This window comes from Artemia franciscana, chromosome 13 (assembly GCF_032884065.1).
Source record: "Artemia franciscana chromosome 13, ASM3288406v1, whole genome shotgun sequence".
Lineage (NCBI taxonomy): Eukaryota > Metazoa > Arthropoda > Branchiopoda > Anostraca > Artemiidae > Artemia > Artemia franciscana.
Window position 1 is genome coordinate 17,791,891 of NC_088875.1, and position 144,179 is coordinate 17,936,069.

At 35.6% G+C, this 144,179-nt stretch overlaps 1 protein-coding gene across 3 annotated transcripts; it reads right to left on the minus strand.

The window, feature by feature from the left end:
* Window positions 1–1,599: 1,599 nt before the first annotated feature.
* LOC136034600 (ATP-binding cassette sub-family D member 3-like) lies at window positions 1,600–102,353 on the minus strand. Of its 3 annotated transcripts, none has more exons than XM_065715869.1 (16): window positions 102,191–102,353; window positions 97,375–97,411; window positions 85,095–85,285; window positions 77,818–77,887; window positions 75,063–75,089; window positions 73,351–73,421; window positions 64,793–64,973; window positions 51,349–51,561; window positions 50,361–50,430; window positions 45,066–45,160; window positions 38,751–38,931; window positions 24,198–24,421; window positions 16,029–16,130; window positions 10,336–10,509; window positions 5,063–5,224; window positions 1,600–1,784 (listed from the first exon to the last, which is right to left on the minus strand). In XM_065715869.1, the coding sequence occupies exons 1-16, from the start codon at window positions 102,298–102,300 to the stop codon at window positions 1,707–1,709; spliced, it is 1,986 nt and encodes a 661-aa protein (XP_065571941.1). In that variant the 5' UTR covers window positions 102,301–102,353; the 3' UTR covers window positions 1,600–1,706. The 3 variants fall into 3 exon arrangements, with proteins under 3 accessions (XP_065571941.1, XP_065571942.1, XP_065571940.1); XM_065715870.1 differs by lacking the exon at window positions 45,066–45,160 and adding an exon at window positions 47,283–47,377; XM_065715868.1 differs by lacking the exon at window positions 45,066–45,160 and adding an exon at window positions 47,860–47,954.
* Between the last annotated feature and the right edge of the window lie 41,826 nt (window positions 102,354–144,179).

A 144,179-nucleotide genomic window follows, 5' to 3' on the forward strand; every position in this document is an offset into this window, starting at 1 on the left:
ATTAATTCAACCGTCCACAAGGCTAATGCAAGCCTTCAGACACTTACCAAAATGAGGCGTTTTGGGTGTGATACTAAAATCTTCTCTATGCCTACTTGTGTTGTGTTCCCCCGTTGCTCAAGTACGCGTACCCAATGTGGGGTCCATCTGCTATCCGTACGGCGTACCTATTACACGACATAGAGTTCGTCCAGAAAAGAGCAACAAGGATTATACTCCGAAACCGCGACGTACCCTATGATCAAGCCTTAATTTTGCAATTTGGAAAATCCCTCCTAGCCAATACGATCCACCGATCACTACTACCCGAGCCAGCCCCTCCCAATAGTCAAACTCGGTTACAAAATAAACTTCTACCCCCCTAAAGTACGAACTAATCGTTATACCAACTCATTTGTGCATTTCTTCGCATCAATTTTCAATGCTGAGCCGTAGTGTGTGATTTCTGTTTAAATGTAAAAATTTTAAAAAAAACTGAAATGAGCTATACTACGATAGTTTTTGAATATACCAAACTCTCTCTCTCTCTCTCTCTCTCTCTCTCTCTCTCTCTCTCTCAATTGTCATTTATTTCTTTTATAATGCCAAATATACTACCATCTAACGATCCTACACAACACTATGTGCTTCAATATTCAAATCCGGTTTAAATTTTTAATTAACTTAATTTATACTGTCTAAGAATACTATCTAAGAATACGATACTAAGGATAAGGATATCAAGATATCGTTAAGAATATAATAACGTTAAGTTAAGAATTCAAAGAATTAAATTAAGTTAAGAATAACGTTAATTTAACGATATCGTTAAGAATAACGATATCAAGATTTCTAAGAATAAGATACGATACTAAGAATACGATATCTGAGAATAAGATACTAAGAATATCTAAGAAAATACTATCAAAGAAGATACTATCTAAGAATACGCCATACTTAAAAACTTTAAATCACGCCATAGAGATTACAAAAAAAATAACAGTTGACCTATTTTGCCGATGTATTATTGGTATAAGGACAAACGACTGGAGCCCAGTTACAATAATTGAAAAAAGGCCAGGTTTTGGAGGAAGGGAGGGGGAGGGTATGGACCTGAAACCTTTTTCTACATGTGCAATTCTCATAAGTTTTTTGGTGATACGAATGCCTAAAAGATAGAATTATACCTGTAAAAATTTTATATACAATTGAGCATAACCCATATAGCTCGTCCAAACGTAAATGCTAACGATCAAACTTCTGCCAATTTGCCAATTAGATTGTCAATTGGCAACAGATATTGCCAATTAGTTAAAGCTATCTAAAACCCTTGTAAAATATGCTATACTTTCTGACAACATGAGGCAATAGATGGTATGATCCGTCCCTAATCCTATGTGAGGTCCTTTACATTCATAGCTTCATCTGAATGAGTTGATTCATTCGAAACTTAATTATGCACATCATTGCATAGTTTGAAGCCTCAGCTGGATTTCCATGTCTTTTTTGATTAAATCATATGTAAAAGTCTTTTACCTTACAGGAATAAACAAAATGTTTGTTACATATTTCTGATTCTAATATTAGGCACAATTCTACTTTAATATCAGAGAATTCCAATGTAATAATAAGCATATAATGATACAACAACAAATAACAGCTTATAAAGTCCCGGAACAGAACAAGAAAGAAAAAAAATCCAGTAAATAATGATTAAAAGTTGTAATTTATGAGCCAAATTCAATGGTATCGCCATCTATTTTCTTGAATTCATATGAACCTCTTCCATCCATATGCAGGCAGAACTAGAATATAATTATTTAGTATCAAATAGAATTAGAATTTCATACTGGGGTCGATGAAGAAAATTGAAAATTAAAGAATACATACAGCATTGAGTAACCACAAGGCAAGATGATTTCTAAGACCACACCGATTTTCCATTCATTGAGACCAACAAATGAAAATATAAAAAGACGGACATAATATTTTAACATAGCATAGCAGTGACAGAAAAAAAAAAAAAAAAAAAAAAAAAAAAAAAAAAAAAAAAAAAAAAAAAAAAAAAAAAAAAAAAAAAATTAGACTCCACGTCCTTTATCAGAGAAAAAAATGAATTAAGCTAAATTAAACACAACATATATACACACACACACACACACACACATATATATATATATATATATATATATATATATGAAAAACTCTTTTTCTTACTAACTTCTAAAATCACTGAACCAATATCAAGATCATTTCCAACAGACTGATGGTGCAAAAAGCAGGAATATGCAACAATAATTTGTTTTTTCCTGTTTTTTTTGCTCTATGCGGCTGCATGCAAATCTTGTATAATGGATAAGTCAAATTGTTCAAAAGACCATAAAAACTAATGTGATGATCCGATTTTTTATATGAAAATACCAAATAATTCAACATGATTAAGAAATGTTTTCTTTATACGTAGATCAGAGATACACGAGATATTATCAGATATTTTTCGAGGCGTAATTTATGTCTCTGATATAAAGAGATATTACGAGATGTGTTTTTCTTATTTTGCAATGCAAGTGTTAGAGATGATTTTTTTCGTCACCAGACAACGAAGCATGAAAAACTGCATTAGACACATATAAAACGTCATTTTCGGTAACAATTAATTATACATGGTGTGGCACACAGCAGTCGCGACTATCAGTCTGTTAGAAGTGATATTGATGTTGGTTTAGTGATTTTGGAAGTTATTAAGATGTTAGTTTTATTTTAAACTATTATTTAAAGCTTCTTGTCCACTGCTTTGTTTAAATACGATAACTGTTTTTTTCTCTCTATGTTATCATTGGTTGACAATAACACATGACTAGAGTAGTTTTTTAAGTTTCTTTTGAAAATGTAGAGATAACAAAAGATAAATCATTATATCAGTCAAGTGCTTTCAATTTGGAGGTTTTGGAGGTTTTTTCTCGTCTTGTCGTAAATATCCAAAAGTTGTTAATTGTTGGTGATTTCAACTTGGTTGGCATGGAAAAAGTAAGCACGACTTGAAACAAGAAATAATTAGCTAGTGTTTATAAATACAATCAAACATATAGTTATGCAAACGGAGTCACATTCAAATAAGACATTGAAAAATAAACTAAAAGCATATGGATTTTGCATCCAGGAGCTTTTATTAACGAGAAAAAAAGAAAATAGAAAATATACAAGAAAACAGCAAATGTTCTTTTTTCTGTAGGGACTCTAATCAATTCCTTATCGTGGTGATAGAATATTGTATTTTCATTAATGTAAACAAAATCCTTACGAATAATTTCTTTTCCACATTTACTTCTAAGAAATTTCTGGAGACCACCCTAACATACTATAAATTCTAGGGAAACTTATTGAAACAAAGAGTCGAATTAATCTACTATTATTTTCTTTTCATTCATTATACATGCTTAGACCCATATGAGTTCTTTTATTTTTTGTCTTTGTTGTAGAGCCAAGCAATGTAACCTAATTGATCTTTGTAGTTTTATTCTATGCGTTTTAAGAAGATGTTTTTGAGAAACATTTCATCGTTTTCACCTTATTGGTGAGAGGGTGCTTGGAACAGTACAACTGAGAATGCTTGATTTAGTGTAATTCTGGTGTTCCACTAGGTCGAGCACCCAAACAGCAAGGCCGTATCCAGGGGGAGGGGAGAGTGAGGGTTTTGAGCACTCTCCTCCCAAATCTTTGTTCACATCATAAAAAAGTAACAAATGTATATAAACAAATTTCTATGCGTTTTGTAGAGTTTTTTTTTGCACCCACTTCCCTCCTCCGAACAAAAATCATGGATATGTCCTTGATTTAGTTTTACTTTCGACATTTACTTCTAAGAAATTTCTGGAGACCACCTAAAATACTATAAATCCTGGAGAAACTTATTTAAAACAAAGAGCCGAAATAGTCTTATATAATAAATTGTTCACCTGATATATTTTAAGTTATGTTGAATATCATTAATAACTGAAAGTATCCTGCTTGCGTAGAGGCCTTTTATCATAAAGAGGCCTTTTTGGCATACATTTAGACATACTTATAAAAGAAAGGAAAAAAGACATGTCATTTTTTATTAGTTAAAAACCGATATATAAATTGATAATTAAGTAGTAGATCCTTGTAACATATATTACTGAAAAGTGACATTGTTAATAACTCCACTCAAAAGACACTATAAGGTCCGCTACAGTAGTGTAGTATTAACCTAGCTTAGTTTGATAAATATAATCTTTTTTTTACAAACAAAGAAACTAACTACCCAGCAACTCTTTTGCTAAGGTTACTAAACTAACATAGTAGCATATATCACTTTCATTAATCGATATCAGTATTTAAATCAAGGTAAGGTTTAAAAAAATGAGGTGAGGAGTAAAAAAAATAATACTAGTAGTAAATATATATATATATATATATATATATATATATATATATATATATATATATATATATATATATATATATATATATATAAATCAATAATCGTTCTCAAATGAATGATAACTAAGAACAAAAGCTCACAAGGAACACATAAATATTATGGTATATACAGCCAAGTTAATAGACTAATATTTTAGACTAAACAAACACAAAGTAGAAACAATAGGGAAAATCGGAGAAAGTGGAATTGATTTACACTGTCTTGAAAAGATTTTCCTTATTGTTTCTACTTTGTGTTTGTTTGTTATGGAAAGGAAGTGTGATCTTCGTCGCTATTTTTTATATGTTAGATTGAGCAGCGGTAGCTTAAATAATAATAAAAATAAAACTATAATAATAATAATATAAATAATACAGAAATAATACAAATATAAATAATATACAATTATAATATGTAAATAAATAATACAAAATTTAAACAATAATAATAAAAAATATAATAAAAAAAAAATCAATGACCATTCTCAAATGAATGATAACTGAGAGCAAAAGTTCATGAGGAACAAATAAATATTATAGTATATACAACCAAGTTAATAGACTAATATCTCAGATTGAGCAATGGTAGCTTTACTTGGCTCTTTCAAGGCACTTTTTTAGCTGAAGAACTTTTCATTACCTCATGGTGAACCCAAAGGGATTTTCTATGGCTGACTGTAAATAAAGTGATTCCCACATCGCGGCAATAGGCATACAGTTTTCCTTCGACGTCGACACTTACAGCACTGGTGCATTCATCAAGAATGGCAAACTGGGGGCAGTGGTAAAACAGACGTGCCATCTGTAACACAATATTCAGTTATTATACACTAAAACATATTTCACCACTGAATTTAGGTTAAACGATGGTTCAATACGCGGGACATTGACCTCGTAGGTGAGGGTTGGGACTTCTAAAGGAGATTATTGGAGAACAATCAGGGTGAAGAATAGCTTTCTTCACCCTGAACGAAAGCTATTTGAACGAAAGTAGTACAGCAAGGTGAACGAAAAAATACAGGAATCAAATATCAGAAGCAAAAAAAAAAAATCGAATGTCTCACGAAATTAAATAGCCCAAGAGAAAATATTAAATATTGAAAATCTTTAAAGTTTCATTTATCCTAGGCTTTCTCCTTATGAATTTTTAGATAATATGTTTTTTTTTCATGTCATAAGTAACGCTATGGCGTTGCCTAAAGTGAAGGCCAGACGGCTCCAATGTTTTATTATTTTTTTTCCAGAGGTATTCCATATGGAAGGGTGATCCATACTAACTTCGGAGGAAGCTCATTCGTTTGGAAATCAGAAGTTCTAATGCCCTTTTAAGAGTCAGAAGTGATCGGAGGCCAACTAGTCCCCATCCACACCCCTTTTTTCCCCAAATGCATCCGACAAAAATTTTGAGACAGCCTTTTTTTTTAAATTTTTACAAAGATCAGATAAAAACTCCAGAATCAACACAACCCCTTGTGGCTCGGGGCAGGCGTTGTAAGCAATGCCCTGGGGGCATATGTGGTTCTTATGGAAGGGATACTCGTATAAACTTCAGAGAAGGCTCATTTGATTGCAAATTGAAAGTTATAGTTCAATTTTAAACGGTCAAAACAAAATTGGAGCGCAAATAGCCTCCCTCATCCCATGCCCTTTTCTCCCTAAGCCCATCCAATAAAAATGTTGAGATAACCATTTTGTTAAAAATAGTTCAAACATCAGATGACAAAACTCCGGGGTCGACACAAACCCCCAAAGCCCGGGGGGAAGTGTTTTAAGTTATGCCCCTGGGGCATATAAGGTTTTCATGTAAGAGATGGTCGTATAAACTTCAGAGATGGCTCATTTGATTGGAAATTGAAAGTTCTAGTTAACTTTTTATGAGTCAAAAGGGATAAGAGGACATCTGCCCCCCTCCCCCCCGCACACCCTCTCTTCTCCAAATGCATTGCATCAAGAGTTTTGAGATTGCCAGTTTGTTTGAAATAGTCCAGTGGTCAGATAACAAAAACTTCGGTGTCATCATATCCCCCAGACCCCAGGGGAAGGGTTGCAACTTATGCCCTAGGGGTATATAAGGTTTTTATGGAAGAAGTGATCGTATAAACTTCAAAGGCGACTCAAATGATTAGAAACTTAAAGTTCCGATTCCCTTTTTAAGACTCGAAAATGATCCAATGGCAATTAGCCCCCCCCCTCTCCTAACGCTCTTCTCCCCAAATACAGCTGTTTTGTTCAAAACAGACCAAAGAACATCGAAGGAGGCTCATTCGATTGTAAATTGGAGTTTCTAGTACTGTTTTAAGAGTAAAAAGTGATCGAAGGGCAACTATCCCCCCAAAACCCTTTTTCCCCAAATGCCTCCGATCAAAATTTTGAGATTGCCATTTTGTTCAAAAGGATCTGATCAAATAACTAAAAATCAGGGATCGACATAACCTCCAGAGCCCGAGGGGTAAGTTTTACCCCGTGGGCAGATGAGGTTTTATGTTAGGAGTGGTCGTATAAACATCAGAGGGGCCATTTGATATGAAGTTAAAAGTTCTAGTTACCTTTTTAAGAGTCACCAAAAGTGATCAACGGGAATATACCCCCCCCCAAACACACAATACCTTTTTTCTCCAAATGCATAAATGTGGGGGAAGGGTTATAACTTAAGTCCCGGGGCATATAAGGTTTTTATGGAAGAGATGGTCGTATAAACTTCAGATGGACTTGAATGATTAGAAATTGAAAGTTCTAGTACATTTTTTCAGAGTCAAAAGTGATTCAAAGGGACCTAGCCTTTCCCCCACCAACCGTAAGGACATAAGGCTGTAATGTTTTATTTTCCCTTAGGCACTTCATATGGAAGAGATGGTCTATAAACTTCGAAGGGGGTCCTTTCGACTTAAAATTAGAAGTTATAGTGTACTATTTGAGAGTCAAAAGTGATCGGAGGGCAAATAACCTTTGCGTCCTTTTTTCCCAAATACATCGGATAAAAAATTTAAGAATAGTTCGAAGATCAGAAAACAAAAACTCCACGGGAAAAACAACCCACCAGGGCTAAGGGACAGACGTTGTAAGTTATTCCCTGGAGGCATATGTGGTTTTTATGGAAGGGCTGCTCGTATAAGCTTCAGAGGAGATTCATAAAAAAAAACTTAGGTGTTAAACAACTTCCCAGTGCCCGCAAGCAAGTGTGGTAAACTATGCCCCAGGGACATATAAGGTTTTTTTTTATAGAAGGAATGATCTTATAAACTTCGGAAGGGGGCTGATTTTACTGGAAATTGAAAATTCTAGTTTCATTTCTATGATTCAAAAGGGACCAGAGATCCATCCGATCAAGACTTTGAGATATGTATTTTGTTAAAATAAGTCAAATGATCAGATAACAATAATTCCAGGGTCAGCACAACCCCCTAGAGCCCGGAGGGAAGTGTTGTATGTTATGCTCTGGGGCATATAAGATTGTTTATGAGAGGGCTTTGAAAATAATTCAATAATCAAATAAGCCGACCCCCCCCCCCACTGAAAAAACAAATGAATGATAGTTTATTCCAAAACATTTATTATAACAAACTGACCCTGGTCCACCATGGCTCAACCCCCCCCCCCCCCAAAAAAAAAAAAAAACAATGATAAATCAAGGGAGCTGATCCTTTGGCCTACCTCCATGGCTCGACCCCTCGACCACCCAAAAAGAACTTATTAACGGTATTTTATTCCAAAAATCATGGGAATTCAGTTTAATTTTATTATCTCTTTCCAAAACTATTCAAGACACCTATATTCTTCACTACAAGCAAGAGTTTGACTACTGTCCTTTTCACTAACGGTAAAAGCATAAGGCCCAATGAATATCTAGCGCTGTACTAAAAGGAATTATGTTACATACATTTTCTTATGTATTTATTACAACATTGAAAATGAAGTAAAAATTGCAGCAAAACCAGACCAGGATTTACCAATAGGCACACAATGCCCTGCGGCATTCACTAGTCTCGAAGTTTTGGGGATTTCCTCGAAAATATTGTAAAAACGAAGCGGCAAAAACGGATGGGCCTAGAAATATCGAAGCTTTAAATTTGTCCCTGAGTGAAACAAAATCTTGAGCTGGTGAGCTTTCAGAGATTGATATCATTATATATCAAATAATCAGTTTAATTTTATTAGGTCTTGCCAAGCCTGTTAATTTATTTTGGAATAAAAAATCACTTTGAAATAGGGGATTCTGAAACACTTTAGACTTTGGTAACCAAAACGAACAGAAATTAACTAGAAAAAAAACTTTCCGAAAAAGAAGTTTTTCAAAGAAAAGTAAAAGCCAAATTAAACTTAAGATAAGAAGAAATAGAAATCTACAATAGCTCAACCTCAAAACGACCAGAAATTAAATAAACAATCGTAGCAAAAAGACATGCAACAGGTACTAATATATATAAATAAATAAATCTTAAAGTGAGTTAAAATTAAATTGAATATGCAAATCAAGCTTAAAACGAAGAAAAATCTTTAGTATTAAAGTATAAATAAAACCCAAAACGAAGAGAAATTAAATAAACAATCATACAATAGGTACCAATATAAATGAATAAATAAATAACAAAACGAGTGAAATTTTAATGAATATGCAACTCAAGCTTGAAACGAACAAAAATCACTACAGACAAGAGTTTGGGTTTTCTTTGGGTTTACTGTTAATGTGTCAGTTTATTTGTTAGCATTTTTAATGGAAAGGCCAGTCGGGACCATCGCTATATCTTTTTATAATGTTACAGACGAAGAGCAACAATTTACTATAATGTTATATGTTGATGTACCTGATAACAAAAGATGACGTACCGACAGTGTCTATAATTTACCAAAAAGAAAAAGACAAGTTCGATAATTTACCAAAAAGAAAAAGACAAATTGCCGAACAGAAAAAGACAAGTTCGGCAATTTGGTGTTGTGAATGTGCGTTTGCTAATAAAGTATCAATTCACAATTGTGATAAAAAATAATAAGACTGAAATGAGTATTATTACCGAGTCTTAAGTGATCGCTCCTTTTTTTGTCCTTACCGCTGTTATAACAAAGTAAAGACTTATAATTAAAGTACTTCAAGCTGTGCTACAGCTCCTTTTTATGAATTGGGTAGTCTACCTTCGTAATAGAGGCATCCAACATGGGGCGCACGAAATATACGTGTAAGGAATCAAGATTCTGGGAGAAAAAAGTTTCAATCCATCCCAAAACGGAGACCTGTTCCGTCAAAAGAGAAAGATACAAAAAAGTTTTGTTTCAAAACTTTCTTTAATGGTGCAATTAAATTTAATTAAAGTGCAATTTAAAGACAAAACCGTCTGTAAAGTGCAATTTTGGTAGAATCCTTCTCTAAATATCTTTTTTCTTCCTTTTATGTGTATATTATTAAAGATTTTTTTTTTACTCTGTTTAGTTATTTACATTTATCCTATTTTTCTAGTTTTTTAATTTAATTTTCAGGCTTACATAAATATATTTCAAAGAAATGGATGTCCTACTCTCAATCATATTTGGGGCTTACAGCTTCACTTTTTGAACACCTGAAACTTCTGGTAACTCGTTTTCCTTCTACGAATATTTGTTATCTTTGTAAGCTGACAGAATTTACCAAAAAAGACTGCTATAAATAAATCTTTTGTACTAAAAGAGATCACGCCTTTTTTTTTTCTTCTAGACCAATACCCATTCTAAACCCATAACCGGGCATTGCTTCAATACGAAAATAAATAAGAAAAAAAAGAACGGTATTCTAGTGTGACTTTAACGTTATTAACAATATACGCCATACTTCCTGCCAAAAAATCTTTTGTTAATGCAATTCGCCAATTAAGACAAGTTACTAACTAATTGAAACGTGCTTCAAGCACCAACACCACAGCAGCTAATTAAACGAAAAAAACTCACAGCAATACGTTGCTTTTCTCCGCCACTCAGCACGTCCATCCAATCAGCAACAGCATCAAGTCCACCTTCTCTTTCAGCAATATAGCCAAGCTCAACACAATTCAAAAAGTGAATGAGGTCAGCATCTTTCTTGCCACAGTGTCGCATTAAACTCTCTGTATGAGGATAAATAATCTAAAACAAAGAAAGAAATTGACCTAGAGCTGTACAATTAAAATGACAAATCCAAGTTTTTAACTCTTTGTTTTGATTTTTGTGGCTCGCAAAAAAAAGAAAGAAATATTGGCTTCTTTCTGTAAGGAGAAGAATCTATAGCCGTGAGAAATATCTTGGTACCGTGAGAAATATCTTGGTACCGTGAGAAATATCTCGGTTGGGATAAACAAAGTATACAAGAGATTGGGGAGGAGGATTTGAAGCCTGAAGCTTCACCTCCTCCTTGACCATACCTGTCTTTCAAAAATATGTCATAATTATCAGAAATTTGGCGCTTTGATATATTTAGTACTATATTTTGTTTTAAGATTTTGAAAATTGAAATGACTGCTTTCTTTAAGCTGCATATTTGTGCATTAGTTACGATTTTACTTTGTCCCTTCCCTAAGAAAATTTTTAACAGTATATTTTATTTTAAGACAAATAAATCCTCAAAATCAAAAATATACTCCTTCAAACTGCGTAGCTGAGCAGTACTTACGAGTTTGACCTTTCTTTGTTTAAGCACATTCGTTAGAAACAAGCCTACCCCCTCCCCCGACCGGATCTCTAGGTACACCTATACGTAGGATGGAGAAGAAGATATGAATTTCCTTTGTTCATACTACATAAATAACATCAATTTCAGGTAAAAACCCAAGGTTTGTAATTGGGCTTATTCTTGGGTTTTATCTGAATAGCGAAATTTTACGTATTAGATTTCACTTTATAAGTTTTTACTTGGAGTAGTTATTGTACATATTGGTTCGATTCTCTCATGACTTTGCCACTTTACGATTTACAATTCTCTTGCGACAATCTCTTTTGACTTTAGCTATTTACATTTTCGTTATTTCTATTTATTTTGGTTTGAATTCTTTCCTCTTTTTGACGCGGAGGATGCCTTATAGTGAAAAGGAATAATTTGTTTGTTCATTCTCCTTCTTTTTCTAATAATAGTTAGAAAAAAAGTAAAAAAATCCTTAAATTTACAATTAGAAAATATTAGAAAAAGAACTTTAATAAATTTGAAGACATTAATAATTCCTTTTTTCTTTGAAAGTTCTTAAGCCGAAAGGGCCAGACATGACAATATACAATCAAGAGAGATAAAACTCTAAAAAAGAAAACTTCAAACGAGACGACGGCCAGTAGAATTAAAAGACTAAAACAACGCGGATATTTCGCCTGTATAAAACAAGGCGTCTTCAGCACAAGATAGAAAATTAAAAGAAAACTAATCTAAAAACAAATAAAACCACCACCAAATATAATAAATACAATTGTCGCTACTTATCCACGTAGGGAAAAGCAGCTATGCGAGTTACTTCAATGAGAATCAAAGAGCAACTGAGGAAAATTTATGAAAATTGAAACTTAGTTAATTATTCTGTTGCGAAATAATCCTTTTGTAAGCTAACATTGAAGCAACTCTTTTTGGTCTAGTGGGTAATCTTGTCCCCTGGTGATTGTGTAAAATTTTAATTCCCCCATCGACTATTGGTTCATTTTTTAAAAGAATATCATAAATTGGGTCAATATTTAAATTCCCTGTGTCTCTATATATTGAAATATTAGCAAATATATTTTTTTTTAACATATATTAAACCTCTATCATTAGAAATAGCTGTAGCCTCATCAAATTGTATAAAATGTTCAGGATAAAAGAATGTGTGTTCAGCTAGAGCCGAAACAAAAGTTTCGGGAGGCTTTCTTAGTTGTAGGGTTTTTTCTATTGAGTAGCGATGCTCAATAAATCTTTCAGTAAATTGTTGGTGAGTTCTACCAATATAAAACTTTCCACAGGAACAAGGAATTTTATATACCCCACTAACTAAATCCCCCCGGGTTAAATCCTTCCCAGAATTAAGAAAACTACCTAATGGTCTCACTGATTGGAAACAAGTATCAATGTTATGTTTACCCAAAATTCTTTTAAGCATCTCCCCCAAAGTAGGTACATAAGGTAAAGAAATGAAACGTTTCGGTAAGTCCAATTCTGTGCACTGTGAAACCCCAATAACCCTATTGTTGTGTTTAATGCGTCTATTTTTTATTATTTTATCAATGAATTTAATCGGGTAACTATTACAAAATAAAACATCCCTCAAATATAACAACTCAGAATCTAAAAACTACAGGGAACAAATTCTGAAAGCTCTATCCACCAGTGCAATGACAATCCCTCGTTTTACTGAGATAGGGTCGCAAGAGTGAAAGTTCAAATACCTATCATTGTGGGTAGGCTTTCTATAAACTGAAAAAAGTAAATGGAACTAACTTTTGATCAATAAGACATCCAGAAAAGGTAGTTTATCATTTTCTTCAAACTCCACTGTAAATTTTACGTTTTTGTCAAAATTATTTAAATATTTATGGAAAAGGTCTAAAGACTCTAAACCGTGTTTCCAAAACAATTATATTTGGTGGTAGTTTTATTTGTTTTTAGATTAGTTTTCTTTTAATTTTCTATCTTGTGCTGAAGACGCCTTGTTTTATACAGGCGAAATATCCGCGTTGTTTTAGTCTTTTAATTCTACTAGCCGTCGTCTCGTTTGAATTTTTTTTTTAGAGTTTTATCTCTCTTGATTGTTTATTGCCTTTTTTCTTTTTCTGCCTGGCTGAAGATCCGTTTTTTCTAAGGTTTACTTCTTGGGCTTTAAAGTATTAGTATTTCAACCAATAGTTTAGGACTATTTATTGTTAATAACCCTCACTTGAATATGCTTGTTCTGTCCAGCAATCATGTTTCACCGAAGATCAGACATTTAAAACTGAGAATACTCAAAAAGGAATTAAAAAAATAATTCTCGGGACTTCCTTCGCTACTTGTGGAGATGGCTAAAATCAGCTTCATCTGAATTACTTAGAAAAAAATATGACATACACTTACCATGGTCTTCAGACACAAATACCTACTGTTGAACTTTCACCTTTTCATTCTCCCTTCCTACCAAGACGACCTTGCAACTAGACCAATTAGAAAGAGTGCGTGTAGACTTTTGCTTCAAGGGAATCTCACTTCGGCAACAGAAAGATATTGTAATTCCGTTGAGCAGTTTTCTATTTGTCATTCTAAGTGATAATTTTATTGCTTGACGTTTTCATTATATGTTATGGTGTTCACCTTGAAATAGCACTTGCTACTTTGAATTTCAATTGTTGCTGTTTTTGTTGCATCTTCCGCAATTTAATTTTTTTAAAATATTGACATGTTCATGATGACTTAAAGTAATTTTTTATTTTATTTATTAATACCAAGTGCGGTAAGCTCTAGAAAGCTCGGACCACCTCTATTCTCTTTTATTCTAAAAGAAATGACCAAAATCTTTTTGTCATTGTATGCCAATGTTAAAAAAACTTGACAGAAAAATTGACTAAGTTTACACTAAACTGAACCAAGGGACGTTCACGAAAAACTTGACAGAAAATAACTGTGCATTTGTCTCATTCTGTGTTTATTTCAGGATTATTTTCAAATTCTTAAATAATAGAGGATATCCTTCCAGTTTAGCGATCAATGGTGGTCCATAACTACATTTCTTTGCACTCAAACTCTATTTGACTTTCTATAAACACACGTCTACATTATTAAATTATAGGATTTTATAAACACTAGCCTATTAACTTTCCAATTCTGAAACTGGTTTTTTCATCATTAACAGATTTACACAATCATTTACGTTGTTATAAATATATATGTCCTGATGCTGACACTTTGACTCTTATACTATTGTGCTAAGAGTTTGGGAAATTAACTGGAGAGAAAACGTTGGTGCTTTAACGTTTTAATTAATATTTATTATAATTTTATTAAATATAATATACTTATAATTAAGAAAAAATCATATAGTATATATATATATATATATATATATATATATATATATATATATATATATATATATATATATATATATATATATATATATATATATATATATATATATATATATCGAACCTACGGTGATACCATGACATGAAGAAGAAGCTCAAATTGTCTGCGATGAGAAGACAAATGACAATAAGAATCAATATATACAAGCCTGCCTCGTAGCCCTTGCAAGATCCCAGCCTTGAAATCGGCTAAATAGTTTTTTTTTTCCTAAAACTGGCACTTTGACATTTCTGGCTTGAGAAAACGATCTAAATAGTTCACAGCTTTAGGGAAGAATTCGTTTTTTTCCCAGGGTGGTTGTATCGAACCTATGGTAACGCCATGACATCAAGAAGAGGCTAACATTGTCTGCGGTTAGAAGATAAGCGATAATGATAATTCATATACAGAAGCCCTCTGCGTAGCCATGCCAGGATCCTACATAAATGTATATATACATACTATATATATATATATATATATATATATATATATATATATATATATATATATATATATATATATATATATATATATATATATATATATATATATATATATATACAACATATTATTATAATATTTATTAACCATAGTTTTTGACTAAATTAGCGCTAAATTAACTTTAATATTCATTAAAAAACTACTAACAACATTGATAGTGCAGTGGTACCAAGCAGAATTAACTAACTAAAAATAATCTTGATTAAAGAGAGCAGCATCCTTGATTTCTGTTAGGAGGAGAGGGGGGAGAACCAAAGAGTTGAGAAAAATGGCTCTACTTCCTGTGGGCTTATTTCTAACGGTCTCAAATACGAATTTTTCATCTGCATTCATTAAGTGTAATTCAGTCAGAAACTTTTTTTTGTTTTATTAGGAGAAATATGTTGTTTTTTTGCCTGCATTTTAAAGACAATTTTACAAGTCAGAGAAATATTTCAGAATGAGGCAATTCCTATAAAATAGCCTACCACCGCCCCCTCCCCAGGATATAGCTCTGTAATTCAGTGAAATCAATTAAAATAAACACAGTTCAGTGTTATATATAATTCTTAATTTCCATTTTTTTTAATCAGCTCGCTTCGTTTTTTTTTCAGGCTTCGAATGGCAGTCAAGGAGTAAATCGAATTCATTCATAAATAGAAAAGACATATATATCTTACAAGCCGTCAGAAGCTGCACCGGCTTTCACCGCTTTTGACAACCCAATTTATTTTGTCCTTTTTGGTGAAAAAAATGAGTCTCTAGAAAAACAAAAAATAAACACATAAAGGTTTAGCTTTAAACTAGTTATAGGATGGACATTTTCAAGTCCCAACCACAGAAAAAAAAAAAAAAAAAAAAAAAAAAAAAAAAAAAAAAAAAAAAAAAAAAAAAAAAAAAAAAAAAAAAAAACTAGAAAAGAGTCACAACTTATTTTACTACATTATAAGAAGGGATCAAAAAGGTCCAGCGAATCAAAACGGAGTTTGAGCTTATAGTCACCAAGAGCCATGTATATAATCCATACACAATCAAGCTTTGAATGATTATTTTCATGGATTTTTTTTTCCTCTTTACATATCTTATATTTATGTATGAGTTTTTGAAATAAATGGCACAAAATGTTGTTTTTACCTACCTGGTCCCTCAAAGTTCCCAGTGTCATGTAAGGACGTTGTGGAATGTAAAACAGTTTGCCCTTTTCTGGTTTTGTTAATGTACCTCCAAATATTGGCCACAGCTAAAATTTAAAAAGCGAGTTAAAAAAGAAGATAAATTAAGAAAAGAATACATTTGACAAACTGAATTCAACAAAGAAACATAAAGATAGAAATTTAGAGCGAACCAAGGTTAAGCTGATCCGTGAAATATTACGTACAATTAGTGATATTATTTTAGTCGTCAAAAAGAACAGAATCTAAGGTATGGATTAGGGAGTTTACAGTTAGGAAGGGGAACTAATATTTTTAATATCTTATAAAACAACTAACAACATTAAATAAAAAGAAAATACACAAAAAGAAAAGAATAAAAACATTAAAAATAAATTCAACTATTTAGCAACACCAAGGCATCGCATAGTCTAAGACAGCACTTGCATTCCTGCCTTTGAATCTGTATTATAGACTTTGATCTCTAAAAGCCCTGAAAAAAAATTTCCACAACACTGGAAAAACCAGACAACGCCCTATTTTCTTTAAATTAATTAAAAAAAACTTTCCGAAAAGGAAGTTTTCTAAAGACAAGCAAAGGCCATATTAAACTTAGATCAGAAGAAATAGAAACCTACAATAACTGAAACTCAAAACGACCAACAGAAATTAAATAAACAATCATAACAAAAAACATACAACAGGTACTAATATATATCAATAAGTAAATCTTGAGACGAGTAAAGCTTTAAGTTGAATATGCAAATCAAGCTTAAACGAACAAAAATAATTTTGCTAGTGAAATTTAAATTAAACCCAAAACGAACAGAAATTAAATAAACTATCGTAGCAAAAAACATGCAGTAGGTTCTAATATAAATGAGTAGATAAATCTTAAAACGACTGAAACTTTAATTGAATATTCAAATCCAGCTTGAAACGAACAAAAATCTATAACAACAAGAATTTGGGTTTTGCCTCCTTCTTTCACTGTAAAAGCATAAAGCCTACTGCTTCATTGGCGCTTGATTGAAAACTATATGTTTTTTAAACAATCTTGGAAAGTACAAATAAAATCCAACTGAATGTTTTATATGTAATGCTATTAGTTGTTGAAAGGTCTTCAGATCAAGATTTTATTTCACTGTAATATTATTTTCATTTCATATGCTGCAATAACTGGCAAGGAAAATATTTTTGATATAATTCGTTTGTCAGTGAAGTACCAATAACATACTAGGCTTTAGACTTTTACAGTTAGAGAAGGGGGCAAAATCCAAAATCTTGGTTGTAGTGAAGCATTATTTGTCTTGAACAGTCTTGGAAAGAACTGATAAAATTAAACTGAATATTTGAATGTTAAAAATTTAATTTTACTGTAATTTTTATGTTTATTTTCAATGTTGTAATAAGACAAAAGAAAATATTTGTAATATAATTCGTTTTCAGTAAAGCACCAATGACGCAGTAGGTTTAAGACTTTTACAGTGAGAGAAGGAGGGAAAGACCCAAATTCTTGTTTGTAGAGATTTTTGTTCGTTTCAAGCTTGATTCAATTCAAGTTTAGTTTGTTTTTTAAGATTTGTTTACTCATTTATGTTAGTACGTATTGTTTATTTGTTTGCGATGATTGTTTTTTCAGGTTTTCATTTCTAATTCAATAGCAAAATATTTTTGTTCATTTTAAGCTTGATTTGCATATTCAACTTAAGCTTCATTCGTTTTAAGATTTATCTATTCATTTATATTAGTACCTGCTGTATATTTTTTGCTATGATTGATTATTTAGTTACTGTTCGTTAGAGATTTCATTTATTCTTCAACAGTAATTTCTGATCGTTTTGAGTTTGAGTTATTGTAGGTTTCTATTTCTTTTGATCTTAAGTTTAATATGGCCTTTACTTTTCTTTAGAAAACTTCTTTTTCGGAAAGTTTTTTTTTTGATTGTTCGTTTTTGATTGCCAAGGTTTCAAGTTTTTTCAAGTCAATTTCTGATCGTTTTCAGTTTGAGTTATTGTAGGTTTCTATTTATTTTGATCTTAAGTTTAATATGGCCTTTACTTTTCTTTAGAAAACTTCTTTTTCGGAAAGCTTTTTTTTTGATTGTTCGTTTCTGATTGCCAAAGTTTCAAGTTTTTTCAAAATTATCTATTTCAAAATAATTTTTTATTCCAAAATAAATAAACAGTTTTGCAAGAAATATTAAAATTAAATTAAACATTTGCTACACAATGATATTAATTGCTGAAAGCCCTCAAGATTTTGTTTCACCCTTATCGAATTAAAAGCGTTGACGCTACCAGGCCCAAGCGTTTTTACCGCTCCATTTTTGCAAGATTTTCGGGGAAATCCTCAAAATCTCGGGAATAGTGAAAGCCGCAGGGCCTGCTGGGCCTATAGGTAAATCCTGACCTGATTTCACTTGTTTTCATTTCATTTTCAACGTTGTATTAAGCACAAAAGAAAACGTTTGTAATATAATTCGTTTTAGTAAAGCGCCAAATGGGCAGTAGCTCTTACCGTTAGGGAAACGTGCTTTAGCCATACTCTTGTTTGTAGTGAAGAATATAGGTGTCTTGAACTGTTTTGGAAAGAACTCATAAAATTAGATTGAATTCCTATGATTTTTGGAATAGAATATCGTTAATAAGTTTTTCTGGATGGGGGAGAGGGGCATTTAGGGAGAGTCAGGGCTTGCTCCCATGATTTTTGGAATGAAAAATCATTAATTAGTTGTTTTTTTTTGGGGGGGAGGGGGCTATTGGTCATGGAGGACCAAGGGTCAGCTTCTATAAGTTTTGGAATAAAAAATTGTTAGTAAGTTGTTTTTTTTTTTGGGGGGGGGAGAGGAGGGGGGTCGGGTCTTGAAGGGACAATTCTATTTCAAATAGAACGAGCCCTAATGAAGTTATACGATCATTCCTTCCATAAAAACCTTATAAGCCCCCGGTGAATAATTTACAGCACTTGCCCCAGGGTTCTGGGGGGTTGTGCAAACCCCATAAATTTTATTTATATGATCTTTGGTCTATCTTGGACAAATGAAAATCTCAAAATTTGTTCGAACACATTTGGGGAAAAGACGGTTGATGGTGGTGGTCGTGCGGAGGAGGGTTCTAGTTGCCATCAGATTATTTTGAACTCTCAAAAAGGGAAAAGAACTTTGAACTTTTAGTCATTTGAGTCTCCTCCGAAGTTTATCTCTTTCATATAAATCTTATATGCCTCCAGGCATAATTTGAAGCCCTTCCCCCGGGCTCTGGGGGGGATATGTTGACCCGCAAGTTTTTGTTATGTGATTGTTGTACTATTTACGAAAATTGCTATTTAAAAACTTTGATTGGACACGTTTGGAGAAAAGAAGATATGTGTGAGGGGGGTAGATTCCCTTCATTCACTTTGACCCTAATAAGGTTAATATGATCACCTCTTACATAAAGACACATATGACGCTGGTGCGTAATAATATTCCTTCCATAAAAACCTTATATGCCCCTTGGGCATAACTTACAACGCTTGCCCCTGGGTTCTGAGGTGGCCTTGTTATCCCTAGAGTTTTTGCTATACGATTTTTGGTCAATTTTAAACAAAATGAGAATATAAATAGTTCAATCGGACGTATTTGGGGGAAAGAGGGTTGGTAGAGGGGGGGGGGGGTAGCTAGTTACCATCAGATCAATTTGACTCTTAAAAGGGAGCTAGAACTTTGAAACTCTAATCATTTGAGCCCCTCCTATATTTATACGACCACCTCTCCCATAAAACCATATATACCCCAGGCCACATAGCTCTAGAGGGTATGTTCACCCCGAAGTTTGTATTATTTGATTGTTTGACTATTTCTAAGAAAATGGCAAATCTATCGGATGCACTTAAGGAAAGAGGGTGTAGTTGGGGGGGGGAGGTAGATGTCCTACGATTACTTTTGACATTAAGAAAGCTAAATGGAACATTCACTTTCCAGTCAGATGAGCAACCTCTGAACTTTATACGACCAACCCTTACATAAAAACCTTATATGGCCCCGGGGCATATTTCAAAGCACTTGCCACTGGGCTACGGGGCGTTGTGTCGACCCTGGAGTTTTTGTTATCTAATGTTTCAACTAATTTCAATAAAATGGCTATCTAAAATTTTCATTGGATGGATTTGGGAAAAAAAGGGCGTGGGGTGGAGAGCTAATTGACCTCCAATCTCTTTTTTTACTCTTAAAAAGTGAACTAGATCTTTCAATTTCAGATCAAATGAACCCCTTCTGAAGTTTATGCCAGGGACCCTTCTATAAAAACCATATATGCCCCCGGGCATAACACCTTGAGGGGTTGTGTCCACCCAGGAGTTTTCGCTATCTAATCCTTGAACTAAGATAAAAATATCTATCGGAAACATTCGGGGAAAAATGCGTTGGGGCTATTTGTCATACAATCACTTTGACTCCTAAAGAGGGCATTATGACTTCCAATTTACCATCGAATGAGACACCTCCGAAGCTTATACGACCATTCCTTCCATATGAAGAGCCTGTAGGAAAAATGGAGCCTCATTACCTTAGGGTTGATGGGGGTGGGCTAGTTACCATCGGACCACTTTTGATTCTCAAAAAGGGAACTAAAAGCTTCAATTTCCAATCATCTGAGTCCCCTCCAAAAGCTATACAACAACCTATTCCCTAAAAACTTATATTGCCCCGAGGCAGAAGTTACAATAATTCCCCGGGTTTCAGGGGGGTGGGCTATGTTGACTCCGAAGTTTTGTCATCTGATAATTAGACTATTTTAAACAAAATGACTATCTCAAAATTTTGATCCGATGCATTTGGGGAAAACAGGGGGGGGGGGGTATAAGCCCACCGATTACTTTTGATGATTCTTAAAACTGTAAATAAAAATTTCAATTTCCAATCAAATGAGCAGATCTGATGTTTATACGACAACCCCTTACATAAAACCTTATCTGCTTCCTGGGGCATAACTTACAACTTCTCCCTCGGTCTCTGGGGGATTGTATTGGCCCCTGAGTTTTTGCTACTTGATGTTTAAACTATTTTGAACAAAATGGCTTCTCAACTTTTGATCAGATGCATTTGAAGAAAAAGAGGTATTAGGGGGGGGGGGCTAGTTGCCCTGCGATTACTTTTGTCTCTCAAAAAAGGGCACTAGAAATTCCAATTTACAATCGAATGAGCCTCCTCCGATGTCTATACTACCATCCCTTCCATACAAACCTTATATGTACTGAATATGTTTAAATACTTATATGTTTTTTTTAACTGAAAGTAAGGAGCGACATTAAAACATAAACGAACAGAAATCACTCCGTATAAGAAATGGGTTGTCCCCTGCGCAATCCCTCGCTCTTTACGCTAAAGCTTTTTAATTGTTTTAAAAAGCAGAATTGTGGCAAAGAGTCAAAACTTTAGCGTAAAGAGCGAGGGATTGCGGAGGGGACAACCCATTTCATACACGGAGTAATTTCTGTTCGTTTTAAGTTTTAATGTCGCTCCTTACTTTCAGTTAAAAAAACTAGTTTTTTTTATGTAATTTCTGAACGTTTTTGAATTAATGCATGTTTGATTTTGGCTCTCCACACATAAATTATTAAAATGAAACTTGCATGTTAATTCCTTTTTTGGCTAAATGGCTTATTCTTAGTTTTGATCAGACGATTTTGAGAAATAAGGGGTGGGGAAAGCCTAGTTGCCCTGCAATTTTTCGGTTACATAAAAAGGCAACTATAAATTTTAATTTTTAACGAATGTTTTTATTAGTAAAAAATATACGTAACTTAAGAATTAGCTTACGTAACAAACTTTTATATTCTTAAATTTTTATTATGTATATGAGGGGGTTTGTCCCCTCGTTAATACCTCGCTCTTTACACTAAATCTTAAGTTTTGTCCCAATTCTTTAAGAATGACCCCTGAATCCGAAAGGCCGTAGAATAAATAGTTGAAATTACTAAAAATACTATAGCATAAAGAGCGAGGTATTTATCTCCTCCTGAATACCTCACTCTTTATGCTAAAGTATTTTTACAAACCGTCATATGCGTAATAATCTCTGTTCGTTTTAAGTTTCAATGCTACTCCTTACTTTCAATTGAAAAAACTTTTCCATGTTTATTTTTTCATTGTTTTTTTTATAGTAATTTTAGAAAATCCTGCGCCCTTTTCATTGAATTTCTGTTCCCCCATGACATATTTCTCCAAGGAAAGATCCTCCCACATAGTTCCTTCCCCTCAACCCCACCCCCAAAACCAAAAAAAAAATCCCCTGAAAACGCTGTACACTTCCCAATAACCATTATTATATGTAAACACTGGCCGAAGTTTGTAACTTGCAGCCCCTCCCCCAGAGACTGTGGGGGAGTAAGTCATTCCCAAAGACATAGTTATTATGGTTTTTTGACTATGCGGAACAAAATGACTATCTCAAAATTTTGATCCGTCGACTTTGGAGAAAAAATGAGCGTGGGAGGGGGCCTAGGTGCCCTCCAATTTTTTGGTCACTTAAAAAGGGCACTAGAACTTTTCATTTCCGTTAGAATGAGCCCTCTTGCGACATTCTACGACCACTTGATCGATACGACGCCCCTGGGAAAAAAGGTTTTAGGGGTTGTTTTCCCCTATTTTTTAAAATAGGGCAAATTTTCTCAGGCTTGTAACTTTTGATGCGTAAGACTAAACTTGATTAAACTTATATATTTAAAACCAGCATTAAAATGTGATTCTTTTGATGCAGCTATTTATATCAAAACCCCATTTTTTAGAGTTTTGGTTGCTATTGAGCCGTGTCGCTCCTTACTACAGTTCGTTGCCACGAACTGTTTGATTAAATAAAAAAAAATAAAAGAAGTTTTTTTCGGCTAAAAGTAAGAAGCAACATTAAAACTTAAAACAAAAAGAAATTATTAAGTATATGAGGAGGGTTGCCCTCTCCTCAATACCTCGCTCTTTACTCTTAAGTTCGATTTTTTTCCAGCTATTTAAGAATGACTCTTGAATCACAAAGGTCGTTCAACTACAATAATAAGCTCTTTTACTAGTTCTAAAAAAAAACTTTATCGTTAAGACCGAGATATTAAGTAGAGGGCGACCCCCCTCAAATACGTAATACTTTCTGATCTTTTTTAAGTTTTAATATTACTTTTTATTTTCAGTTGATAAAACTTTTTATTTTATTTAACTTCTGATCTTATTTTAAATGATTCTGGGAAACCCGGCTCCTTCTCCATGGAAAATTTCCTTCACCAATGAAAAGATCTCCCATGTACTCCCCCCACCAGAAAAATCTGTATACTTCCCAACAACCAATGGGCAAATTTCATAACTTGCAGCCCTTCTCCCAGGCACCGTGGGGGGGTCAAGTCATCCTCGAGGATATAGTTATTAGGTTTTTCGACTATTCTGAGAAAAGTGGCTATCTAAAATTTTTTAACAGGCGACTTAGAGAAATTAATAAGCGTAGGAGGGGGCTGATTTCCTATTAAATGAGCCCTCTCCCGATCTTCCAAGAGCACTGGTTCGGTAAGATCACCCCTGAAAAAAACAACAACAAATAAACACGCATCCGCGATCTTTCTTCCGGCAAAAAATGCAAAATACCATATTTTTGTACATAGGAGCTTGAAACCACTACAGTAGGGTTCTCTGATATGCTGAATCTGATGATTTTATTTTCATTAAGATCACTTGATGTTTCAGGGGTTTCCCCCTTTTTTTGTCATTGATTACACAGTAATATGTCAAATTTGTCATTGAGACGAATGAGAAACTCAATCTTTCAGTAGCTTGTAATAATGTGGTTAATCCTGCATAAAGGAAGGAGGGGGTTAGGATTCCATCCTTGGGATTAATTTAAAGTATGCTTACCGTAGAAGAATGTGGCCCTATAGATTTACTTTCAGGTTTCCATCATGTTCGTAATGAAAAACTCATGTTTACGTCATTTTCTAATGACAAACACCATATTACTGAAAACTACCTCTAGAAAAATTAAATAAATAGAGCTCAGATCTACATTTACAGCTTGGATAAGATGGGCCGGTTTGTCGAGCAAAAATAGTGCCTAAAATATTTTATTGCTTAAAATGCACCGAGGTCATAAAATCTTCTCAAAACTAGAAATAAGGTTTATCAACAGATGATTATGGCTAACCTCTCCTAGAATCCTGAATAGCGAAGATTTGCCACAGCCATTAGGACCACAGACCAGAACATTCATACCAGAGTGGACTTCAAAAGACATATCTTCGATAAGTACGTCTCCATTCGGAGTGACAAGAGGCACGTGCTCAAACTTGATAATCCTGTCCTGTGTAATCATCTTTCCTGAACCCGGAATTAAAGGGATTTTCCTTGATATTTTATTGCCTGCTACATCTGAAATTCAAATTCGTTTTAAACTATTTATACGTAGCTACACCCTTCATTCAGTGGGCTAGAACGTTCGTCAATAGTAAAAATTGACAATAATAGTAAAAACGACAATAATAAGAGTAGAACCTTAAAGCAAAAATACACAACCAGTTTTTTCGAAGACTTTCCGTTTTGTAATCAGTGGAAACACAAAAACCAACTATAGAGATCATCTTTCAGTTCCATGGATTTTCTTTCATATCTTACAGCCGACTTTCTATGAAATTCAAAAATCTTTTCACACATTTCAGATGTTAGGAAAAAGAAGGTATGAACAAATGATATATATATATATATATATATATATATATATATATATATATATATATATATATATATATATTCCTCCACTCAATATCTCAGTTTTTCAATACTGTACCTAACTATTATACTACATGCAGTGTAGGCAATTCACGAAAATGTGGTGTGAAGGGGGGGGGATTTCTTTTTCATTGAAAGTACTAATAACTTAAAACGGACAGAAATTATTACAGACCTGAGGGGATTACTTCCTTCTTAATACCTCGCTCTTTACGCTAAAGTGTTTCAGTGCTTTAAAATAAAGCTTTTTATCGTTCTAATTAAACGACCCTTACGTTTTAGAAGTCGTTTTTACAGAATTGGAACAAAAGTCAAACTTTAGCATAAAGAGGGAGGTATTAAAGAGGGAGCAAAACCCCTTACATACGGAATAATTTCTCTTTGTTTTAATATTACTCCTTACTTTCAGTTGAAAAAAAAAATTGTTTTTAAAAATGTAATTTCAGATCAATTTTTTTAACCCTCTAGACAATTACTATTCACATCTCCACATGTATTCATAATATTTACATGTATCACCTGATTGTGAATATTATTGATTGAGTTTGTCTTAATTCGAATTCATTTGAGAAAAAAAAAATTTTTTTGAATGGCCTTTGATAACCTGGATAATATTCATTATTTGATGCAAGAGTACAGTAGTAAATAAATCGCTCCACCGGGCCACTTTCACAAGTGATTCCCAACAATATCGTGGCCAGTTGAAGATAATATTATTTTTGCTTTTTTTTTTTTTTTTTTTTTTTTTAGTCACGGATGTACGGTTTTTACAGTATATACGGATCGCGGTTTTTACAGTATTTAATGATGTCGTACGTCAGTTGTCATTTGACAAATTTGTTAAATTAATTGGCAACAAAATTGGCAAAAAGTGATGCAGCGAAGCGTGATCCATGAATAGTTGAACCTGAATCTACACTACAAGATCAGAAGCTTAAATCTGAAGCTCTAGAAAAACGGCAGCTCGCTTTTGAAATAAAAGACCGAAACCTTGCTAGCTGATTCCTGGCTTACCAGATGAGAAACTGACGAAACGCCAGAAACTAATGTGAAAACTTCTTCAGGAATAACTTAGGTATGGCTGAGTCAGTAATGACATCTATCGTTTCGCTTCTCGCTCGGCAAATATTACTGACTCCCGCCAATGTAAAAGTAAGCAAAAACAGGTGAAGCCAGTGTATCATTAGGATCTGAAGATAAGATTGAAGTGGTGATGCCGAACGTTGGTAAAATTAAAGGCGAGTGGTATAGTTGCTTGTACGGAGTTGCCAACTGAATTGAATTTGCAAAAAAGTGAGCTTTTGACCAAGTCACGTGAGATGAAAACGAAAGGCGAAATAACGTCTTCTCGGGTCCGCCAAAAAGGTACGGACATATGGCTGGAAATCAAATGATCTTCTTCATCATCAATAAGTTGCAACAGTGATTTGAACTTATATTAATTTTCCACGACTGAAAAAAAAGAGAAAGAGAAGATTTAAATGGATCTTGCCTTAATGTACTTTTTATATCTTGCTATTATGTGTGATGTTTTCATGTTTCCCTCCATTTAATCAATCAAAATTATCCCGAATCGCGTTTTGGAATTCTCACGGAGTGCTTAGCAGTTGTGAAATTTTCTCTCCACTTTCCTTTCTAGCAATCGCATTGGAATTCTGGGACAATGTGAGACATTTCTTAGTGATAGTAATAGTTTTTAAGTTGGTATATCTAGGTATAGAACAATTTCTAAAAATGTAATCATGATCTGTATGAGTAGTGAGGGGGTTTCAAGTTTCTTGATTGCCCACCCCCTTCGAATCCCGGTCCCGCCACTTTTTTATGTTGTTAATTTTCTTCGAGGTGCAGGTGCTTGCTATGTAGTACGGAATGTTTTCTCAGATATGCAAATGCTTCATATGTTAATTACTTTAAACAACCCATAAGGGCCAAGAAATAACCTTCAGGAGCCCACCAAATCATGTTTACTATGCACACTATGTTTAAAAATCTAGAGATATAGGAAGAAACCTTCAGGGGGCCTTAGAAATCATGTTTTCTATGGTTGTTATGTATAAAAATCTAAGGGTGTAGGGAGAAACTTTAAGGGCCGCCAATCAAGACCCAAACATGTGTGTTACGTAATATTTTTTTTCGATTGTGTAAAAAAAAACAAGAGAGCAAGAAAAAAGCCTTCAGGATACCTATCAAGTAAGGGTGTGGTCCAAAACATTATACAGCAATATTTTCATGCTTCACACACAGTGTCATTTCATGTCAGCAAAGAAGGAATTTTCCCGCAATTTCCTATGAACAAAGACAAACTATTCATAACAAATAAAGGGAGTCCCGCTATTTTAAGGAAACAAAAGCGTCGCATGATCCGCTATTAATTTTCTGGGAACAATGGATTCCGGTAATTCTTCTAACAGAACCAGGCAATTCGCCTTGTTCTCGGGGTTATATAAAATCTGATCTCGGACGAGCCTCCCCATCAGTCTTACATAAAATATTGAAAGCGATGCAACTCAAGTTTAATAAAATGAGTTCTACCAGAAATTTGAGAGTGGACTACTTTTCAGCTTACATGCAAGTGAGTAAGTGAGTATGGCGGCACTATACCCTCAAGATCCAAACCGGCGGCACTGATCTCCGTCTCGTGGCCCTTCATCCAGGACGAGCAATGGGGATTGGGGGCCAGTCATCCTGTGCATTCGCAAAGTTAACCGTTTAGAACAGGGGCGACTCTGGCTGAGCATACAGTCACACCAATGACCCCAGGCCAAATTAAATAAATGACCGCGACAAGGATTAAACCCGTGTGCCTTGGACAAAGAATTCTCATATCACCGCGCCAACCACTTAGCCAGGACAGCTTTTGCTGATGAATCTCTCTATCTATATACCCTTTTGCACCCACCAAAAAAAAATAAGGTGGGAATGCCCAAATTTGAGCCCACATAATTCTCTATATCGTAATAGCAAGTAAAACGCCAACCCCCCTCACATTATTAAATTCTCTCCCTTCAAGATAATCCTATAATTATCACGTCCAAATATATAGTTTTTACTGTATTGATGATTTCTACATACCTTTGCGATTCTAGCAGAATAAGCTATAATTACACAGACGGCTGCAGGGGTTAAACCCTTAATTACGCCACCAGTCAGCTAAAACACTTGGCTTCCAGCGAAAAGCCGGTCTTGCGTTGATTACATAAGTGGGAGCGTCTCTTTCTCTGGTATATTTGACCACTGATATTATGAGAGTTTCGTAATTTAGAAACATTTTTCTGATCAAATTGATCCACTTATTTTCTATACTAAATATTTGATTTTTTAGAGGGGCGATCTAAATTCTAGCATTCTCCGAGTAAACCCCTTAGCATAAGCTATTATTGTTGAAAAATGTTGAATATAGTAATGAATTTAATAAGGAAATATAATATATAAGGAAAATGTTGACTATAATAATTAATTATTGTTACACCCACTTCTCAATTAATAGGGAATAGGCAATCATTTTCGGTTACGCGCAGCTTATAAAACTCGAATTTAATTTTTTTGAACGATCCGTTCATTAAATTTTAACGGTTTTGCATATACACTTCCATAGCTCAAATGCAAAACCAGTTTGTAAATAATGGAATGTTTTCCTTTACTATTATTTACTATAAAGAGAATAAAAACAAAATTTAACCACGGAATAAACATATTTACGGTCGACAATACTCATTAATTCAATTTTCTGTCAAAATATTCCATTTTATCCATATTCACTACCAAACTCACATACAATTAGCTAGATTATTAATTCCACTTTGGTTAGTTGAATTCTATACATTTTTTAAAATACTTATTTTCATATTTATCTTCGCAGATAAGGAAAACTAACGATAATATATCCTAAATTTAAGGAGAACCTATGATTTTAAGGTTAAGATATTTGGAAAAACAAAAAATCATTCTTTATTACAAGACAGTTTGATGACAAGCTCAGCACATGGAGATACTAGAAAACGATTTCAACAGGGGGGGGGGGATGTTAAAATTAGGATCAAGCTATTTTGAAAAACAAAAAAAAATTCTTTATTGCATAATTTTTTATGACCCAGTTGACGGTTGGGGCTACTAGAAGTGAATTGGACGGGAAACTGATTTTTAACCATTCTATTTCATAAAAACTTCTATTTAATTCTTCTATTTTCTATTTCTAAAATTTCTATTTAAGGAACATTCGGTGTAATGCCCCTCATTCGCAAAGAAGGCAAGGGCAGGCGAAGGTACGCCCCCTACTGCAGACCCTTCAAGACAAGCAGTCACCACATGTGGCAGGAATGCTGGTCCGCCCGCGGTCCCACAAAAATAGGGTGAATGCGCCTCCTTCACCCCTCCACAATTTTGAGAACACGTCTGCCATGCAAGATGCTGATCTTGATGTAAGTAAAATTATAGATATTTTTCGTAAAGATTAATTGTTCAGCACGGGAAAATAACTAGAATCCAGTTGATTTTAAAAATAAACCATTTTTTTCAGCATAATAAAGCTATTGGTAGTTTTAAGGGATCTTTGAGTGGCCACCCATTCATCCTAAAGGAAATGCATTCTTCTTGAGATTAAAGATAAGGTGGTTTAAAATTCTGCTTTCTAATGAAGAAAACTTACCGTTTTAATGTTGCCTCTAAGAATGGAGATTTGATGGCTCTAATCCTTCAAATATGGTTCTTTTTCAGCCTAACATAAATTCTTTTACAGCTTAAAATCATAAATGCTTTAAGGGAGTAACAATTGTCACTTTTTTTAGGCCGCCAATGATGATTTAGACCAGTTAATTGATGATTTAATGACAAATTTCATTAGGAAAGAAAGAGACGTTCAAAATTAAACGGCAACACCCCCTGTAAGTATTTTTAACAGTATTAATTTCAAGGGATAATCTTGGGAGGGGATACTAAAATATAGAGTCTTGTTTCAAGTTTCATAATAAGACGTAAGGGCTAAGCATAGCAACTTAACCCTTATGTAGGGGGTAATCTCTAGCTCTTAAATTCTTAACTGATAGTTGTGGGTCTATGGATGCCAAGGATCACTTTAGGTGGCCCATATGTGGAATAAATTCTGGCACTAGTAGTGAAGTCTCAGTCCATCCTAAAGGTCACTTTGAGGGTCCATGTAAGGAATGATATCTTGTCATTACACCTTCAGGTGGTAGTGTGGTCATTCTAGCTCTGAATGCTCACTCTTAAGTATAAGCAAGTGCCCGCTAAAAAAATTTCAGACTATTATCGTATTCTTTTTCGCCCGAATATAAATTCTTTTTTCAGGGTGAAATCAATAGTGCTTCAATGAGTTAAAAGGCTATTATTATTTTCTAGATTCATATACCTTCACCACAATCGTAATTGCTTGACATTTCATGTGCACCACCACAGGAAAGTGAAGATGAGGCAGGTTGACGTGTGGGGCGAGCCCAATTAGTATGCCTTCCCAAAACTTAGATTTAGACGGTTGTGTCAGGGATCTCGACCTCAATTCGGAATTTTTAAACAATCTGTTAAACTAAGTGCCATCTAGAAAGGTCAAGAGGGTGCTAAAAGAATAGGTACCCACCCCTAACAATGAAAGTGATTTGGGGAAACGAGGCCAAAGCGGCACTGACTCACTCCCTGTGTTGTCTGATTTTCATTTAGCAAAGACTGCTTTGCACAATATTTATGTCTTTAGAGCTGACTTTGGAGACCCATTTGATAATCTTCCAATTCGTATCATTTATAATGATCTAGCAGACATAGTAAACTCCTATGTCAGCAAGAACGAGGAACTTCTTGAAAGACAGATTTGGGAGGCGAGAGGGCGGGAGAGTGTTAAAGGACACATCGGTAATTTTTTTTTAAATGAAAAGTTGGGTGAGTTGTACTTGCATTAGCTACAAACGGAGATGCAGATACTTCACACAAACTTACAGAATTTTGAGGGCGTTTTTTTCCGATTGGGTGAGAAAGTATTTTTACTAGGGTAATCATAATGAAAATAGGAGCGGGTCAATAGTTTCACTTATAGAAAATTTAGATCTCAATGTAACAAAATTTAAAAATAATTTATTTTAGGAGGTAGGAGGGGAGAGAAAATTTTAAGAAAATATAATGTAGATTTGAGGGTGTGTGGAGGTGTAAAACACTTGTGTTTGGACAAAGGCTTAGACTGCTTCAAGTATCAGTTCTAGTCACTGGGCATAAAACCCAAAAGGAAAATAGTGTTAGTAAGACATATTTGGATGATTATAAATTTATTGGAAGGTTATATGGCAGAATTTTATAAAACACATTTTAACTTTTAAAATGGGCAATATCCTATTAAACTTAAGGGAAAGATATTTTGAAAGGATTTAAGAGCGTTTAAAGATTAGTTTTCAGTTTTGCAGTATAATACAGAATAAGAAAAGGGTAAATTTATGAGATAAAAAGGGGGCTTTATATTCTGTAAGAGTTCCATCCACTGAATCAGTGAAACACTGGAAATGACCTCTTTATGAGCCTGTCAGTGACCCTAATTCAATGGGATAGTTTTTCCTATTACTATTATTAGTCGGGTTTTAAGTCAAGGGAAGGTTTCACTTCACGTCGTTATTTTCCAATGTGTCTATCAGGTATTCCTACCAATTTAAAGATTAAAATATCACTTGAGGCACTGAAAGCGTCATGGGTACTAGTCCATAGAGGGTTTCGGATGAAAATGCCATCTTGAGTTACAATAATTTTTATATTTCGCTCCTGCATAGCGACAAGGTAGCTTTAGATATCTAGCCCAAACTCAAGGACGTATGCAATCCATCAAACTTGAATCGTGTTAAAGAATATGAAGCAATTGCAGTCTCTATTGTCCATGCGCAAAGAGACTCAACTGATGCCATGCAATTAGTAGAGGTATTTGAGACGTTAGGTAAGGAAGGTTGTGTAGGTTCAGCTATGGTTGCACTTAATTGAAACAGCTAATAAGTCAATTTCACAGCTGCACAACGTAGCTTATCCAATAAATGTATCCCCAGAGGACAAGTTGGCAATCAAAATAAAGATATGTGTTGGGTGAATACGGGAAACATTTAGGAGGTAGTAGGGAAATGTCAGTCCACGGCCATGACCATTTAAGGAATCCAAATTTATTGGCGGGAGAGTAGCTTTCGTTGACTGGCAAATAAATCTTGTAATTTAAACAGTAAACAACAATATTTTCTACTGGTTTACAGGCACATATCCAACTATAATTTGATATTCATATTACAACAGTTGACAGGTTTGCAGGAAGGCGAAATTTGAAAAAGCACGTCACTAGATAGGTCTTTTTCATATAAAGTAAATTCCAAATCATCTGAGAAGCTGCTCTTCTTATATTTCAAATGGAAAATGCTTGAAAATGATAAAACGTACTTGAACAAAATCCTTTTTTTAGATTCCTATAGTTTTTCCTCGAATCTTTAAGTCAATTGATCCAAGAAAAAAAAGTTATGATGTTAATAGCTTCCCCTCCTCGAACAGCACGTTCCAGATGATGAAATGTATGATTTAATAACGAGTAAAGGCGCATACCCATATGAGTCCTGCAGCTCCGTCTCGAGGCTATGTAAGAAGATATTCCTACCCATTGATGTGTTTTATGATTCACTTCACAATTGTAAATGCATCACTACCGACTATGAATTTGCTAAAAAAAATTTGGGCCAACGGACCAAGGGAGAGAGTAAAAATAAGAATGATTACTGTAAAATGTATCCGGCAAGTGATGTATTGACACAGTTGCATACTGTCTGTAAAAACACGACAAAACTTAAAAGGAATTTGGGATCAGATTTGGATTTTACTTTTTATGTTGATTTGGATTATACTTTTTATACTTTTTTATATTTTATTTGGATTATATTACTTTTTAACTCCTCATCTCTCATTTTAAAAATCAATAGCGAAAAAATGGGCCTGATCACTGACGTGGATCAGCACTTAGTCATAGAGATCCATAAGAGGATGGTAAGTTTTCCATATCCTTGAAACCAATCTGACTGAATAACGCAACGGTGAAAAGTCAAATACGAATTTTCTTGATATGAACTCTCTTTATCTGTCGGCAATGTCTTCCTACTCTTTGCCGTGTGGAAACTAAAAATGGGTTGACAATCCTCGTGATACAAGTTCCCCCGACAGTTCCACTGTTAAGGAGAATGGACCACAAGGATGGTTTTCGGAATTGGGGATAAAATACCGGTGAAACACTATGAGTTGGTAAAGGATTTGGTTTTACCGTGCATAAGTAGACCAGTGGCTAGGAGACTTTGAATTAAAATAGAATAGCTGTGAGCATCAAGTCATGGCTAATTGTAGAAAAAGCCAAGACAAATAGTCCAATGGAGTGAGAGACAATTCCGGAATTAGTCGCCCTTTATTAGGATCGTATAAAAAGGAGGTAGAAAAGCTCCAATGGCAGAGGGAGGGACAAGTTTAAGTTAATTATGGGGATACTGATTCATTCTTGTTAAGAGATAAAACCGAAAATTTATCAGACAATCTGGAAAATGGTAAGATCTCACTATTTCGCTATATCGCTTTTGACAAGCTTATTCCTTTTTATAGATTGATTCATGGTTCAATGATTCTATCGGTGGGTAAACTATCATTGGCGCTAATTACGTTTGCAGGGGTTAATTTTTCATCAATTTATATTTAATTAAATAAAAAACAAGTTTTTAACTGAAAGTAAGGAGCGACATTAAAACTTAAAACGAACAGAAATTACTCTGTGTATGAAAGGGGCTGTTCCCTCCTCAACGCCTCGCTCTTTACGCAAAAGTTTCACTCTTTTCTCTCAATCCTACTTTATAAAACAGTAAATAGCTTTAGCGTAAAGAGCGGGCCGTTGAGGAGGGAACAGCCCCCTTCACAAACGGAGCACTTTCTGTTCGTTTTAAGGTTAATGTCGCTCCTTACTTTCTGTTAAAAAGACTTGTTTTTTTTTTATTTAATTTCTGACTGTTTTTGAATTCATACAATTTTTGATTTTGGCTCTCCGCAAATGAATAATTAAAACGAAATTTGCGTATTAATTTTTTTTTTTGCTAAATGACTATCTCTTAGTTTTGATCTGACAATTTTGAGAAAAAAGGTGGGGGAGGAGGCCAAGTTGCCCTCTAATTTTTCAGTTACTTAAAAAGACAACTACAATTTTGAACTTTTAACGAACGTTTTTATTAGTAAAAAATATACGAATTAATAAATTATTAACTTACGTATTAACAAATTGGCTTACTTAACGAACTTCTATATTCGTATATTATTATTATGTATGTGAGGGGGTTTGCCCCCTCGTTAATACCTCGCTCATTATAATAAAGCTTTAATTTTGTCCCAGTTCTTTAAGAATGACCCCTGAATCCTAAAGGCTGTAGAATAAATAGTTGAAATTACTAAAAATACTTTAGTGTAAAGAGCGAGGTATTTAAGAGGAGATGAATCTCCCACATGTGTAATATTCTCTGTTCGTTTTAAGTTTTAATGCTGGTCCTTACTTTCAGTTGAAACCACTTTTTCATATTTATTTTTTAATTGTTTTTTTTTTCAAATATAACGCTAGACAATCCTGAGTCCCCTTCAAGCAATTTCTCTTCTCCGTGACAAATTCCCTTCAAGGGAAGATCCTCCCTCATAGACCCCTCCCCTCAACCTCTCAACCAAAAAATCTCCCCGTAAAGGTCTCCACAGTTCCTAATAACCATTACTGTATGTAAACACTGGTCAAAGTTTGTAACTTGCAGCCCCTCCCCCACGGACTGCGGAGGAGTAAGTCAGCCCCAAAGACATATTTCTTATGTTTTTCGACTATGCTGAACAAAAATACTACATCAAAATTGTAATCCGTTGACTTTGGGAAAAATGAGCGTGGGAGGGGGCCTAGGCATTCTCTATTTTTTGGTCACTTAAAAAGGGCACTAGAACTTTTAATTTCCGTTAGAATGAGCCCTCTCGCGACATTCTAGGATCACTTGGTCGATAGGGCCCTGGGAAAAAACAACAAAGAACGAACAAATAAACAGATAAACACACCTCCGTGATCGATCTTCTGGCAAAAAATACATAGTTACCCATTTTGCCATCAATTAAAAGTTTTATCTTTTCGTTCTCTTTCAGCACTAACTTCTCTGGAAATGCTAATCTCGCATATCCACCTTTATAACACTTGAATTTTCTCAGTACTACAAAGAAATTTATCTCCTGACTGTCATGACAAAGCACGCATATTTACACAATAGTGCTACAATTACCACTTATTTCACAATTCAAATATTTTTCTTTCTCAGTATTCGATGCTACAACAAAGTTATCATGAGCACACATCTTCTTGGAATATTACATCTTCACTAAGAAAAAAAAAAGAAAAGATGTAGATGTTTACCCTTCCTATGCAGAAATAGTACTGAAGCAAATCGTATGATCCAACAAGTCATGCAAGATTACGTCACCGTCAACATAAGCAAACTTTCCTAATTACTTAATAATCATAAGAAAACAATTCTTTTTGCACAACATGCACCTGCATTTCGAAGAAAACCAATAAGACCTGCGTTTTCGAGAAGTTTCTGAAAAAAGTGGCGGGATCGGGATTCGAAGGGGAAGGGTTCTCATTAAACCTAAAACCCCCTCACTACTTGCACGTTAGCTAAATCGCTGATTTTAGGGATTTATACCAAGAGATGAAAGTTTGAAAGCATGATTGTTTAAATCACGCCTGCTAAAGAGAAGTAACTGCTATGCCTGTTTTGTCGGCCCCTGGGATCAAGCGCCACAAGTTTTACTGGTAATTTGAATGAGCTTACGCAACAGCTGAATGTTAGGAAAAACAGTATTTATGGGGGATTTTAACATAGATATAGGACTCGTTAGTTCGGAGTCCCTGGCCTCAAGATCTCAGCCTGTGGATTTACCGACTAGTTGTTTTTCTGCGGGTTTAGTCCAAACGGTGAGAATACCAACATGTATTGGTGAGCGGGCTGCTTCAGTCATAGATATTCGAGTTTTATTTAGCATTCGAATACATCGTCTTAACTGATGCTTCAGACCACTTTATCTTATTTGGCGAATTTTTGATTAACCCAGGGAAATCTAATACGGATATTGAAGTAAGAAGGACTATTGATGATGAATCTTTAAAAACTTGACAGCCACATTAGCGTGTACTGATTGGAACTCAGTTTATGAAGAAACGGACGGAAACGCAATGGCTGCTCGATTTGATTAAAAATTCTTGTCTGCTCTTGACTCTGCCTGCCCTTTTTCGAAAAAGCACTCTGGTAGGTATGCGACACCAAAAAGCCATGGATCATGCCAGGATTACTTACCAGCATTGAGCACAAAAATATGCTGTTCAGGCAATACATTTATAATCCTGATGAATTTGGAACCGAATTCAAAAGCTATAAAAAACTATGACATTCCTGATTAGGAAAGCTAAACAAGCATATTACCATATACAGTTTGAAGAAGCAGAATTATTACCAAAGAAGACACGGTCTCTAATAAATGAATGCCAGAATGAGCAAAAAAAAAAACAAAACATTTCCCGAGATCACGATGAATCCAGACGAAACCCTTTCAACATCGCAACAAAAAGTAGCCAACACACTCAACTAATTTTTTGTAGGTGTTGGAGAAGCAAGGGTAGAGGAAGCTTACGACCAGTAAACAATCTGCAGAGATAATTAAGAAAAATACCTAACTTCGTCATCTAGCTCCTCTATGTTTCTGCCACCTTTCACTCAAGACAAACTCCTGAAGATTATGCAAGCCATGAAAAACGGTCAGTCCAAAGGTCAGAAGGGTCGTCAACTTACCTCATCAAGAAGACCATACATTACTATGTCAGCGTTATCGTACAAGTCATTAATTCTTGCTTTAAGGACAGAATATCTCCCTCTGTTTTCAAGTCGGCGAGGATTATACCCCTCTTCAAAGGTAGTAATCCAAACAACCCTCGAAAAACCGTCTCTGTTCTTTCTGGTTTTTCGAAAATTATGGAGCGTTGCATCTACAACAGTGATGAATTATCTGACTAAGTCTAGCTTCTTCATCATGCATCAGTTTGGATTCAGGTCTGGGTACACTATCAAGCATGATATACTGGCTTTACTACAGTTTCTAAATGATGCAATGGACCTTGACGAAATACAAGCTACAATATTTGTGGATGTCAAGAAAACATTTGATATGACTAGTCATCTGATACTTCTGGCTAAGCTAGACAACTGTGGAATAAGATGGAATGCTCTCTTACTCTTCCAGTCTTACCTTACCAGTAGGAATCAATTTGTGATAGACTGAGGATTCAGCTAGGAAGGAATGTAGGGTTACTGAGGTATCTAAAATTTTACCTCCCTTTCCCTGCCCTTAAGTCAGTTTGTTATTCTTTAGTTTATTCTTATTTTAATTACTGTCCCATTGCTTATTTAAGTACTTTTAAATCCCGAATTAAGCCCCTTCAACGTCTTCAAAATAAAGCTCATCGTACATTAAAAGCACTCCTTCCTTCTCCATCGACGCTCCGTGGATCCCTTACTAAGAGTCCCTATACATTTTTGGGCATATTACAAGTTGATCTCGTCCTTCCACTCCATTGTGTCCTTTTCAGACTTAAACAAATTAAAGAATTATTAAAATTGGCTCTTGATTCTATTAATTTCTCGCTAATTTCTTTTTTTCTCAATAGGTATAGTCTAAGAAGACGTTCAGCTAATTTGCTTTGCACTAGAATTCCTACTGAACGATCCAGAATTCTTCCAAAAAAATTCAATAATAAAGTTTTGGAACATTTATGAAAGTTACGTGGATTCACAATCTTCTATTTCTCTTTCTAAAATAAACAAAAACTATATCTAATAGATAATTATTAATTATTATAAAGTCATGGTGGCCGATGCGTGTGTTTATTTATATTATACTGTTTTATTTGATTTGGAATGTGGGCTGTGAGGTGAATGTGGTGTCTTATTTTCTTATTTATGATGTGTATTTTATTTTTATTATTATTCATTTTTCATTAGTCTTATAATTTTATTTACTTTTTTATAAAGTAAATAAAAGGGTGCTAAGGGTGCTGGTTTTTCGAGCATAACTCACTTTGTAGGCATCCTCTTAAAATATCTTTTATTTTCTGTTGCATAATGTATTATTAGTTTGTGTAAAATTAGTTTGAATATGAAAAGAACTTGAATTTGAGTCGGCAAAGAGAAAATATGACAAATAAAAAGAATTCTGGCAAATTTCCCCCGGAAACTTCTTTCCCCATGGAAAATTACCCAAGCAGAAATCCCCCCCCCCAACCAGAAAATACTGTAGACTCCGTAATTAATGGTCAAATTTTACAACTTAAAAACCTTTCCCAATGGGCTGTGGGGGTCATGTTATCTCCGAAGACATTGGTATTATACTTTTAGACTGTGCTGAACAATGTCACCATCTAAAAATTTTGATCGAACGACTTTGGTCGTGGATGATCGGCTAGATGCCCTACAATTTTTCCTGTCACTTAAAAAGGGAACTAGAACTCTTAACTTCCGTTCTAATGAGCCCTCCCCAGATATTCTAGGTCCATAGGTTCAATATAATCACCCGGAGAAAAAACTAAATAAAATAAACACGCACCCGTGCGTTTTGGTGTCAATTGCAGGGACCAGGAAGGCATTCCTTCATAACTCCCCCCCTTGGTTTTTAAAAACAATACACCCCCTTTTTCTGGGGTGTATTTCAAAATCAAGCAAAATTCCTCATATTCATAACTTCTGGTGAGTGACATTAAGCTTAACAAATTTTACTAATTTAGAATCAACACGAAACGAAAATTCTATCGATGTATATCATTTTATCAAAATTCTTTTTTGATATTTCGGCCAATTAATCAATTCTTACAGTTCGTTACCACAAACTGTTTCAAAAGTTTCATATAATAAAACTAACTTACCAGTTGCATCTGAAACCATGGTTCTTTGATATTTGCCAGCATTCAGCTCTTTGAGAACTTGGGAGAGTTCAGTAACTCGAGCGGTGTATCCCGCTAATCTTGTCATTTCTCGGCCAGCCAAAACTAAACGTCCAATTGCTTCGGCCAATTTTACTAACATTCTACCGCTCTTATAGTAATCCTGCACACAGAGAAAACAAGATTAGCATTGACAATTACTTATTATATAATAATAGCTACTTTCACCTTTATTGGCAGCAGTTACCTCAGCAAAAATTATTATTATTATTTTTTTATGCTGATTGGGAGTCTATCAACTTCTTGTTATTTGCAAAGACCGATACGTTTTAGAGACTGGTTAATAGCAACCAAAACAATAGCCTATATCAGTCATCAGAATTTTTATTTTAGCTCAAAAAGTCAAATAACTATTTACAAGTGAAGAACCAAAGTCAGGGTGTAAAATATAGTCCGCAGAAACGTATGTATTCTTCATTTTGTAACCGTAATTCTCAGACAAACATATCTAATCCTGACTAAATAACTAATCAAACCAATGATTTATCATAAATTCATTTTTACCAGCCTAAGCAAACAAAGACGTGGTAAGAAAAATCTTTGAAGATGATTTACATCTGCGTTTTCAACCGCTCAAAACCCTTTCTAAAAGAAACCTCCAAACGCCAAACATATCTCTACGTTTCTACGTTTTAAGTATAACGTTTTATTGATTCAAATGAAATATCTTATTACACACCTATAACTGCTACACCTGACAGCTCGAATCTATTTCTCGAACTTCGTCCTCGAGCTATTTTCTTCCCCCCCCCCACCTCCCAACAAACTACAAGCAAAAAGTCTCCCATAACTAATTTAATAGAACGATGTGGGATGATGCATATGAGAGTAAAGCAGTAATGTTGCTCACGGGTCCCAAACCGATTTTTCCGGAAATAAATCAATAACAAACTTTAAAATCCATCGGGGTGAAAATGTGGATATGAATTTCGTGGAGCACCTTCGATTACCAATTATTCATATTGGCCGATTCATGAGAAGATATTTTAAGTTTCTTTTCTCCTTCTTTTTTTTGTGGCTCACTTTGATTATGGAAAATCTATATATAAATGGCAAAATAGTTTCCCAAGAGCCGCACTTTGACGATGATGAGCCGAAGCTTGCAGTAACCTAGTAAATAACAGACCAGAGCCCATAGTGATCATAATTAAAAAACACTTGAAAAGAAAACTGGCTGGTGAATTTTTTTTTCATTTGTAGCTGATTCAGAATGGTAACTATTATATCGATTAGTCTTAATATCAAATTGTTATTTTGAAACCCAATTTATGGGAACTTAAAAAAAGCCCGAGAACCATCAAACATGGCGTCGCGTCGAAACAAAAAGTACACAATTGGAATCGACATTGCGGAAAACAATATAAAGGATAATTACAGACTTCTGGCTTGAACAACAAGAAAAATCACTTTTATGCATGCGTAGCACTGATATGCCCTCTTTATTTTCCTCCACTGCTAGGGCATCAGAATATCCTAAGGAGGAGTTTAAGAACAAATTTGAAAGGAAGTTGTTATATCTAGTGCTTTTGCAATTAGCTAAACAAAATATTTAATTAAATACAATTTTATACAAAAACTGCATCTTCGTATACAAGACAATGTTATAATGTGTATTATGTCATATTAGACTGACTATGTTGCCTAAATGCCGAGGGATTATTCTTTACTGTATTCAGCTAAAAAACAGTCGAAGTCTTTTTCCTGATGGTGATATATGATTTCGGGAAAAATATGGAAACCTAATATAATTTATAATACAAATATAATTGAAAATAACCTAGTAAACGAGGGTGATTACCAGCCAGTGAAAAAAAAAAGTGAACAACGACAAAATGCGATATTTCTGCAAGAATTTCCACCAAGCCATCCTTTTTTTTAAGGATGAATTTATTGCATACAAATAACTGAAAGACAGCAAACATTAGTGAGTCATAAAAGTGTTCATTTTACCGAAAATTTTTAAGCAACGGGTGCTTTGATCAACCACCGGGTCTTTTACCTCCTGAATAAATAGTATCATCAGTACCACTAAGTGATTAAGTGGTCCCGGTCTTCCAGAGGGAGGCGGACGTCCTTCCACCAGCGGAAATTTCCTCCTGACCTTCTGTATCATTAGCGGTCAATACTAGCTGAAGTAAAATAATCTCGTCTTCTTTTGTTTTAAATAGTGAATCTCCTTTTCTACTCGGCTAAGATTTGAAATGACCTTAGCTTTGGCTGACCAAAAATCGTTGACGAATCTGAGAATGTCTCATTTTTATCGTGTCATGGAATACCAAGATGTAAAAGAACGCATTGTAACTTTCTGCAACGGCACCTTTATTGGCTCTCAAAATTCTCGCTAAACTCTGTACCTCCTGACGTATGGAGCCATCATTAGCGGATATCTGAATAATGCTATTTGCATCTGGCAATTTCCAGATGAAAATTTTGCTTACAGCTTGATTGCTCTTAAACACTTGAAGAACTTCAAGTCGTTCAGCCTGTGAAGTTGAGCCACATAGGATGGATTTTTAAAGAGTAGTCCTGAAATGCATTAGCCTACACATTGTCAGATAAAACAATAATTTTGTCTTGCCTTTTCTCACGGTATTTGATCAAAAACTGACAAGTTCGGTACTTATTTGGATTCATCAAACACAGCAGCGTTCGCTTAGGAACTTGAACCTCGCCTGATAGATATTCTTTGCATAATTCGGTAGCGAAATGACTTTGATCAATTTCAAATGAATTAATTTCTTTGAATAAATATTCGTTGTCATTATCATCCTTATCAATTTTTGCCTAAAAATTCGAAATATATTCGAAAATGTCTACAGGACTGACCAGCAGGGTTGCTGGTTCCTCTAGCCTCAGAGTCAGTACCAGTGCCAGGAATGACAGCATCACTGCTTGGTCTAACCGCACCAGCCATTGATCCAAAAGTTATGAATGACACCCATTTCTGACTACTTCCAATAACCTCATCTGCTGAGCCTCGAGTTGCATGGGTTTCTTGTATTTTGGGTTTTTCAAACAGTTTCAGACAGACATCAATATACTGAGACGTTAGAAAATAACTATTATGTTAACGATAATTTGACATTGCCTTAAAAAAATGTACAAAGGGTTACAAATTCCTCAAATCCTTTAGGCACTGTTGTCTTATTTAGTCTTTTCAAATATTCAGTTATATCTTTAGTCTTCAGTCCTACGCCAACGGCTACGTAAAGCGTGTATGCAGTCAACTTGTACTGTTGTATATACTTGGGTTGTAAAACTGCTTCAGCAATGGCAATCAAAAAGTCAAGAGTGTGTTTGCACACTGGAGAGAAAAACTCAAGGAAAATGTGACCATTGGGGAACACCCACAGAGGACGAGATTCGCTATTTGGCTTGATGGTCATCTCATTTCTATAACCTTTAGCAACAAATGTATCGTCTTGAGCAGAAAAACCAATGTGACCGATATCTTGTTTCACAGCTCCAGGGAGAACCCCAGAACGATAGACAACTTGAAGAGACTCATGAAATTCTGCTTCAACATCTCTTCCTTTTACTTTCTTTCTTCTGTCTTTATCTTTTGCACGCAATATTTTGCTCATTTCCGTAACTGATACTTTCTGAAAGTCAAGTTCAGAAGACAACTTAATAACCATCCTAATGTGTGGTCGAGTACTGTCCCTTTCAGTGACAGTACGTGTCATTGAAAGCGTGTATGCAGTCAACTTGTACTGTTGTATATACTTGGCTTGTAAAACTGCTTCAGCAATGGCAATCAAAAAGTCAAGAGTGTGTTTGCACACAGGAGAGAAAAACTCAAGGAAAATGTGACCATTGGGGAACACCCACAGAGAACGAGATTCGTTATTTGGCTTGATGGTCATCTCATTTCTATAACCTTTAGCAACAAATGTATCGTCTTGAGCAGAAAAAACCAGTGTGACCGATATCTTGTTTCACAGCTCCAGGGAGACCCCCAGAACGATACACAACTTGAAGAGACTGATGAAATTCTGCTTCAACATCTCTTCCTTTTACTTTCTTTCTTCTGTCTTTATCTTTTGCACGCGATATTTTGCCCATTTCCGTAACTGATACTTTCTGAAAATCAAGTTCAGAAGACAACTTAATAACCATCCTAATGTGTGCTCTAGTACTGTCCCTTTCAGTGACTTTTTTTGCCTCTTTTAAATATGTTTTTCACAATTTTTAGGATGCTATCCTTATTTTTTGTTGTGGTGCTTTTTTCTTCCAGTACATACTTTGGTTGCCTGGCTTTGATATTTTTCTCGGTTTTTCTTCTGTTTAGCTTGGTTGTAACCTATGATTATGAGCCTATTCATCATCTTGTATATAAACAGGCGGTTCTTGTCGAAAGATGGATCTTACTTTTAACATTATTTTTCGGTGCTTACTAAAGTCCGTAGATATAGCAATTTCCTTTCAAATAAACCGTTAAGCAGCTCTATATGATATTCCAGTGACCCACTAGCAATGAAGAAGGAATAAAAAAAGAAAAACAGAGGACACATCAGTGCTACCAATACAAAAAAGTAATTTTCATTATTGTTCAAGCCAGGGGGCTGTAGGTCTCCTGTATGTGGTTTCCGGCAATGGTGGTTCCAACGCTGTACTTTTGTACCGACCCAACACCATTTTTTTTAGGAGTTTCAGGCTGTTTTTCGATATTCCCATAAATTGGTTTTCAGAATAATATTTTACTATTAAAACTAATTGAGATAATAGTTACCATTCCTAAATTGGCTACAAATGCCAATTTTGGATATTTTTAGCAATCACCTACAAATGGTCAGTCTTTATTAAAACGCGTTTTTTAATTTAAGGTTACCATGGGCCGTAGTTTGTTCTATACTAGGTTTTAGCTACAGCTGCAACCATGATAGACTGTGATACTTTTCTGATAAATTCTAGCCGGACGTTTCACTTATACTCCTTCTGTTGCTACTTATCCTTCTTGAACGGCTTGGCGGTAGTCCTTTCTAAATATCTGCTTTGGTCGTTTCGCTTCATTTTTGGCCGCTGGCTAAATATCACCCTCGTTTCTTAGTTATTTTCTTAGTGTAGTTATAGAGTGTATTTATGTTAAACTTACGGGGAGCATTTGAACTATGTAGTCACGGTTGCAGTGACAGCTGCACCCTCGTAAAGAACGAACGACAGTCCAGAGCAGCCAAAATTTAAAAACGCGTTAAAAAAACGTGTAAGGGAAAAATTGCTACTTATAGCTGAGTTAGGAATAGTAACTATAAAGCTCCCCATTGACTATTGAGTTCCCCATTAGATTTGCCGTTGCCACAAACCATTTTTAGGAAACTTGCAGTTCCTTGGCCTGAACAACAAGGAAGATCACTTTTTTGCATTAGTAGCACTGATGTGTCCTCTTTTTTCTCCCTTTGACAGAGATGACCGGAGACGACGTCAAAATAAAGTTTAATCCTGTTTACCATAAAAATATTCATTATTTCCAGATTACTATTCTGCATTGTATTTTAAATAATGGCTGTCCAAAGTACCAGAATTTGGCTACAATTCTTTTTAATGTTAATTTCAACCCGTCCAAGCCAAAAAAACTTTCACACAAAATTTGCAAAGCAAAGAGGCAAATTCGTAAACTTGAATGTCTCCCGGTGAATCAACGTGCAACGTTGGCTATTGATAAAGATGCACCTAATAAGAAAAGAGATGAAGTTCGAAGCAAAGCTAAAACCTCAATTAAAGAAGACCACAGTCAACAGCCTTTATTGGCTAGATCCCCGAATAAACTGATGCGATACAAAGTGGGCATATCTAGTGAGCACTCTAGGCGTTACAGCAATGGGGTACAACTTATCAATAATGAACAATCTGAGGGTATCATCTTAAATCTTAGAACATATTACATTAGCATAATAAATTTTTAAAGGTGCATTATGTATTGGTAGCACAGTATTCATTCAGAAGGAAAAACAGACACAAATACAAAATGCATCTATAGCAAATATAGAATATTCTTATTGTTTGGCATAATTAAAAGTACCACAAAGAACTTCTAGCAATAATTTCAATATTTGCCTTTGGCGGCAGCAACAATTTCCCAGTAGATTTGATCGTAGATTTGATCGTAGATGGGAGTATTGAATTAAAACAATTCTATTTTACAAAATAATTAATTCAATAGCAAGCTTTACTAACAGTAGCCCAAAATTTAGATTCACTCGTGGCGTAAGACATGAATCACAATAAAATATACACTACCTCAAGGCGCTTAGATGTGGGTTGTTTTGCCAAAGGATGAGTAGGCGAGAAAAACGGAATACTAACGGTGATAAATCCCACAACCAAAGCCACATCTAGAAAAAGCATGCAGTAGTAACTTCTATTTACAAAAAAATACAGTTTTTGGTTCACTTTTTCACAGGCACATACAACAGATTACACATTTCCCTGAAAACGAATCTAAAAAGATCAGCTAGTCACAATGAGTGAGCACTATTCATTTACAGACTTACCACGTGGTAATAGCCTCCTAACTGTTTATACCTAGTAGCACTGTGGAACTATATGTTATACATGTTTGTAAATATGTAAAACATGCGCAATATTCCACTTTAAATTGTAAAATTCCATGATAAGCTCATTCAACCCGAAAAATTAGGTAATAAAAACTACTTTTTTCGTAAATCGAATCGAAAATAATTAATTAGTAAACGAAATGGTATCTCTATCTTTATTTAACACCCCTAATTAATAAGTATCAATATGAGTATGTTACCTAACAATAAAATTTAGCTTTAAATGATTTCTGCTATTAATGCGACACTTGCAACTGTTCCATAATGAATTTTGACAATAAGTAAAGCTGATCATCCACAAATCTTTAGTAAAACAAGGCTTGAAATTAAATTTATATTTTTTGTTGTTTATAAATGGGACTGTAAGCCCAGAAACGGCCTTAACTTGAAATAATGTTAATTTACATCTCAACAATCTGACAATAAAACTTTCATGAACTGAGTGCTTCAATTGTATTAGAAGGTACTCAGAGTGTAGTATCTAGAAGTGGAGCTATTTCCCAAAAACGTGTTTGGTCCCCTAAAGTACAAGGCCTTCTATTTATCTGTATGATGCAAAATACACGCAGAAAAATATAGATACAAACTATAGAGTTCGATTACCCCACCCTACCCTCCTCTTGGGGGCTCTGAAGAAAGATTTAAAATGTGAATTTGCATTTTTTTTTTGCATATCGGAATGCTATATGAGACATGAAGCAGATTTGTTTGAAAAACACACGATGCTGATTCCCTTTCCCTCCGTGACAGGTGGAATCGAAGGTCCCTAGGGTGTACATTTATAAACTCCTACTCCCTCCATGTAGACCGACTATTCGTACAAGTCAAGGAACTTACTTTTTTTCAATTTTTATCGGTGTAAAAGTACCTCACACTTTTTCAAGCGTTTGAGTTTAAACAGAGTAGGCAGTTCATGTGACATTAAGGCATTGCGTTAATGATGCTTCACTAAAAAAAAACTATTAGGATTCCTCCTGAAAATGCCTAAACGGAAATATAAACCATGCCTTAACGATAAGAAAAGTTAAAAAATGTTAGTACCATCAAAAAGTCAAGCTTGTGCAGAGACTGCAGTTGGAATTAACTAGAAAGGCAATTCATTTAAAAATCAATTTCGATTATGATGCTACTTTCAACCCAACAAACTGGTATTAGCAAATGTACTAATAAAGCATCCACCATAGCGCATCTGATAATAATGAGAATCTGCTACTAAAACCACTAGCCAAGAGTTCTTTCCACAAGCGGACTAGATTCGTTACCCCGGTCAGACTAATTCTGACCAACGTAGGAGAATCATTCTTACAGTGAATTATCCCTATCTTGATGACATGCGAACTTTATTTATCGAAATGAAAACCAAAAACGCAGGTATCAGATAGTTTTTTAGAAGAAGATTAGGTTTTTCTGATGGGAAGGGTCTGGTGCTAGGACAAAAAGAAGCTTTTTAGCCAGCGATATCCTGATCTTTCATACGTTTTAACATGCTTTTCTCAACAGTTGCTAAGATATGCAGGTTTTTGAACATATCTTATGGATAAGTCCACCCTCCAGGTAAAATGCGCAGGCAGGTACAGGGAGCCATGGCCATCCCTCGAGGATATACTTAATACTTGAACAATAATGAAAAAAAAAATCATAATTCAACCAAAATGCCAAGACCCTTTGAAGCCCGGGCTCTGAGATTGGGCCCTCCCTGCCAGCTCCTCTGGTGATGCTTGTGCACCGGTCATGGAATAATTTAAATACGATGGAGCTATTTTAAACTGAGGTTAAAGAACGGCTGTGAAAGCGTGACAACTGATTTTTTATATCGGTAATAGAAAAACCAGAGACCTTGTTAACACCATCATATCATAGTTAATAAAAAAGCAAAGATGTTCGCAATAAAACATCCTACCTCAAGCCTCTCTGAGTGAGATTTCCTTGCAAGAGGATTCATCTTATCAAGAAACGGTCGACAGACCACAGTAAAGCCAATGACAATGGCAAGATCTATTATAAAAATGTAAATAAAACAGAATCATCAGAGTAAAGAATTAGAATTGTAAGAACTCACTACCCCTCGTTAGGTCAGGCATGTATATGCCTTATATAGTAACTAATATAGTCTATTATTACTACTACTACTAACTCATTGCAACATCAAGTTTTCCGAGGCCAACAGAGCTACACATGCACCTTCTCCATCCCAATTTATTCAAAGCATCCCTCTTTACGCCCTCCCAAGATGTTCCAACTTCCCTCAAATCTTCTCTTACGACCTCATCCCGGCCCATTCATGGATGAATATATTATGGCACTATATACGATATAATGGTCTTGTGGACAAAACAAAGCTTTTCAAATGAGGACACAAAAGCGCTGTGAAAAAGTGACTACTTTTTTTTACATCGGTAACAGTAAAAAAGAGACCTTGTTAATACCACCTATCATAGTTAATAAAAAGCACAATTGTTCGCAATAAAACACTATACCTCTAACCTCTCCGAGTGAGATTTCCGTGCGAGAGGATTCGTCTTATCAAGAAATGGTCGACTAACCACAGTAAAACCAATGACAGTGGCGAAATCTAGTATAAAAATTTAAATAAAACAAAACAAAAAAAAACATAAAAATAAGCGATACGAATTGCAAAAAGTTGAAAAAATATTAAGCTTGTAGAAGAAAAACTTGAAGAGATAGCATACCTATAGAAAGAATGCAAATACCAAAAACAGGTCATGTGAAAGAAAGTTCAATGCAACCTAACACAAACCACGTCCTAATTTCTATGATTCGGCAGGTTTGCCTAATGGAATTATTTTACAATAAGGGGGTTAGTTCAAATAAAAGGTCACTTAGAAAATTTCCCACTGCTTCATACACCAATATTATTTCAGTATTCGGAGGGACAGACAATTTTTTTCGTTGCTTGTTTATTGATATTCCTTATAGTCCATTTACTTATTGTCGTTATCTCTTTGAGTCATAAACTCTAAAGTTTGCACTTCACGAGGGTTATTTAGTATTAATTAAGGTCCAGTATACTTCAGAATATTATCAAGAATGTATTTATTAATGATGTTTATTACAAGTCATATTACAGACATCAAATTTTGCAAATGAGAACTAACTATAATAAGTTGGGAGCAACAGAAAACCTCCGAGAAACTTGATCTATTTTAGACTATCTTCTTTGCTAATGATCAATACGGTTATATAGAGGGATTTTTTCAGCCTGATAGGCTTCGAAAGGCTTCTATGACTGATTTCATTCATATCAGATTGTCAGAAGTTTAAAAATTTCAAGTCTGAACTACCATTCAACCCAAAGAGTAGGATATCTCTCCTTCACTCCCATCCAATAGCAAAGGTCTAAGTCGAAACTCAAACCTGAATTTACAAACCGCAAAATGCTCCTATTTTGTTTCTTGTGTCAAAATCTATAACTTGTACGGGAAATTAAAAAAAAAATTATACTAAAAGGGGTTCAGTCTTCTTCTTTTTTTTTTCAACGAAATCGGAAGATCCTACGAAACATCTAGTTCATAAAAATATTACTTTAAAGGAACCCCTTCGATCCAAAACATTCTAAATCGAAACTCCAACCTGAGTTAACAAACCGCAAAGTGCTCCTATTTTGTTTCTTGTGTCAAAATCTAGAACTTGTACGGAAAATACAAAAATTCAAACTAAAAGGGGTTCATGTTTTTTTTTTTTTTTTTTTTTTTTTTTTTTTTTTTTTTTTTTTTTTTTTTTTTTTTTTTTAATATCGGAAGATTCTACGAAACATTTAGTTCATAAAAAAAAAATTATTGGAAATGAAGCCCCTTCGATCCAAAACATTATAAATCGAAACTCCAATCTGAATTTACACACCGCAAAATAGTCTTATTTTGTTTCTTGTGTCAAAATCTAGAACTTGTACGGAAAATACAAAAATTCAAACTAAAAGGGGGCACTCCAACCAACCTCCCGGTGGTAAGGGGAAACTCCAACCTCAACTTACAAACCGCAAAATGCTCCTATTTTGTTTCTTGTGTCAAAATCTATGACTTGTACAGAAAATACAAAAATAATAATTCACACTAAAAGGGGTTCAGTCTGTTTTTTTCTTCTTTTAACAAAATCGGAAGATTCTACGAAATATCTAGTTCATAAAAATATTATTTGAAAGGAAGCCCCTTCAATTCAAAACATTATAAAATTCTCTGACCCTTTATTCACACATCTGTGGTTCTTATCAGTGGCATAATTTGGTCAAAATTCTAGGGTGAGGGATAAAGCCGGAGCCAATTTTCCCAAATCAAGTGATACAGATAGCGAAAACTGAAAAATGGTCCATGTAGTATCATAAAGGTAAAGATATACTAAAGAAAACTGACACGTTTCTGTATATGCTTGAATTATATAGGCTTATCTTAGTTTTGACAAGACTTTTGAAGAAACTAAATTTTGGCTGTGGGAGGGGGGGGGGGGAGCCAAGGTCTGGAAGGAGCAGTTGCTTCCCCTGCCCCATAGCAAATTAAGCCCCCTGATTCTTATTCTAACAGAAAATGGGTTGTCCATAATGATTGCAGCAAAAGTGCAGTGCTTTTTACACTAAAGCGATTAGTCGCATCTATTAAAAGATAACCAGTAAAAATAGACACATTAGACTGAAAGAAAAAGTCAATTGGATTCCTTTTGGACTTGTAAAGAAGGAAAAGGGTAAAGACTAGCGAATAATGTCTCAAAGCTATTAACGTCTTGGGGGTCATAATGCCTCTAGTGATAATCTTCATATACTTCGCATGAAGAACAATCTGTGTGAACTCAGGAAAAGGAAAAAAAGTGAAAAAGGAAAAAAAACACCTCATATTCTAAATTCACTTTGGAGGACTAAAACCCCATCTGCATGATTGGGCTCCATTATTTATATTTACTGATCATATGCAAACTTTTATCATAAATTCTAAGAACAATGACTAGCCGAGAAGCCATGAAATCAACTTACATTTTGCCACTACGTTGTCAATGAAACCCATAGAAAATCTGAACTGGAGAAACTTCCTCAAGTGGTCTACCTACAAAATGACAGAAAATTATCAAACAGTTAAGGTTGAACAGCTGGAAAAGTTTCTATAGGAAAAAAAAATTATAAAGTATGGGGAGTTGTATTTATCCACAATTGACTCAACTTCATTGTAAGCATAGAAAAACTATTTCCGCATCGCAATCAGAAAGGTCTGTTTAAAAATCCCCTCAATTACATTTTTTCAGTGACAAAATCGCATCTCCAAAATCCGGTTCTGTTTTTTTCTCAACACTTCTGTGATGGGAGATATTCAATTCCGTTGTATCAAATGAAACATGAAAATAAATATCTAAACCTAAATATTGATTCTGGAACAATATTCAAAATGATCAAATATAAAAACACACACACAAAAAAATCTCCATGTACTACTAAGGTACTTTACTTGAAAAAAAAAAAAAAATAATAATATAGAAATGGAAAAATGGGTGAAATTTAAGATGTGCTTATTTTGTTTCCCTATGTAGCAACCCTTCCTAATGATTTGTGTTAAACAAAACTGGTATGGTCATTTCGTTGCCAAACTCCCGGATGGCTCATAAGAACATAAAGAACACCTACACTAGATGGCCATGAACAGGTGCAAGTCACGATTTTCGTGAATAAACTGTACTATCACATTTTTTACTCTGTATAAGATTTACCACGGAAGGTCATTTAAATTGTAGAACCTAAGGGGGAAAGCTCAAAGTCTTGGCACAAAATTTCACCAATATATCTATACAAAATGGCTATAGAATTTATAATGGTTTCAACTACTTGTATTCAGTTGATCTGTGAAAGTCGAAACCAATTCTCTGACAAAATAGAACATATTGAAGTTCTTGAACAGCAAAATAAGTTAGTGGACAATCATCATCATCATCATCATAAAAAAGGTGAAACAATTTATGAGGAAGAAACTTACCAGTTTATCGAATGCACTAAGTGTGGTCAATTTTTCCTTAATGTTCCCTTGATAGAAGGCAATCTCTTCTGAGTTGGTAATAACCCGACTATTTACGTATCGAAATTCACCTTCTAGTTTCTGTTCTGCAGCTGTGAGTTTACCAGCCGGCCTTCTTAAATAAGTGAGAAACATACCAGACATAATCAAGTATAAAATCATCAATCCAGGCCCCTAAAGAAAAAAAGAGTCAAAATAAAATCTTTTAAGATCGTATCATTTGTGCTTCGGAGATTTCTTCTTTACGTTCTTAGCATTAAAGGCAATCTTTGAACTTCATTAATCGATCAATTCCTCCGCCTTTTCGTGAAATAGTTTTGAAATTCATTGATATTATGATATCAAATAACAAACATCAAACAAAACTAACCCAATATTAAATTCTAGTTCTCCCACGAATACAATAAATTACTGAGATGAAAAAAGTAAAGAAAATCGACTTTCTACAAACATCCTTTTCATGAATTTTTTTTTTCACCAATAGAAATATACAATATATTTTGTCAATTTCCTTAAAAATAATTCACTACGAATATTTGGAGCGGGGTCATACAAATGCCAAATGTCTTGCTTCATCATATAATTTGTGTCACTGACAATTGTGTTACTGATAGGACATTCATACGGAGTGCTGTGTTATATTAGTAAAATTTAAGTTCTAAATCTAAAAATTCAAAAATTTTGATAGTGGTGGTTGTCTCAGAGGCCCTCTGTTAATACCACATAGGGAAATAGCCTATTGTGCCATTTCTTGATGCTTTTCCCAGTCTGACGATAGTGTCTAATGTCCTTGTACGACCCTGATCAACATCAGGTCACTCCAATATGAATAGCAGTTGTAGGATCAAACTACTGAAACGGAAAGACATCACTAAAGGACCGGTGCTGAATATTTAGTATTGCACTGACTTTTCTTCTTCATGTGTTTACGAGGGGAAAGGAGGGCGTTAGTGAGGGGATTGTAGATGCAATGTTTGAATCTCAGCACACTTAAACACGTTGCGAGAATTGTTTTACAAATGGCCAAGTTTATATTATCAGTCACTAAACTGAAGAACACATAAGAGAGCACATGCTTCTTCATCCTGAAATAAGGTTTATTCATCTTCTGAAAGGTTGAATACCACTTGAGGGCCAAACTACAGCCTGCCAAATGCCATACAAACAGATTTCACCTTCTGAAAGGCTGAATACCACTTGAGGGCCAAACTATAACCTGCCAAATGCCATACGAACAGATTTCATCTTCTGAAAGGTTGAATACCACTTGAGGGCCAAACTACAACCTGCCAAAGACCGTATGAACAGATTTCCTCTTCTGAATTAATCGTGTGAATTATTTTCTTCCTCCCGATATCCTTGTCACCCTTTATTATTCTTTTATTTACCCATATATCTCATACTGCGGATCTGTATGGGGCAATACTTATCCTTCAGTTACCAACAAATTAAAATCTGCTCAAAACCGTGCCGTCAAAGCAGTTTTTCGGTTGCCACGACTATATCCCACCAAGGACTTGTACTCCGATTTTGGTATTATCCCTTTTGAACAAATCATCAAAAAGTTAAATCTATCCCTTGCATACTCCGCTTACCATAAAAATCTTCCTCCCCACTTATTATCTTATTTTAATAGTAATAATTCTGAAGGCCACTGTCTCCGTTCATCCAACCGTTCCTTCATTGTCCCCAGGTGTATCTCTAGTTCCGCCCAGCGATCCCCAATTTATAAATCTATAATTCAATGGAATTTAATACCCTCCAGTGTCGAGCTATCCACAAGTTTTCGGACGCTATATAACAATGTACTAAAATCTTGATACTATATTTCTCTAAATGTTTGTTCAATTTGTTTTAATTACCCTTGTTTTCTCTTTTTTTTTTCTTCTCTCTCTTTTTCATTTACAATTTTTTGTTGTTTAGGTCCTTAACAAGTTCGCTTCTAGGATCTTTATTATTATTGTTGTTATGTGTTTTCTTTTCTTTTTGAATAAATTGAATTGAATTGAATTGAAAGGTTGAATGCTACTTGAGGGCCAAATTACAACCTACTGAAAGGTCGAATACCACTTGGAGACCAAACTACAACCTGCCAAGTGCCATACGAACAGATTTCATCTTCTGAAAGGTTGAATACCACTAGAGGGCCAAACTACAACCTGCCAAATGCCATACGAACAGATTTCTTCTGAAAGGTTGAATACTACTTGAGGGCAAAACAACAACCTGCCAAAAGCCGTACGTTCAGATTACCTCTTCTGAAAGGTTGAATGCCACTCAGGGCCAAACTACAACCTGCCAAATGCCGTACGAACAGATTTCATCTTCTGAAAGGTTGAATACCACTTGAGGGCCAAACTACAACCTGCCAAATGCCGTACGAACAGATTTCATCTTCTGAAAGGTTGAATACCACTCGAGGGCCAAACTACAACCTGCCAAAATGCCGTACCAACAGATTTATTCTTTGAAAGGTTGAAATACCACTTGAGGGCCAAACTACAACCTGCCAAATACCATAAACAGATTTCATCTTCTGAAAGGTTGAATACCACTTGAGGGCAAAACTACAACCTGCCGAATGCCGCACGAAGAGATTTCATCTTCTGAAAGGTTGAATACCACTTGAGGGCCAAACTACAACCTGCCAAATGCCGTACGAACAGATTTAATCTTCCGAAAGGTTGAATACCACTTGAGGGCCAAACTACAACCTGCCAAATGCCGTACGAACAGATTTCATCTTCTGAAAGGTTGAATACCACTTGAGGGCCAAACTACAACCTGCCAAAGACCGTATGAACAGATTTCCTCTTCTGAAAGGTTGAATGCTACTTGAGGGCCAAATTACAACCTGTTGAAAGGTTGAATACCACTTGATGGCCAAACTACAACCTACCAAATGCCGTACGAACAGATTTCATCTTCCGAAAGGTCGAATACCGCTTGAGGACCAAACTACAACCTGCCAAAGACCGTATGAACAGGTTTCCTCTTCTGAAAGGTTGAGTGCTACTTGAGGAACAAATTACAACCTGCTGAAAGGTCGAATACCATTTGGAGGCCAAACTACAACCTGCCAAATGCCGTAAGAACAGATTTCATCTTCTGAAAGGTTGAATAGCACTTGAGGGCCAAACTGCAACGTTCCAAATGCCGTACGAACAGATTTAATCTTCTGAAAGGTTGAATACCACTTGAGGGCCAAACAATCTGCCAAAGACCGTATGAACAGATTTCCTCTTCTGAAAGGTTGAATGCTACTTGAGGGCCAAATTACAACCTGTTGAAAGGTTGAATACCACTTGATGGCCAAACTACAACCTGCCAAATGCCGTACGAACAGATTTCATCTTCTGAAAGGTTGAATACCACTTGAGGGCCAAACTACAACCTGCCAAATGCCATACGAACAGATTTCATCTTCTGAAAGGTTGAATACTACTTGAGGGCAAAACAACAACCTGCCAAAAGCCGTACGTTCAGATTACCTCTTCTGAAAGGTTGAATGCCACTCAGGGCCAAATTACAACCTGCCAAATGCCATACAAACAGATTCCATCTTCTGAAACATTGAATACCACTTGAGGGCCAAACTACAACCTGCCAAATGCCGTACGAACAGATTTCATCTTCTGAAAGGTTGAATACCACTTGAGGGCCAAACTACAACCTGCCAAATGCCGTAAGAACAGATTTCATCTTCTGAAAGGTTGAATACCACTTGAGGGCCAAACTACAACCTGCCAAATGCCGTACGAACAGATTTCATCTTCTGAAAGGTTGAATACCACTCGAGGGCCAAATTACAACCTGCCAAATGCCATAAACAGATTTCATCTTCTGAAAGGTTGAATACCACTTGAGGGCAAAACTACAACCTGCCAAATGCCGTACGAACAGATTTCATCTTCTGAAAGGTTGAATACCACTTGAGGGCCAAACTACAACCTGCCAAATGCCGTACGAACAGATTTAATCTTCTGAAAGGTTGAATACCACTTGAGGGCCAAACTACAACCTGCCAAATGCCGTACGAACAGATTTCATCTTCTGAAAAGTTGAATACCACTTGAGGGCCAAACTGCAACGTTCCAAATGCCGTACGAACAGATTTAATCTTATGAAAGGTTGAATGCCACTCAGGGCCAAATTACAACCTGCCAAATGCCGTAAGAACAGATTTCATCTTCTGAAAGGTTGAATAGCACTTGAGGGCCAAACTGCAACGTTCCAAATGCCGTACGAACAGATTTAATCTTCTGAAAGGTTGAATACCACTTGAGGGCCAAATTACATCCTATTAAATGCCATACAAACGGATTTGCAAATGCTTTTTTCCCCTATTTCGTAGGTAAATTAAACAGGTGACCCTTTTTTGGGTTTTCTTTGGGAGTGTAAAAGTAGGAGAATTTATTGTTTATTCTTGAGTGTTACAGTAGCTATTCCAATAAACGAATACGAATACAAAGATGAAAACTAGACCTACGTTGCCTGGGCACCGTGAAGTGTTGCGGCAACCTTTGTCCGGCTTTGCCGATCAAATTGTTGCGAGAGCAACACTTTGGTTTTGTTTCTTCGCTATCGGTTAAATGCTGAAGTTGTCAAAACTATCAAAGCTTTCAAAACGGCATATTCAAAGAAGAACACAATCAGTAATCACATGATCAAATTCTTCAGCGTTGAAAAAACAACAGCAAAAGAATATCGGAAAAAGGGACTAAATTGAGTTTGCAGCCAGTTGAACTTTATCCTTTTCAATCGTAGACATCGTGACGGATGGAAACTTGGAACATTATCTTATATAACCTAGTTGGTATAAATAAAGCTATCCGTAACTTTTCAGGATCAAATACCATAGATGTGCACCAATTTGCACAAATTTGTAGCCCCTCATGAACCTCCTCTAGCAACCCATTCTTGCTTACAAGTCCCTCTTCCGTGAGAGACAAAGAATAACACAATCAGTAATCAGATGATCAAAGGCTATTCCTCAGGGTTGAAAAAAAAAAAAAAAAATATTGGAAGAAGGGACTAAATTGACTTTGCAGCCAGTTGAACGTTTAATCGTAGACATTGTGACGGATGAAAACTTGGAACAATATCTTATACGATCTAGTTGGTATTATGAAGCTATCCGTTACTTTTCATGATCGAAATACCATACATGAGACTGTATTAATTATTTTGAAACTATCTCATTGTTTTACGTTATCGTTTGTACTCGTTGTGTAAACATTTAATTTTGTCAGGTTTACAGAGATTGAATACAATGTGTACCAAACTGCACAAATTTCTAGCCCGTAGTGAACCGATTCTTATTTACAAGTCCCTTTTCCGTGATAGACGTTAACTTCACCGGAAACAAATAAATGGGTACAGCAACTAGTAGAAGTTGCAAACCCCTCATCGCTGAAGATGATTGTAGCCTAACAGCCGATTATTATTTACAAGTCCCCTATATGTCTTGAACTAAATTGATCTAACCATCAAATACAGCGAAAACAAATAATACGTACACCAACTAGCAAAAGTTGCAAACCCTTCATTGCCCAAGATGATTATGAGCTAACAGCGTACAACAGATTCTTATTTACAAGTTCCTTTCCCGTGATAGACATCAAGTTTACCGGAAACAAATAAATGGATACACCAACTACCAAAAGTTGCAAACCCCTCATCTCTGAAGATGATTGTACCTAACAGGCGATTATTACTTACAAGTTCCCTACGTGTCTTACCACTGGAACCAAATTGGCTTAACCATCAAATACACCGAAAACAAATAATAGGTACACCAACTAGCAAAAGTGACAAACCTCTCATTGCCGAAGATGATTATGAGCTAACAGCCGACAGTTGCTTACATGTCCCCTACATGTCTCACAATTGGTATCGGCCTATTTTCGTTTTCTGTGTATACCTTGCTACTGAAGTTGTCAACCCTTTGAAACTTTCAAACTGGTAGATTTACAGGGATCGAATACAATGTGCACCAATTTCCACAAATTTCTAGCCTAAAGTGAACCGATTCTTACTTACAAGTCCCTCTTCCGTGATAGACATCAGGTTCAACCGGAAACAAATAACGGATACACCAACAGGCAAAAGTCGCAAACCCCTCATCGTTGAAGAGGATTGTAACCTAACAGCCGATTATTACCTACTAGGCCCCTAAATGTCACTTTGCAGCCGGTTGAACTTTATCCTTTTCAATCGTAGACATCGTGACCGATGGAAACTTGGAGCATTATCTTATATAATCTTGGTATTATAAAGCTATCTGTAACTTTTCAGGATCAAAAGACCATAGATGTGTACCAATTTGTACAAATTTGTAGCCCCTTATGAGCCTCCTCTAGCAACCGATTCTTACTTACAAGTCCCTCTCCCGTGATATACATCAAGTTTACCGGAAACAAATAATGGGTATACCAACTAGCAAAAGTTGCAAACCCCTCATCGCTGAAGATCATTGTAGCGTAACAGCTGATTATTACTTACAACACCCCTACATGTCTCACAATCGGGAACCAAGTTGTTCTTACCATTAAATACACCAGAAACAGATAATAGGTACACCAATCAGCAAAAGTTGCAAACCCCTCATTGCCAAAGATGATTATCAGTTAATAGTCGACTGTTGCTTGGAAGTTCCCTACATATCTCACAATTAGTATCAGCCTATTTTTGGTTTAAGTGTGTACCTTACCACTGAAGTTGTCAACCCCTTGAAACTTTCAAACTGGTGTATCTCATGAAGGAATTTTTGTACCAAAAAATGGATGAAATATACTTTAATCAGCTCATCAAGGTCTATCGATTGCCAGTGAAAAAAAAAAATTCTATCTGTCTTGCTATCCGTAACTTTTCAGGATCAAAATACCATAGATGATACTCTATTAATTATTACGAAACTACCTCACTGTTTTACATTATTGTTTGTACTTGTTTCTTCGCTATCGGTTAAATGCTGAAGTTGTCAGCCTATCGAAGCTTTTAAAACAGTATGTTCAAAGAAGAACGCAATCAGTAATCACATGATCACACCCCAGCGTTGAAAAAACAACAACAAAAGAATATTGAAAGAAAGGACTAAATTGACTTTGCAGCCAGTTGAACATTATCTTTTTCAATCGTAGACATCGTAACGGATGAAAACTAGGAACAATATCTTGTATAATCTAGTTGGTATTAATTATAAAATATCCGGAGCTTTTCAGGATCAAAAATACCATAGATGACATTCTATTAATTATTACGAACTACCTCATTGTTTTGTATTATCGTTTGTACCCGTTGCGTAACATCTTAATTCTAGGTTACAGTGATTGATAGACCATCGATATGAACTTTCTTACCGACAGATTTACAGGGATCGAATACAATGTGCACCAATTTGGACAAATTTCTAGCCTAAAGTGAACCGATTTTTACTTACAAGTCCCTCTTCCGAGATAGACATCAAGTTCAACCGGAAACAAATAATGGGTACACCAACAAGCAAAAGTTGCAAACTCCTCATCTCTGAAAATGATTGTAACCTAACAGCCGATTATTACTTACTAGGCCCCTAAATGTCACTTTGCAGCCGGTTGAACTTTATCCTTTTCAATCGTAGACATCGTGACGGATGGAAACTTGGAACATTATCTTATGTAATCTAGTTGGTATTATAAAGCTATCTGTAACTTTTCAAGATCAAAATACCATCAGGGACCCATAAATTTCCTGCAATGACTCGCCATCCAGGATCGCTTATTATTGGATGGCGAGTCATCACAGGAAATTTATGGGTCCCTGATTCCATAGATGTGTACCAATTTGCACAAATTTGTAGCCCCTCGTGAGCCTCCTCTAGCAACCGATTCTTACTTACAAGTCCCTCTCCCGGGATATACATCCAAGTTCACCGGAAACAAATAATGGGTACACCAACTAGCAAAAGTTCCAAACCCCTTGTCGCTGAAGTCATTGTAGCCTAACAGCCGATTATTACTTACAACTCCCCTACATGTCTTACAATCTGGAACCAAGTTGTTCTTACCATCAATTACACCAGAAACAGATAATAGGTACACCAATCAGCAAAAGTTAAAAACCCCTCAATGCCAAAGATGATTATAAGCTAATAATCGACTGTTGCTTGGAAGTCCCCTACATATCTCACAATTGGTATCGGCCTATTTTTGGTTCAAGTGTGTACCTTACCACTGAAGTTGTCAACCCCTTGAAACTTTCAAACTGGTGTATGTCATGAAGGAATTTTTGTAACAAAAAATGGATGACATATACTTTGATCAGCTCATCAAGGTCTATCGATTGTCATTGAAAAAAAAAATTCTATCTGTCTTAGTTCAAAAGTTGACTTTTTTGCCGGAGGCCAACTTTCTAACACCACCACTTAGAAAGGAGCAAAGGATAAGCTCTAATTTCTTTAGCAATGAGAGAAATTTAAAGTTTAAGAGGTATATCTGATACCATTTCTCTATTGCAATCCCAAGTAGAAAAAAAGAATGGTAAAGTCAGCTGAAATCACGAACAGAAATGGCTAGAAACAATAGATGGCAGCACTTTCGGACCCGTGGGAAAATCGCACTTTTTTGTTTCTGTAAATTTTTCTATTTATCACTCAAAGAAGATATATTGGCTGTGGGGCCGGGGAACTACCGCATATATTTAACACTTATAGATTTTAGTCCATCTTCAATTTGAAACTGGTGCCTGCCTGCTTGCCTGCTAGAACGGAGCTTTCCACTCGAAAGCAGAAACATGGTTTGATGAAACGAAAGCTTGGCTGCACAACTTCAGATACTCCTCTCTGACATAGGCTATATAACTCCACTTCACTTCGCACACCATAGGCTCTGGCTCGAGGACAAGCAAAAACCATCCTTTTTGGCCCCAGGCAAGAGTTCTACGGAGCTTTCCAAAATGTAATGTCATATTCATCAATCCGGCCTGAGGTCCACACTTTCCGTAAAAACCGCACAGGTTAGACCCTTACCAGTTTCCAGGAATAAGCTGAGATCGGCGGCATAGGAAAAAAAAAACAAAAAACAAAAAAAAAACGGGACAAAACCAAAGTGTTGCTCTCGCAACACACCAATAAGCTACGTGAAAAAAGTGAATTCTTTCGCAGTAATATCAAAATTAACATAGGCAATAAATAGAATGAAGCTCAAGATAACAATGTGGTACGTGAATTTACCAAAAAACTTATTCAAAAATTTACTGCTCGGTGACATACATCGTTTATTCATAATGAAAATTTTACGCCAGCTTTTCTACAGTTGTTTTGAATTATTTAGCAACGGAATGCAGAAATTGAACAGAAACTAAACTTAAGTTGATTGAATAACGTGAAATTTTGAAACAATCTTAGATGTTTAACGACGACTTTGAGCCTCGGAAATTGAAATTTACCCTCGATTCCAATTTTAAAAAAATGTGGGCAACCTACAAAACATTTCAGTTCAAAGAAAGGGAGTGTGTGCGTGTGCTCCGGGGGGGATTACGCAGGGCTAGAGGGTCCATGGGTCTCTTTGATCGGCATCAAACCAGTTGCAATATACCCTATTTATTTCTTTTCCGGGTTAGGTATCGACTTGAACTTTGTGATGGAGGAGGAAATGGCATATCACCAGCATATCCATTAGCTCAGATCCAAGTCAAAGCTTGTGAGAAGTGAGAGGTAAGTTGATAATTGTGCCTTTCAAGAGGTTGCTCCGTAACTAAACTTCCGTATATCCCTTGTCATAAATCTAATTACTAGGTGGGTTGTTTGAGCTCAGCCAAACCCAATTAACACTTACAATTAAGGTTTGTATGTTTGTGTTCGATTTCACCTCTTTGGAGGAAGGCCTACAACGATGCCATCCATATTAGTCAGATGTTAATTAAACTTGGCAGGAATTACTGGGAGCGGTTGAGGTTGCGTCTAGAAACCGTTTGGGTCCACTGATTGTTGCACAAGTGCATATGAGCTTTTACAGTCATAAACCAAGGAGTTTACGGATGGTCCATAGCTATAAAACATTTTTCAGAATCCCTGTCCTGTACTGGTATCCGGGACCATTGCTTTTTCGTGAGGCCAAAATAATTTCAATGATTGAAAGAACATGAAAATTGGAACTTGGAATGTCACGACGTTAAAAAATAACTATCGTATCGACATTTTGACTGACGAATTCAGACGACTCAAGCCGGACTTGTTAGGTGCTTCAGAAACTCATATCCCAGGGGTAGGAAGCATGAAATTAGGTGATATAGAATTTGCTTACTCAGGCAGGAAGGATGGAGTACATAAACAGGGAATAATGCTCATTATGAATAAGGAAACTGCTAAGTCTTGTTTAGACAGAGAAGGTATTAATAATAGAGTACTAATCGCTCATTTTATGACTAAAAAGTTCGGTATCAGTTATAGTAGCATATACCCCTGTAGAACCGACTGACGGAGATACTAGTGACTCATATGAATTTTACTTACAGTTACAGAAGCAAATAGACAGGATCCCAGGTAGAAATATGGTTTTTTTATTAGGAAATTTTAGCGCCCAGGTCAGTAGAAATAGAGATAGATGGTATCCTAGTCAAGGTAAATTTGCTGTAGAAAAAGAAAACAGCAATGGCTACAGACTGTTGTAATTTTGCAAGTATAACAATCTATTTATAACCAGTACGGTGTTTGGTCATAAAATGGCCCATAAGTTAACATGGTATTCACCTGATGGTAAGACAGCAAACCTTATTGATTATGTTATTGTAAACAGAAGACTGGCAGGATCAATACAAGATACTAGGGTCTACAGGAGTGCTGTTTTTGATGTTAAAAGAAAAGATCACCATCTGGTAGTGTCCAGGGTTAATTTAAAGTTGACATTTTGAAAGGGTAAGTACCTCACAGGAAGTTACGATGTTGGTAGACTCGAGGATGGGATTTCGAGAGAAACTTTCCCGGAACAGTTGAATATTAAACTGGAGAGTTTAAGATTTGAGAATGTGGAATATGGATGGAATAATTTTAGCAATAAAATTTGTTAAGTTACTGATAGTGTCTTAGGGAAGTAAGTTAGGACCGAAGCTAGGAATATTAGTGAAAAAACTTTATGCTTAATAGAGAGGAGAAGGGGCTTGTATAAGAATTATCTGAGTGGTAGATCATATGAAAAAGAAGGAATGTAAAGAAAGTGGAGAAAGCATCAAAATATGAATTAAGGAGGTGTAAATTGGAGGTTATGGATAAAATTGCCGAGGATCGGGAAAATGAGGCTAGACGGCATAATAGTAAAATATTGCACTGGAATGTTAATAATTTGAGAGGGAGCAGTCAATCTGGACTTGTCCCAGTTAAAGATAGGAGCGGGGTCACATTTAGTAAAAAGGAACAAATTAAATAGAGATGGGATGATCATTTTAAGAATGTGCTAAACCGAGATAGAGTTGCAGGAAAAGATATTGAGGAAAAAAAAAATTTGTGATACCCTGGAAGTGAAGGAAGATTTGTTTTGTGATGAAGAATTAGCGACAGTACTAAAAGGATTAAAAAATAATAACGCTCCTGGTGCTGATAGTGTGGTAAATGAGTTTCTTACATATGGCGGCTCTGAATAAGTTACTGAAGATTATGAATATGATTTTTGAAAAAGGAGAAGTACCTGGCGATTTTAGGAAAACCTTAAATAAACCACTGTATAAGAAAGGTGATAAGAGTGAGTGTGGTAATTACCGAGGCATTAGTCTGGTCTCGGTAGATAAAAAATTACTTAGTAATATGATACTTTTTAGACTGAGAGATGTTGTAGTTAAGGTTTTAAGAGAATAACAGTGCGGTTTTAGAAAAGGTAGAGGATGTGTCGACCAAATTTTCACTCTTAGGTTAATAATTGAAAAGTGCCTGAGTTATCAAACACCTTTGGTGCTCCATTTTTTAGATTATGAGCAAGCGTTCGATTCTATTAATAGAACAGCTTTAGCAAAGGTGTTATCCTTGTATGGTATACCATACAAATCCATTAAAGTGATTAGTGTTATGTACAAGAATATCACTGCTGTAGTTAAGGTAAGAAACGAGGTTAGCAGCTGGTTTTATATTAAATCAGGAGTTAAGCAGGGTTGCGTTCTATCCTCCTTTATGTGGATTATCTTGATGGACTTTGTCTCAAGGAGCACAGGAAAGGCAATTGGAGAACACGGAATCAAATGGGGATGAAAAACACTCCTGGACTTAGATTATGCTGATGATTTAAGCGTATTAGATGAAAGCGTGAGCAAAATGAATGAACCTTTAGAGGTTTTGTGAGTTCAGGGTGCTAGATTAGGTTTGAAAATAAATGTTAAGAAGACTAAATCACTAAGGCTAGGAATAAGTGAAGATGATAAGGTGACGACGGGCAATTTATTATAATTGGATGGATCAGGTGGATAGTTTCACTTGCCTTGGTAGAACTATTATTAAAGATGGTGGGAGCAGTGAAGATGCTAAAAGGAGAATAGCCAAGGCTCAGGGCGTTTTTTCGCAGTTAAAAAAAAGTTTGGAAGAATAGGAACCAAGTTTACTTGGTTCCTATTTACTAGATGTTGAAGGTACCAATTTACTAGATGTTTTCCAGGGAAATTGCCTACTAATTGTTCTGGGTGCCCGACTTACTGACCGTATTTCAAACAGTAAGCTGTATGAAAAGTATGGTTCAATACCGCTGGCTATAATGAAATAAAGGTTGAGATAGCTAGGGCACGTTCTGCAGATGAAGGATGACAGATTGCCAATGATTTCCTTTTCGGCCAACCGTCTAGGGCTAAACGGAAAGGTCCACGGTTGGGGAGGGAGGATATCATAAAGAAATATTGCAAGGAAATGACAACTTCTTGGGAGGGTGCAAAGAGGGAGGCTTTGAATAGATTGGGATGGAGAAGGAGCATACGCAGCTGTGCTGGCCTCAGGCGGCTTGGTGCTGCGGTGAGATGTTAGTAGTAGTAGAATCCCTGATATAGGAAGCTTTCTGAATACCGATATCTACGGTGCGTGCTTTTCAGTGTATCTGTCTTATTGTTGCTTCATCCACATCAAATCTGTATCAAGATTTGTCCATTTCCACGTCAAACGTGGACTTGAGCATACAAGTTTCTATTTGAAAGCCATAATTGCAACTGTAGACCATTCAAGGGCATATTTTTCAAGGTAATTTTTCGGGCGTTACAAAAACTTTTTTTTAATTTTTAATATGTATATATATGACTTGCATTTTTTCATAATATTTGCTCATTTACAATTCATTTGCATTTATTTACACTTCTAGACAAATTTTGATCCAAGTAACATGTCTTTATATATGTTTTTTTTAGCGGTTAGGCTATAGGAACAACCCCAAAATTATATTTTAATATACTCTAAATTTTTTACCTGAGCTCCGATGGCGGCAGTTAATCTTTGAACATAAATCACAATATCTAAGAGCGGTTTACTTATGTTCGAGTAGAGGTCTGCCACACTTGAACAGAACTTATCTACATCTGCTGTAAGCAACTGATCAGGATTTGCAATACGGTTGTCAAGGTTGTTGATCTTGTAGTAAGTAAAGCCCCTTTAAAAAGAAAAAGAAACTAATTAAAAACATAAAATAGTTAAAAAGAGACTAAATAGTTTGAACAAAAATGCAGATAAACAGTAAATATGCTATAAAATATGTCACATAGAATTTCATTCTTTCAAATAGTTCGTGGTAACGAACTGTAAGTAAAAAGCGAACTGTCTCAAATGTAACCGAAACTCTAAAAAACGGAATTTTGATTCACATAGATACATTAAAACAATCAGATTACTACGGTGATTTCAAATCTATAAATTTCATTAAGTTTAATGTTACGCATTAAAGGCTGTGAGCCTTAGAAAATTTTCCTGATTTTCAAAAAAAAAGAGGGGAGAACTCCCTACAAGTCATAAAATATAAATAAAAATCACGCCATCAGGTTCAGCGAATCAGAGAACCCTATTGTAGAAGATTGAAGCTCCTATCTGGAAAAATACGGGATGTTCCATTTTTGGCCAGAAGAAAGATCACGGATGCGTGTTTATTTATTTTTTCCAGGGGTGATCGTATCGACCCATTGGTCCTAGAACATTGTGAGACGGCTCATTTCAACGGAAATCAAAGGTTCTAGTGCCCTTTTTACGTGACTAGAAAGATTACAGGGCAACTAAGCCTCCTCCTCCCACCCTTTTTTCCCAAAATCGTCCAATCAAAATTTTGGAATAGCCGTTTTGCTCATCATAGTTGAAAGGCCCAATAACTATGCCTTTGGATGTAACATCACCCCCCATAGCACCAAGGGCAAGATCTTAAATTATAAAATTTGCCCGTTTGTAATTGGGAAGTTTGCATACATTTTCGAGTGTGGGGTGTGGACGAATTTTCTGCTGGGGGTTTCTCCACGGGGGAAATTTCCATGGAGAGGGAAGTTTCCATGGGGTGTACTTATCAGGGGAATATTATACACTGGGGAAATTTGCCAGAATTCCTAAACAAAATTCTTTTTATATGTCTTGCTTAGACATATAAAACAGAAATAGACATTAGACAGAAATTATTGCGTATATGAGGGGCTTCCCCCTCCTCAAAACATCGCTCTTTACGCTAAAGTTCACATTTTGTCCAAATTCTTTTAAGAAGACTCCTGAAACACCACGGTCGTTTAATAAGCTTTTTTAGAGTTACTAAAAACTTTAACATAAACCGTTTTCCCGATTGACAACGGAAATCTAGAGCACAAGCTTATTCTAAGCAACACTCTTACATAATAAGAAAAGAAAAAGAAGAATAAGACGAATGATCTAGACATCTATTGGAAATATTGCACTCTCGTGCAGTCACAACAACTAGAGGATCAGAAACTCAATATTTTACTTTAATGAAACTATTCCGAAAATATGATAAATTTCAAATAACAACAAAACCCGACCGAGCCTTAAGTCTTTGACAGAGAGTCCCTCCACAGAAGCGATATCTATCTCTATTCAGAAAGTATACGTTTGCGTCAACTATACTTTAGCGGAGCAAGTTTAGCATAGCTAATGCGGGAGAAAGCAACTCTTACATATCTGAGCAACTCCTACAGCCAGCAAATACACAAGATGTATTACACATCTTACCCATAAATAAGGCCAAGATGTTTGGGAAAAGTAGACCCATTTACTGCTGTAGTTACCACAAATAGTAGACAAAAATAGAATCACGTTGCTTACAAGCAACAAAGCTAATCCTGCGGGTGCATTTACAGTACAGGACACAAACAAGATAGAAAAAAATATTATTCCATTCCCCATTTAACGCTTTTTACAAATTATAAAAGTCAATTCCGCTGCAAATGCATTTGAATTTGGCCGACACTATAAACAACATCTACACTATAGAACACTAAATAATATCTGGAATAATTTTGTAATTCGGAACAGTTCTTAGCCAGATAATCAAAGGACAAACGTCTAAAGCATCTTTTAGAAATGGGCTTAAAATCTAAGACTCGCAATACTGTAGTCCGCTTTCAGGCCTGTCTTTAAAGTTAAGATTTGTCAAATAAGATTTTATTTGAGAGTTAATAGGATGCAAAATGTAGTTTCTCGCTTTAAGTAAGAATTTCACGCCGAAAGGGGATTAAGCACTAGTTTTTATAAACATTTCCTCTTGGTACTAAATCACCTACAATGAACAAACATCATTTATGTTTACCCAATACCACTTCCTTTGCACCTATTTTCGCATCCCGACATCCCCAAACATTAAAAAATTAATTCGTAAACACTTATTTCGTTTAATTCGTAAAAAAATTACTAAGTTTGTTGATCATACCAAAACCTAGAAACAAGATTACAGCGGCACAAAGAAAGTATAGAAAAAAAAATTTAAAATCTAAAGATAAATTAACACCTTTAGTCACCTTTAAGTAACTAAATTTTAGAAAATCTATACCATTCAGTGTTATTCGACCAAACGATTTTAATTAGCAATCACCTAGGAATCAAACTAATTGTCCGTGAAGCAGCTGAAATTAAATGAAACTCAAATAATAGTATATCCCTAAATGAAGTCTTGGATGAGTACACACTCAACCTTATGTACACAAAATTAATCATGGAAAATACCTAAATACACAGTAAAATAAAACTAGGAGCCAATCAAAACAAGCCGGCTCCCAAAAGAAATACAATATTAGGAGCACAAAGACCAAATACTGCAATAGAAATGGTTCAAATTTTTAATGAATGCAGGTAGCTTGAATGAATAACTCTTTTGTTTTGTCAGTCTTGGCTGAACCCATACCGCAGCACCAAGCCGCCTGAGGCCAACACAGCTATGCACGTTCCTCCTCTATCCCAATTTATTCAAAGCCTCCCTTTTTACACCCTTCCAGGAAGTTCCCATGTCCTTTAAAGCTTTCTTTATGATATCCTCCCACTCCAGACGAGAACGACCTGCTTTCCGTTTAGTCCTAGACAGTTGGCCGAAAAGGACAACCTTCGGCAATCTGTCATCCTTCATCCGCAGAACGTGCCCTAGCCATCTCAACCTTTCTTTCACTATAGACCTAGAAAGCGAGGTTGGACTACATTTTTCGTACAGCCTACTGTTTGAAATACGGTCAGTCAGCCGGGTACCCAGAACAATCCGTAGGCAGTTTCTCTGGAAAACATCTAATAATCTTCAGCCGCTTTTCGAAGTGCCCATGCTTCAGAGCCACATTTGACCATTGTCATCACTGTACCTTCCAATATTCTAATCTTGGTTTGCAGACTTGTCTTCCTACTCTTCCAAAGTTTTTTTTTAACTGTGAGAAACACCCTGAGCCTCGGCTATTCTGCTTTTAACATCTTCACTGCTCCCGCCGTCTTTGCTAATAATACTACCAAGGTAAGTGAAGCTGCCCACTCAATTTTTTCGTTATCCAACGTCACCTTTTCATCTTCACTTATTCTTTGCCTTAGTAACTTAGTCTTCTTAATATTGATTTTTAAACATATTCTAGCATCCTTAACTCGTAAAACCTCTAGATGTTCATTCATTTTGCTCAATCTTTCATCTAGTATGCTTAAATCATTAGCATAATCCAAGTCCAGAAGAGTTTTTACTCCCCTTAACACAATCCTGTAACCGTGAATAGATTTTACAACCTTATTATTGACTGTCTTCGCAAATTCCTCATCATCTTCTTTTTTTTGTATAAAAACTAATTTTCTATCTTAACATTTTATCAAAGACACTCAAATCATTTGCGTAATCTAGTTTACCATACAAATGTTGGCTTCACTGATGTTTTCTATCAGCTGAATCAAATGCCTTCTCAAAATCTATTAAACTGAGAACTTAAGGGGTCAGGTAATTCAGACACTCATCAAATTTTCATCTAAGCAGGAAAATTTGGTTAGGGGGAGGATGTACCTAAAAGACTTGCCCTATCTCGTCAATTATGAACGTTTTTAGTTTGTGTGGTCAAACTGTTTAGAATTATGTTGACGGCCTCGTAGAACTTAAATAAAAGATTTAAAAAAAACGAGAGAAAACTAAAAGCCGGTACCGAATTTCCCAGATATCTTAGAAAAACTATTTAATTTCCTTCAATTTGGGCCTGATAAAAAGATGTTCAGTTTTGATGAAACTTACATCATCGGGAAGTGTGAATATTGATTTTTCTCTCAATCGTGGCAAAATTTCTAATTTAAGTTCAGAAAAGGTCAGCCCCTAAAATATAATTGCCTAATTGCTCGAAAAATACTGAAAATCAGTTCAAAGGAATTATCATTTGGTTGATATAACCGCTTTGGGAATTCCTGTGCTGTCACCCGCCTTGATTAACAGAATGGCCGAGAAAAGGTAAATACAATTCAGTGTCTGTATCAACACTTGTAAATTGGTTGGTAGCTTGCCGCTTTTTCAGTTTTGTGCTTGAGAATTCAAATATTGCATTCTAAGTAAAAATTATTTAAAAAGATTTGATTGTTTACTCAAGATTTTTAATCAATTGACCATCTCCCTTATCATTTCCTGAAAGTTCCAAATGAATAATCTCAGACATTCCTGAGTTACAGCCTTTTGACAACCTGTATACGTATAACGTGTTTTGATTTAATTCAACCCTCCCCTCAACATTCTCTGAAAGCCTCACCTGAATGCTCCTCATCTTTTTGGAAAGTAAAGATCAAACATGCACATCTTTCCAATAGCATTTACTATGTGTAAAAACGAACGAATTGCCTAACTTATAGCCCTTGCCGTGAGGGCTGTGACGGAGGCATCCCTAAAGGTATAATTACTGGACCTATATAAATATTGAATTCACGTTTCTCATGGCAGAGAGGGGGGAAAGCAACGAAGGGCATCATGGGCCTTGGGGGATGGTTAGCGACAAGTACTACCAGGAGCTTATTTTCACTGAATTTTAATGGTAATTTTCCTCTTTTACTACACAAAATTTTCGAATGTATTTAAGGCAACGCATACAATGTATTTAAACATCAGAGAACACTACTATGGAGGTCGCGATGGCTTCAGCCACGTAGAAGATCAAGTCATGCAGAGCTTCCATCCAAATGAACCATAATACCCATCTCTGTCCACCCGAATTTCTTTAGGAAAATTATTATAAAAACTTATTCAACAAAACTACTGTTCATCAGAAATTTTGACTATAACTAAATTTGTCCAAAATTTTACTTACAATCCAATATTTGAATTCTCAAGAAGAGAAATGAAAAAGTAAGAAGCTACCAGCCAATTTACAAGTACTGGTACATACACTATAATAATAATAATAAAAGAAAAATTCCAATTTCCCTTCTAAGGAACATGTGGAATTATCAAGAGGGAGTATGGGTGGGAATTATCAGGAAGGGAATGTATACGCCGGCTCCTATATGTAACCACTATGTATTACGTATAGATATACGTTTCTTAGCTTTCTTTTGCATTCAAATTTTCCTAGTTAGGTTAGACACATGTCAAATTTTCTTCAGAATTACCAGAACTTCCTTATATTTTTGTCGTTTATTTACTTCTAGTTTTAGGCTAGTTATCCTCTGTCCTGTATATTCTTCAAACATAGTTCAATTTCATAGAACAATTGTCCAAGTAGAATCCACAGGAAAACACGCTTTCAAATTTGATTTTCAATGACAATCTATTTTACTTCTTGACGTTTTCCTATTTTTCCACTATCCCCCTTTATGTTCATTAAACATAATCAAACATTTTGGTGGTAACGAACTGCAAGTAAGGAGCAGCTCGGTTCAATAGTAACCGAGACTCTAGAAAACGGAATTTTTATATCAAGAGATACATCAAAAGAATCCGTATATAATGCTGATTCCAAACACATAAAATTCACGAAGTTTATTGTTACCCAACCAAATTTACGAGCCTGAGAAACTAGCCTGATTTTTCAAATAGGGGGGAAACACCACCTAAAAGTCCCCTAAAAACCCATCAGATTTAGCAAATCAGAAAACCCTATTGCAGAAGTTTTAACCTCCCTTATATTTTGTATTTTGAGCCAGAAGACAGATCTTGGATGCATGTTTATTTGTTGTTTTTTTTCAGAGGTGATCACATCGAAATAATGGGCCTAGAAGATAGGGAAAGGGTGCATTTAAACGGAAATTAAAAGATCCAGTGCCCTTTCTAAGTAACCGAAAAGATTGGAGGGCGACTAGCCTCCCTCCACGGCCCTTTTTCCCCCGAAGTTTTCTGATTTGAGTTAGAAATTTTGTTTAGCATAGTTGAAAGATCCAATAACTAAGTATATCTTATACTTATCTATTATAGCGACCCTACTCAACTTCTTGATCTGAGTAAAACCGGTTTCTCTGACCAAGAATGAAATTTATTTAGTTTGCGATATATTGTGATAGAGAATAGTGTCTGATAGAGAAAAATAGAGGCAATTAGACTTTTCAAAGATAATGGGTATTGCCCAAAACAAAACACTGCGTCGATGGACACATCATGACTTAATGCTCTTTCGATGAAGACCCTTTTTGGAAGTTTACAATTAGGCCATGTAGGAAAAAAGTCGGTTTGCGTGTCAACACGCGATTTACTGACAGTAAAATCCTATTGTTTTCCATAATTTCCTTCTGTAATTTCTCTTATTTTGTTAATGAAGCATTATAGTTTCATCATACTTTGGTATATTTTACCTAACATCGCTTCTTGAGTGGGGTCGCTTAAATAAATATGTACCCTATGTATCTAGGGATAAAATGACCCCCCGCCCACTGTCCGAGGGGAGAAGGCTGTAAGTTAAGCAGTTTGCCCATTGTCTACGCATAGTACTCGTTATTTAGAAGTATGGAGATATTTTTCGGCGGCGGGGGAGGGGTGTGTGTGTTTGGGGTTTTCCATAGGGAGAATTTTCCATGGGGATGAACTTTTCAGGGAAAATTTTACACTGGAGGAATTTAACAGGATTCCTACACGAAATTCTTTTTAATTGTCTTACTATCTTTTTCCCAATTCAATTTGCATGTGAACAGTCTACGGGGAATTATCCGGAGAATTTTCAGCGTGTTTCGATTTTAGGGAAAATATTTCCACGGAAGGGGGTGCGGAGTGATCAAGAAAATAGTTAAAAAACTAATGTTTTTTTTTCAAGTAAAAGTATGTAAGATGAATTTTTCTGGCTGAATTATCCACAATAAATTTTACAAATTTTTAGCGAGAATGGAACTGTCTGAAGGGAATTTTGCAGAGGGGTTGGGTGTATTATACATGGTAGAAATTTCCACGGAGGAGTTTCCCATGAGGCGAAGGGAAATTTTTCATGGAGGGTGAGCCAGATTTACCGACCTCACTTGAAAAACGATCAGAAATTGGAGAAAAAAAAATCATTTTTCTTAAATAGAAAGTAAGCAGCCTTATCAAAACTCAAAGCAAACAGAAATTGTTGCGTATATGAAGGGATTGCCACCCTTCTCAATACCTTGCTCTTTACGCTAAAGCTTCACAGTTGGTCTCAATTTTTTTAAGAACAGCTACTGAAACACAAGTGCCATTTAATTAGAATAGGAAGCATTTTTAAATGTGCTAAAAACTTTAGCGCAAAGAACAAGGTATTAAGAAGGGGGCAGCCACTTCATATAAGGAATAATTTCTTTTCGTCTTGAGCTTTAATGTTGCTCCTTAGTTTCAGTTGATTTATTTTTTTATTTCAGTTTCTTCGAACGAGTATCCAAGGCAAACCCAAGAAAAACTGACTTTCAAATTTAATTCCCAACGAAATTTTAAAAAATAAAATTACTTGGAAGCGTTATTGCCCGAAATAGTGGATGGATACTACGTAATATGGCAACCCGTGAGCCATTTCTAGGCAAACTGATGGGTAATTAAAACCGCATGCATTGCTTCAAAGAAAATGTATTCCGGTCTCAGTTTATTCCGCAACTTCATAGCCACTTGTCATTCAGCCAACTTCTTAGCCACTTATCATTCAGCCAACTTCATAGCCACTTATCATAGCCACTTCATAGCAAAAGTCTTGCCAACTTCATAGCAAAAGTCTTATCATTTAAGGGTTTAATAGTATTTGTACCCTTCATCCTGAAAGAATTCAGATTTGATTTCAATCATTTCTTTTTATCCAGACAATTTTCTAGGCAACAGAAAAAGCCAATAGTCAATAAATTATAAGAAATGGAACCAGTGCGCACATATTTAATCATGAAATCAAAAGCTTCTTTAAGCACAACATTCATGCAGAGGGATTCCTGTTGAGGGCCCAGATTCACTAGGTAAATTCACTGGAACGCCAAAAGTCTATAAATTATATGCGCAATCTGGGAAAAAATGAAACGAAACCATTAAAATCAATACACTTTTTAGGATGGGGGAGGGGGGGGGGGTAAAGCCCACTTTCCTGCGAATATACTTGAGGTAAGAAGAACTGATATTTAAAAGAAACCTTAACAATACTTACTTAAAATATTGCTCATACAAATAGTTGGTAAGACGAGTTCGAAACCGCAGCTTTAGTTCGTCAAGTCCATACTGAAACGCAAAAATTTCAAATTAATTGGGAAATTACCAAGATTTTGCAAAGATGGGAAGAGAGTTCTTTTTGCCATATTGCCGGGAATACGATGAAATATTACTACTCTTCTCATTTTATGTTTTTCTTTTTCGATTTTAGAAGTGGATGACACTCATTTTAAAGTATTAAAAGAGCATCTTCCGTAAGGCTAGTCTAAAATGTGTCTGATTATAGGAAGAAGTCTTTTAATTAAAAAACGTTCTGCTAAAAGTTCCTTATCAAAGAAATCAAAAAGAAAAGGAGGCGAAAACCTTAGAGGTGCTCGGGGGAATCTGAAAGACTGCGAATTTCCATGAGCAAGGATGAAATTTTTCAGCGTTGTTTCTTGCCAAGAAGGAGTAATTATTTATACCATCAAGATTCACAGTAAAATTCATTATTTGATGTTATACCACTAATCTTGCCAATTAGACAATTACATGCTGTGCAAGTGTCTCTTTCAACAGAGAAGGATTCTCCAAAGTTCAAATTGCTCCATAAGATAAAGAAGGGTTACGATCCAACATTCAGCAAAAGTCGGCAATAACCTCCAGAAGAGTAAGAAGACGACAACCTTACAGCACCCGCCAAGCATAAACTACACACGAAGGATCACCAACCCCTTTGTAGCTAACTGGAACAAGTTGATGCAGTGTCAATTAAAACAGACACACGCACACACAGAAAAATTACTCCAGTAGCAATGTTCAAAACTTTTTTGCAAATGTATCAAATGAATATATTTCACCAATGACCAAGAGTTTTGCGATTACTGTACAACCGTGAAAGAGTAAAATTTATGCATTTAGTTCTAGTTGAAAATTGAGAAGCCAATAACTGATTTTACCACTCTGAAAGTATCTGCTTTGAGCTTTAGTATGTTCAGACTCACTCAAGGTTATTTTTTTAGCTGATATCTTGTAACACTGACGTCTACAGGAATACGCTAGGTCTATTAACATGCATCATTAACAACATGAAGAAAAATGGCTAAAATTAGTCTTATATCAAACAGAGGGGGGCAACCTCCAAAACCACCACGGTTGCAATCGATTTTTCTATGGATCAGCTCCTCAATCTGGAAACAGTAAGTTAACGCTAAAAGTGTAACACCAACAATTCTAATTTTATAATATTTATAAAATCAATTTCAGTTTCATCCTATTTGTTAAATTTCCAAGTCACTTCCAATTTAAATATATTCTTAAGAACAAGACTATATGACAGATAATATTTGTTATTTGAAGCTTTGATTACACTTTTCTTTTATAATCTTAACTTTGCAGCCTGGATATTTGAAAGAATGAAATTTAGCACAAACCTGTAATACAGAGACAAAGAAAGGTAATCCCCTAAGCGAATTTAGATAAGAGTCTATAAACCAAATTACCCAGACAAAACCAAAATTCAAGGTCTTGTAACACAAATGGTGGAAAAGAATAAAATACACCACAACTTGTCTCACTGTTTATAGTATGAATTAAAAGCGTGCTTAGAAGTACAAAAAAACAAAAAACAACACATATATATATATGAGAAAACGGAAGAATATTTATAAGAGAATTTAGAAAACAAAGTGTGAAAAAGTAATAAAGATGAATAGGCAAATAAAACCTTACCTTAAGTAGATTGTTTACTACAGACATCTAGAAAATAAAATAGCCAGAATTAGAATTAGGAATCAAAATGCCCCTTTTAGACACAATATTTTAGGAGAAAAACAGCTTTAAATTTATAGTAAGAAAGGCAACAATAAGTATAATTAGATAAAAGGCAGTTCTTTAGAAGCAAAACAGTACCCCAACAGGAGTAGTCAAATGAAACCAGCACCCCCCCCACTTCTTACAAGAATATAGACACTCTAATGTATACGTAATGGAAAATATGCTAGTTCATCTTCAGCTCTCACGAATCGATTTTGTTTTAAATTAACATGCATTCTTCTATATTTTACTAAATTTAATGCGAACGAAAACCGGACCCCACAAAGTCAGACTTTTTCCCATTATCAAACTTTCTTCTAGCTTAAGATGCCAACGAACTATTTAAAATAGGCTAGGCCATGGTGGATCTGAGTACTCTGCTCAACACTCAACGCTCTTGACAAGCCCTATTTTGGCAATCAAATATAATTATACATTAATTTTTATTTTTTTGAAATGAATATAACTATAGATATTGATAGAAAAAAAACAAGAAGGAAAAAAAGGGGACAAGGCTTATTATATATTTCGTTAATGGAGTAAAAACTAAGAAGCCACATGATACTATTTATTTTATATTCTAATAAAGCGGCGTAAGTTCATTAATAGCCAATTCATTTGGATATAGTATCTGAATTCCATCAAGTGGCTGCAATAAAATACGGATTTGATTCAGCTGATAGAAAAGCTTTAGTGAAGGTCCTATCCATTTATGGACCTTCACACCTTATTACCTTAATCACATATTAAGGTGATTAGTGCTACGTATGAATATAAAGTTATTGCAATTAAGGTAGGCAGTTTGGTTAGTTATTGCGTTCACATAAAAAATTCTGATGGAATTTGTCCTAAGGAACAGGACAAAGGCTATTAGAGAACATGGTACAAAATGGGTGGTTCGAATGACATTTTGAATGTTTTGAGGGATAGGGCTCAAAAATAAAGTTGAAAATTAACGTTAAGAAGACTAATTCACGGCGACTAGGAATAAATAACGATGAAGAAGTGATGATAGATAGCGAAAAAATCAATCAAGCGGATGGCTACGCTTATCAGGGTAGTGCTATTAGCAAAGATAACAAAGACGATGGATCTAGCAAAGATTTAAAAAGCAGAATAGCCAAGGCGCAGTGTAGATTTTTTAAGTTGACAATGGTTTGAAAAAATAAGAAAATCAGTCGAGACAAGTTGGCAAACTAATATTTGAACATTGGGAGCCAAAGAAATAATAGCGGTCAAGAATGGCTCTGAAACGTCAGCACTGTCTCAGGGGAGTTTCAGACACTCACTGGACTGACTGTATATCAAATAATAAACTGTGCAAAAAAGGTTGTTTGATCCTACTTTTTAGATCTATGTTAAAAGAATAATTAAGATGACAAGTCCATATTTTACTGTTTGAAGGATGACAATTGCCAAAAATTGCGCTTTCTGGCTATCCGCCTGAGGTTAGAGAAAAAGCGGGTCATGGCAAACGGGGTGGGAAGAGGTCATAAAAAGGAGAAGGCTTTGAAAGAAGTAGGGTGGAAAAAGACGGTGCACAACTGTCTTAGCGTCATCTGACTTAGCCCTACAATCAAAATGGTTGTATTTTGTAGATAATTTACAACGGCGATAAACAGACTCATTGAACATGTCGCACGAAATTACCTATAAAATGCCTACGTTTATTCAGCCCAAACTTTTTGCGTTTAAAATGTCGTGCTCAAAACAGCCTAAAATTTTCTTGAAGCAGGTTTTGCATTAGTAACTAGAAAGCTTTTCTTTGATTAGGTTCTTCATTAAAGGTCACTTTTCAGGGCCATGTCTTTCAATGTCTTTTCAGGGCCATTTTCTTACGAAAATTTGGCCATAAAATACTTAAGATGGAATAACACCATAGCCAGACTAAACAGGTAGAGCTCTAAGCAAATAGTTTAGTTGAATTCTACAGGTTAAAACTTAAAGATATTTTTTTTAGCAATATCACCAATATACTAATAGTTCAAAGGAAATTCAAGAGACAAAATAAACTAACCAGAAATGTATTGATATAGCTATATTATTCCTGCATTCTTTTATTTTCATTCCTCCAAGAAATTATGGTTCTGGCTTAATATATAAAAGCAAAATACATCTGGAATTAAAGTAAGATTGTATAATAATAACCAAATGGTCAAGATAAAAGTTGAAAACACCTGAGTATTATTAATGTAATAGTTGGGACAAACCCCTACAGAAAAAGTTTTCTAGCTGAAGGGCTGGAGGTAAGGGAGAATATCTATGCAAGCGCAAAAAAACATGATTATAAAATGAAACAAAATGGCACTGATTCCAAAGATTATCACCTTTTCATCGATTCTTTCATCATCAAAAATGAGCCGTTTGTTTGAGGAGTGGAAGAGAAACTTCATGTACAACGCGTTGGTTTTATACTTTTAAAGCAGTTTGTTTAAACACTTTGCTATTATTTTTTTTCTAGCTCCTTTGTTAAATTAAGAAGGAAACCAACTGTCAATGATCAGTAATAAAAGCTACATAGCTTCTACATCTTAAAAAGTGACGTTCGATCCGGATTGATACATTTACTAACATATTTCAACTGAAATAATTAAAATTATTGATGGTTTTGTATCATACACAAAAAATTAATAATAATGAAAACTAGCAACGTTGTTTACAAATTACTTACAATTGGCATAGCTGTAAGAAATCTTCCAAGGTTTTTCCTAAACAATTCGTAGTTAGCGCCAATGATCGCACTAGAAAAAAGAACACCGAATTGTTACTAGTTCAGACAAACATATTGGCACCAAATTTGGACATTTTAAAAATCTTCAGATAAACAAAATATGTGTAAACATATCACAGTTGGCCGGAAAATATCCAACACTAAAAATTCGAACGATTTTTTTTTTAGGCCTTAGAATTAAGATTAACCAAAATTTTGGATTCAAGCTGCATGTAAGGACTGGAAATATTCAATGCCAAGCATGTTTGTCTGGAGCCTTGGTTTTAACAGCTCGCATGGGAAGCATGGTCCTACTTAGGCAATTACTAGATATCCCTGGTTACAATTTATATGTAAGGAATCGAGAATATTATCTACAGAGGCCTAGCAGCTTATATGTAGGCTGATTATATGGCAGCAATAAGAGAAGAGCTTACAGCATATAGAGAGAAAGTTTGCGAGTGTTTTGTTCTGCATGTGACTAGAGAGAATTTGAGCTTTTGTATTGTTGTAGTATATAGACCTCCACAGAGCCTGCTCCATGACTTTGTGGACCTATTTGAAGAGCAATTAATGAAACTCCCGATTAACTCCATGTCATGTTTTATTATGGGAGACTTAAAAATTGACCTTATAGATCAATCATCTGATAGCCCTGAATGTATGAATAGAAGTCTGTCTAATGGGTTTCATCCTTGTATAAATATCTCCACAAAAAACACGGGAATATCACCTAAGGTTCTGGATTATATCCTTTCTAATGTGCCCTTGAGCCTTCCCAGGGTCCTTATCAACGATGTATCCCACCATTTTGGAGTTTCAAGTAGCTTTAGAACTGCAACAAAGGAGGTTAAAGGCAAAAAATCAAGGGTTTCAGTGATCAAATAAATTTTAGTGATTAAATTGTTTTAAGGATTTTGTTTTCTCTACCTCCCATACGAGCAAGCTTTGTTTTTCAGGGGAAGTAGCAATTATTTTTGTTTATATGTTTTGTCAATAAATCCTTCTCTCTATCTCTCTCTCTCTCTCTCTCGAAAAGGTATGATGATTTTCAGCCGTACTAATGTTAATTTTTGCTTGTTTTGAGTTTGATCGGCTATTTATTGTAATTTCTGTTTGTTTTGAGTTTCATTTATTTATTAATAGCGATTTGTGGTAATTCTACGCTTGAATGAATGGGCTTGAGAGATGGGCAGCTTGCCCTCCAATCTAAGTTTACTCTTAAAAAGGGCACAAGAACTTCCACCTTAATATCCTTAGCGTCATTAGTTACATTAATTGTGGTGAAGTATTAAAACTTTAGACATAGTTCCTTCTGGCTAGTTCAGAATCCTCCACAACTTACCCTTCATACAGACGGCGTGTTGTGATTCATTTCACCTTCCCCCTCAAAATTACTTGAGAATTTCACCTTCGTACCTTTAGGCAAAGTTGTAATAGTAGTCACGGTAACAGTATTGATATTACTAGTAATAGTATTAACACATTGCTTTTTGACCAGTAGAACATCCCTCTAATCAAGACCTAGAAGTTTCAACTTGATACAATTATATGTTGCTATGACATTGCTGACATGTCCTAACCTGTATGTTATCAAATTTTCCTCTCAATGCTCTTACAAGCAGTATCGATAGAAGTAATAACAGTAGTAAATGCAGCAGTAACTGTAATATTAGCAGTAGTGTGCACGTATTTCCTTTAGTGAGATGAGCTTCCCCTTTAAGCATTCTCTGAAAGTTCCAAGTTAATATTCAAATAAATTCTTGTGATATGCTATTTGTAAAATTCGCATGCACATAGCGTCTTTTGATTTAGTTCGAATTTTCCCTCAATACTGCAAATACAGTAGTCTAAAAGTAGTGGTAGTAGTATTGGTAACATGCAAATATTGCCTTTTTGTTCATATCCTTTATCATTTTCTGAATTCACCAAATTAATATAATCAATTATTGCTGTGTTACACCCTTTTAACAATCCTTATACACATAACGTATTTTTGATTTAGTTTAACACTCCCCTCAACATTCTGAAAAAGGCTCACATAAATGTCGTTCATCTTCTTGGAAAGTAAAGTTCAAACATGCATACCTTTCTCAATATCATATACCGTGTGTAAACAATGCGCGAATTGCCTAGCTTACAGCCCTTGTTCCGAGGACTGTGAGGAGGTTAATATCCCAAAAGACACAAGTACTGGACCTTTCAACAAAGCTGAACAAAACGGATCTCTTAAAATTTCGATCGGATATATTTTGGAGAATAATAGACTTGGGAGAGTTGATTACCATCTATTCATTGTTGACTCTTAAAAAGCGCACTAAAACTTTGAAATTCCTATCAAATGAGCTCCATCAAATCCAACGCTTAAACGAGCACCCGTTCCATAAAAACCTTATACGCCCCGGGGCTACCTTACCCATAGGCTCTGGGGGATTGTGTCCACCCTAAAGACATTGTTATATGATTTTTGGACTATTGGTAATAAAATGGCTATCTCACAGTTTCAACTGAATGCGTTTTAGGAAAAGAGGATGTCAGGGAGGGGAGCTAGTTGCTCTCCGTCATGTTTGACTCTTAAAAGGGAGCTAAAACTATATATTTCAAATTAAATAAACCTCTTCTAAAGTTCGCACGACCACCCCTTCCATAAAAACCTAATTTGCCGTGGAGAATAACTTACAACACTTATCCCCAGACTTCGGGGAATTCTATCCACTCCAAAGGCTTTATTATATGATCTTGGGACGATTTTTTTAACAAACAGGTATCTCAAAATTTTTATCGTATACATTTGTGGAAAATACAACGCAGGAGGGCGGAGAGCGGCTGCCCCCGATCATTTTGACTCTTAAAAAAGGAATTAGAACGTCTGATTTTTAATCCAACGAGTCCCCTCAGTAGTTTATACAACTAACCTTTCCATAAGAGCCTTATATACCCTTGGGGCATAACTTACTTGCGCTGAGGGCTATGGAGGAGAGGGGATGTCATTCTCAAAGACATGATTTCTAGACCTTTCAACTAGGCTGGACAAAATATCTTCCTCAAAATTTTGATAACATGGGTTTTAGAAATTAGTTTGTCTGGGGGAGATTGTTGCCCTCCAACCACTTTTGACGATTAAAAAGGTCCTTTCAATTTCCAATCGAATGAGCATTTTTTGAAGCTTCTACGACAACAAATGGTCATTAAAATTTCTATCAGATGCAATTCGGGAAAATACGAGGTGTGGTAGGGGCGTATTCACCCTCCGATCACTTTTAATCTTAAAAGCATTAGAAAATCTGATTACAAATCCAATGAACCCACTCCGGAGTTTATAAAACCGCCATTCTTAAAAAAAACCAACTTATATGTTTCCATGGCATTACTTACAATCCTTGCCCCGAGGGCTGTGAGGCAACCACCTTTTGCATAAGAACCTTATATGCCCTAGGGGCATAACTTACTTGCCCTGACGGCTGTGGGTGGGGGGGGTGTCATCCTAAAACATAATTCCTCGACCTTTGAACTAGACTGAACAATATGGCTATCGGAAAATTTAATTGGATGTGTTTGGGGAGACGACGGGCATGGGAGAGGGTTAGTTGCCCTCTAATCACTTTCAACTATTAAATTTCCAATCGAAGGAACCTTTTTCGAAGTTTCTATAACAACTAATGACCATCTCAAAATTTCTATCAGATACACTTCGCGAAAATACGAGGCGTGTGGGAGGGGGCTGCATCCACACAAGCACTAGAACTTCAGATTACCAATTCAATGAGCCACTTCTGAAGTTGATACGATCACCCTTTTATATAAGCCCTATATGCCCCCGGGCATAACTTACATACCTTGCCCTGAAGGCTGCGGTGAGTTTTTAATCCTCAAATATGTAATTTCCTGACCTTTTATAACTACCTTGAACAAAGTGGCTATCTCAAAATTTTGATTGGATTTGATTGGAGGAATAATGGGGATGAGAGGGGGTTAGTTGCCCTCCAATCACTTTCGACTATTAAAAAGGGCATTAGCCATTTCAATTTCCATTTTCATGAACTCTCTTCGAAGTTTTTACGACAAGTCCTTCGATACGAAGTGACCTCGTCTAAGACCAAAGAAAAATAAAAAACTGATAATAATACACATCGCTCTTTACTTAGGATACGCTATTGCGCTGCCTATGATAGAGAATCAAACACCGATTCCAAGCAAAATTACAATGTTACCACTGTTGCCAACAATTACCACTGATTCTGACAAACTAATCGATGCCGACAAGTTAGAAAAAAACTTCTGTACACTTGCATGGCAAAATCTAAGTGAGGTCTTCGATTCACTGATTCCAACAGTACTCTACTTTTTGCAGAAAAATATGGAGGGAGCCATTTATTTTAGCGCCCTCCAAGATGTTTATTCTAATCTCAAAGTTTGGCAACAACTTGATGTATTGTCTAAAGTTGTTGGCACTCAGATCCCGCAAATGCTTGGTCCTGCCTTTAGATACAAGCCAACATCCAACAATCTTGTTGAAACTCTGAAAAGTACCTATTAAGGAACCGTTTCTTCTCCCTCATTTTCAAATAACAGAGTCCTTGGGAATCAATCACCTACTCCGTCTGCTTTTGTCATCGTAGGCGTTAACACGTTGTTAGTTTCTTATGTTGGTGACATTTTGAACCCATACCATCCAGCTTATTAGTAAGGTTTTACCTCGCAACAATCGGAACATACAGAACCTGAGCTGGAACGCCAAAAAGACTAAAACAATATATATATATATATATATATATATATATATATATATATATATATATATATATATATATATATATATATATATATATATATATATATATATATATATATATATATATATATATATATATATATATATATATATATATATATATATATACGGGTAGAATCGTCTTAGTACTTGTATTAACCAATATTAATAATTAATTCCAAATCAGTTTTTAGATAATTAAAATATTGTTTGCGCAGGTCGTAGGGATGAGGACTATCTTTTTCACAGCTTAAGGACCATGGTGTGAAATACCATAGATGGAATCGTATGTTATACCATGAATTTTTCCAGTATTGGTATGAATCAAACTTGTTTGATTCATACCTGATTCATACTTGTTGGTATGAATCAAATCTAAATATATCTTTTAACAACCAAAAGACTTTTTGGAGGGGGAAGAGGATGGAGTGGTAGGAAAGAGGAAATGGGGAGTATTGGTAAAGAAAAAGCTTAAGACGCTTTGGACTAAAGCTTCCCAAACTTTTTGGACAGTCGCCTGTTACAAGTTTTGATTTTTTTTTTTTTTTGCAATCTACCTCATGAACAAAAAAAAACATATGTTAATTTACAAAACGGACTATACTTTTCAATAGAAATCCAATTATTTGCTCGCTCGTTTTATGCATATAAATTAAAATGATTTCACAAGGAAAATATAGCTGACTAAAGTATTAGATACCATATCTATTAAAATTTTTAGCAATGAAGTAAACTTTGATTCTATATATTTTCCCGCCAATTGAAAGAACGATGTGGCTTGCCATTTTGCAACAGTTTCAATTCAAGAGATAATTATATTTTTGACTTCAAATTAAGTTTGACATACAATCTATTTTGATGCTCATTATTTTTCTGAAAGGATACCTAGGCAGAGAACGAAGCTTCATAAGCAAAAGTTTTTACGAAGACTTAAAATATTGTATCATTTTTTGCTTATGCTTAGATACTCCTTTTGACAGCGCGACAAAAAAAAAAATATAACTTCTAGTAGACTTTCAACGCTTTTTTTCAGATTGATGTTGTATGAAATTTTAATTAATTTAAAAAAAAATTAGAATTTTAATTTAAATATTTGTTCCTTTTCAATTTGAGAGACAAAGGATCCATAGATTATATCATGGAATATATGAAAAGCAATTTAAAAATTATTCATCATCTTGGAAAGATATGGTTGAACTGCATATAGAGCCAAAGTATCTGCTTAACTTGTATTCACTGTCTTCAAAAATTTCCTCGTTATCTTCTCGTGTTTATAGATGTAAATATCCTGTACCATAGTTTCTCTAAGCCTTAAATTAGTCTGTGTAATGATTCAAAACGTTTAAAATTTGCTTCTGAAAGTTAGTTAATAATCATGTTTTAATTATGGCAGCAATGCTTCCCAATTTTATTTGGCACTCACATAAGTTCTCAAACCGCCTAAAACTTTGAGTCTTCAACAACAATGTTCTCCCAGTTATCCGCTATGGAAGCGAATGCTGAATGCTGAAACTGAAGCAAGGAAAGAGACTCCAAGCCTTTGAGAACATTTGTCTGCGAAGAATTCTCAACAAAAACCGGACACAACACGTCTCGGACCAGACAAAACGCCAAATTACTGGACAAACTCTAGTCACTGACACGTTCTGGAGCCGAAGATGGAAATACTTGGAACATGTTGTGCGAACGAAAGACGACCGATCACCAAAGTCCATCCTCCAATGGTAACCAACGGGAACGTGGCGAAAGCGAAAAACAAAGAACACACTACGCCAAACATACCAGAGGGATCTTCTCAAAGTGAATACGTCCATACAACCCTATTGGGTAGACTTTATGGCAGCATCCCATTTTAGGGACGACTGGCGCCTCTTCGGTGATGCCATGGGTGCCTCCAGAGGCAGAGTAGGATCTACGGTCAAAGGTAAGGCTTCCCAATAATTTGAAAATACCTAACTCAAAGCCTTGCAAATTTAAATTCAACTCATTGATTGAGCGAATACACCCTATCATGCAAAATAAGCTACTTTTACTAACCACTTAAAACACTAAATCTACCCTTAAATAGAAAATAACATCTTTCCTAGATGGTGGGTGCTCATTCAGAAATTAAAATTTCTCATCTTTCAGTTCAAAAATACTTTTTAAATGTTGGCTTTTGAAAGTTATTGCAAATTACAATACAAAATAAGGTGTTTATGATCACTCCCCATTTCTTTGCATAATTTGGGGGGGGGGGGAAATCTGCTTTTTGACGGACTGTATCTTATGTAATTTACGAACTTGACATATTCTTCAAAAGTTTCCCAAAAAAGTAATATGTAAAAAAAAATAAATATATTTTTTATGACTGAAAGTTTTTTCAACTACCTGGTAATTGGTCAATACCCGAACTAAGCGAAACCCTGGCTTAAGGAGCAATTTTCTAGGCTATATTAAACTCTAACGTTTACACTTTCATACATACCTTTCTATTGCTGTACTATTTTGAATGATCCATATGTCACACATAGAACGGCTTACAAGAGTGGCTGCAACAAGAACCAAGAACCCAAACTCACACGAAAACGGACTAGGTATAACTACTCCAAGTAAGTGTTTTAATTGGGCGAAAAATCTTCCATCTAACCGGATTTTTTCACTACCTCCACTTTGTTTCTAAAAAGAAAGAAAAATTAACAATTCAAAAGAAGATTTGAAGACTAATAAAGACAAAAATCACAGCCTTTAACTGGATATTCAAAGTAAATGATAAATACAGATAAATCTTGATCACCAAAGAACTATGATCTTTAGTTACAGCTCGCGTTTTTCTTTTTAAAAAAATGCTGGATAAGCCATAAATAGCGATTGTGCCCTAAATGTTTGCCTTGATTCTCACATCACAGCAGAACTAAACTTTATTAGGGAAATACTTTTTTGGAAACCAATCTCCCATTTTATTAATAATCTGGTAAATCCGGTAAAATCAATCCTGTTTTATCATTTGAGACTCCCAATAAGCCCTCAAACATAATGTATCTCCCATACATCCCAAAATTTACTTTGAACTTTAAAAAGGTTTGCATACAAAATAATCTATATGTAGTATTTACTTATGAAAGTAAAACAGTTCAAAATAGGGATGATACCTTTTTATTGACAGTGAAATATAAAATTATTTAACTGGATATTTCGAACACATATACAGTGTATATGTGTTCGAAATTATCTAAGTATTTACTTATAATTTTAAAATCATGAATTTCCAAAACTCTGGGAAGGATAAAACCACAGTTACTTGCCAAAGACGGGGTTTATCAAATACTATGTGATTGTGGCAAATATTATGTAGGTATAACCCATCAGAATTTAGAAAAACATCTATAACAACATAAAGATGATATCACTAAAGCTTTGAATTCTGATAGCACTGATACTTTCTTTTGTTGCTGCGTCAAGCAGCCATGTTTTTGATAACCCTAGCTACACAATACTTATTGAAGAATCCGCCCTTACTAGTAATGACCTAGGCATAAAACAGGTTGTTCGAGAAGCAATTGAAATCAGACTGTAGATAAATAACAATATTTTCTTAAATAGTGACTTGGGGGAGGATTCACTAAATGCTTTATGCACAAATTTCATTAAAAATGATTTAACAAAATATATTAAACAAGAGCTAAGAGCTCATATGGCACTTGTGACGAGGTCGGAAGAGCCAAGAGCCAAGAGTTCATATAGCATGAGCTCTAGCAAGATTCCAAGAATGAATAGATTGATTTTAAAGGAAAATCAGAGGCTTAAATGCCGGTCGGGATTTAAAATAAGAGCTTTGAAACACGAGGTCGTTCTAAATATCATAATTCATTAAGATCCGATCACCCATTCATAAGTTAAAAGCACCTCACTTTTTCTAATTTTTCCTCTCCCTTCAGCCGCCCAGATGGTCGAATAGGGGAAACGACTTATATCAAGTCAATTTGCGCAGATCCTCGACACGCCTACCAATTTTCATTGTCTGCGCATGTTCAGAAGCACCAAACTCACCAAAGCACTGGACCCCCTAACTCCCCCAAAGGGTGTGGATCCAGTCTGGTTGCGTCAATCACGTATCTACGGCATGTGCTTATTAATTCGACAAAGTTTCATTCAAATCTCTCTACTCTAAGCGTTTTCCAAATATTTCCGGTTTCTCCCTCCAACTCCCCCCAATGTCATCAGATCTGGTCGGGACTTAAAATAAGAGCTTTGAGACACGAGTTCCGTCTAAATATCAAATTTCATTAATATCTGGTAAACCGATCGTAAGTTGAAAATACCTCAATTCTTCTAAATTAACACCCAACTCCTCCAAAGAGAGTGGATTCAGTCCGGTTATGTCAATGACGTACCTAGAACTTGTATTTATTCTTCCCACCAAGTTCCATCCCATTCTCTCAATCCTAAGCGTTTTCCAAGATTTCCCGTTCCCCCCTCCAACTCCCCCCAATATCACTGGGTACGGTCGGAATTTAAATAAGAGCTCTGAGACACGATATCCTTCTAAATATCAAATTTCATTCAGATCCGATCACCCATTCGTATAAAAATACCTCATTTTTTCAGTTTTTCCTCTCCCTCCAGCCCCCCAGATGGTCAAAACGGAGAAACGACTGTTATCAAGTCAATATGTGCAGGTCCCTGACATGCCTACCAATTTTCATCGTCCTAGCACGTCGAGAAGTATCGAACTCGCCAAAGCACAGGATATATCCCCTCCCCTAACTCCCCCAAAGAGAGCAGATCCTGTCAAGTTATGTCAATCACTTATCTAGAACTTCTGCCTTTCCTTCCAATCATATTTCACCCCGATCTCCCCACTCTAAGCGTTTTCCAAGATTTCCGTTTCCCCCTCCACCCTCCTATGTCCCCGGATCCAATTCGAAGTGAAAATGGAGCATCTAAGACATGACATCTTTCTATATATTAAGTTTTATTAAGATCCAATCACCCATTTGTAAGATAAAGATACCTCAATTTTCACGGTTTCCCATCCCTCGAGCACCCCCCCCCCCGATGTTCGAATCGGAGAAACGACTGTTATCAAGTCAATTTGTTCATATCCGTGACACGCCTGCCAATTTTCATCATCCTAGCACGTTCAGAAGCACCAAACTTGCCAAAGCATTTTCTAGGGCTTGTGTTTATTCTTCCCACCAAGTTTCATCCCGATATCTCCACTCTAAGCATTTTCCAAGATTTCCGGTTTCCCCTCCAACTCCCCCCAATGTCACCGTATATGGTCGGGATTTAAAATAAGAGCTTTGAAGCACGAGAACCTTCTAAATGTCAAATTTCATTAAGATACGACCACCATTTTGTAAGTTAAAAATCTCATTTTTTTAATTTTTTCGAATTAACTGTCCCTCCACCCCCCCCAGATGATCAAATCGTGGAAGAGACTATTTCTAATTTAATCTGGTCTGGTCCCTGATACGCTGACAGCTTTCATCGTCCTAGCTTATCTGGAAGTGCCCAAACCAGCAAAACTGGGACCAACAGACTGAGAGAAATTGCAATCACTATGTCACTTGGTAAATACCAAGTGCCATAAAATCAGCCTTAAAAAAGGCTATGTTTTTTTGTAAAGTGTATACGTTAAATTGTTTCACTTTTCATGATTTTTTCTTTTTTCTTTTGTCTTTTTAGGCAAAACTGTAGCTTCAATGGAAAAAATATGTTTCTTTCTTAATCAAGTCTTGCAATATATCATAAATTATTTGTTCAAATGGGTTATAAATGTCTTAATTAGATGAAATTTAGTTTCATTTGTGTCAATTAATGGAGTGATGACTAGATAAAATTTTATTTGATATAATTGAAAAAGTGACACTAACAAAGAACCAGTTACAAAAAGACCTTCAAGGTTAGCTGCCAAAAGGCAAGATTAGCACTGAAAAAGTGTTTTTCAGTTATTTTTCCTTCACTTCAATGAATTTGCCTTATTTCACCTTACTTTATTTATCAGTCCTGGTTGAACTTTGCTGAAGTAAGGTTGCTGGGAGTGTTTTAAAATTGTTAACTTTAATTTAAATGGTCATATTTTAATGTAAGTCTCTTTTTTTTTATGTATTTATGTTTTGCTCAGGAAAGCCCTTGGACATAGCATTGTAAAATTCATTCAAATATAGAATTCCACTGTCTTGCAAAAAGAATTCCCTATTTTCCTTCTTGTAGTTGATATTTATGTTGGAAAGGACAATTTTTGCCAGAATATGGGAGCATTTCTTTATTTTAACTATTTTAATGAAGGTTAGTTTTAAGAGGGTATGTACAATTGACAAAGAGACTTGTCAGACAATAGAAAGGCAGTGATACACTAGTAACATTTCAATGAAGCTAAAATTATCCCTTTTTTTTAGCAGCTGCATGAACTCTTCATAAAGCATACATTAAAAAGAACTTTCAAAATCATGCTCAAATTCAATACTTTAAGTTACAATCCACACCGCAACACTGATAAAGCAGATTCCCTTAAAGATTGATTTACAAGAATCAGAACTATGCCTGCTCCCTAACATTCTGCCTTTCAGGTTCTCCATCCCCTTTTACATTTCATTTATGGCTTTGGGTGATTTCCCCCTATACATCAGACACAAATTCCAACTCAAGAGGATGAAATTAATTTAAATCGTAATGACGTTCCATTATTTTCAAAACTGAGTATGGCTATGACTTCAGATGATTTCATTTCTTTACTTTGACATTATAAAACGTCGGCCATCTTTGAACTGTCATATGCTAGGAATAGTTTATAAATTATCACTAGGACTTATAACAATAAACATAATGAACAAACAAAAGGCTTGAAAATTTGTCCAATGAATTGGTGCACAAAATTATTTACTTTCAATTACTCTGTCTCTTTTGAGATATCTCCTTGTTTTAGAATCATGTAGCCCACAGTAGGGCCAACTGAGACTCACAGGTGATGTAAGTTGCTTTGGATTATGTATAAATATCAATAATTACATATATTAATTTGTCTGTTTTTTCAACTTTTTTTTTTTACAGAAACTAATAATCATGAAATAATAATGATGACCATGGAACTATTTATAACTGCTATTAATTTGATGTTTGCAGGGTATTTTTAGAAAGAGTGCTGAAACGAGTGTTGACACTAAAAACAAACTCTCTGTTTTTGGATATGCAAAATATTTCTTATGATTTCTATGAAGAAATCACATTGTTTTTATTTTACTCTCAATCATAATTTTTTGCACTTTGCATTCATTTTGTATATTAACAACAAACTTAACAAATTAAATACAAAAATCCCAGGTAAATACGAGTTTACTCATGACTTAAAACAACTTTAAATTCAGTAAAAATCAAACTGTAGCTGTTTAATAAGGAGTTTTCCTTCAGGACATATTGCATTTATTGCATTAGATAAAGGTTCTAGAATATACAATCACAGGTCCTAGAATATTCTGTTGTCCAAATGTAAATTTAAAGTTCTAATGCCTTTTAAAGTTAAGAAAGAAAAACTATAAAACTATTTAAAACTATTAAAACTATTTTGCAGTGTGCAAAATAACAATTTTGGCCCAAATAAGTCAAAAGTTCTGTTAAGCAAAAACTATTCAATAGCTGATCAGCTTAAAACCTATTAATATAACCTCCCAGTTTTAGAGGCAGCGCTGCCACGCGATGGTGCACTTGTCCCTAAAAATGTATCCACTCTAAAGAAAATACAGTAATACTAATAGTCATAAAAAGCTCAAGTCACCTACACGCAATTCAGAGGGACCGTGGTTAATATATCTTTTTTTAAGGCTGATTTGAGAATACATTTAGGGTAGCTTTTTGTCAATAAATATGTTTGATGCTCAAATTATCAATTTGACCACAAAAGTCCTTTCAGATTCACATGGACCTGCTAAGTTATGCCCCTGAACACCCTTCCTAGTGATGAATATATTTGCAATGGGATGATAGTTCTGCTCAACTGTAGAATTTTTCAAATAAAATTAAAGGACATCATTAAAACTTAACAGGAAAACAAATGTGTTCCCATTAACAATGTGTTGAATCCTAAAATAATTTCGGAAATGCACATGTCAAGCTTAGTCTTAAGCCATGAGGAGTTGACCCTTAAATATATCTATCTATATATATAAAAATAAGTTGTCTGTCTGTCAGGTGACGTCATGTTTCTGTGTCGACTGACGTCATGTAGTTAGTTGTCGTCATTTTTGCTATGACGGTGATGTCATTAAAGATATTTAAGACATATATGTTCACGTAGAAATCTATTAATGTTTAACTTTAAAATGACTGATGAACTTACAATGGCAACAGCCGAGGAAGATGCTCAAAGAGTCTATGCCAAAAAACTTGCTGCTGATAGAGAAAGTCAGAAAAGAAAGCGTGCCGAGGAATCAAAAGAACAGCAAGGAAACAGGCTTGAGGCTGATAGAGAAAGAAAGAACAGAAAGCGTGCCGAGGAACAACCAGAGCAACGCGAAAGCAGACTTGCTGCTAAAAGAGAAAGTGAAAAAAGAAGGCGTGCCGAGGAATCACAAGAACAGCAAGAAATCAGGCTTGCTGCTGATAGAGAAAGTAAGAAAAGAAAGCGTGCCGAGAAATCAGAGCAACCTGAAAGTTATCGCCTGGCATTCAGGTACAGCCCAGTCGATGATTATAGCTTGAGTAGATGTGTTCAAATCGGGACAATGTCTAAAATTTGTCCCTATTGCAAGGCCTTGAAATTCAATGGTGAAACAATGGGAATGTGTTGCGCCTCAGGAAAAGTTAAACTTCCTCTATTGGCTGCACCACCAGAGCCATTGAAGACTTTCCTTACTGGAACTACGTCAGAATCTAAGCGTTTTTTGTCACAAATCAGAAAATACAACTCATGTTTCCAAATGACGTCGTTTGGAGCCCAAATCGAAAATCCAGATCAATTTATGTCTACTTTCAAAGTAAAAGGGCAAATTTATCATAGAGCAGGGTCCCTTCTACCATTCTCAGGCGAGAATCATAAATTTTTACAATTGTACTTCATCAGTGATAGAAATTCTGAATTGAATGCACGTTGCGAAATTTCTCCTAACGTTGAAAGGACAATCGTTTCCCAATTGCAACATCTTTTCCACGAAAATAATAATTTAGTGCGTCTGTTCAAAACAGCCATCGATTTGATGCCTACTGATACGCATAAAATTGTTATTTCCGCTGACAAAACGCCTCCTGGCCAACATGTGCGTAGATACAATGCTCCAACTATCGACGAAGTGGCAATCGTTATGGTCGGTGATCAGTTTTTACCTCGAGATATTATTCTTCATAAGCGAAACGCTCAGTTGTTAAGAATTGCTGAAACTCATCGATGCTACGATGCCCTACAATATCCTATCATTTTTTGGGATGGAGCCGACGGCTATCACTTTAATATTAAATTGATGAATCCAGCCACTAACAAAGAAATGAATAAGAAATGCAGTGCAATGCATTATTATTCCTATAGACTAATGATTCGGCAGGATGAAGAAAATTATATTTTAAAATGCCGTGAATTGTTTCACCAATTTGTCGTTGATATGTATGCTAAAATTGAATCAGAACGTTTGCTATATATCCACCTGAATCAGACCAAGCTCCGCTCTGAACAATACATTCATTTGCGAGATGCAGTTATAAATGACGGTAATACCACAAACGTTGGAAGATTAACAATTTTACCTTCATCATATGCTGGCAGTCCCCGTCATATGCATGAATATGCTCAAGATGCTATTGCGTATGTTCGTCTCTATGGTCGTCCATATTTATTTATTACATTTACATGTAATCAATCTTGGGACGAGATACTGCAGCTTTTACTTCAAGGACAATCGGCGGTTCATAGGCATGACATTACGGCCCGTGTCTTTCGGCAAAAGTTGAAATCACTGATAAACTACATAGTAAAACTTGAAGTGTTTGGGTCAGTGCGATGCTGGATGTACTCAGTGGAATGGCAAAAACGAGGTTTGCCACACGCATATATACTAATCTGGCTACATAAAAAAATTACTTCGAACGAAATTGATGATGTGATTTCCGCTGAAATACCCGATAAAAATGTCGATAAGGGGTTACATGATATTATCGTAAAAAATATGATACATGGACCTTGCAGTGCACTGAACGAAAATTCACCATGCATGGCCAAAGGAAGGTGCACAAAGCAATATCCTCGACTTTTAGTATCCAACACAATTACTGGCAATGATGGTTACCCACAATATAGAAGAAGATCTACTGAAGATGGCGGTAAAACAGCAATAATAAAGAAGCGTAACGGTACCACCATCGAAGTAGATAACCAGTGGGTTGTTCCATATTCCCCATTATTATCAAAAATATTTAATGCACACATAAACGTTGAATACTGTAACTCCGTAAAGGCAATCAAATACATATGTAAATACGCCAACAAAGGCAGTGACATGGCAGTTTTTGGCTTACAGCCCGAAATCAAAGATTTCGACGAAATCGTACAATATCAGGCTGGAAGATACATAAGCAGTAATGAAGCTGTTTGGCGAATTCTTTCATTTCCGATACATGAACGTAGTCCAGCTGTTGTTCACTTAGCGGTACATTTACAGAATGGTCAACGTGTTTATTTCTCGGAAACCAACGTGCAACAAAGAGCCCTGAATCCACCAGATACAAAATTAACAGCTTTTTTTTCGCTTTGCAAAAATGATTCTTTTGCAAAAAAACTGCTGTATACTGAAGTGCCTTCGTATTACACGTGGAATACTAAAAATAAAGTATTTGAACGTCGAAAACAGGGTAGGTCAGTCGACGGCCAACCTACCATCTTCAAAGATACCACGATAGGAAGACTCTACACCGTTCACCCCAATCAACATGAATGCTTCTTTCTACGCCTGCTTTTGGTGAATGTACCCGGTCCGACATCCTTTGAGTATTTGAGAACTGTAAACGGTACTATACATGACACTTACCGTAGTGCATGCCAAGCTCTGAATTTATTGGAGAATGACCAACACTGGGATAACTGCATCAATGACGCGTGCGAAACGTCAACCCCAAGTCAAATTCGTGCATTGTTTGGCATCATTTTAAAAACTTGCTCTCCATCAGCTCCTACAGAGTTATGGGAAAAATATAAGTCAAAAATGTCCGAAGATATACTCCATCGAAAACAGTTAGAGACGTCAGATATGACTTTTGATTTTACATCAGAAATTTATAACTACACTTTAGTTATTATAGAAGATTTGTGCGTACGTATGGCAAACAAACCTCTTCAGGATTTGGGAATGCCTTCACCTAACCGTATCGCTGCTGTTTCGACATGTGTAGAATTGGATTGTGAACAAAGTTACAGTACGAGTGATCTATTGTCGTATGTACAAAATAACATTTCCAAGTTAACGTCGGAACAAAAAGACAATTATGATACGATAATGCATTGTGTCGATCACAACGTTGGAGAAATTTTCTTTTTGGATGCGCCAGGAGGTACTGGTAAAACTTTTGTGATAAAACTGATTCTGGCATTAATTCGATCAAAAAATGATATAGTGTTGGCAATTGCGTCGTCCGGAATAGCCGCAACATTGCTGCCTGGTGGAAGAACTGCTCATTCCGCTTTGAAATTGCCTCTGAATTTGCATTCTACAGAAACTCCCACGTGCAATATTTCCAAATCATCTGGGATGGGTAAAGTATTGCAGCAATGCAAACTTATCATTTGGGATGAGTGCACAATGGCACACAAAAAGTCGCTCGAGGCTCTGGATCAATGCTTGAAAGATTTGCGAGGGAAGTCGAAACCCTTTGGCAGCACATTAATACTGCTTGCGGGAGATTTCAGGCAAACATTACCTATAATACCTAGATCAACTCCTGAAGACGAAATGAATGCTTGCCTGAAAAATTCTAATTTATGGGCACACGTAAAAATATTAAAATTAACTACAAATACGCGTGTCCGATTGCAAAACGATGACTCTGGTCAAACATTTTCAGATCAATTGCTGGCAATTGGAAACGGAAAGCTCCCAGTAGACTCAATTTCAGGACGTATACAACTACCTGCTGATTTCTGTAATTTAGTGACGTCCAAAAATGAATTAGATTGAAAAAGTATTTCCGAATATTCTAAAAAATTATAAAAATAATAAATGGCTAAGTGAAAGAGCGATTCTCACACCCAAAAATATAGACGTCCACGAAATCAACAATATTGTTTTGACCAAGATTCGAGACCAGGCACTCCTTTACAAGTCAGTCGACACAGTTTTGGAACCAAATGAAGCAGTTAATTATCCATCTGAATTTTTAAATTCCATAGATCTTTCAGGGTTTCCACCACACGTGCTACAACTAAAAATTGGCATACCAATAATACTTTTAAGAAATATCAACCCACCAAAGCTTTGCAATGGCAGGCGACTTGCCGTAAAAAAAACAATGGAAAACCTAATAGAGGCCACAATCTTGACAGGGCCTTTTGAGGGTGAGGCTGTTCTTATTCCTTGCATTCCCATGATTCCAACGGATCTGCCTTTTCAATTTAAAAGATTGCAATTCCCAATTCGATTAGTATTTGCAATCACCATTAACAAAGCTCAAGGTCAATCATTAGAAAAATGTGGTATAGATCTTAATACTGATTGTTTTTCCCATGGACAATTGTACGTTGCATGTTCGAGGGTCGGTAAACCTGACAATCTATTTATATGCAGCGACAATTGGACAGCGAAGAATGTTGTATATTCGCAAGTTTTACGCAGTTAATTTGTATTGTATCTATCTATCTATATAAAAACGAGTTGTGTGTATGCATGTTTGTTTGTTTGTAAAAAGAGCGTGTGCATATGACGTCATTATTAGTACATACGGCTTTGTATATGCACAGACAATGGGAAAGCCAAGATTGTTGTATATTCGCAATTTTTACGTAGTTTAACTCCTGCAGACGAAGTGAATGCTAGCCTGAAAAATTCTAATTTATGGGCACACGTAAAAATATTAAAATTAACTACAAATATGCGTGTCCGATTGCAAAACGATGACTCTGGTCAAACATTTTCAGATCAATTGCTGGCAATTGGAAACGGAAAGCTCCCAGTAGATTCAATTTCAGGACGTATACAACTACCTGCTGATTTCTGTAATTTAGTGACGTCCAAAAATGAATTGATTGGAAAAGTATTCCCGAATATTCTAAAAAATTATAAAAATAATAAATGGCTAAGTGAAAGAGCGATTCTCGCACCCAAAAATATAGACGTCCACGAAATCAACAATATTGTTTTGACCAAGATTCGAGACCAGGCAGTCCTTTACAAGTCAGTTGACACAGTTTTGGAACCAAATGAAGCAGTTAATTATCCATCTGAATTTTTAAATTCCATAGATCCTTCAGGGTTTCCACCACACGTGCTACAACTAAAAGTAGGCGTACCAATAATACTTTTAAGAAATATCAACCCACCAAAGCTTTGCAATGGCACGCGACTTGCCATAAAAAAAAACAATGGAAAACCTAATAGAGGCCACAATCTTGACAGGGCCTTTTGAGGGTGAGGCTGTTCTTATTCCTCGCATTCCCATGATTCCAACGGATCTGCCTTTTCAATTTAAAAGATTGCAATTCCCAATTCAATTAGCATTTGCAATCACCATTAACAAAGTTCAAGGTCAATCATTATAAAAATGTGGTATAGATCTTAATACTGATTGTTTTTCCCTTGGACAATTGTACGTTGCATGTTCGAGGGTCGGTAAACCTGACAATCTATTTATACGCAGCGACAATTGGACAGCGAAGCATGTTGTATATTCGCAAGTTTTACGCAGTTAATTTGTATTGTATCTATCTATCTATCTATCTATATAAAAACGAGTTGTGTGTATGCATGTTTGTTTGTAAAAAGAGCGTTTGCATATGACGTCATTATTAGTACATACGGCTTTGTATATGCACAGACAATGGGAAAGCCAAGAATGTTGTATATTCGCAATTTTTACGTAGTTTGAAACACATATATAAATCTATCTATATTCACAGGTGGGACACAGGGAAACAACTACAATGGCGCGTAACAAATATGGCGCGTAACTAATATGGCGCGTAACGACTTACGCGCGCGGGGGGGCTTGGGGGGGCGCAAAGCGCCCCACCAACTAGGTGTTGGGGTGGCGCGAAGCGCCACCCCAACAGCTAGTAGCCTATAATATTGTTCCTGAACTTGATTCTGGGTACTAGGAACTAGAGTATTTATGTGTAATATCTTTTATATAGTGTTGTTAGCTTTACCAGTATTTTGATCTGGAAATTAGCCCTGGTCTGAATTCACTGATCTATTTTATTTAATTTGCATATTTCCTCATTGTCTATTCATGTTGATAATTAAGTTGGTTTATCCTCTTTGTATATTTTTGTATGACAGTTGTTCTCAATTTTGTCTCTTTTTCCAGGTCTAGCTTCTGGAAAGGCAGCTGAACAGGAATTTTTCTCCTGGGAATAAAAATAAAGAAATATTTGAAGTTTCAAATAATAAATGTCTTGAAATACAGCAAAATTTAGGATTTCTCTTAAAATCCTAATTTCAAGCTCTAATGCCAGCACAGATAACAGTTCTCAAGTATGTAGGTTATAACCTTATTTTCATATCTTAGCATAAAATAGTTAAAATAATTGATTAAAAGCTAAACAAAGACAATAAAGAAAAAAAAGTATATATTACCTGGTTAATAACATACTGCATCTCTTTCATTTTCTGCCTAAAAGGTAAAAAAAAGAAATATTATATAATTACCATAAATACAGAAGCATATACCGAATACAGAATACATATAGAAGATAAAAATAAAATTTGTACTAGGTATTTACAAATTCACATGGAATCCATAGCATATTTTCCATTTCAGTTGGTCTTAAGTTTAATATGACCTCTTACTATTCTTTGAAAAACAACTTATTTGGAAAGAAACAACTTATAATACAAAAAAAAAAAAACAAAAAACAACACTCATACAGTAAGGTTTGAAAATTCTACTTCAGATATTAAAACCAAAGCATGTCTTGAATTAAAAACTGAGAGATAGAGAAGAAAAAAAATATTGCAAGTATGTTAAACTGATAAAGAAATGATTTCTTTTGTGGCCCTATCAACCTTAAAATTACCATGGATAAAACTACAACAACTATACTTTCAGCATGGTTCAATATATTTATGACAGTCCACAATTGTAGCATAGTAAACTGCTGTAAGTAAATGGCCTCCTTCCTAGAACCTTGAGAAATCCATCTATTACAGATTTAATTTGCAATGTGCTAAGTTAGCTGAGCTGAATGTACACCTGTGCAATAAGCAAACTGGCCATGAATGGCAAAATGTTGTTTTTTGACATGGAATTATTTTGGTTTGTATTTTAGAATGTAATTATGATATGTTGTTTCTTTCTTCTTTTTTTCCTTTTTTTTTTCAATGTACTCTATCACTTCATTATTTTGTATGATGGGTTATAAATAAATACATACATACGTACATTATCCAAAATAGAAAAAAACATCATTTAGAGCTTATAGCAAGTTCCTTTGTAAACATTTGGTTTCATAGTTTATAGTAGCCTAGGCTAAATTATATAGGCTATTTTTTGAATATAGTAGTAAACAAAGTATCTGTTGTTTTAACTTATTGTCTTAAAGTACCCAAACACTTATCCTATAGTGCGTGCCCAAAGGATACTCTTGGAAAAACAGGGTTCTCCAGAAAAATGACCATCAAACTGGTGGTGTGATTTTATCAAAATCAAGGGGGGGGCAAAGTTGAAGGCATTTTTCACAAATCAAGTGGAAATTCAAGTCTGGGACAGGGTTAGTGGCGTGAATGTGTAAGCCCAGCTCTAAATGGGTAACTAGAGTTAACTAGGGAAGACAAACAGGAAGGGTGTGCAAAAGCACAGGATGGTTGGCCCCCAGCCCCCCATTGCACTTCCTAGCAGAAGGGCCAAGAAACAGAGACCATCACTGCAAGTAAGGACTGTAAAGCCCAATGCTGTATTCTTTACCTTTTAAATGGAAATGACAGTGAAACTGAAAAATGAGCACTTCATATTAAAAAGGTAAAGGATATGGCATGAGACTTTACAGTCTGTACTGGTGGTGCTGATCTCCGTTTCTTGGCCCTTCAGCCAGGAAGTGCAATGGGGGGTTGGGGGCCAGCCATCCTGTGCTTTCGCACACCCTTCCTGTTTACCTTCCCCAGATTTCTCCAGGTACCCATTTAGAGCTGGGTTGACTCTGGCTAAGCTTACAGAGTCACGCCACTGACCCCCATCCCAAACTGAAGAATCGAGTACACCAGGATTCGAACCCGCGTCCTCTCAGACAAGGGATCTCGAATCCAGTGCACTAACTTCATATTACTGACCTATAAATAAAGTGACTATACCATTAAATGCTATTTTTTATGCTTTTTCTGAAAAGGCTTTAAGCCTTTATTGGACCCTTGAAAATGATATTTTCTTTCTATACTAAAGTTACATAATCTGTAAGCATTTATTTGTCACAATAAGTTGGATACAAAATTCCAAACAATTGCTCCATTTTTCTATCTACCATGTTTTTTCTCTCATATTTTTTTTATATAAAGGTGAAACAGTACTTTTGGTAAAATGCTTCTTTAGCTACTGTGGGCTATCTTGGAAAGGGGTTATTATGAAAATGAAACTTTCAGGAATGTGTCTACTGGCTAAAGTATGTCCCAGAAAGGCATTTTGAAGTACCTACCTCTACTCCTTTTCCCTCTAGAGGGTCCTGAGATTTGCCACTATCATAGGTAATTAAGTAATTATTTTAATATTAAGTAATTAATAGTAAGTAAGTAATTATTTTAATTAAGGTCACTTGACTCTTAGGGCATGGGTCTCCCTATTCTCTAAAATAAGGTAGATTTTTTGGGCTTGTAACTTTTGATGGGTAAAACTAAACTTGATGAAAGTTATATATTTAAATTAAAATTTAACCTGTTGAAATTTTGACAAAACAACATTTTACCTTAATTTTCAGTAAAGTTTCTTTTTCTCTGGTTTTAGTTCTGAAAAATAAATTTCCTGCTGTTTGAGTTGAATAAGCCATATCAATGTTTTTCTTTCAAAATTTAGGAAATGTACTTACATGTCTTTAAAACCTTATAAATTGGGGTTGAGCAAAGTTGTAAAGCTAAAAACAATTTTGTTGCACTTTATTTAAGTAGAAGATTCCCCCCCCCTTTGCAGGTCTTGTAATCTTAAAAATAAAATGATTGACTGTTGCCTATTTGAATGTAATATGCTGCTGCCTACACAGTATACCTGCAATGTAATTAGAATGCTTTGAACACCACAAAATTTCACTATCAGCCAAGAGTGTTGCTGACCATACCTGTACACAGAGCACAGAACTCAATGTATATTCTCTTATAATTCAACTTATTACCTTAAATTGCAGCTTGGAGCAATATTAGGATTATCCATCCTTGTGATGCTCCATGAAAAAAAAAAGAATTTGTTTGGTGTAGATTGTGGCTGTTAGATTAGACTCTTGTGGAGGACTCTGCAGCTTCCCAATTGTAAAGGAACTCCTGGCAGAGCCATTCCCTATCAAGGTGGGAGCAAGGGCTGTGCAAAGAGACCGGGAAGTGTGTTTTTAGAGAGGATTTTTTTGGTTAAAATAATGTCACCCCTTTTCCTTTGGTATATCAGCATTGGCAGCTTCAAACAGTGTAGTCTTTCTTTGTATGGAAATTTATTCATGCTGCTTACAGCATCAAAAGATTTAGTGCAAGAAATCTGAGCAGATTCAAGGAAAATAAGGACAAACCAATTCAGTAGCTCTGTCCATCTCAGAGAGAGAGTCAAAAGGAAAAGAGCAGAATAGTCTCAACTGAAAAACCCACAACCACTGAAAAGGAAGAAGAAGATCTAGGCTATTTTACAATGTTTGGTAAAATTCTAGTTAATTGACTTCTTGCTATCTCAGAAAGGGCTTAGGTTAGGAAAATGAAATTTTCAGAAATGAATCTACAGACTAAAGTATGTCCCAGGAAGGTATTTTGAAGAAACTACCTCCACTCCTTCTCCCTCTAGAAGGCCCTGACCTTTGAAAATATGGGTGTTATAAAAGTGAAACCTTGCAAAATAGATCTTCTGCTTATTTGAAGTACAATAAAATTGTTTTCAGCTTCATAACTTTGCTCAATTCAATTCTATAAGGTTTTAAAGATATGCAAATACATCTTCTAAATTTGAAAAAAAACATTGATGTGGCTCAAAATTCTGCTCAAATAACAGGAATAGCATTTCAGAACTAAAGGCAGAGAAAAAGCAACTAGTAACTGAAAATTAAGGTAAAATATTGTTTTGTCAAAATTTCAATAGGTATAGACCTGTCATGTAGACAAATTTCAAGGTGCTCTAGAGGGAGAAAAGGTGAAGGTGGGTACTTTAATATACCTTCCTGGGACATACTTTAGTCTGTAGACCCATCCCTGAAAGTTTCATTTTCCTAACCTAAACCCTTTCCAAGATAGCAAGAAGTCAATTAACTAGAATTTTACCCAATGTTTTACTTTTATAATACACAGATTTTTAAAGGTCATCAAAGGTCAGGGCCCTTTTGAACAAGGATTGGAGGCAGGTACTTCAGAATATCTTCTTGGGACATAGTTTAGCCTATAGACCCATCCCTGTTATCCCTGAAAGTTTTATTTTCTTGACCTAACCCCTTTCCAATATAGCCAAAAGTAGCTAAAGCAGAATTTTACCACAGTTTTTAAGTAGCTAAACAGAATAAAAAGAAAAATGTTAGATTTGTTTTGAATTTTGTTTATCCAACTTTGACAAACCAATGTTTGTGAATCAGGTGTAGGCCTATACAACTTGTGTAAAATGGGATTATAGCCTAGTTTTAAAAAAGGCTAAGTTTGAAGTAATTGTAATAACCCATTTTTATATTTAAAAAATATGTAATGAAAACATTATTAAAAGGGTTTTAAAAAGGATAAAAATTGAGATTTACAAGAAAAGCAATTATTAAATTCAGAAAGAGCATCAAAAATGGCATCTAGCCTATTGATATTTTCCCTTAATTTGTTGGTAAATAAGATGAACTACTCAATATTTACTAAGTGAGCCTTATAGTAACATAAAGGCAAAAATGTAGGCCTACTAAAGAAAATGACCTGTTTGTGTGGATGCTAGAATTTGCATATTTATCTTAGTTTTGGCAAATTTTTTGAAGAAGCAACATTTCAACTGGGGGGAGGGCTAATTAAGATCTAGGAGGGGTATTTGCTCCTCCCCCAGCCAAATAGCAATTTACATCTCTGAATCAAATCTTTTGGTTTTTATAAATACTTCTAAATTGACTGCATCCCAGACCACCCCTCCCCTGATTCCTGCATATAGCCATGGGGCTATTTAAAACAATTAAGCGATCTTGTTGTTTATTTGATACTGACAGCCTGGGCTAGCCTATTAAGCCTGTATTTCACGACGAAGTTCCCCTGATTAGCCGACCTTGACTTTTTGCTGCTCCTCGACAGCAAAATCCAAGAGCAAACACTAGCTGCAGCTCCAATCACCAGTAGAGCATCTTGTTTTTTTAGTAGTTTGCTTAAACTCCCCATCTTGCTCGACTTCCTGATTTTAGGGTGTGTTCCAGGGACTTACTGTAGTAACCGAATGGTTACTATTTCCGTTCCTAGCGGGAAAATGGTTACTGCCCAACCCACTGGGAACGAGAATAGTTCCTGCCGGCAGTAACCGCAGTAAGTGATTTTCTTACCGTGCTCAAAAGAATGGTTAGCGCAGTAATTACATAATTCACCTTCTTCAACAAAAATCTCATTCAACAAAAAATAAATATGGACAAGAATGAAGTAATGGAATATGAAGTTATTTGCTTGGAAGAAGGTGGGACAGTGATTTTGCAAAAGAAAGAGGGATGTGAGCCAGGTTAGTAAATCACCATATTTTGGGATCAACATTAAAGGACACCCTGAGTAGTAGGCTATCTATTAGCAAGTAGGTTAAATCAATGAAAAACTTATTATTTAATTTAAAGATTTCCATGTTTTCTGGCATATCCAGGCATAATTATTACCTTAAATTGCCATTTGGAATCATTCTGAGGATTGACTTCTTCCAGGTAACATTGAGGCTCCATTAAATTGCCACATTGGTAGCATTTTAAGCATTAACTCCTTTTAGGCTCTGTAAACAGGCCTAGGTGAAGTATTACAGATAAGTTGAGGATTTATGGGCTGCCAAATCATTATTTTGAGACTGTCTTTAATCCTATTGAAGAAGTAGGCTAGGGTAGACTATTCAGAGTCTATTCCAAAGGATGGTAATTTTGTCCAGTAAAATTCTAGTTGATTGACTTCTTGCTATCACTGAAATGGGTTAGGTTAGGAAAATGAAACTTTCAGGGATGGGTCTACAGGCTAAAGTATGTCCTGGGAAGGTATTTCAAAGTACACATCTCTACTCATTCTTGCTCTAGAGGGCATTGACCTTTGATGACCTCCAAAAATATTTATAGCTGAAGTTACATGTTTCCCATTGATTCTGCCAATCTATCCCTCAACCTTTAACTCCCTGTTAATTGAAGCAACTGTAAACAAAGCAAGAATGGGGGAAAAGGTAACAGGTGACAGAATACATTGGAACTACATAATTTTGGCTATATATTTGCACATTAGGCAGGTTGGAGGTAAATTATAGTATAGAGATGCATGCTTTTCCCTTGTGTATGTAGGCTAAGTAGAAGGTCACTTGTACCTGATTCTGTCTGTGTTGTTTTTAGTTGGGTGGGAAACATCCAAAGAAAGTTTCCTTTGAAAAGGAAAGGTGAGAATGCCCAAAAGTGAGATTGAATTTGTCAAAGCTTGGAGGTTTGCCCCTTCAGTCTGTTTAAAGGAAAATGGATTCATAATTAAAGCTTTGTTCATTTCAATCTTAAGGGTGACCTATATTTGTGACAATTCATTAAATGGTTGTAAAGGGGTTACTTTTGTTTATTCATTTGTCTTCTAACAATTTTTTAATCTTTAAATTGATATCCATTTCTTACAAATTTTTATTGATACCAGAGGCTCATTTGCAAGTTTTCACCTACTTTGTAATCCCTGATCTCACAATTACATTTAAATTTACTGAAGCTAGGAAACATAGAGCTACTATCTATTTAAAGAAAATCAATGGATATAAGTAGGTTTTATTGTATTTAAGCCCTAGGGCCATGGCAATTAAAGACAAATTAAAGAAGATTAACTTTAAAATACTGGACATTAAATAAGCATGATAGTCACAAAGAAAAACAGATATCAAAATTATACTTCTGTGTTCAGTTGCCAACCTGAGCAACAGTCATAAATTTTTTAAATCTTGCAGAACATTCACCCCAATTACATTCACAAGCTATCTCTCATGACCCACACTCTTGTCCCATACATCCACATTTCAGGGAAATAGAAGGACCATCATACTCGTATTCTTCATTTTTACTTATATTTAATGGGTTTGAAAGAAAGTTTCTATGGCTAAGTCAGTAGGCCAGTAAAGGACCTGGTGGTCCTTTAGCCAGGTAGTGCAATAGGAAGCTAGGGACCAGTCAGCCTATGCTCTTGCATGCCCTTCCTTCTTACTGTCCCTAGATTTCCATCTGTACTCATTTAAAGTTAGGCCAATTCTAGCTGAGGTTAGTCATATCACCAACCCCTATCCAAAACAAAATAAACTGACAATGCCAGGAATTAAACCTGTACCCCTTGGACAAAGCATTCCAGTCCAGAGTGCCTACCACTTAGCAAGGAACACAAATTTGACCAGAGAATAATAATTATTTTAAAAAAGTAGAATATTGAAAAAAAACTTGCTATAGTTGTCCCACTACTATCCTGTAAATGCTATAGGCCCATTTTATTTAGACAAATCAATTTAAGACAGGTATCAACAAAACTCCATCAGGGATTGTATATGCTTAAGATACAATCAAGCTATTTGAATGCTTAGTTATGTGATATTCTAGCCTTCAAATAATAAAAAAGGAGAAAAAGTATATGATCTATTTATTTTTCACCAGCTCATTTGAGCAAAATCATTTGTGACAGCCAAATGCCCATGGTTGGCTTAGAACCTCTCTAAATGCTATGAAACAGAAGGAATAAAAAAATTATACTAATCGGCATTAAACTGTCCCTTAAATTTAAACACTTGCATTTAATTCGAAAATGACGCTACTGCTAGTCAGCTTACTGTGCCGTTCCCACTGGCTCTACCGCAGTTAGAAATGGGCAGTTACCGCGCAGTTACTACAGTTACTGAAAAACCGTCAGCTGGAACACACCCTTAGGCTCGTTGAATTATCCCAGTTTTGATTTTTTCTTCTCGAAATGAATAAACTCCGAGGTTGCCACTTACAGAGCTGAGAATAGTTTTCGTTCACTAGTCATGTGAAGAACTAATCCAACAAGCTAGTTGAACCTTCTGTTTTCTGAAGAATCTCTAATTTGATAACAATCAGTTATTTATCATTTTGTATTATGGTTATTTAGATTAGATCCATATGTAGTCTTTTTGTTTGTAATTACAGGATGATCTTTTTAGACTCATAAAGGGAGTCCATCAAAGAGAAAAAAGTTCCTCGAGGGTACGTATGTTTTAATTATTTAGATACATCTTTTCAAGTGTAGGCTACTTTAGGTACACGTACTGTTCAAGTAGTTTTTCAAGACTCTATTGGCACACTAGTAATCAAACACATATCTAACAGCCAAGCATGCCATGTTAAACTTGTTAACTAGTCCATTGTTTTGGAAATGTGTAATTGCAGCTTTATCTTGCACTTTCTTGCCGATTACATCTTTAGTTTCTCATTTTCAGATCTTAGTTTCTCAGTGAAAATTGGACTCTAAAATCATGTCTGAATTACTGATAACGTAAAAATGATAACCAGACTCAGGACTTTACAGTGGGAAATTCTCGAAAATACGTTCAACTTACAGCATATGTATGACATACTAGCGATAGGACAAAATCTTGTGTCCGCCAGCTTAGTGATGGTTGTGGGATGTGTGATTTTGATGTCCAAAACAGTCCGCAGCATTTAGCTGACTGATTAAAAATGACATAACAATACAAATTATGAAAACAAAGACATGTTTGAAGGACTTAATTGTTTAATTATTTTTCCATCTTAAACAAAACGTAGCAGGTCATAGACATGTTTTATTATAAATAAAATAGAAAAATGCAGCAACAAAATCATAAATGTAACAGTCTGATAGGGATCCCGAAATAAAAGTAACAATATCATAAAAATAAACCCCTTTTGACTTTGTTTAGTGCAAGATTCATGCCAGTCTTAATCGAAAAATTGACGACTTACTAACTTTACTCACGTCGACACGTTGTAGAGTCATCTACATTCGTGACTGTTTACAGTTGTATAGATAACTAATGTGCCGTTGAGGCTACAGAGCATGAAAACTCTCATTAAAATGAGACTTCATCCATTTTCACCACTAGCGCCATCTAACTTCATTTGTTTTAACGAACTTGGACTGCTGAAGGCTCCGCCAGGAAGCGTTACTCGGTACGGACGGAAAAGAAGAAGGTGGTGTGGGAAAAGAGTTGGAATACGAGTTAAAGCTAGATAAAGAGACCACCCCAGTAAAGTAATCGAGGCAATTGTTTCTGCCAGAACACCCAATTGCCGATAACAAAAAATGGGCCCTACATATAAGTGACCGTTTTGAATCAGAAATATCCACCGTATCTTGCAAGTTATGACGGGCACCCATGCCTAGACAGCTCTAGGCTGCCCTTACCAACTCTGTCTCCCATCTCGTATAATGCAAAGAAGCGTTGTCCCACATTCCTGATTTGTAACACCAGTTCTCTTTGCAATAAAACAGATAAGATCAACATGGTCCTACAGCAGAACAATATTGCATTCGTAGCCATAGCAGAAACTTGGAACCTAACTGAAGTGACAGGAAAACTCACCGGTTATGCGCTATATCTCAGAACAAGACCAGCTCTTGGAAACGAGAGACTCGGCGGTGGAGTAGCCATTTACGTGCATGAAAATATCTCTATGAAGGAGATACATGAACTCGAAAGTACTGAACATGAGGCTGTGTGGGTTTGGTTCAAACCATCAATCATGCCGCGTCCTTACTCATGCATCATCTTTGCTTCAATCTACTGCACTGAAAGTGCTAAAACTATCGTAATCTGACCAACTGTGGGACATACTACCAAACCCCAGAATCCCTTGGGCCGCTTGCCAGTTCTGACCAAAACGCTGTGCTCTGGTCAGCTGCCACTTCAATACCCAAGCATAAAATCAAGCGTGACAATTACCGTCCACTTACCAATTTGGCAATTAGCACCTATGGTCGGTGGATAGCTACTTACTTTTTTCCAAAGGTCTATGGAGACGAAAGCCTCGATAAATAATGTCTAATGTTCACTGAAGTTCTCCACACAAAATAGTAGTAGTAGTAGTAGAACAATTTTATTGAAAGTAATCATTTTTATATAATAGCACAACAAAAGTGGAGCTTGCAAGGATGTGCTAAAATAAAAAAGAAAAAGAAAAGAAAAAGAGTATGGAGTATGACACCATTTACTGAAACCAACATAAAAATAAAAAACAAAACATTGTAATATAAAACCCCAAAACAACACAATGAAAAATACAGAAAAAATAACCAACTGAAAATATAGTTAATCTTTTTCGAAAGCATACATACCATGCAACTCCACACGTAAATCAGATTTAAACTCATTAAAATTACCATTATCTTTAATATCCTTGCTAGGTTTGATCAAAAGCTTGGAAGCTCTATAAACAAGAGAAAAAGAAGACCTACTAGAAGCAAATCTGCGTTAGCTCGTATCCGATTATTGTGCTGGTGAATATCTAACCTCTAATAAAATATACCAGCAAACGATCTGGAAGGCCCTCATTTTGATACTTACGTATAAAAATCAAATATAAAAATCACGCCATCCGGCTGCTGGCATTACATTTATTTTACTGTAGACCGACCACATGGACTCCCGGTACCCCACACCACAAACAAACTCGGATATGATTATTCTGGATCACACGGTTTGGACGAAGTAACAAAGGGAAAGTACCAACCCATATCGAGGAACAAATACAAAATATTTGGTGAACAAGGGAAAATTATAACAATCGTAGAATATTGGGGGGGGATATGTTTTGATTTACGCATCATACCTAAGCTACACGACAGCATTGTAGAAATCGACTTCACATGTTCCTTAAATGATTTAATAAAAAAACAAAATTGATTTTTTTAGCTGAAAGTAAGGAGCGACATTAAAACTTAAAACGAGCAGAAATTACTCTGTATATGAAGTGGATTGTCCCCTCCGCAATCCCTCGCTCTTTACGCTAAAGCTTTTAATTGTTTTAAAAAGTAGAATTGTGGCAAAGAGTCAAACTTTAGCATAAAGAGCGAGGGATTGCGGAGGGGACAATCCATTAAATATACAGAGTAATTTCTGTTCGTTTTAAGTTTTAATGTCGCTCCTTACTTTCAGCTAAAAAAATTAGTTTTTTTATTTAATTTCTGAACGTTTTTGAATTAATGCATGTTTGGTTTTGGCTCTCCGCACATAAATTATTAAAATGAAATTTGTATATTAATTCTTTTTTTGGCTAAATGGCTTTCTCTTAGTTTTGATCAGACGATTTTGAGAAATAAGGGGTGGAGAAGAAGGCCTAGTTGCCCTCCAATTTTTCGGTTACTTAAAAGGCAACTAGAACTTTTAATTTTTAACGAACGTTTTTATTATTAAAAAATATACGTAACTTAAGAATTCACTTACATTACAAACTTTCATAATCTTATATTTTTATTATGTATTCGAGGGGGTTTGTACCCTCGTTAATACCTCGCTCTTTACACTAAATCGTAAGTATTGTCCCAATTCTTTAAGACTGACCCCTGAATCAGAAAGGCCGTAGAATAAATAGTTGAAATTACTAAAAATACTTTAGCATAAAGAGCGAGGTATTTATCTCCTCCTAAATACCTCGCTCTTTATGCTAAAGTATTTTTAGAACTCCTCATATGCGTAATAATCTCTGTTCGTTTTAAGTTTCAATGCTACTCCTTCCTTTCATTTGAAAAACGTTTTCATGTTTATTTTTCATTGTTTTCTTATAGTAATGCTAGAAAATCCTACGCCCTTTTCATTGAATTTTTCTTCCCCCATGACGGATTCCTACAAGTAAAGATCCTCCAATATAGCCCCCTCCCCTCAGCCCTACCTCCAAATAAAAGAAAATCCCCCTGAAAACGTCTGTACACTTCCCAATAACCATTACTATAGGTAAACACTGGTCAAAGTTTGTAACTTGCAGCCCCTCCCCCAGGGATTGTGGGGGAGTAAGTCATCCCCAAAGACATATTTATAGTAGTTTTTGACTATGTTGAACAAAATGGCTATCTCAAAATTTTGATCAGTTGACTTTGGGAAAAAATGAGCGTGGGAGGGGGCCTAGATGCCCTCCAATTTTTTTGGTCACTTAAAAAGGGCACTAGAACTTTTCATTTCCGTTAGAATGAGTCTTCTTGCGACATTCTAGGACCACTTGGTCGATACGATGACCCCTGGGAACAAAAAAAAAAACCAACAAATAAACACGCACCCGTGATTTGTCTTCTGGCAAAAAATACAAAATTCCACATTTTTGTAGATAGGAACTTGAAACGTCTACAGTAGGTTTCTCTGATACGCTGAATTTGATGGTGTCATTTTTGTTAAGATTCTACGACTTTTAGGGGGTGTTTCCCCCTATTTTCTTAAATAATGCAAATTTTCTCAGGCTCGTAACTTTTGATGGGTAAGACTAAACTTGATAAAACTTATATATTTAAAATCAGCATTAAAATGCGATTCTTTTGATGTAGCTATTGATATCAAAATTCAATTTTTTAGAGTTTTGGTTACTATTGAGCCGGGTCGCTCCTTACTACAGTTCGTTACCACGAACTGTTTGATAGGGCTTCATCAACATTAATTCCGAGGTACTAGGTGAAGCGTGTACGTTTAATAATTCCTGCTATGACATCAATTCATTGATCCAAGGATAAAAATTCGGAGATCTAGAAAAAAAAACAATATTTGAAATACCTATATTTAGGTCAAGGTACTTGATTTTTAGCCATATGCATGTCTTGGTCATTGCTGCATTTCATGTTGACATAAGCAGTTGTTCTGTAGTGACAACACATATCGGCGTTGTTTCATCCACAAATAAGGGCACAGTGATTTGTGCTTCTCTAGGACCATTATCACCAAAGTCAGTAATTCTGGGTAGTGCACTAACAAAATCAGGCAGATCATTAATAAAAATTAAAAATAGAGTGGGACCCAATACGGAACCTTGGGGAACCCTACAATTAACACACTTTTTACTAGACGAAATACCACGTAAATGAACATACTGCTGTCTATTCTGAAGATAATTATAAAGCAAACTTAACGTTGCAACCCTTAGTCTGTAAAATTCACACTTTCTCAATAATACACGATGGTCAACAGTGTCAAATGCCCTAGCCAAATCCAACAACACACCAGCTACCCTAAGCTTCTTATCAAGCGCTTCATTAATTACTGAATTAATAAATGAAATCGCCATTTCTGTTGTTCCACCTTTCCTGAAACCGAATGGATTTGGATGTAAAAGTTCATGTCTTTCCAGATGCTCATATATTCTATAATTAAGACATTTTTCTAGAACACGAGAAATAACAGGTAATAACGAAATTGGTCGATAATTCTGCAGATAATTCTTATTGCCACCTTTAAAAACAGGGGTTATTCTTACAATTTTAAGACAATTAGGAAACTTACTCTGTTTCAGGCAAGCATTAATAAGGGAGGTAAATATTTTTGAAATTATTGGAAACACTGTTTTTAAAACAAGAAGATTAATATAATCACTCCCAGCCTAAGTACTTTTCATCTCGAAGATTTTCTTACGAATTTAATCTTGCGTAACAGGTCTTAGATACATTGATGCATCAACAGGAGTCCCCATATAAGTCTCAATGGGAGTATCAGCATCAGAAGCTGCTGTAGTGCGAGAAAGTCGAGCTTCAACAGTTGCAAAATGCTCTGACATGGCATTACAGAAAACTTCTGGCTCACCTGAAGCTGAACCATTGTGAGTAATAACCTCATCGGGCAAAATATAATCTTTTAAAGATATAACATTTTTAATAGTTTTCTATGTTTTAGCTGGGGTTACCACAAGCTTCTTTAAACTTACTTTCAAAATATTTCTTCTTAGCACATCTTTGGAGCTAGTTAAGAATACTTCTGTTTTCATAAATTCGTGTGCAAACTGGATCATTTTCTTTCCTTACTGAATTTTTGTATAGCTTATCTTTCGTAATGATACACCGGAGTATTCTAGTTGACAACTACGGCATTTTGAGTACCTTTTTTCTTGATCATGTCCAATCCTCAATACAAGTTTCAATCAAAACCGAAATCAGTGTATCATAAAATCTTTGACAGCTTATATTTATATCATCTGTATTTTTAACAAAATTGTTTCAATCAAAATCTGAAATCTTTTGTTTAAACTTTTCAAGATTATTCTGGTTAAGCACAGGAAACGCACTCCTTCTAAATCTGGAACCTTGCTTTCACGGGATACAAAGTTAAAAACCTGCCGAAATCCCGAAATGGTCAGATACATCTGTTATAATAACTCCTGGATCCGAAACATTTTAATTAGAAAACATATTATCAAGAATATTTTGACATTAATGCTGTACCGCGTGTACAGATATTGATAGTAAGGCATACACCGTATAACATGCAGAGCTGTAGAAAATCCATAGGAGTATTCGAAATCATGTCATGCAGGGCAAAGTTGAAGTCCCCAAGCAAGAAAAAAGGGTGTGAACCATTAGGTAATGTCTCCAATTGTTTCTCCAAAAGATCCAAGAAAGCAGGTATGGACCCAGATGGTGGTCTATATAGTACTACAATGATGAGGAATCACATTACCTCTCTCATGAAAAGTGCAAAAAAAGATTACGGCCGTGAGATATTTTTAGACAGTCTTAGACACACTGAACCCAGGAAATGGCACAGAGCGGTCAAGCAAGCCACTGTCAAGTCCATTCATAGCAATATAAAAATAACCTGACGTTACACAACTGCTGATGAAGTTAATCAGTATTTTACCCGTATCTAGACCTGGTTTCCTTCTCCCACACAAGCCCAGAAGTCTGAAATACTTGACTCCTGTGCAGATGAAGGTAAAGTTGTTTTTGTTGAGATGACAACCTATAAGGCCCTGATGAAAGTTGAAGTAAATATTTCTGCTTATCTTGATGAACTTCCACCCAAACTGATTCGAGAATACGCCCCTCTAATTGCAAAACCACTCTCAGTGACGAGTTGTGATAAACATACCTTTTTCGCAAACACCATGCCTGGAAAAAGTGACCGAGACCTTTATCATGGGTATCCTATTGGATCAAATTAGGGAATATATCGACCAGAGACAATACGGTGGACTGAAAGACTGTAATACCTCAGTGTATCTAGTGCAGATGTACGATAGTCTACTCAAGTGGGTCAAAATGGTCATAGTTTTATTGACCTTGATGCCATAGACTTCCGAAAGGCCTTGGATTTAGTCAATCACATTGTAGATGCCCTTGATCTCAAGCTAATAGGGACTGATATGAGGACTCTTACGCTCGTGTTGGACTTTCTCAGTCAGAGGATGTAATGTCTGTTTGCTCTCTACGAAGGTGATAGTAATTCCGAATGGTCCTTACCCACCTGTGAGCCCTCAAGACACTAAACTCGCTGCTATTGCATTCTTGTCTGTAATTAACTTCCTCACGGCTGACATTGATGACCGTTACAAGTTTATTGATGGCCTGTCATTTATTCTGAAATACTTAGTACAAAATATAGTTGTGATAGGGTAATTCACACACCGCTTCATCAATTCACAAACCGATACGGTAATTCTTTTGTTCGGAACCAGTCGAAGATAGTACACTTTAAACCTCTAAAAAGTGATATTATGGAGCCAAATGTTCCATTCCCTTTAACAAAAAATATCAAGATCCTTGGAATTACTTTCTTCAATAACTCCAGCTTTGCCGCACATATCGAAAACGTGGTTAAAAGTGCAAATGCTACTTTACACACTATAAACGGTATGTTTAGGTTCAGTAAGAACACAGAGAGTATTAATCATGGATATCAAACACATGTCCGCCCCATTCTGGAATATGCGTGCGCTTTGTGGGTGCCCTCAGCACTTAGAACAGTCTATCTTTACCAGGAGCTTGAATCAGTTCAGAAGCGAGGAGTATCGATCATCTTGGGCCACCATGACATCCCCTAAGAAAAGGTTCTGGAAGTGTTAGGACTGTCGTCACTCCGAAACCGGTACAAAACTTTGATAGTGAGTTTTGGAAAGTTCTTGCTTTCTAAATAACAGCACCGTACCATTCTACCAAATCAACCTCTACCATCAAGAAGGAGAAATCAACATACGTTAGTTCCCGTTAAAGCAAGAACAAACCGATACGGTAATTCTTTTGTCCGGAACCAGTCGAAGATAGTACGCTTTAAACCTCTAAAAAGTGATATTATGGAGCCAAATGTTCCATTCCCTTTAACAAAAAATATCAAGATCCTTGGAATTACTTTCTTCAATAACTCCAGCTTTGCCGCACATATCGAAAACGTGGTTAAAAGTGCAAATGCTACTTTACACACTATAAACGGTATGTTTAGGTTCAGTAAGAACACAGAGAGTATTAAGCATGCTTATCAAACACATGTCCACCCCATTCTGGAATATACGTGCGCTTTGTGGGCGCCCTCAGCACTTAGAACAGTCTATCTTTGTCAGGAGCTTGAATCGGTTCAGAAGCGAGGAGTATCGATCATCTTGGGCCACCATGACATCCCCTAAGAAAAGGTTCTGGAAGTGTTAGGACTGTCGTCACTCCGAAACCGGTACAAAACTTTGATAGTGAGTTTCGGAAAGTTCTTGCTTTCTAAATCACAGTACCGTACCATTCTACCAAATCAACCTCTACCATCAAGAAGGAGAAATCAACATACGTTAGTTCCCGTTAAAGCAAGAACAAACCGATACGGTAATTCTTTTGTCCGGAACCAGTCGAAGATAGTACGCTTTAAACCTCTAAAACGTGATATTATGGAGCCAAATGTTCCACTCCCTTTAACAAAAATATCAAGATCCTTGGAATTACTTTCTTCAATAACTCCAGCTTTGCCACACATATCGAAAACGTGGTTAAAAGTGCAAATGCTACTTTACAAACTATAAACGGTACCAAACTAGCTACATTGCAAACAACCAATTACAAGTAGAAACAATAGAGGTTTTTTTTTTCTAAAGACAGTGGAATTCCAAACTCTAAATGAATATTTTGGTCTTATGTCCAAGGGGTGTCCTCAGCACAAAATAATAGAAATATAAAAGAGAAACTTACATTAAAATACAAACTTTAAAACAATTTTTATATTTTTAAAACAACATCATTTTTTTTTTACTTTTAAGCTAGCATTATGACATATGTGTCACCTACGTCGTCGCCTTGTATGTACATGTCCCAGATGACTCAGGTACCCTTGCATATTAGCTTACGCGTTGAAAAAATTAAAATTTAAGGCCTGGTCTGCTTTTAACCCCTTTGTTATGGAAAAAATGCCTTTGTAGAGGGGAGTTTGTATTTCTACAAAAATGATTATGATGAGCGGTTAAGTTATGTTATGTCAGGTATAACTTTTGCACTTTAAAGAGTCCTTTTACAGCCTTTAACCCTTGGCTAACCCCAAACATCTGAAAGCACCTATAGGGTATGGTACAGAAGTTTCTTAGTTTAAAACCTTTCTTCTACCACCATTTTGGAACATGATAATACTGATAATTGGTCTTTTGTAAATCTAGTTCATCTATAATCTACTACTACAACTGATACAGCTAATATCTTCCTGAAGGACCAATCCCCCTAAATTCTCTTCGGTCTTTAACAGTGCCATTTTTCTCAACCATACTCGACAACTGTAATCATTTTAGCTTTCAATATTGTAATTCTGGTGCAAAACCTTATCTTCTTATTCTCCCAAATTTTTCTGAAGACTAATTTTGATTGCTCTTGCCCGAGTCACTTGTTCAGAACATTACCCCCAACTACTTGATTGTACCCATATTTTGGAATATAGGTAGAATTTTTGTAGTCCCTCCTTTTCTTCATTCTTTTGATTTGTCTTCATTTCCCTTCAGCTGCTCAATTTTAAATTTGGGAGAACACAGGCCAATTATATCATTTTTATTATGTTGAATTATTTCAGAGACTAACAGTTAGTGATAATATGCTAGTCATGGCTTTTGTGCTAGTACTTGCTGTTGTAGAGTCTAATGCTTGGAAAGTGCCTGTGGCATGCATAGAGTTAATGATATTTTATTTCATATTTTAATTTTTAATCTTAATTTAAATATTTTGATTTGTAGTGCTTATTTATTGAAAAATGTTGCGATTTTATTATTGTTTTATATTAATAATTGAAATATTAGATTTCATAATAAAAACATCTTGATTAAAATCGTTATTTTCCATCATTTCGATCATATTAGCGTTTTAACTAGCGGGATTCTTCAAATTCTTCTAGGTTGTATTTATTGAATACTTAAAAATAATATTTCTAAATTTAAAATATGTCTGTTTTGTTTTTTATTGTAAACCTGTCCCTTTTTTTTAAATTGAGGTGGTTCTTGCCCAGTTAACCTACACTTTAAAATGATAATCACCAATACATGTTAACTTGATGGAACATTATTTGTCTCCTATTTACTATGGCTTTTTGCTTGTTTCACATCTTACTAGTTTTTTCAATCTTTCTCATTTTTTGATTTTCAAACAGATCCCTTGCTCAGAAGAACTGAGCTTCCCATATTCCTCAGACTCCTGCTTTTGCACTGGAACAGGGATTATTCTGAAGTCAGTTGGCTAGTGAAACTAGCCATATTCGCTAATGTATTATGCGAGCATAATGAGCCAAGCTCTACAAGTCTTGTCAGACAAAGGCTAGAAACCACCACGGCAATTGCATCTCCCATTTACAAAGTGGACAAGGATACGATAGAGAAAGTACAGAGGATAAAATACAAAGATAGAAGACGGGTGCCAACATATTCCTTATCCAATGAGGCAGCAAAGTCTGATCTAATGCAGCATGACTTACCAAAGAAAAAGGGGAGACATGGTTAACACTTACAAATTGGTTTACAACAATCCAATTCATGGTTTCTTTCTCATCTATTCATCACAGCAAACAAGGGGTCATTCTAAAAAGATCATAAAGTTCAACGCCCAGATGAGGGACCACCATCACTTCTTAACCAACCGGGTTGTAGACCGGTGGAACTCCCTGAGCGATCAAGCTGTATCCAGTAAGACCATCGAAGAATTCAAAGTCTCACTTGACAAGGAGTGGAGCAACAAGGAATGGAGGCTGGAATGGGACACCTTGGAGTCCCAGACCAGAGCATAAGCCCTAGTAAATCAAACCAACTTAATATTCAAAACAATTCCAAATCGACCCACATGGTAATTTTCGAGAAATGCAACAGGACGGAAAATCCATCAATTGCTCCAAGTCGGAATTTAAGGTAAGAACAGTGTGGTTTTAGGAAGGGAGGAAGGATACGTCAACCGAATTTTTACCATTAGATTAATAACTAAGAAGTGCCTGAGTCATCAGACCCATTTAATCATCAGTTTATAGATTATTAAATAAAAAAACAAGTTTTTTTCAACAGAAAGTAAGGAACGACATTAAAACTAAAAACGAACAGAAATTATTCCGTCTATGAAAGGGGCTGTCCCTTTCTCAACGTCACGCTCTTTGCACTAAAGTTTGACTCTTTGTAACAGTTCTACTTTTTAAAACAGTAAAAAACTTCAGTGTAAAAAGCCAGACATTGAGCAGGAGAGAGCCCCATTCCTGTATGGCGTAATATCTGTTCTTTTTAAGTTTTAGTGTCGCTGCTTACTTTCAGTTGAAAAAACTCGTCTTTTTTATTTAATTTCTGAACGTTTTTGAATCAATGTATGTTTTGATTTTAGCTCACCGCATATGAATAATTTAAACGAAATGTGCACATTATTTTTTGCTAAATGACTTTCTCATAGTTTTGATTGGAGGATTTTGATAAAAAAAGGGGTAGGGGAGGAGGCCTACTTGCCCTCAAAATTTTGATTACTTAAAAATGCAACTAGAGATTATTTTTTTTTACGGATGTTTTTATTAGATATGTAACTTACGAATTAACTTACGTAACGAACTTCATTATTTTTATATATTTGTTACGTATATGAGGGGGTTCGCCCCTTCGTCAATAATTCGCTCTTTACACTAAAACTTAATTTTGTCTCAATTGTTTAAAAATGACCCCTGAATCACAAAGGTCTTGGAATAAACAGTTAAAATTACTGAAAATACTTTCTTGTAGAGAGCTAAGTATTGAAGAGGAGATGAATGCCCTTATATGCATAATAATATTTATTCGTGTTAAGCTTTAATGCTGCTCCTTACTTCTAGTTGAAAAAACTTTTTTTTATTTATTTTCTCATTTAAAAAAAAATAAAGCTAGAAAATCCTGTGCTTCCTTCATTAAAATTCGTCCATGAAAAGATCTTCCCACGTAACCCCCTCCCCCAACAAAATTAAATGGTTGAAATCAATGTTTTCTTTAAACATTAACTGTGATGGATCTTTGCTAGTAGCTGTCATTGATTCTAAATCAGCAGACATACTACTTAGTACAAAAACCCTTTTTAGCATCCCAATTAAGTCTGCTCTATGGACCCCAAACCACTAACCAACTAAAATAGTTGTGTATAACATCCCTCAAGAAATACCTATACAGGAGCTACAGGAAGGGCTCTCTGACAGAGCTGGTAATCCAATCCCAGTTTCATGTCATCCAACTGGGCAAATCAGATGCTAATGGCAAAAGTCAAATTTATTATTTACACTCAGAGATAAAAAACAATATCCAAGGCCAGATATTCTTCTTTGGACAAATAAAACCTCACAAGCCCTACACGCCAAAACCAACCCAGTGCTAAAAATGGCAAGAACTATGACAGACAACAAACAAATGGAATGAAATCTTACAAACCTGCAGTAAATGTAAAAGTTCGCATTCCTAAAGAATGGCAATCTAAATTATCAGCCTATATGCATAAATTGCAACGCCCCCCATGATTCTTCTGATAAAACACTATACCCTTCCCATAAAAGCCGAGCACTAACACTCCAAATAGACACTGAGGAAACTATACCTTACTCATTTGCAGCTCTGGAAGCAAATACACCCCAATCAAACAAAAGCCTCCTAGCCTCCACCTCCAATAATAAAAGGATAGTCAGGCCACCCCTCCTAAGCAGAAACGAATCGGAAGCCTTACCACCCAATCAATCCTATACCATACACAACATTCTATGGCTAAGGCTACTAGTAGATACAATAACATGAACCCTACATGGACAAAGAAACACCCCTTCTTATAAACAGGAACTCATAAACTGCTATAATCATGCAGTGCACAGGCTAAATTCACATTCCCCAATGTTTGGAAATGTTCTTCCCTCCTAGCAAAATTAAAGAAAAATAGACCCAAATATGACCCTGAGTCTTACAGGCGTATAATACTTAGCTCTGTGCTAGAAAAAGTAACTGAGAAAATGATTTACCACAAATTTCTTCGTTTTTTTTTAGAAGAATAATATGATACCTCATACTCAAACTGGTTTTAGAAAACACCACTCCTCAATCATGCTTTCATACTGTTAACAAATGCAACAAATGAATCCTTATCTAAAAATAATGTCCAAGCTACTGCGTTCCAAGAATTTGAAGGGACATATGACAAAGTGAACCACAATATCCTTTTATCTAGAGTCAACTCAAAAAAGAAAATGGAAAGGATTCCTCTTCTCCTCTTTGCAGGTAGTGTCAAATAAACAAGATCTAAGAGCTCATATATTATGAGCTTTAACAAAATTCTAAGAAACAATAGATTGATTTAAAAGGAAAATCAGAGTCTGAATGCCGGTCGGGATTTAAAATAAGAGCTCCGAGTCATGATGTCATTATAAATATCATAATTCATTAAGATCCAACCACCCACTCGTAAGTTATAAATACCTCATTTTTTCTAATTTTTCCTCTCCCTTCAGCCCCCCAGATGGTCGAATCAGAGAAAACAACTTTATCAAATCATTTTGTGTAGCTCCCTGACACGCCTACCGATTTTCATCGTCCATGCACGCTCAGAAGCACCAAACTTGCCAAAGCACTGAACCCTACCCCCCAACTGCCCCAAAGAGAACGAATCCAGTATGGTTACGTCAATCACGTATCTACGACATTTGCTTATTCTACTCACCAAGCTTCATCCCAATTCCTCCACTCTAAGCGCTTTTTAAGATTTCGGATTTCCCCTCCAACTCCCCCCAATGTCAACAGATCTGGTCGGGATTTGAAATAAGAGCTCTGAGACAAGAGTTCCTTTTACATATCACGGATATAGAACTTGTACTTATTCTTCCCATCAACTTTCATCCCAACCTCTCCACTCTAACCGTTTTCCAAGATTTCTGTTTCCCCTTCCAACCCCCTATGTCCCTGGATCCAATTTGAGTCGAAAATGGAGCATTTTAGACATAAGATCCTTGTATGTTTCAAGTTTCATTATGATTGAATCACCTATTCACAAGATAATGATACCCCAATTTTCACGTTTTCCAAGAATTCTGGTTTCCCCATCTAACTTCCCCCCATTGCTAACAGATCAGGTTGGGAATCAAAATAAGAGCTCCAAAGAACAAAATCTTTCTAAATATTAAATTTCATTAAGATCTGATCACCCGTTTGTAAGTTACAAATACCACATTTTTTCTAATTTTTCCAAATTATTCCCCGCCCCCAACTCCTCCAAAGATAGCAGATCCGGTCCGGTTATGTCATTCACGTAACTTGGACTCCTTTTTATTCTTCCCACCCTGTTTCATCCTGATCTCGAAAAATATCTCAAGTTTTTCTAATTTTTAAGAATTACCCCCCCCCCCCTCAAATAGAGCAGATCCGTTCCGATTATGCCAATCACGTATCTAAAACTTCTTCTATTTTTCCCACCAAGTTTCATCCCAATCCCTTCACTCTAAGCATTTTCCAAGATTTTAGGACCCCCCCAAACCCCCCCTAAAGTCACCAGATCTCGTCAGGATTTAAAATAAAAACTTTGAGACATGATATCCTTCCAAACATCAAATTTCGCTAAGATCCCATACCTTTGTAAGTTAAAAATACTTCATTTTTTCTGTTTTTTAAAAATTAACTGGCCCACCTTCCCCCTCCCCAGATGGTCAAATCAGGAAAACGACTACTTTTAATTTGATCTGGTCCAGTTCCTGATACGCCTGCCAAATTTCATTGTCCTAGCATACCTGGGAGTGCCTAAAGTAGCAAAACAAGGACAGACTAACATACTGACAGAATTTGTGATTGTTATATGTCACTTACTACTACTACTACTACTAATAACTCACTGCAGCACCAAGCCGCCTGAGGCCAACACAGCTACGCACGCTCCTCCTCCAACCTAATCTATTTAAAGCCTCCCTCTTTACACCCTCCCAGGAAGTTCCCATTTCCTTTAAATCCTTATTTATGACATCCTCCCAACCCAGACAAGGACGACCTGCTTTCCGTGTAGCCCCAGACGCTTGGCCAAAAAGGACAATCTTCGGTAATCTGTCATACTTCATCCGTAGAACGTGGCCTAGCCATCTCAACCTTTCTTTCATTATAGCCCCAGAAAGCGGGATTAAACCACACTTTTCGTACAATCTACTGTTTGAAATACGGTCAGTCAGCCGGGTACTCAGAACAATCCGTAGGCAATTTCTCTGGAAAACATCTAGTAAATTTTCATCTGCTTTTCGGAGTGTCCATGCTTCAGAGCCATATTTGACCACTGTCATCACTGTAGCTTCCAATATTCTAATCTTGGTTTGTTTGGTTAATACTAAATGCCATAAAAATGAAACAATTGACCATTGCCTATTTGAATGTAATATGCTGAAGTCTGCACATTATACCCTACAATGTAAAATGTTAAGGAGCTTTATACACCATAGAATCTCACTATCTGTTAAGAGTCTATCTGATTATGCCTGCAAGAAGTGCTCAAAACTCAATTTTTATCCTCTTATATTTCAACACCTAGAATCAAAATATTTACTGAAAGAAATCTGAGCAGAATCAAGATAGATAATAAGCCACCAATTTAGTAGCTCTTTTCATCTTGCAGAGTGAACCAAAATATAATGGGGTGGATGGTCTTGAGCAAAAAGCTCTTGTTGGCTGAAACAGAAGAAGAATAACATTGGAAGCTACAGTGATGACAGTGGTCAAATATGGCTCTAAAGCATTAGCACTCCAAAAAATGGAGGAAGATAAGCTAGATCTTTTCCAGAGAAATCACCTACAGATTGTTTTGGGTAACTGGCTGACTGACCATATTTTAAAAAGTAGGCTTTACAAAAAGTGTGGTTCAATCCAGATTTCTAAGACTATAATGAGAGAAAGGCAGAGATGACTAGGGTACATTCTGCAGACAACAGATTACCAAAGATTGTCCTTTTTGGCCAACCATCTTGGGCTAAATGGAAAGCTGGTCATTTTTGGTTAGGGTGAGAGGATGTAAAGAGGGAGCCACTGAATAGATTAGGATGAAGCAGTATGCATAGCTGTGTTGGGCTTAGACAACAAAATCCAACTTTATTTGGTTGGTTGACATTGTTTTCAAACTTCATATGAAAGACAGGCATATGAATGCCAGTCATTTGTAGTGTTTCTGTAAAAAAATTTTCTTTGTAATCTATACCTTCTTTTTTCCCCCTTCTTTTCTGATGGCAGAAAATGTAGATAAATGTATGGAAAACTGCAAAAATCATAAATAATTAAGCCAAAACTAACAAGGGTAAATAATCATTTCTTGTTTTTTTTTATATTTAATCAAACTCATGCAGGAGGACAAAGAAAAGGAACTGGACAGAGGTCTCTATATCCTCTAAAACTATAGTCTATAATAGTCTTCTATCTACTGCATCAGAACAATTTTTTCTTCCAGCACTTTAGACAAACTTTTTTCAATTTAAAAATACCTAAAAAACAATTTATCCATTAATCTTGACTACATAGGAAAACAAAGAAAGTAAATTTTCTTTAGACAATTTTGAGAAAGAATTCTTTAGGCGTATGGCAATTTATTTGCTTTTGTATCAGTTCTCCTGAATTTTGAAGTCCCTGAAAGGCAATATCTTTACACTAAACAAATACCAAAATATTTAAACCTCTAGTTTTCAGGATTTGTGGTGATATTCCTGAGAACAAGGAAACAATAATGAAAAGCTTGAAACTGTTTTCCTAGCTTAACACTTTCACATTTGGCTGTACATATTTGCATATTCAAAGCTCCTTATCAACATTATGATCATTTGTCTGAAACATGATTACAGTGTCCAATGAATACTCGCATTCATCAGACAGCAATTCATGGCCAAAAAAGCAGATGATCCCCACATGGGGTGGGAGGACATAATTAGAAAAGATCCAAGGGAAAAGGAAGCTTCTTTGGGAGGTGCAAAAAGGGAGACTTTGAATAGATTAGGATGGAGAATGAGTGTGCAAAGCTGTGGAGGCTTCAGACAGCTTGGTGCTGCAGTAAGTTAGCAGTTGTAGTAGTAGCATGGAGTGGTTGATTGTGGACATGGAATATGGCTACATAGTTGGTGGTGTAAATTTTGATAGGCATTTTCAGCAGGTTCATAATGTCTAGGATGCCATGCAAAAACTGGGGTAGCAAAGTAACGATGCTACTATGTAGTTTCCATATTTGTTGACAAATTTTGTCCAGAACAAGTCAAAAATAAAAATAAGAAAGAAAAAAAAAGGTCCATGTACATATAATGGTAAACACTTGAGAACAAACCAGTTTTATCTGTCTGCATTAAGAGACAATTGGCATATGCTCTGTATATGTGACAGCATACATTGGACTTAAATACTTTGGTCTATGCATTTTCACATAAGCAGGAAGGCAGGGGGGGGGGGGGGTAAAGTATTTGAACAGCAAAAAAATTAGAAAACAATTCTTAGTTCATAATAAACAGAATAATTGTAGCTATTACATTTTGCATGCAGACCTGCTATACTTTACCCCCTCCTCTTGATGTGCAAATATATAGCCCAAATTTGTTTCTCAACAAACAAAATATTATGCTATGAGAACACCACTATCTCAATCTTCAATGCCAACAAATTATGGCATAAAACCCAGTAAAAACCTACAAAGATGCTTTAAACTATGCAATTGTTATTAACAAGGCGTTAAGACCTTTCAACTCTGTATGCATTCACTGTGGAGTCCTCCATTACCTAACAGGAAATAAAGCCAACAAAGATGATTTACTCAGGGCCTGCTACCTGCTTGGTTTAATTGCATTCCTGTGTTAATAATTTACTAATGTATTTTATGGCCAGTTATAGAAGATCATTTGTTCTCTAGGATTCCACAAACAAATACAAAACTGGAACTCATGTTTTGGTTTAGCTTAATTCAACATAAGCAATGATTGAACCAAAAATATTTGTAATGTTTTCAGCTTCAAAGTACCTGGGGAAATTTATCACAAAATCAATTCAGCAGCATACCCATCATAGACCCCTAAAGGTGATTTTGAACCATACTCCTATGGCCAAATGTACTTTTGGACTCCAATGGAGATATCATAGAATGCCTTTCACTTTTTTTTAAATTATTCAATGAGTCATAACCTAACAGATTCTTTAGGATGAAATATATATAATATATATATATATATATATATATATATATATATATATATATATATATATATATATATATATATATATATATATATATATATATATATATATATATATATATATATATATATATATATATATATATATATATATATATATATATATATATATATATATATATATATAAATTACATACAATTTAAATATTAAATATAAATAAATTAAGTTAAAATTAAATGTATAGCCATTTAAAAATTAATGCTACTTTTATATGTTTAGCATAAATTATTTAGAGGTGGTCAGTGACTACATTGTCAGAAAATGACTTCAAAGTTCATTGTCAGAAAAACAACCATGACATTTGGAAACGGCATAAAACAAGGGATCTAAGTTTATTAGCCTGTTTTTTCTTTTAAGTATTTTTCCTTTAGATGTAGTCAACCACTAAACATTTACTATTATCTTTCCTAGCTTTTTTCCAAATAAAGAACTAGAATTTTGTGTGCTTAATATTAATATTTAGCGCTCTTAACTTTTTAAAGAAAAATATAGTCTGTAGCCTACACATTCATACAGCCTAATTTAGCTAAGAAGAAAATGGATACATCACTTGATGACACTTTCATGCTTGTTCCAAATTCAATAACTACTTCTACAGCAAATTCCATTTTGACCCTTCACATAGTCCCAGAAGGAAGGCTAACTTAGAAGCAACTAGAAGGTTATTAAACCTATAGGCTAGGAGCCCCATTAAGGGCTCAAAAAGGCATCAAGCAATGTAGTCATGTTTGTCCTTGTTAAAATACATTTATATTTGTATTTACTATTTTAAAAGACAAATAAATAATTAAACTGATTATAGATGTTTATAATGCCTTACCACTGACAATAATTCTAGCTTGTTGTATAGACTAATATGAGTTAGAAACTTCTTTAGTCCTTGTACAGCCAGGGAAAGCTTAGTTTCTCCAGGTTCTTTAGAAGCAGTCACTGACATAGATAATCCAGTACAGCTAAAGTTGGCATTATATTGACTGATTTCTTGGCTCTAGTTTTTCCAGGTTTTCTCGATCTTTAAATTTAAATTTTCACGCTATTGAATACGATATGACCCCAGCTGTGTTTCTCTTGATGTCCGCACGGATGACTGACCTATTAAGGAGCTCCAAAAAGTCGTTTTTCTTGCAGCGAAGAGTAAAGCGTACATCAGTTGGCAGTGCTAAGAAAAACGTGAAGAAGCGACGGACTAAGCAGACTATTCAAATTCAAGATAACGTTGAAAGGTTTAAGTTAATACTTATAAGCATAGTTATTCAATGTCGTAACTTTTTTTGTTAAGAGTGGCATTCTATTATAATTAAATGATTTAGCGCTGGCTTAATTTCTTCCGGATTTTACATATTTCACATTAGTTTGAGGTCAGAGTGAGTTGAAAAATTATCTAACATACTCTCTGGTATATTTGAAGAGATAGGAAGGGGCTAAATTAGTGGAATCTTTGGTTAAGTTGTTCAGATAATATCTTGGAAAATGTAAAGTATATTCATACTTTAAAAGCAAAATTATCTATAAAAAGTCCTAAATGATAAGATTTTGGCTTTGTTGAGCTACCCTATACAGAGGGTAAAATTCTAGTTTGACTTTTTTTTTGTTTTGACTTTGGAATTCCACTACCAGGCTATAGATTAAATTTCCAGTGAAATCCCAGTTTAGCTACTGTTTGCTATCTTTGAAAGGAGTTGTGTTAGAAGAATGAAACTTTTAGTGATTAATCCATAACTAAAAATATGCTCTGAGAAGCTATTGCTAAGCTTATTTGATAACCCTCTTCTGATTTTTCAGTCTTAGAATTTTGCATACTTGACTGGTCTTTAACTATTAAAATTTTGGCAAAACAATATCTTACCTTAATTTTCAGCTAGCAGTTTCTATTTCTCTTGTTTTAGCTGTGAAAATGCAATTCTTGTTACTTGAGTAGAATCTTAAGCCATAGGCTATCAGTGTTTCAAATTTGAATTTAGGACATGTATTTCCTGGAAGTTTCCAAATCTTGGAAACTTCATAAATTGGAATTGAACAAAGTTATGACCCTAAAAATGCTTTTTTTCCTGTCATCTAAGTAGAAGATTTATTTTGCACTTTTATAACACAGTCATTTTTAAGGGTGTAGATCAAATATTGAGATTTCCAACTGTCTCCATCACTAACCAGCAATTCTACAGGATTTAATCCTTATTTCATTGGACAATTTGATTTAAAGTAATTTAAGGTAAATATTTTTAAGAGAGAGAAGGAGTAGAGTTATATGCTTCAAAACACTTTCCCATTACATAGTTTAGTCTCTAGACCCATCCCTGAAAGTTTCATTTTCCTAACCTATACCTTTTTCAAGATAATACAAATTTATCTAAACTAGAATTTTACCAAACAGAGTTTTTAACCTCATAACTTGTAATAACATATTGTTATTACATGCTAGATGCTTTTGGTAGAATGGTTGGTCTGTGGGTGAGAGGGTTGGGTGGTTTCATAAAGTTTTTGGTCAGGTGTGATTGAGCTGAATTTGCTTCCATTGCCTGATTTTAAATATATAAGTTTCATCAAGTTTAGTCTTAGCCATCAAAAGTTACGAGCCTGAGAAAATTTGCCTTATTTAGGAAAATAGGGGGAAGCACCCCCTAAAAGTCGTAGGATCTTAACGAAAATGACACCATCAGATTCAGCATATCAGAGAACCCTTCTGTAGAAGTTTCAAGCTCCTATCTACAAAAATGTGGAATTTTGCATTTTTTGCCAGAAGACAAATCACGGGTGCATGTTTATTTGTTTGTTTTTTTTTTTTTTGTTTTTTTCCCAGGGGTCATCGTATCGACCAAGTGGTCCTAGAATGTCGCAAGAGGGCTCATTCTAACGGAAATGAAAAGTTCTAGTGCCCTTTTTAAGTGACCAAAAACATTGGAGGGCATCTAGGCCCCCTCCCACGCTCATTTTTTTCCCAAAGTCAACGGATCAAAATTTTGAGATAGCCATTTTGTTTAGCATAGTCGAAAATCATAATAACTATGTTTTTGGGGATGACTTACTCCTCCACAGTCCCTGGGGGAGGGGTTGCAAGTTACAAACTTCATCCAGTGTCTACATATAATAATGGTTATTGGGAAGTGTACAGACGTTTTCAGGGGGATTTTTTTGGTTTTGGGGGTAGGGTTGAGGGAGGGGGATATGTGGGAGGATCTTTCCTTGGAGAAATATGCCATGGGGGAAAAAATTCAATGAAAAGGTCGCAGGACGAATCTGGTCACGTTAGAAAAAAAACGTCAAATTAAGAGCTTAATATACAGTGCTGGGTGTTCGGAGCCTCTCTATTATGGAGTATAATTTGAAAATAACACAACTATACGAGCGATAAAACATATATACCACAGCCATAACTCAACTAACGAAAGAACTGCTAAGAGATAACACAACTATAAAGCGAAAACAGGTGAAAACTAATGGGAAAATAAACGAACTAAGAGGTGGAAGGGGCACAGAGAAAAAATATAATCCTTTTTCAATTTTGATCCTAACTTCCGCAAAGGAGTAATAATGTCAGAAGCCCCGAAATACCGAATTATTTTCTTTTCAAACAGTTCGTGGTAAGGAACTGTAGTAAGGGGCGATCCGGCTCAATAGTAAACGAAACTCTAAAAAACGGAATTTTGATGCTAAAAGATACATCAAAAGAATCGAATTTTTACGCTGATTCTAAATATATAAGTTTAGTCTTTTAATTAATTAGTCAATTAATTTAGTCTTTGTCATCAAAAGACTCCCCTCCGCAGTCCCACGCTCTTTACGCTAAAGTTTTTAATTGTTTTAAAAAGTAGAATTGTGGCAAAGAGTCAAACTTTAGCGTAAAGAGCGTGGGACTGCGGAGGGGACAACCCATTTCATATACGGAGTAATTTCTGTTCGTTTTAAGTTTTAATGTCGCTCCTTACTTTCAGTTAAAAAAACTCGTTTTTTTTATTTAATTATTAGTAGAATCGTGGGGACCATTGCAGTTGATACATTTTGGCTGATTGTTTTTACAATTTATCATTCCAGTGGGGTGGGAGTTTTTACAAGAATTCCATTCATGTAATGTTTCACTGCATGTGTTTTTTGTGTGTCCTAGTCTTAGACATTTTTGGCATTGGATAGGTTTTGGCTTGTAGGGCTTGTGGGGTTTCCTTTGTCCAAATAGGAATATCTGATCCAGGTTATTATTTTCTTCTCTTAGTGTGAATAAGAAAGACTTGCTTAACTTTTGGCCATTGGCATCTGGTTTACCCAATTGGGTTACATCAGCTACTGGGATTGGGCTACCAGTTCTGTCAGAGAGTCCTTCTTTTAGATCTTGAATAGGAATTTCTGGAGGAATGTTATACACTACTATTTTAGTTGGGTTTTGGTTTGGGGTCCAGAGAACAGATTTTATTGGTATGTTTATAAGAGATTTTGACTTCTGTAATATATCTGCTGATTTAGAATCTTGAAGGGCTGTTAGCAGAGATCCATCACGGTTAATGTTTAATGAAAACATTGATTTTAACATTTTAAAGATTGCAACCTTCAAGAGAGCTATCTTTTTTATCTCAAAGGGGGTATCTGGAGTGATTTTTAAGTAAATTCCAAGGTTTTGTGAGGGGAATGTTGGATCATGGGAAGGGGTGTTATTTTTGATTGGTGAAATCTTTTTCCTTTTTTTGAGTTTCTTGATAGGACCTCTTGAAATTCATTTTCAGTCTCATCCTGTGTTGTGACATACGCCCCAACTTCCACCATTTTATTATTCAATGACCCCTCATGTGAGCTTTGAGAAAGTTGACTTGACCAGCCAAGGGGTTGAATGTTTTCAGTGGTACTTGGGGTAGGGTCCGGGGGGATTTTTTGGGGTGGTGTTCTATGCATTGCCTATTGGAATAAGCTTTAATACAATCAAAAAGAAGAAGAGAAAAATTAATATTATAAAACCAGACTGTCTGCCACTTTTTCAAAGGGAGGACTTCACCATCCCCCCAAAAAAAACACTATAGTGTTGTCTAGAGGATGGTTTGGTATAAGATTGGTTCAACTGACTGCTGATAAATCTAGGTAAATATCACAAGAACTTTTATTATAAATTTATTAAAGCGTTGCTCATTGTCTTGTATTGAATAATAATAAACTTCTTCTTCTTCTGCTATAACTCAAGAAGATAAAAGTTATTTTTCTTTAAAAAACAAACAAACAATGCAGTCTTTACAGTACTACAACACCATGACAACTTATAAAACTTACTTAGAGTACCGAATTAGCATAGTACTCTATGCTTAGGGAAACCTTAAACAAGTCTAATTTTTTGTTTTTTTTAGTTTGCGTCTGGGGCTATTTTCCGTCTAAGCTATGTGCAAAACGACAATATTTTAGTTGTTTTGATATTTTGCAGAGAATTGAGACTTGAAATCTCAAACTACTCACCAAGAGAAAAAGAAGGGGGGAGGGGGTGGTCATTAAAATCAATGACAGGATGGATTTTCCCCTTTTTGCAGGTAGAAAATGATTCTCTACAGTTAACTACTTTTATAGTTGGTTGGTGATTACCATTAAAGGGGAAGTTGGCTTAGAAATACAGGCCTTAACTTAGGATTTATATATGGACTATTTTCAGAAAGGCTCCAGGGTCATTAGATGTAGACAAATGACTTCAAATCAAGTTAATGCACTTATTGATCCCCCCAAGCCCCCAAGAAAGTTATGGTTATATTTAGCTTTGGGCTTGTAAGTCAATGATACAATGACCAACTTAGGTCTAAAGCAAAACACCTTTATGGAATACCAGAGACATCTGTTGTTTCCATGCATGCATTTATACTTGAACAAGGGGAGGGGGAGAGAGGGTGGAAAAGAGAGAGGGACCCCCAGTCCCCAAGAAAGTTATAGTTATATTTAGCTATAGGCTTATAAGTCAATGATACAATGACCAATTTAGGTGTAAAACAAAACACCTTTATGGAATACCAGAGACATCTGTTGTTTCTATACACGCATTTATACCTGAACACAGGGGGATGGGGAGAAAGAGAGAGGGTGGAATTTTTATGGAAATTGATCTTGAGGACGCTATCCCCCAGCTAAAAAAAACAGCTGAGAAATAGTGGCCTAATTTTACAAGTTAGAGATAAATTACTAAAGATTGTGAATATGGTTTTTGAAAAAGGGGAGATACCTAGCGATTTTAGGAAGACATTAATTAAACATCTATAAGAAAGATGACAAAAGTGAGCATGGTAATTATAGAAGGATCACCTTGGTTTTTGTAAGAATCAAATTTTTTAGTGTGATGATAGTTTTTAGACTTAGCGAAGCCGTAGATAAAGTTTTAACAGAAGAAAGTTTAGGTTAATATTTTGCAAGTTGAATTTTCGAAGGAATACTGAAAATATTATAGCTAACAGGAACCGCGCTTTAGGGACGAAAAAACGAACATTAACGACAAGATCTTCATGAACAATCACCAAGCTCTACAAGTCTTGTCAGACAAAGGCTAGAAACCACCATGTCAATTGCATCTCCTATTTACAAAGTGGACAAGGATACGATAGAGAAAGTACAGAGGATAAAATACAAAGATAGAAGACGGGTGCCAACATATTCCTTACCCAATGAGGCAGCAAAGTCTGATCTAATGCAGCATGAATTACCGAAGAAAAAGGGGAGACATGGTTAACACTTACAAACTGGTTTACAACAATCCAATTCATGGTTTCTTTCTCATCTATTCATCACAGCAAACAAGGGGTCATTCTAAAAATATCATAAAGTTCAACGCCCAGAGGAGGGAACACCATCACTTCTTAACCAACCGGGTTGTAGACCGGTGGAACTCCCTGAGCGATCATGCTGTATCCAGTAAGACCATCGAAGAATTCTAAGTGTCACTTGACAAGGAGTGGAGCAACAAGGAATGGAGGCTGGAATGGGACACCTTGGAGTCCCAGACCAGAGCATAAGCCCTAGTAAATCAAACCAACTTAATATTCGAAACAATTCCAAATCGACCCATATGGTAATTTTCGAGAAATGCAACAGGACGGAAAATCCATCAATTGCTCCCAGTCGGAATTTAAGGTAAGAACATTGTGGTTTTAGGAAGGGAGGAAGGATACGTCAACCAACTTTTTACCATTAGATTAATAACTAAGAAGTGCCTGAGTCATCAGACCCATTTAATCATCAGTTTATAGATTATTAAATAAAAAAAACAAGTTTTTTTCAACAGAAAGTAAGGAGCGACATTAAAACTAAAAATGAACAGAAATTATTCCGTCTATGAAAGGGGCTGTCCCTTTCTCAACGTCACGCTCTTTGCACTAAAGTTTGACTCTTTGTAACAGTTCTACTTTTTAAAACAGTAAAAAACTTAAGTGTAAAAAGCCAGACGTTGAGCAGGAGACAGCCCCATTCCTTTATGGCGTAATATCTGTTCTTTTTAAGTTTTAGTGTCGCTGCTTACTTTCAGTTGAAAAAACTCGTCTTTTTTATTTAATTTCTGAACGTTTTTGAATCAATGTATGTTTTGATTTTAGCTCACCGCATATGAATAATTTAAACGAAATGTGCACATTATTTTTTACTAAATGACTTTCTCATAGTTTTGATCGGAGGATTTTGAAAAAAAGGGGTAGGGGAGGAGGCCTACATGCCCTCAAAATTTTGGTTACTTAAAAATGCAACTAGAGATTACTTTCTTTTACGGACGTTTTTATTAGATATGTAACTTACGAATTAACTTACGTAACGAACTTAATTATTTTTACATATTTATTACGTATATGAGGGGGTTCGCCCCTTCGTCAATAATTCGCTCTTTACACTAAAACTTAATTTTGTCTCAAATGTTTAAAAATGACCCCTGAATCACAAAGGTCTTGGAATAAACAGTTAAAATTACTGAAAATACTTTCTTGTAGAGAGCTAGGTATTGAAGAGGAGATGAATGCCTTTATATGCATAATAATATTTATTCGTGTAAAGCTTTAATGCTGCTCCTTACTTCTAGTTGAAAAAACTTTTTTTATTCATTTTCTCATTTAAAAAAAAAATAAAGCTAGAAAATCCTGTGCTTCCTTCATTAAAATTCGTCCATGGAAAGATCTTCCCACGTAACCCCCTCCCCCAACAGCATTAAATGATTGAAATCAATGTTTTCTTTAAACATTAACTGTGATGGATCTTTGCTAGTAGCTCTCATTGATTCTAAATCAGCAGACATACTACTTAGTATAAAAACCCTTTTTAACATCCCAATGAAGTCTGCTCCATGGACCCCAAACCACTGCCCAACTAAAATAGTTGTGTATAACATCCCTCAAGAAATACCTATTCAGGAGCTACAGGAAGGGCTTTCTGACAGAGCTGGTAATCCAATCCCATTTTCATGTCATCCAACTGGGCAAATCAGATACTAATGGCAAAATTCAAATTTATTATTTACACTCAGAGATAAAAAACAATATCCAAGGCCAGATATTCTTCTTTGGACAAATAAAACCTCACAAGCCCTACAAGCCAAAACCAACCCAGTGCTAAAAATGGCAAGAACTATGACAGACAACAAACAAATGGAATGAAATCTTACAAACCTGCAGTAAATGTAAAAGTTCCCATTCCTAAAGAATGTTAATCTAAATTATCAGCCTATATGCATAAATTGCACCCCCCCCATGATTCTTCTGATAAAACACTATACCCTTCCCATAAAAGCCGAGCACTAACACTCCAAATAGACACTGAGGAAACTATACCTTACTCATTTGCAGCTCTGGAAGCAAATACACCCCAATCAAACAAAAGCCTCCTAGCCTCCACCTCCAATAATAAGAGGATAGTCAGGCCACCCCTCCTAAGCAGAAACGAATCGGAAGCCTTACCACCCAATCAATCCTATACCATACACAACATTCTATGGCTAAGGCTACTAGTAGATACCATAACATGCACCCTACATGGACAAAGAGGACAACACCCCTTCTTATAAACAGGAACTCATAAACTGCTATAATCATGCAGTGCACAGGCTAAATTCACAGTCCCCAATGTTTGGAAATGTTCATCCCTTCTAGCAACATTAAAGAAAAACAGACCCAAATATGACCCTGAGTCTTACAGGCGTATAATAATTAGCTCTGTGCTAGAAAAAGTAACTGAGAAAATGATTTACCATAGATTTCGTCGGTTTTTTTGAGAAGAATAATATGATACCTCATACTCAAACTGGTTTTAGAAAACACCACTCCTCAATCATGCTTTCATACTGTTAACAAATGCATCAAATGAATCCTTATCTAAAAATAATGTCCAAGCTACTGCATTCCAAGAATTTGAAGGGACATATGACAAAGTGAACCACAATATCCTTTTATCTAGAGTCAGCTCAAAAAAGAAAATGGATCGGATTCCTCTTCTCCTCTTTGCAGGTAGTGTCAAATAAACAAGATCTAAGAGCTCATATATTATGAGCTTTAACAAAATTCTAAGAAACAATAGATTGATTTAAAAGGAAAATCAGAGCCTGAATGCCGGTCGGGATTTAAAATAAGAGCTCCGAGTCATGATGTCATTATAAATATCATAATTCATTAAGATCCAATCACCCACTCGTAAGTTATTAATACCTCATTTTTTCTCATTTTTATCAAGTCATTTTGTGTAGCTCCCTGACACGCCTACCGATTTTCATCGTCCATGCACGCTCAGAAGCACCAAACTTGCCAAAGCACTGAACCCCACCCCCCAACTGCCCAAAAGAGAATGAATCCAGTATGGTTACATCAATCACGTATCTACGACATTTGCTTATTCTACTCACCAAGCTTCATCCTAATTCCTCCACTCTAAGCGTTTTTTAAGATTTCGGATTTCCCCTCCAACTCCCCCCAATGTCAACAGATCTGGTCGGGATTTGAAATAAGAGCTCTGAGACAAGAGTTCCTTTTACATATCACGGATATGGAACTTGTACTTATTCTTCCCATCAACTTTCATCCCAACCTCTCCACTCTAACCGTTTTCCAAGATTTCTGTTTCCCCCTTCCAACCCCCTATGTCCCTGGAACCAATTCGAGTCGAAAATGGAGCATTTTAGACATAAGATCCTTCTATGTATCAAGATTCATTATGATTGAATCAGCTATTCACAAGATAATGATACCCCAATTTTCACGTTTTCCAAGAATTCTGGTTTCCCCATCTAACTTCCCCCCATTGCAAACAGATCAGGTTGGGAATCAAAATAAGAGCTCCAAAGTAAAAATCCTTCTAAATATTAAATTTCATTAAGATCTGATCACCCGTTTGTAAGTTACAAATACCTCATTTTTTCTAATTTTTCCAAATTATTCCCCGCCCCCAACTCCTCCAAAGATAGCAGATCTGGTCCGGTTATGTCATTCACGTAACTTGGACTCCTTTTTATTCTTCCCACCCTGTTTAATCCTGATCTCGAAAAATACCTCGACTTTTTCTAATTTTTAAGAATTAACCCTCCCCCCCCCTCAAATAGAGCAGATCCGTTCCGATTATGCCAATCACGTATCTAAAACTTCTTCTATTTTTCCCACTAAGTTTCATCCCAATCCCTCCACTCTAAGCATTTTCCAAGATTTTAGGACCCCCCCCCAAACTCCCCCTAAAGTCACCAGAGCTCGTCAGGATTTAAAATAAAAACTCTGAGACACGATATCCTTCCAAACATCAAATTTCGCTAAGATCCCATACCTGTTTGTAAGTTAAAAATGCTTCATTTTTTCTGTTTTTTATCAAATTAACTGGCCCACCTCCCCCCTCCCCAGATGGTCAAATCAGGAAAATGACTACTTTTAATTTGATCTGGTCCAGTTCCTGATACGCCTGCCAAATTTCATTGTCCTAGCGCACCTGGGAGTGCCTAAAGTAGCAAAAGAAGGACAGACTAACATACTGACAGAATTTGTGATTGTTATATGTCACTTGGTTAATACTAAATGCCATAAAAATGAAACAATTGACCATTGCCTATTTGAATGTAATATGCTGAAGTCTGCACTGTATACCCTACAATGTAAAATGTTAAGGAGCTTTAAACACCATAGAATCTCACTATCTGTTAAGAGTCTATCCGATTATGCCTGCAAGCAGTGCTCAAAACTCAATTTTTATCCTCTTATATTTCAACACCTAGAATCAAAATATTTACTGAAAGAAATCTGAGCAGAATCAAGATCGATAATAAGCCACCAATTTAGTAGCTCTTTTCATCTTGCAGAGTGAACCAAAAGATAATGGGGTGGATGGTCTTGAGCAAAAAGCTCTTGTTGGCTGAAACAGAAGAAGAATAACATTGGAAGCTACAGTGATGACAGTGGTCAAATATGGCTCTAAAGCATTAGCACTCCAAAAAATGGAGGAAGATAAGCTAGATCTTTTCCAGAGAAATCACCTACAGATTGTTTTGGGTAACTGGCTGACTGACCATATTTTAAACAGTAGGCTTTACAAAAAGTGTGGTTCAATCCAGATTTCTAAGACTATAATGAGAGAAAGGCAGAGATGACTAGGGTACATTCTGCAGACAACAGATTACCAAAGATTGTCCTTTTTGGCCAACCATCTTGGGCTAAGTGAAAAGCAGGTCATCTGGGGTTAGGGTGAGAGGATGTAAAGAGGGAGCCACTGAATAGATTAGGGTGAAGCAGTATGCATAGCTGTGTTCGGCTTAGGCAACAAAATCCAACTTTATTTGGTTGGTTGACATTGTTTTCAAACTTCATATGAAAGACAGGCATATGAATGCCAGTCATTTGTGGTGTTTCTGTAAAAAAATTTTCTTTGTAATCTATACCTTCTTTTTCCCCCCTTCTTTTCTGATGGCAGAAAATGTAGATAAATGTATGGAAAACTGCAAAAATCATAAATAATTAAGCCAAAACTAACAAGGGTAAATAATCATTTCTTGGGTTTTTTTTATATTTAATCAAACTCATGCAGGAGGACAAAGAAAAGGAAATGGACAGTATAATAGTCTTCTATCTACTGCAATAGAACAATTTTTTCTTCCAGCACTTTAGACAAACTTTTTCAATTTAAAAATACCTAAAAAACAATTTATCCATTAATCTTGACTACATAGGAAAACAAAGAAAGTAAATTTTCTTTAGACAATTTTGAGAAAGAATTCTTTAGGCGTATGGCAATTTCTTTGCTTTTGTATCAGTTCTCCTGAATTGTGAAGTCCCTGAAAGGCAATATCTTTACACTAAACAAATACCAAAATAATTAAACCTCTAGTTTTCAGGATTTGTGGTGATATTCCTGAGAACAAGGAAACAATAATGAAAAGCTTGAAACTGTTTTCCTATCTTAACACTTTCACATTTGGCTGTACATATTTGCATATTCAAAGCTCCTTATCAACATTATGATCATTTGTCTGAAACTTGATTACAGTGTCCAATGAATACTGGCATTCACCAGACAACAATTCATGGTCAAAAATGCAGATGATCCCCACATGGGGTGGGAGGACATAATTAGAAAAGATCCAAGGGAAAAGGAAGCTTCTTTGGGAGGAACAAAAAGGGAGACTTTGAATAGATTGGGATGGAGAATGAGTGTGCAAAGCTGTGGAGGCTTCAGGCAGCTTGGTGCTGCAGTAAGTTAGCGGTTGTAGTAGTAGCATGAAGTGGTTGATTGTTGGCATGGAATATGGCTGCATATTTGGTGGTGTAAATTTTGATAGGTATTTTCAGCAGGTTCATAATGTCTAGGATGCCATGCAAAAACTGGGGTAGCAAAGTGACAATGCTACTATGTAGTTTCCATATTTGTTGGCATATTTTGTCCAGAACAAGTCAAAAATAAAAATAAGAAAGAAAAAAAAGGTCCATGTACATATAATGGTAAACACTTGAGAACAAACCAGTTTTATCTGTCTGCATTAAGAGACAATTAGCATATGCTCTGTATATGTGACAGCATACATTGGACTTAAATACATTGGGCTATGAATTTTCACATAAGCAGGAAGGGAGGGAGGGGGGTAAAGTATTTGAACAGCAAAAAAATTAGAAAACAGTTCTTAGTTCATAATAAGCAGAATAATTGTAGCTATTACATTTTGCATGCAGACCTGCTATACTTTACCCCCTCCTCTTGATGTGCAAATATATAGCCCAAATTTGTTTCTCAACAAACAAAATATTATGCTATGAGAACACCACTATCTCAATCTTCAATGCCAACAAATTATGGCATAATACCCAGTAAAAACCAACAAAGATGCTTTAAATTATGCAATTGTTATTAACAAGGCATTAAGACCTTTCAACTCTGTATGTATTCACTGTGGAGTCCTCCATTACCTAACAGGAAATAAAGCCAGCAAAGATGATTTACTCAGGGGCTGCTACCAGCTTGGTTTAATTGCATTCCTATGTTAATAATTTACTAATGAATTTTATGGCCAGTTATAGAAGATCATTTGCTCTCTAGAATTCCACAAACAAATAAAAAACTGGAACTCATGTTTTGGTTTAGCTTAATTCAACACAAGCAATGATTGAACCAGAAATAGTTGTAATGTTTTCAGCTTCAAAGTACCAGGGGAAATTTATCACAAAATCAATTCAGCAGCATACCCATCATAGACCCCCAAAGGTGATTTTGAACCATATTCCTATGGCCAAATGTACTTTTGGACCCCAGTGGAGATATCATAGAATTCCTTTCATTTTTTTTTTAAATTATTCAATGAGTCATAACCTAACAGATTCTTTAGGATGAAATATATATATATATATATATATATATATATATATATATATATATATATATATATATATATATATATATATATATAAATTAAATGTAATTTAAATGTTAAATATAAATAAATTAAATTAAAATTAAATGTATAGCCATTTAAAAATTAATGCTACTTTTATATGATTAGCATAAATTTTTTAGAGGTGGTCAGTGACTAAAAGTATCATTGTCAGAAAATGACTTCAAAGTTCATTGTCAGAAAAACAACCATGACATTTGGAAACAGCATAAAACAAGAGATCTAAGTTTATTAGCCTGTTTTTTCTTTTAAGTATTTTTCCTTTAGATGTAGTCAACCACTAAACATTTACTATTATCTTTCCTAGATTTTTCCAAATAAAGAACTAGAATTTTGTGTGCTTAATATTAATATTTAGCTCTCTTAACTTTTTCAAGAAAAATATAGTCTACAGCCTACACATTCATACAGCCTAATTTAGCTAAGAAGAAAATGGATACATCACTTGATGACACTTTCATGCTTGTTACAAATTCAATAACTACTTCTACAGCAAATTCCATTTTGACCATTCACATAGTCCCAGAAGGAAGGCAAACTTAGAAGCAACTAGAAGGTTACTAAACCTATAGGCTAGGAGCCCCATTAAGGGCTCAAAAAGGCATCAAGCAATGTAGTCATGTTTGTCCTTGTTAAAATACATTTATTGCTTTATAAAGTTATATGCTTCAAAACACTTTCTCATTACATAGTTTAGTCTCTAGACCCATCCCTGAAAGTTTCATTTTCCTAACCTATACCTTTTTCAAGATAATACAAATTTATCTGAACTAGAATTTTACCAAACAGAGTTTTTAACCTCATAACTTGTAATAACATATTGTTATTACATGTTTGATGCTTTTGGTAGAATGGTTGGTCTGTGGGTGAGAGGGTTGGGTGGTTTCATAAAGTTTTTGGTCAGGCGTGATTGAGCTGCATTTGCTTCCATTACTGCAAAAGGGTAAGGTATGTTTTTTTCTGTTGCTATTTGGAGTGTTAGTGCTCGTTTTTTATATACAGGGCATAAAGTTTTATTAGTAGAATCGTGGGGACCATTGCAGTTGATACATTTTGGCTGATTGTTTTTACAATTTATCATTCCAGTGCGGTGGGAGTTTTTACAAGAATTGCATTCATGTAATTTTTGACTGCATGTGTTTTTTGTGTGTCCTAGTCTTAAACATTTTTGGCATTGGATAGGTTTTGGCTTGTGGGGTTTCCTTTGTCCAAATAGGAATATCTGATCCAGGTTATTATTTTCTTCTCTTAGTGTGAATAAGAAAGACTTGCTTAACTTTTGGCCATTGGCATCTGGTTTACCCAATTGGGTTACATCAGTTACTGGGATTGGGTTACCAGTTCTGTCAGAGAGTCCTTCTTTTAGATCCTGAATAGGAATTTCTGGAGGGATGTTATACACTACTATTTTAGTTGGTTTTTTTTTGGGGTCCAGAGAACAGATTTTATTGGTATGTTTATAAGAGATTTTGACTTCTGTAATATATTTGCTCATTTAGAATCTTGAAGGGCTATTAGCAGAGATCCATCACGGTTAATGTTTAATGAAAACATTGATTTTAACATTTTAAAGATTGCAACCCTCAAGAGAGCTATCTTTTTTATCTCAAAGGGGGTATCTGGAGTGATTTTTCAGTAAATTCCAAGGTTTTGTGAAGGGAATGTTGGATCATGGGTAGGGGTGTTATTTTTGATTGGTGAAATCTTTTTCCTTTTTTGAGTTTCTAGATAGGACCTCTTGAAATTCATTTTCAGTCTCATCCTGTATTGTGACATACGCCCCGACTTCCACCATTTTATTATTCAATGACCCCTCATGTGAGATTTGAGAAAGTTGACTTGATCAGCAGAGGGGTTGAATGTTTTCAGTGGTACTTGGGGTAGGGTCCGGGGAATTTTTGTGGGTGGTGTTCTAAGCATTGCCTATTTGAATAAGCTTTAATACAATCAAAAAGAAGAAGAGAAAAATTGATATTATAAAACCAGACTGTCTGCCACTTTTTCAAAGGGAGGACCTCACCATCCACAAAAAAACACTATAGTGTTGTCTAGAAGATGGTTTGGTATAAGATTGGCTCAACTGACTGCTGATAAATCTAGGTAAATATCACAAGAACTTTTATTATAAATTTCTTAAAACGTTCCTCATTGTCTTGTATTGAATAATAATAAACTTCTTCTTCTTCTGCTATAACACAAGAAGATAAAAGTTATTTTTCTTTAAAAAACAAACAAACAATGCAGTCTTTACAGTACTACAACACCATGACAACTTACAAAACTTACTTAGAGTACCGAATTAGCATAGCACTCTATGCTTAGGGAAACCTTAAACAAGTCTAATTTTTTTTTTTTTTTTTTTTTTTTTTTTTTTTTTTTTTTTTTTTTTTTTTTTTTTTAGTTTGCGTCTGGGGCTATTTTCCGTCTAAGCTATGTGCAAAAAGACAACATTTTAGTTGATTTGATATTTTGCAGAGAATTGAGACTTGAAATCTCAAACTACTCACCAAGAGAAAAATTATGATTTCAATCATTCTGGGGGGGGGGTCATTAAAATCAATGACAGGATGGATTATCCCCTTTTTGCTGGTAGAAAATGATTCTCTACAGTTAACTACTTTTATAGTTGGTTGGTGATTACCATTAAAGGGGAAGTTGGCCTAGAAATACAGGCCTTAACTTATGATTTATATATGGACAATTTTCAGAAAGGCTCCAGGGTCAGTAGATGTAAACAAATGACTTCAAATCAAGTTAATTTACTTATTGATCCCCCCAAGCCCCCAAGAAAGTTATGGTTATATTTAGCTTTGGGCTTGTAAGTCAATGATACAATGACCAACTTAGGTTTAAAGCAAAACACCTTTATGGAATACCAGAGACATCTTTTGTTTCCATGAATGCATTTATACTTGAACAAGGGGAGGGGGAGAGAGGATGGAAAAGAGAGAGGGACCCCCAGCCCCCAAGAAAGTTATTGTTATATTTAGCTTTAGGTTTATAAGTCAATGATACAATGACCAATTTAGATGTAAAACAAAACACCTTTATGGAATACCAGAGACATCTGTTGTTTCTATACATGCATTTATACCTGAACACAGGGGGATGGGGAGAAAGACAGAGGGTGGAATTTTTATGGAAATTTATCTTGAGGACGCTATCTACCAGCTAAAAAAACAGCTGAGAAATAGTGGCAAAATTTTACAAGTTAGAGATAAATTACTAAAGATTGTGAATATGGTTTTTGGAAAAGGGGAGATATCTAGCGATTTTAGGAAGACATTAATTAAACATCTATAAGAAAGATGACAAAAGTGAGCATGGTAATTATAGAAGCATCACCTTGGTTTTTGTAAGAATCAAATTTTTTAGTGTAATGATAGTCTTCAGACTTAGCGAGGCTGTAGATAAAGTTTTAACAGAAGAAAGTTTAGGTTAATATTTTGCAAGTTGAATTTTCGAAGGAATACTGAAAAGATTATAGCTAACAGGAACCGTGCTTTAGGGACGAAAAAACGAACATTAACGACGAGATCTTCATGAACAATCACCAAGCTCTACAAGTCTTGTCAGACAAAGGCTAGAAACCACCATGTCAATTGCATCTCCTATTTACAAAGTGGACAAGGATACGATAGAGAAAGTACAGAGGATAAAATACAAAGATAGAAGACGGGTGCCACCATATTCCTTACCCAATGAGGCAGCAAAGTCTGATCTAATGCAGCATGAATTACCGAAGAAAAAGGGGAGACATGGTTAACACTTACAAATTGGTTTACAACAATCCAATTCATGGTTTCTTTCTCATCTATTCATCACAGCAAACAAGGGGTCATTCTAAAAAGATCATAAAGTTCAACGCCCAGAGGAGGGAACACCATCACTTCTTAACCAACCGGGTTATAGACCGGTGGAACTCCCTGAGCGATCATGCTGTATCCAGTAAGACCATCGAAGAATTCAAAGTCTCACTTGACAAGGAGTGGAGCAACAAGGAATGGAGGCTGGAATGGGACACCTTGGAGTCCCAGACCAGAACATAAGCCCTAGTAAATCAAACCAACTTAATATTCGAAACAATTCCAAATCGACCCATATGGTAATTTTCGAGATATGTAACTTACGAATTAACTTACGTAACGAACTTCATTATTTTTATACATTTATTACGTATATGAGGGGGTTTGCCCCTTCGTCAATAATTCGCTCTTTACCCTAAAACTTAATTTTGTCTCAATTGTTTAAAAATGACCCCAGAATCACAAAGGTCTTGGAATAAACAGTTAAAATTACTGAAAATACTTTCTTGTAGAGAGCTAGGTATTGAAGAGGAGATGAATGCCCTTATATGCATAATAATATTTATTCGTGTTAAGCTTTAATGCTGCTCCTTACTTCTAGTTGAAAAAACTTTATTTTATTCATTTTCTCATTTAAAAAAAAATAAAGCTAGAAAATCCTGTGCTTTCTTCATTATAATTCGTCCATGGAAAGATCTTCCCACGTAACCCCCTCCCCCCACAGCATTAAATGGTTGAAATCGATGTTTTCTTTACACATTAACTGTGATGGATCTTTGCTAGTAGCTCTCATTGATTCTAAATCAGCAGACATACTACTTAGTATAAAAACCCTTTTTAACATCCCAATGAAGTCTGCTCTATGGACCCCAAACCACTACCCAACTAAAATAGTTGTGTATAACATCCCTCAAGAAATACCTATTCAGGAGCCACAGGAAGGGCTCTCTGACAGAGCTGGTAATCCAATCCCAGTTTCATGTCATCCAACTGGGCAAATCAGATGCTAATGGCAAAAGTCAAATTTATTATTTACACTCAGAGATAAAAAACAATATCCAAGGCCAGATATTCTTCTTTGGACAAATAAAACCTCACAAGCCCTACAAGCCAAAACCAACCCAGTGCTAAAAATGGCAAGAACTATGACAGACAACAAACAAATGTAATGAAATCTTACAAACCTGCAGTAAATGTAAAAGTTCCCATTCCTAAAGAATGACAATCTAAATTATCAGCCTATATGCATAAATTGCAACGCCCCCCATGATTCTTCTGATAAAACATTATATCCTTCCCATAGAAGCCGAGCACTAACACTCCAAATAATCACTGAGGAAACTATACCTTACTCATTTGCAGCTCTGGAAGCAAATACACCCCAATCAAACAAAAGCCTCCTAGCCTCCACCTCCAATAATAAGAGGATAGTCAGGCCACCCCTCCTAAGCAGAAACGAATCGGAAGCCTTACCACCCAATCAATCCTATACCATACACAACATTCTATGGCTAAGGCTACTAGTAGATACAACAACATGAACCTTGCATGGACAAAGAAACACCCCTTCTTATAAACAGGAACTCATAAACTGCTATAATCATGCAGTGCACAGGCTAAATTCACATTCCCCAATGTTTGGAAATGTTCTTCCCTCCTAGCAAAATTAAAGAAAAACAGACCCAAATATGACCCTGAGTCTTACAGGCGTATAATAATTAGCTCTGTGCTAGAAAAAGTAACTGAGAAAATGATTTACCATAGATTTCGTCGGTTTTTTTGAGAAGAATAATATGATACCTCATACTCAAACTGGTTTTAGAAAACACCACTCCTCAATCATGCTTTCATACTGTTAATAAATGCAACAAATGAATCCTTATCTAAAAATAATGTCCAAGCTACTGCATTCCAAGAATTTGAAGGGACATATGACAAAGTGAACCACAATATCCTTTTATCTAGAGTCAGCTCAAAAAAGAAAATGGATCAGATTCCTCTTCTCCTCTTTGCAGGTAGTGTCAAATAAACAAGATCTAAGAGCTCATATATTATGAGCTTTAACAAAATTATAAGAAACAATAGATTGATTTAAAAGGAAAATTAGAGCCTGAATGCTGGTCGGGATTTAAAATAAGAGCTCCGAGTCATGATGTCATTATAAATATCATAATTCATTAAGATCCAATCACCCACTCGTAAGTTATAAATACCTCATTTTTCTAATTTTTCCTCTCCCTTCAGCCTCCCAGACGGTCGAATCAGGGAAAACGACTTTATCTAGTCATTTTGTGTAGCTCCCTGACACGCCTACCGATTTTCATCGTCCATGCACGCTCAGAAGCACCAAACTTGCCAAAGCACTGAACCCTACCCCCCAACTGCCCCAAAGAGAACGAATCCAGTATGGTTACGTCAATCACGTATCTACGACATTTGCTTATTCTACTCACCAAGCTTCATCCCAATTCCTCCACTCTAAGCGTTTTTTAAGATTTCGGATTTCCCCTCCAACACCCCCCAATGTCAACAGATCTGGTCGGGATTTGAAATAAGAGCTCTGAGACAAGAGTTCCTTTTACATATCACGGATATAGAGCTTTTACTTATTCTTCCCATCAACTTTCATCCCAACCTCTCCACTCTAACCGTTTTACAAGATTTCTGTTTCCCCCTTCTAACCCCCTATGTCCCTGGATCCAATTCGAGTCGAAAATGGAGCATTTTAGACATAAGACCCTTCTATATATCAAGTTTCATTATGATTGAATCACCTATTCACAAGATAATGATACCCCAATTTTCACGTTTTCCAAGAATTCTGGT

What these genes read in the sequence shown, in the direction of transcription:
- LOC136034600 (XM_065715869.1), bottom strand. Translation starts at nt 102,300, where the DNA reads ATGGGGAGTTTAAGCAAACTACTAAAAAAACAAGATGCTCTACTGGTG. An exon ending in CCACATCTAAGCGCCTTGAG is followed by an intron (nt 38,932 to 45,065) that starts GTAGTGTATATT and finishes CTCTGTGTGCAG; the next exon opens with GATTACTATAAGAGCGGTAG. An exon ending in GAGAAAAGCAACGTATTGCT is followed by an intron (nt 5,225 to 10,335) that starts GTGAGTTTTTTT and finishes ATTGTGTTACAG; the next exon opens with ATGGCACGTCTGTTTTACCA.